The sequence below is a fragment of the Peromyscus eremicus genome, unplaced genomic scaffold, assembly GCF_949786415.1.
Source record: "Peromyscus eremicus unplaced genomic scaffold, PerEre_H2_v1 PerEre#2#chr22_unloc_1, whole genome shotgun sequence".
NCBI classification, from domain to species: domain Eukaryota; kingdom Metazoa; phylum Chordata; class Mammalia; order Rodentia; family Cricetidae; genus Peromyscus; species Peromyscus eremicus.
In genome coordinates, this window is record NW_026734286.1 from 1509686 (window position 1) to 1648745 (window position 139060).

The 139060-nt window shown below is 38.0% G+C and overlaps 2 protein-coding genes and 2 pseudogenes across 2 annotated transcripts; 2 read left to right on the forward strand and 2 right to left on the reverse strand.

The window, feature by feature from the left end:
* Nucleotides 1-14592: 14592 nt before the first annotated feature.
* Nucleotides 14593-50016, forward strand: LOC131900409 (vomeronasal type-2 receptor 116-like). The gene is made up of 6 exons (XM_059251632.1): nucleotides 14593-14663; nucleotides 17923-18214; nucleotides 18615-19421; nucleotides 20374-20601; nucleotides 21268-21391; nucleotides 49088-50016. Exons 1-6 carry the CDS (start codon nucleotides 14593-14595, stop codon nucleotides 50014-50016), a joined length of 2451 nt encoding a protein of 816 aa, XP_059107615.1.
* Nucleotides 29418-31080, reverse strand: LOC131900619 (cleavage and polyadenylation specificity factor subunit 6-like). The gene is given in 2 exon segments (XM_059251919.1): nucleotides 29418-29461; nucleotides 29464-31080. Coding segments are annotated over 2 exon segments (1653 nt in total). The 5' UTR covers nucleotides 31073-31080.
* Nucleotides 50017-81277: 31261 nt separating the features above from the next.
* LOC131900537 (vomeronasal type-2 receptor 116-like) lies at nucleotides 81278-119364 on the reverse strand (annotated as a pseudogene).
* On the forward strand, nucleotides 107466-107722 carry LOC131900732 (diphthamide biosynthesis protein 3-like; annotated as a pseudogene).
* Nucleotides 119365-139060: the final 19696 nt, after the last annotated feature.

Below are 139060 nucleotides of genomic sequence, written 5' to 3' on the forward strand. Positions count from 1 at the left end.
ACCTCATATTTCATATAGGAATATCACATTATCCAAGTATCATTTGTTAACAACCATAATTTCTCCAATTGAATATTTGGCATGCTTTTGGATAACCATAAGTGGCTTGTCTCAAGCAATATTTTTAAGAAGTATGAGATACCATTTATCACATTTTATTCACAATTTTTTGAATATTAATTTTATAACAACTCCAAAATTACATATATTTCAAATATTATTTATCTGCCCTAGAAACATTTTGAAAACTGTTCATGTCTTTAGTCCATATACAAACAACTTGGAAGATGAAGGATATGGGCCTATACTAACCATCTCATATGACATCCACTACTATCATGGAAATATTAAAGATCTTGTGGCCTGCCTTTTTATATTTAGCTGTCTTGCACATTATTTCAGCTCTCTCAATTTGTTGATTTTTTTGTTTCTATGTTTGTTTGCTTTTTTCTAGGAGTGTATGTGGTAAGAAAATTAAAAATTATAGCAAGCATGAGAAATTTATTTAATTGCAACTATGAAAACTTTGAGGCATGTTAAACATATAGATATTTTGACAGAACTCTCCATATAAAATTTACAGTTATAAAGTGAGGATGGTGTTATAAATCAGAAAAAAAAATCTCAAAGTTTTAACTATGTTGAGTTGTGGGCGTTCACATCTCTCCCAGAGTACATGCAGCTTGTGCACCATGAATAAAAACAAAAATATAATATTAAGAAATGTATTTAATGATAGTTAATATTTATGCTTGATAATTTGGTACTAATTTAAATTCACTGACTTTTCTTTTAGTGATATTAATATATTAAAGCTCTTTTGACACTATCTAGAAACATTTCACTCCTTTCATTTGACATCTGAGCCACTGATTTTTTTTATCAAATATGACCAATTTTCACCTCTATCAATGTCATGACTTTAAATTTGCTCAGCATCTATTTATTTCACCACTTGTGGTACCGTTTTTTGTTTCTAACTCAGTTGTAAAATATTTTATTATTTCTTTAAGAATTTCATGCAAAATTGTTTGACCATGTATTACCCCTCTTTTCCCAACTGTTCCCAGATCCACCCTCCTTCCCTATCTAGCATGTTTGTGTTCTTCATTTTAATCCACCAGGAACAATCATGTGCTCCCAGAATATTTATCGGACTGTGTATCCTTCCAATGGATCATGGTTAAATTACCATTGCTTTTTAATTTTATTTTATTTCATTGTTTAATGTGTATTGATGTTCTGTCTGCTTCTATGACTCTGTACCATAAGTATACCTGTGGAGGTAAGAAGAGGGAATTGGATACCCTGAAACAGAGATCACACACAGTTGTGAGGTGCCTTATGGGTGCCTTATTGGTCCTGCATCCTCTGATGGAGAAACTAGTGCTTCTAATTGCTGAGCCATCTTTCCACACTCCAGACGCTACACTCCTAAACATAACTTCCATTTCCTCACCTTTCCTAGGAGCTATCACTTCTCAATTGATTCTCATTTATGGATTTTACTTCATGTCCAAACCCTTCTCTGTGGCAGGATTTTGTCTAGGTGGTCTATCATCATTTTTGTATGTTGTAGCTAGAGTTTTCCTGACTGGCCCACAGTCAGGGCAAATCTCTCTCACCTGCTAGTCCCACAGCCACTCAGACCCGACCAAGTAAACACAGAGACTTATATTGGTTACAAACTGTATGGCCATGGCAGGCTTCTTGCTAACTGTTCTTACAGCTTAAATTAATTCATTTTCATAAATCTATACTTTGCCACATGGCTCGTGGCTTACCAGGATCTTCACATGCAGCTTGTCATGGTGGCAGTTGGCAGTGTCTCTCTGACTCAGCCTTCCACTTCCCAGCTTTATTCTCCTCCTTGTCCCGCCTACACTTCCTGCCTAGCCAATGGCCAAACAGTGTTTTATTTATTGACTAATTAGCAACACATTTGCCATAGAGAACATCCCACAGCACTTCCCCCTTTTTTTTTCAAAAAGGAAGGTTTTAACCTTAACAAAGTAAAATTACATATAATTTGGGAATTTGGGCATAGCTTTTCTTACTACTTCCTGCTAGAGGGGGGGGCGCTGTATCTTATGGGGAAACAAAGAAAATTTTAGGATTATGGAATAGTCCATGAGAGTGTATCGTCTGAGCCAGATGCCTTTAAACCGTTCTGGATGTTGAATCATCTGGGCCATGGTGTCATCGGAGACCTTTCAGGGGGTCTTGGCTGGTCAAACCTGATGTATCTTAATCTTGAACAAATCCATAGCCTTTGGCTTTCTGTGGGAACAAAAGCAGAAACTCTTTTCCAAAGCAACATATCCTTACATCCAAATTTTGAAGTCAAGGTACCTTTAAAATATACATATTGGCATAACTCAACAGCTTTTACAATCAAATGTTTTTCTGCAGTTAAAAATCCCAAAGACAACACAATCCAGATTCTCTGTGTAATACTCATCTTTACGTGGCTTATTTTTTATATTAATTTTACTGTCACTTTAAAGACTTTACTTTTTAAAACTATGTATTTGTTTATATAACTTTATATATCACCTTTTTTGTCTCTTTCAAGCCTACATATATTTCACACACATTGTAAACTATTACATCTGAATCTGTCTTATTGTGAATCTATAGCTTTAAACTGCAGCAGCTGTGGCTGCTGGCTCCGCCCACCTCAGCTTCCCAACATGGCTACGTTTACCACCAGCTCTGGGAGCTATCGTGGGCCTATGCTTTTATCCAAGCAGTGTGTAGTCCAGAAACCTCTTTTTTTGTTTTGTACCTGCAAAAGCTAAATCCACCATGCAGCTTAATGTGCCACTTGCAGAGGCCTCATACTGTAGGTCGAGCGCACATGCTAGGAACCCGCCAGTAGCTCAAACCAGCAGCTGCCACTCATTTGAGAGAGACCATTAGGAACTGTTTTTAGCTCCATTTTAGAACCTTTTTTCTCAGTTTTTAGGTGGAAACTCTTGCCACCACGTTGGACGCCATTTGTAGCTAGAGTTTTCCTGACTGGCCCACAGTCAGGGCAAATCTCTCTCACCTGCCAGTCCCACAGCCACTCAGACCCGACCAAGTAAACACAGAGACTTATATTGGTTACAAACTGTATGGCCATGGCAGGCTTCTTGCTAACTGTTCTTACAGCTTAAATTAATTCATTTCCATAAATCTATACCTTGCCACATGGCTCGTGGCTTACCAGGATCTTCACATGCAGCTTGTCATGGTGGCAGTTGGCAGTGTCTCTCTGACTCAGCCTTTCATTTCCCAACTTTATTCTCCTCCTTGTCCCGCCTACACTTCCTGCCTAGCCAATGGCCAAACAGTGTTTTATTTATTGACTAATTAGCAACACATTTGCCATACAGAACATCCCACAGCACTCTGGCTTTCTGTGGGAACAAAAGCAGAGTCTTGATCTTATCCTGAGCACTTTATAGTCCAAAGCCAATCTTTGGGTGGTGTTTGTCAGCTTAAGGGTGTGATCATTTTCCTGATGGGATCATCATTGTGGTGTCCCATTGTAGCAGGGTACTGTCCTGTTGTTCCCTTTGAGGCACGGGGCCAAGTAGGCACAGAGTCAATGACACAGACTCTGGGAGAATGTTGAAAGGACAAGCTCAGTTTATTCAGTAAGAGGCAATCCTTATTTATCCTGCACCCCACCCTGGGGGGAGGTCTGATGAATATTCATCAGCTGGTGTGACATGGATGTTTCTCATTGGTCCAGGTCATCTCCAGATTATGTTTCAGTTGCTGTTGCTAAGGTCCTTAGGCAGACCCAGGTTGGCTCTAAAAAAGTATATTTTTTACTTGTTTGGTCAGGCTGGCCCTCAAGCCTGTTAGGGATGAGTATTGCCATATTCCATTATCTTTTTGGAGATTTCAAAGTCACTGTTAGGCATGGTCATGGTTCACTGCAGGAAATCTTTTTTGTGGGACATTTTTTTCTGTACGATTTGTTTTTTTCTTCAGATGTCTCATTTGTCCACTGTTCTTCAGATTCCTTAGCCTTTATTCTCCTGAAAGACAAAAAAAACCCTTCCACAACCCTAACTTTGAGGAGATTCCAACCTAATCTTTATTAATTTTGATTTACAGTTTCTTCTAATTTTTGTTCTCTCGTCTATAGCTGTTCTATCATCCAGAGCAATGTGGTTTTCTACAATAGGCATTTCATTCATTAATTGCTCTGGGAAGGAGATTCTTCTATGGTGACAGGAAAGGACTGAACCAAATTTGACAAGAGGGCCTGTGAGAGACCCCTCAGGTCATTTCTCATTGGCAAAAGATTACCTGGACTGTCGCTTGTTGATTGCTGTGGGATATTCTGTATGGCAAATGTGTTGCTGATTAGTCAATAAATAAAACACTGATTGGCCATTGGCTAAGCAGGAAGTGTAGGCGGGACAAGGAGGAGAATAAAGCTGGGAAGTGGAAGGCTGAGTCAGAGAGACACTGCTAGCCACCACGATGAGAAACAGCATGTGAAGATGCCAGTAAGCCACGAGCCACATGGCAAGGTATAGATTAATAGAAATGGATTAATTTAAGCTATAAGAACAGTTAGCAAGAAGCCTGCCACGGCCATACAGTTTGTAACCAATATAAGTCTCTGTGTTTACTTGGTCGGGTCTGAGTGGCTGTGGGACTGGCAGGTGAGAGAGATTTGTCCTGACTGTGGGCCAGGCAGGAAAACTCAAGCTACAAATGGCATCCAACGTGGTGGCAAGATTTTCCACCTAAAAACTGAGAAAAAAGATTCTAAAACGGAGCTAAAAACAGTTCCTAATTGTCTCTCTCAAATGAGCGGCAGCTGCTGGTTTGAGCTACTTGTGGGTTCCTAGTGTGTGCACTCTACCTGCAGTATGGCGGGAATGAGGCCTCTGCAAGTGGCACATTAAGTTGCCTGGTGGATTTAGCCTTTGCTAGTATTAAAAAAAAAAGGTTCTTTGGGCTACATGCTGCTTGGATAAAAGCATAGACCCACGATAGCTCCCAGCGCTGGTGGTAAACTACCGCTGCCATGTTGGGAAGCTGAGGTGGGCGGAGCCAGCAGCCACAGCTGCTGCAGTTTAAAGCAATAGATTCACAATAAGACAGATTCAGATGTAATAGTTTACAATGTGTATAAAATATACGTAGGCTTGAAAGAGACAAAAAGGTGATATATACAGTTATAGAAACAAATACATAGGTTTAAAAAATAAAGTCTTTAAAGAGACAGTAAAATTAATATAAAAAATAAGCCTTGTGAAGATGAATATTACACAGAGAATCTGGATTGTGTTGTTTTGGTATTCTTTTTTTTAATTTTTATTTTGCAATACAATTCAGTTCTACATATCAGCCACAGATTCCCTTGTTCTTCTCCCTCCCGCCCCCCTCACCTTCCCCCCAGCCCGCCCCCCATTCCCATCTCCTCCAGGGCAAAGCCTTCCCCACAGACTGAGATCAGCCTGGTAGACTCAGTCCAGGTAGGTCCAGTCCCCTCCTCCCAGGCCGAGCCAAGGGACACTGCATAGGCCCCAGGAGTTTTGGTATTCTTAACTGCAGAGAGATATTTGATTGTAAAGGAAGCTGAGTTAAACCAATATGTATATTTTAAAGATACCTTGACTTCAAAATTTGATATAAGGATATGTTGCTTTAGAAAAGAGTCTCTGCTTTTGTTCCCACAGAAAGCCAAAGGCTATGGATTTGTTCAAGATTAAGATACATCAGGTTTGACCAGCCATGACCCCTGGAAAGGTCTTCGATGACACCATGGCCCAGATGATCCAACATCCAGAATGGTTTGAAGGCAACTGGCTCAGAAAATGCAGCCTCATGGACTATTCCATAATCCTAAAATTTTCTTTGTGTCCCCATAAGATACAGTGCCCCCCTCCAGCAGGAAGTAATAAAAGAAGCTAGGCCCAAATTCCCAAATTATATGTAATTTTACTTTGTTAAGGTTAAAACCTTCCTTTTTGAAAAAAAAAAAAGGAAGTGCTGTGGGATGTTCTGTATGGAAAATGTGTTGCTGATTAGTCAATAAATAAAACACTGATTGGCCATTGGCTAGGCAGGAAGTGTAGGCGGGACAGGAGGAGAATAAAGCTGGGAAGTGGAAGGCTGAGTCAGAGAGACACTGCCAGCCGCCATGATGACAAACAGCATGTGAAGATGCCGGTAAGCCACGAGCCATGTGGCAAGGTATAGATTAATAGAAATGGATTAATTTAAGCTACAAGAACAGTTAGCAAGAAGCCTGCCACGGCCATACAGTTTGTAACCAATATAAGTCTCTGTGTTTACTTGGTTGGGTCTGAGTGGCTGTGGGACTGGCAGGTGAGAGAGATTTGTCCTGATTGTGGGCCAGGCAGGAAAACTCAAGCTACAATTGATCCTTCTGATTTTCAGGCAAATTTTATTAGGGTGTACAATATGTCACCACAATTGCCCTATTAGGCTAACTCCATTTCAAGTTTTTTCTTTCTAATATGTTTTACTATATCTTTATCTACATTACTATATATTTCTAAATATGAATAAATATTATCATAAATACATAAATATATCAGTGATGCACCCCATACATACAAATTCAGACATATATACATATGTCAAAAATCTTTTGCAATATTAGGTTTCTTCTTGTATTTTTTCAAAACACCTTAAAGGTTATTTATCCTAATCCATATTCCCACCTCTATATGGGCCTCCTCCTTGTTACTCTAATTTAAGTGTTCCTACTATATTATTAACTTTGAAGCTTTTGTAACAGTGAATTTTATGTCACCTTTCTTAAAATCATATCTTTTCATATGGCCAGTTCTTTATTCCCTGACCTCAGTGTACATTCCATTTGAACCATACACTTCTTTAAATTCAAATGTAGTATGTACCAAGGAAAGAATACATGAAATTTTTGTCTTTCTGGATCTATGTTCCCACAAACAATAGTGGGTTTCACTCTCTACATTTACCTATGAATTTCAAATTTCATTTTTCTTGACAATGAATAACATTCAGTTGTGTGAATGTATCCCACTTTCATCATCCATTCATCAGTTGATGAACACCTAAACTGTTTTCATTTGAAGCTGTGAACAGAACAAAGAACACAAATAATAGAATGTTCTAATTCAATATTTAAAATTAGTTTTGTAAAAATGTAAGTATTACAAGCATTCTTTCTGAAGAATTGATTGTGTTTATTACTTCTGTCACATTTGGAAGATGTTTCATGTTGTTACTAGATTTTTATATGTTCTCTCATTTTAAATCATTGTAGATGAGTTTTAGATAAACTTTGTCTTTTTTAGTTGAAATCTCAAATCTCTGACTACATTTTAACCTGTAATTTATGCCAGATGATATTTGATTTCCAGATTTTCTTCTATATATATTATAGAAAAGAAATATACATTACTCTCAGATTAAACATTCATCATTTCAGTCACTGATTTAGGTGTTGTATAAGTTATTTAGGAGACATCAATATTTTATGCCACTTTTTAATCCTTGCCTATTTCAACTATTTTTGCCAATGTATTAAGCTACAGCTTACTGTTGTTAAGTATAAACAAAAGATATTTCTACATTGATTGCTTCAGTGATGCAACATAATGGATCCAATATTTTGGAGTTTGTGTCCTCTACATCCAACCTATTAATGCAATTACTCATTTGTTGCTACTTTTCCTGGCTACTTTAATGGGCCAGTTTTTATATGCTATGCTCATATGGGAATCTGGTTCATCAACTTACAATATGCCTCCATTAGATCACCTGTAGGCAAAACTGAAGGACTTCTTTATAAATTATTGATATAGGAGGGCTTATACCAACAGAAGCATTACCAAACCTGGATAGATGGTCCTGAATTTTACAATAAAGCAGGTTAGTCAAGTCATGCAGAGCAATACAGTTAACAGAATTCTGCCATGGTCTCTGTTTCACTTCTTGCCTCCAATTCCTGCCTGGAGTTCCTGTCTTGACTTTGTCAACATAACCTGAGAGTTCTGAGATGAAATAAACCCTTTCTAGCCAAGTTGCCTTTGTCATGGTCTTTTATCACAGAGATAGCAATCTTAATTTAGAGGCTGCTGATTTTGATGTTGTTGACATCAATAAGAGGCAGGATATAATAGCACATTTATGATCATTGTGGGCAAAGTCTTGAAAGTGACTATGGGACATTTTATTCTTTCTACTCTCTTGTCATGTATATGGTGTTGTTCTAACAAAGGAACTTGCCATTATGTACTGTATTATAGAAGGCATAAAAGAAATAAAGAATGCCAATTAAACAGTGAAACCTCTGAAACTGTGAGCTGAAACAAGTCTTTTCTCTAGATAATTTGACAATATGTTAGGCATATATTATAGTAGTGGACAGATGAATTACACAGAAAAATTTCACCAAGAAGAAAGCTCTGTTTGTCATCAATACATACATAATGCCAGCTGAAGACTGCATGAGAGCAGCAGACTAGGAAATATTGAAGGGATTGAACAGGGAAGTTGAGAGTGGTTCAATAAGTGAATAATTCTTCCCTCTTTGTATTAGTTTCATTTTATGTGAAATCAATCTGGCAATTCCATTTTTATAAAGTTAGTAAGACATAAATAAGTATTTGGTGGCTAATTTGGAACATTTCCAGTGAAAAAATCAAGCATATTCTTGGTACTTTCCTAAATTTCATGATAGATTTTACTCTATATTTGTGTTAAAAAAAATCTAAATTTTACCTTAAATTCAAATTTAGAATGTCTCTTTATAATTCTTGCTTTTGGGTAATACTATCTTTAAATCTTTGTTTCTCCTTTTATATTACTGCTGTGTATTTTATAATCTCCTTCAACATATTGTCTTAGTGTATTTGAAAATGTTTTATCATGTTTTCACATATCCATTTATATTTTGTGATATTATTTTTGTATTTTAAAATCTCTTTTGAATTATTATTATAGTACACTTTAACAACATTTTTCATGTTTTTGCATATACATTATTCATGTGTTCTTGTTTCTTTTAACTTTATTGTTAATTCTGAGAGTTTATCATGAATCACAATCAGTTGGAAGGCTTATTGAAACTATTGGACTACTGAGATTAAGAAACATCTTTTCTGATTTCTTACATTGTGTTGGTAGAAATAATTATAACTTCCCCTTGGTGATAGAAATCTAATTTTCGATCCTGTTTTTAACCTCATATTTCCTAAAATAGTACAAAATTTTACAATTTGAGGAATCTTTCTATCTCCTATCTCTCATTTCCATTTTCTTTCTATTGATTTAAATCACAATGTAAGCTCACTATAAGTTAGTTCACACTTCAAGCAGTGCCACTGAGAAAGTCTTCAATTGTAGAAATAAAAGAATCACTTACTGTAAAATGTGATCAACACAGTTGTAGTTGAAATTACAGAGATCCATCATCCAAATACATACAATTGTAATGCAATTGTATGGCATTAAGCAGAGTTTGACTTAGCAAAATTAAACATATCTAAATTGTGTAACTCAAATAGAGGCAGAATGGAACAACAAAACCAAAATGTGTTCTTCAAAGCAGCATTCAATATTTGTTGTTTTCCTTTTTCCCATTTGTTCACATGTCCTTGCTTATCTTAGCATCTTGATTTTTCATGTTGATGGATAACTATATGCATCCCCCTTTGGATCCTCCTTATTAGGTAGCTTCTCTGGAGCTGTGGGTTGTAGTCTGGTTATCTTTTGCTTTGCTGTACATCTAGTATCCACTTATGAGTGAGTACATACCGTGTTTGTCCTTCTGAGTCTGGCTAACCTCACTCAGAATGATATCTTCTAGTTCCATCCATTTGCCTGCAAATTTTATGATGCCAATTTTTTGCTGCTGAGTAGTTGCTCCATTGTGTATATGTGCCCCATTTTCTTTATCCATTCTTTGGTTGAGGGGCTTCTAGGTTGTTTCCAGTTTCTGGCTATTATGAATAATGCTGCTATGAATATAGTAGAGCAAGTATCCTTGTATGATTGAGCAAGAGTGGTATAGCTGGTTTTTGAGGTAGATTTATTCCCAATTTTTGAGGAATTGTCATACTGATTAACAAAATGGCTTTACAAGTTTGCACTCCCACCAACAGTGGAGGAATGTTCCCTTTGTTCTACATCCTCTCCAACATAAGCTATTATCCATGATTTTGATTTTAGCTATTCTGAGAGGGTAAGGTGGTATCTCAGAGTCATGTTGATTTTCATTTCCTTGATGACTAAGTTTGTTGAGTAATTCCTTAAATGTCTTTTGGATATTTGAGATTCTTCTGTTGAGAATTCTCTGTTTTACTTTGTAGCCCATTTTTTAAATTGGATTTTTAAATATTTTGATGTCTAGTTTCTTGAGTTCTTTATATATTTTGAAGATCAGCCTTCTGTCAGTTGTGGGCTGGTGAAGATCTTTTCCTGTTTTTTAGGCTCTCATTTTGTCTTATTTAGCATGTCCTTTGCCTTATGGAAGCTTCTCAGTTTCAGGAGGTCCCATTTATTATATATTATAATTAACCAATAATTATATTGCTGTCAGTGTCTGTGCTGCTGGTGTTATATTTAGGAAATGGTCTCCTGTGCCAATGCATTCAAGGCTACTCTCTCTTCTATCAGGTTTAGTGTAACTAGATTTATGTTCAGGACTTGGATCTACTTGGCCATGAATTTTGTGCATCATGATAGATATGGATCTGTTTGCAATCTTCTGCATGTTGACAGCCAGTTATGGCAGAATGCTTTCTTTTTTCCACTGTACGATTTTTGGCTTCTTTGTAAAAAATAAAGTGTTCGCCTGGACAGGAGTGGGGGTAGTGAAGGACGAGGGTCGAGAGAAAGAGAGCTTGGGTGAGTGGGAGATTCCAGCTGGATCAACAACAGAGAGGGAGAACAAGGAATAGGAGACCATGGTAAATGAAGACCACATGAGAATAGGAAGAAACAAAGTGCTAGAGAGGCCCACAGAAATCCACAAAGATACCCCCACAACAGACTGCTGGCAATGGTCGAGAGACAGTCCGAATTGACCTACTCTGGTGATGGGATGGCCAAACACCCTAATTGTCATGCTAGAAACCTCATCCCACTACTGAGGGATCTGGATGCAGAGATCATGACTAGGCCCCAGGTGGATCTCTGGGAGTCCAATTAGCGAGAATGAGGAGGGTTTATATGAGAGAGAATTGTTGAGACCAAGGTCGGATAAAACACAGAGACAAATAGCCAAACAAACGGAAACACATGAACTATGAACCAATGGCTGAGGGGTCACCAACTGGATCAGGCCCTCTGAGTGGGTGAGACAGTTGATTGGCCTGATCTGTTTGGGAGGCATCCAGGCAGTGGCACTGGGTCCTGTGCTCATTGCATGAGTCGGCTGTTTGAAACCTGAGGCCTATGCAGGGTCGCTTGGCTCGGCCTGGGAGGAGGGGACTGGACCTACCTGGACTGAGTCCACCAGGTTGATCTCAGTCTGTGGGGAAGGCTTTGCCCTGGAGGAGATTGGAATGGGAGGCGGGCTGGGGGGAAGGTGAGGGGGGCGTGAGGGGGGAGAACAAGCGAATCTGTGCCTGTATGTAGAACTTAATTGTATTGCAAAATAAAAATTAAAAAAAAAAGAATAATAAAAAAAATAAAGTGTTCATAGGTATGCAGATTTCTGTCAGGATCTTCAATTCTTTTCCATTGGTCCACATTTTAGTTTTTATGCCAATTGCAAGATGTTTTTATTACAATAGCTTTATAGTAGAGCTTAAAGTCAGGGATGATGATGCCTCCAGAAGTTACTTTATTATACAGAATTGTTTTAGTTATCCTGAGGTTTTTTTTCCATATGAAGTTGAATATTGTCCTTTTGATGTCTTTGAAGAATTATGTTGGGATTTTGATGAGGATTGCATTGAATGTGTAGATTGCTTTTGGTAAGATTGCCGTTTTTACTATGCTAATCCTATCTATCCATGAGCATGGAAGATCTTTCCATTTTCTGATAACTTCTTCAAATTCTTTCTTCAGAGACTTAAAATTCTTGTCATACAGGTCTTTCACTTGCTTAGTTAGAATTACCCCAAGGTATGTTATATTATTTGTGGCTATTGTAAAGGGTGATGTTTCTCTGATTTTATTCTTGGCCCATTTATCATTTATATATAGGAGAGCTACTAATTTTTTGAGTTAATCTTGTATCTTGCCACATTACTAATGGTGTTTATCAGCTGTAGGAGTTCCCTCATAGAATAGTTCCCTCATAGAAATAGGGGTCACAAATGTATGCTATCATATCAATTGCAAATAGCAAAAGTTTGACTTCTTCCTTTGCAATTTGCTTCCCTTTAATCTATTTTTGTTGTCTTATTGCTGTAGCTAGTACTTTGAGTACTATATTGAATAAATATGGGGAAAGTGTAGAGCCTTGTCTTGTTCCTGATTTTAGTGGAATTGCTTTGAGTTTCTCTTCATTTAATTTGATGTTGTCTGTCAGCTTGCTGTAAATTGCCTTAATTATGTTTAGGTATGTTCTTTGTATTTCTGATCTCTCCAAGTCCTTTACCATGAAGAAATGTTGAATTTTGTTGGAGGCTTTTTTAGCATCTAATGAGATGATCCTGTGGTTTTTTTCTTTTAGTTTGTATATATGGTGTATTACATTGACAGATTTTTATATGTTGTACCATCCTTACATTTCTGGGATGAAGCCTACTTGGTTGTGGTGAATAATTTGTTTGATGTGTTCTTGGATTCAGTTTGCCAGTATTTTATTGAGTAATTTGTACATCAATGTTCATGAAGGAGGTTGGTCTGTAATTCTCTTTCTTTGTTGCATCTTTGTGTGATTTTGGGTATCTGGGTAAGTGTAGCCCCATAAAAAAAGAGTTTGGCAACAGTTTTTCTCTTTCTATTGTGTGGAACAATTTGAAGAGTATTTGTATTAGCTATTCTTTTAAAATCTGATAGAATTCTGTGCTGAAACCATCTGGTCCTGGGTTGCTTTTAATAACTTTTAATAATAAGTTGGGTGGCTTTTAATAACTTTTTATCTCCTTAGTGTTTAGGTGTCTATTTAAATAGTTAATCTGGTCTTGATTTAATTTTGATTTGTGGTACCTATCCAGAAAATTGTTCTTTTTTTTTTAGATTTTCCAATTTTATAGAGTACTAGTTTTTGAAGTATGACCTGATGATTTTCTGAATTTCCTCGCTGTCTGTTGTTATGTTTTCCTTTTCCTTTCCAGTTTTGTTAATTTGGATATTCTCTCTCTGCCTTTTGGTTAGCGTGACTAGGGGTTTGTCTATCTTGTTCACTTTCTCAAAGAACCAACTCTTTGTTTCATTGATTCTTTGTTTTGTTCTCTTTGTTTCTATTTTATTGATATCAGCTCTCCATTTGAATATTTCCTGGTGTCTATTCCTCCTGGGTGAGTTTGCTTCTTTCCTTCTAGAGCTTTTATGCATGCTGTTAAGTCACTAGTGGGAGACTTCTCCTTATGTGGGCATTTAGTTCTATGAGTTTTCCTCTTAGCACTTCTTTCATAGTGTCCCGTAAGTTTGAGTTTGTAGTACAACCATTTTCATTGAACTCTAGGAAGACTTTCTTTCTTTCTTTCTCTCTCTCTCTCTCTCTCTCTCTCTTTCTCTCTCTCTCTCTCTCTCTTTCTTTCTTTCTTCTTTGACACATTAGTGATTCACTTGAGCTTTATTCAGTTTCCATATGATGGTGGGCTTTCTGTAATTTTTGTTGTTGTTGAAATATAACTCAAAGACATGGTGGTCTGATGAAATATAGGAGGTTATTCCAATTTTTTGTATCTATTGAGATTTGCTTTGTGACCAAATATGTGGTCAATTTTAGAGAAGTTTCCATGTGAGGCTGAGAAGGTATATTCTTTTTTGTTAGGGTGGAATGTTCAGTAGATATCCATTAAGATCATTTGAGTCATAACATCTGGTAAATCCCTTATTTCTCTGTTAAGTTTCAGTCTGGCAGATCTGTCCATTGGTGAAAGTGGGATGGTGAAGACTCCCACTACTAATGTGTAGGGTTTGATGTGCGAATCAAGTTTAGAAATGTTTCTTTTACATATGTGGGTGCCCTTGTATTTGGGCATAAATATACAGGATTGAGACTTCATCTTAGTCAAATTTTCCTGTGATGAGTATGTAATGTCCATCCCAATCTCTTTTGATTGGTTTTAGTTTGAAGTCCATATTTTTAGATATTAGAATAGCTACACCAGCTTGCTTCTTAAGTCTGTTTGTTTGGAAAATGTTTTCTCAGCCCTTCACTGTGAGGTAGCATCTGTCTGTGAAGTTGAGGTGTGTTTCTTGCATGCAGCAGAATCATTGATCATGTTTTCATTTCCATTCCATTAGCCTGTGTCTTTTTTTAGGTAAATTGAGCCCATTGATATTAAGGGATATTAATGATGAGTGATTGTTAATTTCTGTTATCTGTTGGTAGTAATGTATGTGTATTTTCCTTCTTTGGAATTTGAATGCTCTGGGGTTATCTTACCTCTTGTTCTAATTGGTGTTTGTCATGGGTCTTATGGATTGCAGGGTACGATGGAGATTTTTGGTGAGGAGTTGTGCCTGCTTGTGTCTTCCCTGGTTGCCTGCTATTGGGACAGCATTAGGTACATGTGGGTAGTATGGATTGTGACCCAGGGCCTAGGCCCTAGAGGCTGACATCTCTGTATTCCTATTATTCTTAAGTTTGGGCTTTCCATAGTGTTCCAGACTTTCTGAAATTTTTTAAAGGAATTCTTTAGATTTAACATTTTCTGTAATCAACGAATCTGATTCTTCTATTGTAACTTCAATGCTTAAGATAATCTCTTTAACCTCTTGTATTCTGTTGATGATGCTTGCATCTGTAGTTCCTCTTCACTTCTGCAGATTTTGCATTTTCAGAATTCCCTGTTATTGTTTTCTTTATTGTTTCACTTTCCATTTTCAGGTCTTGAGCAGTTTACTTCATCTGTTTGTTTTTTCTTGGCTTCCTTGGCATTCTTTAAGGGATTTATCTATTTCCTCCAGGTTATTTTTTTTGTGCTGTTGCTATTATATTTTCCTCCATTTTCTTAGGGGAATGTTTTTTTCATTTCTTCTTTGAGGAACTCTACCATCTTCGTGAAGTTATTTTTAAGGTTATTTTCTTGTGTTTCAGCTGTTTTGCAATGTTCATTTCTTGCTGTGCTAGAATAGCTGGGTTCTGGTGATGACATAGTGCCCTTTGGGTTGTTAATTTTGTTCTTACACTGATAGGCATCTGGATTTGGCCTGATTATATGTCTAATTGTAGATTCATGAGTTTGTCTTTAATGGATGCTTATTTTGTTTCTTAGTTTCTGTTTCTTTTCTGGACTTCTGGCCTAAGTAGCCAAGGGTTCTAGTGACTGTAGGGTAAAAGGGCCAGGCAAGAAATACACCCTGACTCTGAAACCAGAGCCAGTGAAAGAAATGCACTTTGGCCCTAAATCCAGAGAAGAAAAAAAACATAACCTGATCCTGAAACTAGAACCAAAGAAGAACACTTTGTCACTAAAACCAGAGTCAGTGAAAAAAACACACCCTGGCCCTGAAACTAGAGCCAAAAGTTTTGAAAATGGCCATTGAAAGAAGCACAGCTTTGCCCTAAAACCAGAGAGAAAAAAAACATAACCTGACTCTGAAACTAGAGCCAAAGAAGCACACATTGTCACTGAAACCAGAGTCAGTGAAAAAAAAAACACGCATTGTCCCTGAAACTAGAACCAAAAGGTTAAAAATGGCCATTGAAAGAAATATACCTTGTCCCTGAAACAAGAGCCAAAGAAACACATTCTGCCCTTCACCAACTAAACATGAAAGCAACCAATCTCTGAGTATGAAAACAAACCAATCCTTGAACACAAAACCAACCAATCTCTGAGCGTGAAATCCAGCCAATCTCTGCACTTGTCCAGGCTCAGGGACTGAAATCTGACCAATTCCTTTTCCAAAAATCTTCACTCTGGAAAAACTCTATCCCTAAGGTGACCTATATAAGCCCTATGTCTGTTCAGCTGGAAGCTTCCTTTTTCCACCCTGGCAGAGGCCAGTCATTCTCCTGGATTCCCCCCTCTCAACAAATCTTTTGAATGAGTTTTGGATGAAGAGCTTCTTTTGTCAGAGTGGAGCAGAGGAGCAATGGACCTCTCTGCTGAGAAACTCCCTTAGTGGAATGGCTCAGAGAAGTAACAACTTTTCCTGGAGTAGGAGAAGACTGCTACATTTCTGCAGGTCCCCCCTCCCCCACCCTTGCGAAGAAGAAACAGATTTCGCCAGAGCAGAAAAGAAATGGACTTCTGTGCTGGGCAACTCCCTTAGTGGAGTGGAGCAGTAATGCAAAGGACATCTCTGCTGGGAACTATCTTTGCAGAGTAGAGCAGAGCTGAAATGTAATGTCTTTCTTGGAAAGGAGCAAGTTTGCCACAACCTGTAGGGAGATCATCCTCCACCAGAACACAACTACAGGTATTCTTTGACTTCTGGCAGTCAGGATATTTTTTTCTTTAGAGCTGTAATCTTCCAGTATACCTCCACTTCATTGCTGTAGGTATAGTCTGACTTACAACACTCAGGATATCTTTCCTTCCAAAGGTATAACACTTTCAGTGACTAGTGAGTCTTCAGGTCCAGTAGTGTGTTTCTGCTGTTGTTTTGTGGCCTGCAAGGCCTCTGGGGTTTGGGATGCCAACTTTGCCACTGCAGTTCCAAGTATTTGTGTGGTCTCTGGGGTTCTGGGTACATGCTAGGTCTCTGAGATTTCTGGAATGGTATGTCTTCCAGTAAAGCAGAAGTTTTCTCCCAAAGTTATGGGCTGGAATTTGTAGCTCAGGAGAGGGAGTGCAGTTATAGGCTGTAGAGCCAGCTTTACAGAATGGTAGCTGTCAATAGTCAGTGTCTGACCTAAGGTCCCTTGAATTGGCCTTCTCTTGTGTTAGGCAGATGTTTTCTGCCAAAGTTATGGGAGAGATTATAGAGCCGAGGGGAGGAGGTGCAGTCTGGAACTGTTGGGTAGGCTTTAAGGAGTGCTAACAGGCAGTGGGTGTGTAAGAACCTTGGTCCCATAGAATCAGCCTAGCCCATGGTAAAGCAGCTGAAATTGTGAGCAGGAACATTGTGCCCAGGAGAGAAGGTTCATTCTGGAGCTGTGGTTCTTAGGACTAGCCACCCTCTGGCAAAGCAGTTAGAGTTGTGGGCCAAAATATGAAGCACAGGGGAAGGAGTTACCACTTTCTTAAACCAGTATTTCTAAGCACAATCTAAATACTTATCCTTATACTTGCAGATAAATATAGCATTCACTCTTCATCAAAGAAAACTCTTTTTGCAATAGATAGAGAAAATCAAATTTCAGAAAGCCATAGCTTGTTGGTATACAATAAACAAGCAACAATGGGGTACCTAACCCAAATGGATACATATACCCTCAATTCTTACAACTATGTCTGGGAAACATCATGGAAGAGGGATTAGAAAGATTCTAGAAGACAGTGGATGAGGACATCTCCTATGAGATTATGTTCTCTACACAGGACAGGAAAGCTGTTAAAGTGAATTCTCAATGGTGTGGTAATGATTAAATTTAATATAATAGAGATAATACAGCAAAGTATAAGAAGAACTTATAGTAGATGAAACGGAGCCATAGGACAGGAACCAGTATTTTGCTAATAACAGGATGAAAATGATCAAATTATATTATAAATACATATGATCTCTAATGATAAAATCCATTGTTTTGTATAATTAATAAATGTCAGTAATTAAAAATTCAACATAATAAATTGGTATATTGATGAGTATAAACTTATTAAATGAAATCATGACTTGTACCCTTCTCTAAAGTATTTCTTCTCATCTTCCTAGGTTCAAGGCCAAGACCTACCTGTTTTTCCTGTCTTTCCTCTTTGCCATTGAAGAGATCAACAGAAGCCCCCATATTTTACCCAACATAACTTTGGGATTTGATGTGCATAATGTCCCTTTTCTTGATGCAAACACAACGTATGTTTCTTTAAAGTGGTTATCAGGTATTGACACAATGATTCCTAATTACAACTGTAGGAAAGAGAGAAAATCTGTAATAATGTTTACAGGACCATCATGGACAACCTCTGCTCTTATTGGATCATTGCTTGAGCTGTACAAATTTCCACAGGTGAGTATTGTAGGCGTAGAGTGAAATGAATTGATTACTCATTCAGTGATAATGACATATTCATGAGGAAAATGAAAAATAGAGACTGAATTCATGCATCATGCAAAAATTATGTTTAAAGTTACTTGCTCAGTGGTCTTTATTAGGAATAGACTGGTGGTAGAGGTTGTAAAAGACAATGTATGTTTCAGAATATGAGTCTACTTATTAATATTTCAAAAAAAGTTGAGGAATAGGAAGGTCACTATAACTGTGAGGTAAGTCAATCTTCCTTCCCAAAACAGCTATTTTGTAGTACAAATAAGATCTCATAATTGTGTGAGACTCATCTTCATATTATTATTAACTTATTATTATTAAGTTATAATTAATTATAATTAACATATTATTATTCCCTTAGCTCACCTTTGGGCGTCATGATCCCATCCTGAGTGGCAATCTCCATTTAACTTCTTTATATCAGATGGCACCAAAAGACACATTTCTGGCCCATGCTATGATCTCTTTACTGATTCATTTCCGCTGGAACTGGGTGGGGCTGTATATCTCAGAAGATGAAAGAAGCATTCAGTTTTGGTCAGACTTTAGAACAGAAATGGACAAGAACAGTATCTGTGTGGCCTTTGTGGAAATTATATCAATCAGTGAATTGTCAGTATCTCCAAATTCCTGGTCATATCATCATCAGATCTTGAAATCATCAGTAAATGTGATTATAGTCTATTTTGACTCTGATTCTCTGCTCACATTCTTTCACGTGGTAGAAAAATCTTTAATGACACAAAAAGTCTGGGTCATGGCCTCACCATATCATTCTTCCAAAATACATTGGAGTATATTTCTTCACCCATCTCATGGTTCTCTCATGTTTTCACACCACCACAAGGAAATCTCAGGTTTTAGAAAATTTATCCATACTGTTAACCCCTCTAAATACCCTAATGACATTTACTTAGCTATATTCTGGTTTTTCTTTTTTGCCTGCTCATTTTCTAAGTATGACTGTACTATGCTGGAGAACTGTCCACTCAATTCTTCCTTGGAAATGTTATCTTATCCAGTTATTGATATGGCCATAAGTGAGGAGAGTTACAACCTATACAATGCTGTGTATGCAGTGGCTCATATTCTTCATGAGATATTACTTCACCAAGTAGAATTTCAGGGATTAGGTGGTGTAAAGGAACTGGTTCATTTCCCTTGGAAGGTAATGGACATTTTTTGGATGGCATAAATTATAAGAACAATAATTTTCTAAAGAAAGAATTCATGGGAGCAGAAAGTCAACAGTTTAGGATATGTTTTTATAGAAATCTTAGAAAAAAACCTCCTTTTTCACTTTGCACTAAGTCAGAATAAAACTGCTAATGATATCATATTGAAGAACAAAGGACCAGCATGAAACAGAAAATGCATTTTAAGCCAACATTCTCATTTTGTTTTTTGTAAAATTTACATGTGTGTGTTTTTTTGTGTGTCTGTGTATGTGACTTCACCAATATACATATGGGACTGGGTTTTTACAGCACTCACAAGGAAATCAGATGCCAAATTGTGAGAGTCATTTCTTCCTTTAGATGGGTTCTGAGAACTGAATTAATCTTTTCCAGTATGGTGTCATCATCCACATCTGTTGTTCTTTGCCCCCCAACATAGTATGGTTTAGTTATTTAACTTAAATAAGTTCTATATCTTCCACAGAAAATATTTTCTACATAAAAACGATGATTTGACTAGGAATTCCTTAAGAGATGACAATATACAACCTAACTGTAGGAATGACTAAATGTTGCTGAGAAAACATGGGTATTGTATATAAATTATCTTTTAAAATGGACTTTATGTAATAATAACTATGTGAGCATACTTATGGCATTATGTATATCAAGATCATCTTTGGATATATGAAGCTTTCACTACACTATTGAGGACTGGATGAACAACAGTTAATTTTGTTCTGATTCATAGTATATTTTGTCTCATCTTACAGAACTTAAATATTATGATATTTTGGTTTCTCATACCATTGAACTTATTGAACTTGATATATTTTATTTATTGCTGTGCTAAATCTACATTGTGATATAATGAATACAAGAGATGAAAAGCTTTCCCACATGATGCTTTCTATGTTAACCTGAACCATTCATCTCTCCTAGCTGCACTTCTTTATAAGAAATATTCAGTCTTACCATTTGGATTCTAACCAACTGATTTTGGATGAGAAAAGAAAATCTGCAGCAGAATATGATATCTTCAACTACTGCCATTTTCCAACAAATTTTGTACACATATTGAAAGTGGGAAAATTTTCTCCGTTTGCTCTACCTGGTCAGCAGTTGTCCTTACATGAGGACATGATAGAATGGGCCTTAGGATTTACAGAGGTTGGTGGAAGCTAACATAACATTTTCAATTACTACAAACAAGTAACTAGCATCATATTCTTGGTCTTATTATTCTTGATTTCTGGTTGCTCTATTTAGGCCTCCAATGTACATTTCTCAATTATAATTTAAGCAATTTTTGTTTACACTGATAGAATTGAACTTGTGTATTTGTCAATCTTTGCATAAGATTTATGTTTTTCATAAAATCCATGTACAATTTCTTCATTAACATTTATCACTATAAAATTGTTCAAAGAACTGAACCTGTAAGAACATGCATAGTGTAGGTGGGTTTTGTCCCGTAGTTATTTATTGATATTTTCATATATGGTAGGTGGTATTACAGTGAAAGTATGTCAGAGGAAATTATTCTCCACATGATAGTCAAGTAGCAAGTGAAAAACATCTGGTACCAGGTTCAAAATATCCACACCCAAAGCATCAATTTAGTGAAAACTTGCATTTATCAGGATCCACCAGTTCTCAGAGAGTATCATGATTAGAGCACTGTCTTTAGGCCATGAACAAGAACAGCCTTTAATGAGTCAGTGTTACTGAAAAACACAATGTTATATTGAAGAGTTGCTGTTCACTGAGTCATAATATTTATTGTTAGTTGCATGAATAATGGAGGATTACTAGTGTATCTCTGATTTTCCTCAGACCCCGCAATCACTATGCAGTGAGAGTTGTCATCCTGGATTCAGGAAATCACATGTGGAAGGAAAGACTATTTGTTGCTTTGATTGTACTCCTTGCCCAGAAAATGAAATTTCTAATGAAACAAGTAAGTATAAACATTATGGACACAATTATCTGATCTAATTATTATTCCTCTTGAAATCCAAGAAATGGAGAAGTGTTAGGAAATATCTGCAAAACCAAATAACTTCACCTGTATTTAGTTATTTATTTTAAAAATCTATAATTAAGATGAGAGAACAAAAATGCATGATGTACAAAACAGAAACACAACTCTGTATTGATAATTATATTTTTGGAGAAGATATCATTGTGTTTGCCAGGAGACTAGAATTCTTGTGTTGTCTTGTTTGTTTAAAAATTAGTTGAATCTCCCACCTGCATTTCAGCTTTAGTTCTTTTCAAAGTTTTTATTTCATTAATAAATTGGTTTTCAAATCTTAGGTTGTCTCCATCATTTTAATCAGCCTTATGTTTTTGTTTTCATAAAGAAAATTCAGGCATTATTCTCTCTTCACACTTTTTAAAAATTATTGAGCTGTATCTTCATGTCTTCTTTCAACTCCTTTAATTCTTTGATGGTATTTGTGGTGATTGTTCTTTCAAATTCTTTGTCCCGTGTTTCATCTGGTTAATCCTTGTGGGAGACCATTTCTGTTAGGATGATGAATTCACAGAAAGTGAAATACTCTTTTGATCTTTTAATTTTATTTATATTTTTATGATGAGATTAGTATATGTAGAATCATTTTGTCATTTCACTGACTGATATAGACATGGTAGGATGGAAGAGAATACAAGATATGCAGTTTGGGTTGGCCATAAAGTTTGGAGATAGCTTCACTTAAGTGAAGTGAAATGAGATCAGTACAGTACATTGGCTGGCATTTGGAATATATGTACTTATCTGTGCACAGAGTATGGATATAGTGCCAAGCAGTGTTCTCCAGTCTAGGCCAGGACAATGGATTTTATGTGAAGGGGAGGATCAAGCAGTCTCATATGTCCAGAAATGGAAGGATCTATCTGGGCAAAGAGTTTTGGTGTGGTATTCAAGATTATATATATATATATATATATATATATATATATATATATATAGAGAGAGAGAGAGAGAGAGAGAGTCTGTGGGAAGGAAGTATGGGTTGTGTTTAGACAATAAACATTGGAGTAACATAGATGGGTTGTCTAGAATAGGCCAGGACAATGGATGTTGGGCTTTTTCTGGATCTGGGGGATAAGAAAGTCATGTGGAGGTAGGTATAAGGTGGACTTATTTGGTTAGAATCTGCTATAAGGTGTCCAAAACATGAATTGGAGAAGTGGTTTTATGTAGCTGGAGGTTTTCCTCTGTCCTGCCTGGCCTGTGGTCAGGACAAATTTCTCTCACCTGCTAGTTCTAAAGCCATTTGGACACAAGTAAACACATAGAGGCTTATATTAATTAAAACTGCTCGGCCATTAGCTCAGGCCTACCACTGACTAGCTCTTCATTTAAACTCAGCCCATTTCCATTCATCTATATATTGCCATGTGTTCCTCAGCTTACTTGCATGCCATTACATGCTGCTCCCTGGACTGTGGACAAGCATCTCCTGCTCTGCCTTCATCTTCCCAGAATTATTCTTGTCTGCTGATGCCACTTATACTTTCTGCCTGGCTACTGGTCAATCAGCATCTTACTAAACCAGTATACAAAAGCATTATCCCACAGCATTTTCCCTTTTCTGTTTAATTAAAAAGGAAAGTTTTAGTTTTAACATAGTGAAATTATATAACAAAACAGTTATCAAGAAAGAACTACATTTACAATATCTAGTCTCTTTATATTTGGCAAATGTAAAGAAAATATTTTATTTATCCTGTATTTGTGAGTCCAATGTTTCATATCTACCTTATCTCTTATCATAACCAAGGAAAACCATAATTATAACTATCTAGTCTTCAACTACATCAAAGACCCCAGAAGGATACAATATTACCTAAGTAAACAGGAAGAGCATTGTAAGCAACTTCCCAAAATCTTGAATGATAGACAGATGGCTGCCTGGACAGTCACCCAAAGTACTTCTGCAATGTTGGGGCATCCATCTTCAGCCCATAAGTCTATAGTCTCTCAGTTACTTCTCTCTGTGTCCTACAGAATATCTGACTGTTTCTTCTGTGAAGCAGGAACTTGAAGGACCATTTTGCCTTGCAAAGGTCAGTGGTTACCTTTCTATGGGTCCTTCATGTCCAGTCAATGCAACATTTTGTCAAGCAGTCCAGGCAAGAACAGTTTTTTGCCCAAATGGCTATCTTTGCCAAGAAAAAGACAAACACCAGATGGAGTGTCTTTGATACCCATCCTCCTCTCTGAAGTAAATCAGTCCTGCCAGGAGCAGATACATCTCATTGTACAGGAAAGTTTAAGTTTTTAAAACATTTCAAATGCCATATTCTGTAGGTCTTTGAAGTATTTGAAGATTACCTACCTAATTGAATTATATCTATGTATGCCTAGGAAATTTAACTAACATGACTGTAAGTTTGATTATCATAGAAGACTAATTATTAATCTGTATTTCTTTTTATTTCTTTTTATTTTTTAGTAAGATGTTTTCTACTCATTTTACACACCAACCACAGATTCCCTTGTCCTTCCTCCTCCCACCCTCCAGCACTCCCCTGCAAATCACCCCCAATTTCCACTTTCTCCAATGCAAGGTCTCCCATGGTAAGTCAGCAGAGCCTGGTACACTCAGTTGAGGCAGATCCAAGCCCCTCCTCCCTGCACCAAGGCTGGGCAAAATGTCCCACCATAGGCACTAAGCTCCAAAAAGCTCATGAACTAGGGATGGGTCCCATTCCCACTGCCTGGGGGCCCCTTAAACATTTCAAGCTAAACAACTGTCTCACTTATCCAGAGGGCTTAGTACAGTACCATGGGGCCTCCTCAGCTATTGGTCCACAGTTCATGTGATTCCACTAGTTTGGCTAGTTGTCTCTGTACTTTTTCCAATCATGGTCTCAATATCTCTTGCTCAAAAAAATCCTTCCTCTTTCTTGTTGATTGGACTCCTGGAGCTCCACCTGGGATCAGGCCGTGGATCTCTGAATCTGCTTCTTTCAGTAACTGGATGGGGGATCTATGATGACAGTTAGGGTATTCAGCCATCTGATTGCCAGAGTAGGTCAGCTCAGGCATCCTCTCGACCATCATTGCCAGTAGTCTATGGTGGAGTCATCTTTGTGGATTTCTGGGAACCTCCCTAGCACTCTGCTACTCCGTACCCCCATGGTGCCATCATTTTTCATGGTATCTCTTTCCTTGCTCTCCCACTCTGTTCCCATTCCAACTCAAATCTCTCGCTCATCTAGGCTCTAATTCCCCCATCTCTTGCCCTCCATTACCCCCTCTACCCCCTAGTTTGCCCATGTAGATCTCATCCACTTCTCCATTGCTGGACAATCCTTGCATAATTCCTAGGGTTCTCCTTGCTAGCTAGCCTCCCAGGAGCTGTGGGTTGCAGTCTGGTTATCTTTTTCTTTGCATCTAGTATCCACTTATGAGTGAGTACATACTATATTTGTACTTCTGAGTCTGGTTTACCTCACTTAGGTGACATTTTCTAGTTCCATACATTTACCTGCAAATCTCATGATGTCATTTTTTTTTCTCTGCTGAGTAGTACTCCATTGTGTATATATACCACATTTTCTTTATCCATTCATCAGTTGAGGGGCATATAGGCTGTTTGCAGGTTCTGGCTATTACAAATAATGCTGCTGTGAATATAGTTGAGCATGTGTCCCTGTTGTATGATTGAGCAATTTTTGGTCATATGCCCAAAAGTGGTGTAGCTGGGTCTTGAGGAAGAATGATTCCCAATTTTCTGAGAAACCAACAAACTGATTTCCAAAGTGGTTTACAAGTTTGTATTCCCACAAACAGTGTAGAGGTGTCCCCCTTGCTCCACATCCTCTCCAACATAAGCTGTCTTCAGTGTTTTTTTTTTTTTTTTTTTTTTTTTTTTTTTTTTTTTTTTTTTTTTTTTTTTTTAGGGAATAGTCTAGAAACTTTTATTTCTAGTTCTAAACACTTTACATAAACACAAATTTTACAATCTCAAACGGAAGCAAAATTTGAAGGCAATACAACCCATTTCCAATAATCCAATTCCATATTATAGTCTCAAATGTCTAAATAGACGTCTACATAAACAAAGATATCAAAAAGGTTCAAAGTGACAAATACATTCAATGCCCACATGTTCAAAATAGCATTTGATCAACTCTGTACTGTGAAAGGCACACAATTATTTGCTTTAGCTGTCCGTTATAAAAGGAACCTACGTAAACAGCTGTTAAATGAACTAAGACAATGAACTACAGCTCTAAAATCTGCAAGCTAAAGCAAGCAGTATGTTTCAACACAGAGCAAAAGACCTACATTCTGGGAGAATGTACTGTCAAACCATTACTAACAACTCAAATTGAGTGTGACTTAGATATGCAAACTTGGTATTATTTGTATTTTGAAACTCATGGAAAATTTTATCTTTTAAGTGAATATTTGATGGGATTCTCCTAAGTCTTTATATTGCCTGTTTGTTTTTATTTCTGAAACAGGGTCTTAGTATAGAGGCCTGGCTAGCCTGAAACTCCACATGTAAACCAGGCTGGCCTGCATTGTCTCTTAAGGTGCTGAGTTCACAGGTGTGCACTACCACACCTAGCTCTTACAGGTTTACATATTAATGTGCTGAATTAAAAAGGATCCTCACATAATTTGAGAAAGACAACACTTTTAAATAGGTAAGATTTAACCTTCTGTATCTGAAAATTTCTCTTTAATGAGGAATGGGGATGAGGTAGGCAATAGAAGCATCTAAACTTATCTGAAGTTTCTCCTTATATTGACTAGAACACTGTACATGAAAAACAATTGTTTATTACAGATGTTCACAAAAAGTTTCTAGCTACCAAACAGTTTATATTTTCCTGTTTTTCGCTGAACATCATACTTACCCCATTTCAACTAAAGCATTTTACTACTCTATAAAATACACAATTAGGTGCTCTATGCAACTGACTACATGGTGGAAAGAAGCTCCATCACAAAAAAAGAAAATAGGCTTTGGTCAAAAAGAGACACCCAAAGGATAGGGACATTTCAAAATAAGTTGCTATTTAGAATTCACCTACTATCAAAAGTTAGGACTTGGTAACCACAGAAAGCAAAAACATTAATTTGGATAACATGAATGGCACTCTTCTCTTACTGAATATTCGTTTAAAACAAATAATACTTATTCAAAACAATCTACTCTAAAAACTCAACAATGGTAGGAATTTCACACTGAGATGAAGGTGAGAGCAAGGTGACTCACATCGGCATTCAATTTCTTCAAGACAAACATCCATTATTTATAAACAAAACTATATTCTTAAACCACAGTGAGCAAAACACACTACACATACATCCAAGGGATCACTTCCTACCCTCTCTTGTCACTTCAAGTAAGACACTGTGTAGCAGACAGATTTTTCAAATACTACAAATATGAGAAATCAGAGGAGAAATAAGAGCCAGCATATCAAGATAAAGCACAGCAGTTGAGATATATGGGAAAACAAGGCTGGGAATACTAGGCAGATAACAAACGACCTAGGAGTTTTAGAAATAATTTTAAAATCTTGTTAACAGTCAGTTACCATTCACCAAGCAATGAAAAGAATTTTCACAAAAAAACCAACGTAACACTCCTAAGAAGATGAAACATCTTAATATAAAAGAAATGTTTTCTTTGGGCTTTCACCCAAATTAACAGAAAGCTATAACAATCTAATAAGCAACACAAAGTATCCTAAAGTAATTAAACTCAAGTTCATGACATTTATGCCAGAAGTAACCACATAGCCATACTCTTACTCTTACAGTTACTTATTAACCCCGACTCCAAACACAGTACTTAGTAAAGAAATGTAATCATTTGAGAACATGGTAAATCTCATCAATTAGAAAGAGAAGCCTGAATAAAAAGCATCTAGGAAGAACATTCACTTTCATTATTCTTCAGTACACAAACTCCTGAGCAGGGCTATTCTAAACAAGCAGTTAGATGAACAGTCTAAAAAAAGGAACTCCACTATAACTGTAACAGTAACATTATTTCGGTAAGAACACGACCTTACACCTTTTATTTTGCTCAGAGTGGTCTGAGAATAGAGGCAAAAATTACAGAATACGAAGCACAATGCATTTACACTGAAATTTACAAAACTGTTGTTTTTCTCATTGAAGTATTATTACCTTTTGAACTTGGATATGGAATGCTATTAGAAAAACTAATACATTTTTCAAATGAGAATGCAATTAACATTACCCAACAGTTCAAACACAAAAAAAAAAAACTTAGGATGGGACAGACATTAACAGCTGCCAACATCGAGTTTCCAGAGCCTGCCCTTTACCCACCATCATCACTCAACAGTGTAGTACATTATTAACTTACACCAAGACTGATATTTACTTTATTGTTGAAGCACTTCTTATTCCATTTAAGATTTACATGAAAGTTCAAAAGGACTCATATTTAAAAACTTCTAAAGAGGTCAACAGACCATATAAGGTAATAAAATTTGCAAATAGGTTTGCACTCAAATATATGTATTTAATCCCGACCCCCACCCTCTTACATCTACTTCCACAATAAACACTGCTTGGCATATAGCAAAGGTACAATAATCCAGGAAGACATCTCCCCACCCACTACTGCAAAGGCTTTTGTAAAATTTTGCTTGGATGAAGGCACACAACAATATTACAACTCAATTCTGATTAATGTACAAACAAAACATGGAATTTGGGGTATGGTACATCATTAATTGCAAAAAACGTCAACAACTGCACACTAGGAAATTGTAGTTAAATGTCTGAAAGACATAGAACTCAAATGATGATATATTTAGGTGTATACTCTTGACTGGAGTATAAATTCAAAGTATGTAAAAATTAACAATGAGCTTTTCAAAAGGAACATACTTGGTTTACTGAATTCATTTTATGAAGACTCAGAAGAAAACTGCTACTAATTAACTCTACATGTGAACTGGGTTAGAGGCCCCTTGATGGACACACTAAATTAATGAAAATGTATCCAAGTTTCTCTATCATATCTTTGGTAACTGTAAGACAGTTGGTAAAATGTAAAGTTTAAAATAAATAAATAAAAATACAGCTTGTAGAACCTGTACCTTATCAAATGACAGAGAATTAGACATTTCAAGTAATAGCCTGGCCAGAATCCATCTTAAGGGATCTTTACTAGGAATAAAAAAACTTCATTTAAAATTTAGTTTAGATTTTATGATACAACGCTCAATTTTTATATTCAAACAGTGCCAATTTTAATAATTTTAAAACTAGTATATAAATGTTTTGAGAATTAAAAATTTTAATACAACATAGAACTAATAAAAATGTTATGATAAATATTCAAGGGCATATTCAAATGTAAGACAAAGTATTAAAATAGGCTTTCTCACTTAAAAAGCCTTTAAACAGCAAGAGTGGTAACTCTTATGTTCCACAAAAATTAGACAGACGCTGGGCGGTGGTGGTGCACGCCTTTAATCCCAGCACTTGGGAGGCAGAGGCAGATGGATCTCTGTGAGTTCGAGGCCAGCCTGGGCTACAGAGTGAGTTCCAGGAAAGGCACAAAGCTACATAGAGAAACCCTGTCTCGAAAAACCAAAAAAAAATAGACAGACACCTTTTGTTCCTGTGTGTGTGTGCGTGTGCGTGTGCATGTGATGTTTAAAACTGCTGTCATAAAATTACATACACAATAAAGCCAATTACAATTTAAATATTAACAATTTGTAGGACTGGATTTTCAATAAGGTTCTGTGAAGTATTTCCATTTAGAGGATTTGTTTTAAGCCTAATTAACTGAAATATGTCATCAATATATGGAGCAAAGGTGTTTATAGAAGAACCTGTCACATGCGAAAGATTCCCAGTGCTCCTTCCCCACTCTTCAGGAGTAAACACTGTTTTCAGATGTTTCCAGAAGATTAAATCAGAACAAGTACTTGGACCACTTAAAATGTAGGTATATTTACTTCTAACGATGACGGTATTCTCGCTCTCGGTCACGCTCCCGGTCCGGTCCCGATCCCGATCCCTGTGTCTCTCTCGCTCTCTGCTTCTCTCTCTGTAATAATCATCATGGCGATCTCTACTCCGAGATTTATGACGCCGACTCTTTTCCCGTGATCTACTATGGTCCCTTTCTCTTGATCGTTCACGTCTTGATCCAGAGCCATAGGACTTGGACTCAATTCCATGAAGGCAATCTTGCAAAGAACTAATAAGAACTTTGCAACGATCATCGGCAGATACTTTGGATTGTTTAATTAAAGAAATTGCTGTTACCAATGTTTCAATAGCACTCCCATAATCACCAGCACTGGCATCAGACACAGCTCTTGAAATAGCACTGCTTGAGATGGCCCGATTTCTATTCATGATTTCTTCAAACTCAGCTTCACTCAATGGTGTTCTTGCAGTATCCATTTCCCTCCCAGGAGGACCATAGTCACCCCTATCATATGGTGGAGGTCGGCCATATGGGTCTGTTGGTGGTGGACCTCGACTATCTGATGTTGGCATGCCACTATTAGTTGGTGGAGGAAAAAAAGCAGGATTCACATGTGGAGCTGGTGGTGGGGCACCTGGAGGTGGTCCCGGAAGATGTGGAGGAGGAGCAAGAGTGAGGGGAGGCCCAAGTGGACCTGGTGGTCGAGGTGGAAAGGGGCCTGGAGGTGGAGGTGGTCCCTGCTGTGGAGGCGGTGGACCAGGAGGAGGGCCGTAGCCTGGAACTGGAGGTGGAGGCCCAGGAGGAAGTGGACCCAACGGAGGTTGCCCAAAAGGTTGTCCAGGAAAAAGAACTGGTGGTGGAGGGCGGTCTCCTCGATTGGGAGGTCCTGCTAGAGGAGGTGGCAGGACCTGACCAGGAGGTGGAGGACCTGGTGGACCAGGTGGGCCTGGAGGGCCCAAAGGTGGACGGGGTGGAGTCTGTCCAGCTGGGAAAGGTGGAGGTGGCCCTCCTGGTCCTGCTGGCCCAGGAAATCTGTCCCCACCGGGAACAGCCCCTGGAAAACGGCCCCGTCCTCTACCACCTTGTGGAAATGCTGCACGTGAACTGCCTCCTGGAGGACCAGCTTTACCTTCCCCAGACATTTGTCCTGATTGTGTAGTTTTCCTGGACTGCATCTCAAACTGACTCAGGAATTGCTTATTGCACGGAGTCACGACAGGATTCTGACCGTGAAGTTCCCTTTTAGGCAACAGATCCATTAACTTTTTGGAAGATGCTTCAGATCCGACACCAACAAGGGCAAATCCCTTTGATTGTCCATTTGCCCGATTTTCAAAAAATTTTATCTCCAAAATATCATTTACTCCCAAAGAATGAACTGCTTCAGTTAAGTCCTCATCTGTTGTCCACCATGTTAGATTTCCAATATATAATGCAATTCTCTTTCCAGTGTAAGTGTAGACAACATTTGGCGCTGCACCTTTCCCCACATCATCACCAACAGTTGGTGGAAGAGTATCCATGTAGTCCCGGTCTTCTGGGGCATCGCCATTATTTGCAGATGGAGAGATGACATCATCGTACAAATCTATCTGATCATGCCCACCATATTCCGCTTCCTGGTTGAACTCTTCGCCCACATCCGCGTAGATGTCTATGTGGTCCACGCCGTCCGCCATCTTCCCTCGGCCTCTTCAGTGTTTTTTATCTTAGCCATTCTGACAGGTGTAATGGTATCTCAGAGTAATTGTGATTTGCATCAGATAAGGATGATCTGAGCAATTCCTTAAATGTCTTTCGACCATTTGAAATTCTTCTGTTGAGAATTCTCTGTTTAACCCTATAGCCCATTTTTTAATCAGATTGTTAGTTATTTTGATGTCTTGTTTCTTGAGTTCTTTATACATTCTGGATATCAGCCCTTTGTCAGATGTGGAGTTGGTGAAGATCTTTTGCCATTCTGTAGGCTGTTGTTTTGTCTTATTGACCATGTCCTTGGGCCTACAAAAACTTATCAGTTTCAAAAGTCTCATTTATTAATTGTTGCTCACAGTGTCTGTGCTACTGGTATTATATTTAGGAGGTGTTCTCCAGTGCCAATGCATTCAGGACTATTTCCTACTTTCTATTTTATCAGTTTCAGAGTAACTGGATTTATGTTGAGGTCTTTGATCTACCTGGACTTAAGTTTTGTGCATGGTGACAGATATGGATCTATTTGCAATCTTCTACAAGTTGACATCCAGTTGTGCCAGCACCATTTGTTGAAGATGCTTTCTTTTTTCCATTGTGCACTTTTGGCTTCTTTGTCAAAAATTATATGTTCGTAGGTGTGCGGACTAATGTCAGGGTCTTCAATTCAATTCCATTGGTCCACATGTCGGTTTTTATGCCAGTACCAAGCTGTTTTTATTACTGGAGCTCTATAGTAGACCTTGAAATTAGGCATCATCGTGATGCCTTCAGAGGTTGCTTTATTGTACAGGATTCTTTTAGCTATCCTGGGTTTTTTGTTTTCCCATATAAAGTTGACTAATGTTCTTCCGAGGTCTGTGAAGAACTGTGTTGGGATTTTGATGGGGATTGCATTGAATCTGTAGGTTGCTTTTGATAAGATTGTCATTTTTACTGTTAATCCTATCTATCCATGAGAATGGGAGATATTTCCATTTTCTGATATCTTCTTCAATTTTTTTTCTTCAGAGACTTAAAGTTCTTGTCATACAGGTCCTTCACTTGTTTAGTTAGAGTTGCCCCAAGGTATTTTATATTATTTGTGGATATTGTAAAGGGTGATGTTTCTCTGATTTCTGTCTTAGCCCATGTATTATTTGTATATAGCAGGGCTACTGATTTTTTTAGTTAATCTTGTATCCTGAAAACATTACTGAAGTTGTTTATCAGCTATAGGAGATCCTTGGTCGAATTTTTGTGGTCACTCATGTATACTATCATACCATCTGCAAATAGTGAAAGTTTGACTTCTTCCTTTCCAATTTGTATCCCCTTGATCTCCATTTGTTATCTTATTGCTCTTCAAGTACTATATTGAATAAGTATGAGGAGAGCAGATAGCCTTGTCTTGTTTCTGATTTAAGTGGAATCGCTTTGAGTTTCTCTCCATTTACCTTGATGTTGGCTGTTGGCTTCCTGTAAATTGCCTTTATTATGTTTATGTATGCTCCCTGTATTCCTGATCTCTCCAAGACCTTTATCATGAAGGGGTGTTGGATTTTGTCAAAGGTCTTTTCAGCATCTAATAAAATGATCATTTTTTTTCTTTCAGTTTGTTTATATGGTGTTTTACTTTGACAGACTTTCATATGTTGAACCACCCTTGCATCTCTGGGATGAAGCCTACATGATCATGGTGGATAATTCTTTTGATGTGTTCTTGGAGTCTGTTTGTCAATATTTTATTGAATATTTTGGCATCAATGTTCATGAGGGAGATTGGTCTGTAATTCTCTTTGTTTGTTTTTTTATGAGGCAGTAACATGTAGCCTCATAAAAGGAGTTTGTTAAAGTTCCATCTGTTTCTATTGTGTGGAACAATTTGAAGAGTATTGGTATTAACTCTTCTTTGAAAATATGGTTGAATTCTGCATTGAAACCATCTGGTTCTGGGCTTTTTGGGGAGGGGAAATTTTAATGACTGTTTCTATTTCCTTAGGAGTTATTGGTTTATTCATATAGTTTATCTGGTCTTGATTTAACTTTGGTATATGATAACTATCCAGAAAATTGTCCATTTATTTTAGATTTTCCGTTTTGTGGAGTACAGGGTTTTGAAGTATGACCTGATAATTCTCTGGATTTCCTCATTGTCTGTTATTAAGTCTCCCTTTTCATTTCTGATTTGGTTAATTTGGATGTTCTCTCTCTGTCTTTTGGTTAGTTTGAATAAGGGCTTGTCTATGTTGTTGATTTTCTCAAAGAACCAACGATTTGTTTTATTGATTCTTTGTATTGTTTTCTTTGTTTCTATTTTATTGATTTCAGCTCTCAATTTGATTATTTCCTGGCATCTATTCCTCCTCGGTGACTTTGCTTCTTGTTCTAGGGCTTTCAGGTGTGTTGTTAGGTCACTAATGTGAGATTTTTTTCAACTTCTTTATGTGAGCATTTAGTGCTATGAATTATCCTCTTAGCACTTCTTTCATAGAATCCCATAAGTTTGCTTATGTAGTCCATTCATTTTTATTGAACTCTAGGAAGTCTTTAATTTCTTTCTTTATTTCTTCATTGACCCATTGGTGATTTAATGGAACATTATTCACTTTCCATGAGATTGTAGACTTTCTTTAATTTTTGTTGTTGTTGAAATCTAACTTTAAACCATGGTGGTCTGATAGAATACGGGTAGTTATTTCAATTTTTTTGTATCTGTTGAGATTTGCGTTGTGACTGAGTGTGTGGTCGATTTTAGAGAAGGCATCACAGGGTGCCGAGAAGAAGGTATGTTCTTTTTTTTAAATTTATCAATACAATTCAGTTCTACATATCAGCCACGGATTCCCTTGTTCTCCCCCCTCCTGTCCCCTCACCTTCCCCCCAGCCCACCCCCCCTTCCCACCTCCTCCAGGGCAAAGCCTCCCCCACAGACTGAGATCAACCTGGTAGACTCAGTCCAGGCAGGTCTAGTCCCCTCCTCCCAGGCTGAGCCAAGCGACCGTGCATTGGCCCCAGGTTTCAAACAGCCAACTCATGCAATGAGCACAGGACCTGGTCCCACTGCCTGGATGCCTCCGAAACAGATCAAGCCAATCAACTGTCTCACCCATTCAGAGGGCCTGATCCAGTTGGGGACCCCTCAGCCATTGGTTCAAAGTTCATGTGTTTCCATTCGTTTGGCTATTTGTCCCTGTGCTTTATGTTGGTCTCAACAATTCTCGCTCATATAAACCCTCTTCTTTCTTGCTAATTGGACTCCCAGAGCTCCACCCAGGGCCTAGCCATGGATGTCTGCATCCAGATCCCTCAATCATTGGATGGGGTTTTTAGAACGACAATTAGGGTGTTTGGCCATTCTATTACCAGAGTAGGTCAGTTCGGGCTGTCTCTTGACCATTGCCAGCAGTCTGTTGTGGGGGTATCTTTGTGGATTTCTGTGGGCCTCTCTAGCACTTTGCTTCTTCCTATTCTCATGTGGTCTTCATTTACCATGGTCTCCTATTCCTTGTTCGCCCTCTCTGTTGTTGATCCAGCTGGGATCTCCCGCTCCCCCAAGCTCTCTTTCCCTCGACCCTCGCCCTTCATTACCCCCACTCATGTCCAGGCTGTTCATGTAGTTCTCTTCCATTTCTCCATCATTGGGCGATCCCTGTGTCTTTCTTGGGGTCCTGTTTTCCAGGTAACCTCCCTGGTGATGTGAGTAGCAGTCCAGTCATCCTTGTTCCACATCTAGTATCCTGTTATGAGTGAGTACATACCATGTTTGTCTTTCTGAGTCTGGGATACCTCACTCAGGATGATTTTTTCTAGATCCATCCATTTGCCTGCAAACCTCATGATGTCATTGTTTTTCTCTGCTGAGTAGTATTCCATTGTGTATATGTACCACATTTTGTTTATCCATTCTTCAGTTGAAGGGCATCTAGATTGTTTCCATGTTTTGGCTATTACAAACAATGCTGATGTGAACATAGCTGAACAAGTGCTCTTGTGGTATGATTGAGCATTCCTTGGGTATATGCCCAAGAGTGGTATAGCTGGATCTTGGGGGAGATGAATTCCCAATTTTCTAAGAAAGCACCATATTGATTTCCAAAGTGGTTGTACAAGCTTGCATTCCCACCAGCAGTGGAGGAGAGTTCCCCTAGCTCCACATCTTCTCCAGCATAAGGTGTCTTCAGTGTTTTTGATCTTAGCCATTCTGACAGACGTAAGGTGGTATCTCAGAGTTGTTTTGATTTGCATTTCCCTGATGATTAGGGATGTTTAGCAATTCCTTAAATGTGTTTTAGCCATTTGAGTTTCCTCTGTTGAGAATTCTCTGTTTAGTTCTATAGCCCATTTCTTAATTGGACTGTTGGGCATTTTGATGTCTAATTTCTTGAGTTCCTTATATATTCTGGATTTCAGTGCTCTGTCAGATGTGGGGTTGGTGAAGACTTTTTCCCATTCTGTAGGCTGTCGCTTTGCCTAGTTGACAGTATCTTTTGCTCTACAAAAGCTTCTCAGTTTCAAGAGGTCCCATTGATTGATTGTTTCTCTCAGTGTCTGTGCTACTGGTGTTACATTTAGGAAGTGATCTCCTATGCCAATGCATTCCAGACTACTTCCTACTTTCTCTTCTAGCAGGTTCAGAGTAGCTGGATCTATGTTGAGGTCCTTGATCCACTTGGACTTAAGTTTTATGTACGGTGATAGATATGGATCTATTTGCATCCTTCTACATGTTGATATCCAGTTATGCCAGCACCATTTGTTGAAGATGCTTTCTTTTTTCCATTGTGCACTTTTGGCTTCTTTGTCAAAAATTATATGTTCATAGGTGTGCAGATTAATGTCAGGGTCTTCAATTCGATTCCATTGGTCCACATGTCAGTTTTTATGCCAGTACCAAGCTGTTTTTATTACTGTAGCTCTATAGTAGAGCTTGAAGTCAGGGATCATGATGCCTCCAGAGGTTGTGTTATTGTACAGGATTCTTTTGGCTGTCCTGGGTTTTTTGTTTTTCCATATGAAGTTGAGTATTATTCTTTCCAGGTCTGTGAAGTGTAGATGTAACCAACCTTCTTATTAAATAAGAAACACAGAACCAATGCAAAGAAGAAAGCCAAGAGGTCAGAGCTAAGAGCTAAAACCTTACCCTTCCTCCTGCAGTGGTCCTACCTCTCCGAACCAGAACTACCCCTGTGTTAAAGTCTTTATATAGAGTTCCTGTTCTGCCTTCTCATTGGTTGTAAACCCAACCACATGACGGCCTCGTCACGGCCTGTCTGTATAGGCCTCCAGGTTTTCCATGCTTGGTATTGAGATTAAAGGCATGTGTATCGAATAATGGTTGTATCCCTGAACACACAGAGACTCACCCAGCTCTGCCTACCAATTGCTGGAATTACAAGTGTACACCACCACTGCCCTGCTTTCCTATGGCTTGCTAATAGCTCTGACCCCTGGGCAACTTTATTTATTAACATACAAATAACATTTTAATACAAATAAAATATCACCATATTTCCCCTTTTCTATTTTAATAAAAAGGAAAAAAAGAAAAAGCTTATAACTAACATAAGAAAAACTATATACAAAAGTACAATAACTATATACAATCTATACAAGTAATAAATACCTAAACAATGTCTAGTTCATTTGTATTTGACAAATTCAGAGAAAATAATTACATTATCTATTCTATTGTATCTAATTCACTCTCTATCCTAATTAATCATCAACTATAACTAACTAATCTTCAACTCTCTCAGAGACCCAAGAAGGGAATAGTATTAGCTAACAAAAAAAATAAAAACAGGAAGTATATGCAAGCAACTTCCAAAAAATCGTGAGTTGACAGAAACAGCCAGCTGCCTGGACAATCATCTGAGGTTTCTCCGCAGTTTTGGGGCATCATCTTCAGCCTATAGGCTTAGCGTATCTGACAGACTCATTTGTGAAGTAGGATGTACACAAGGTCAACAGTTCAAACCTCGCATTGGGTGAGAGCAGTCTATATACCAGAAACACCTGAATTCCACTAGTGTCACGTCATGATTCAAGATTTTAAATTCTGGAAATTGTTGATGGTTTTTGAATTCAGCTGTCCATTCTTCTTGGCTATGTGTGTATGTGGCATCATTTCAGCATCCCGTTCGTCCCCACATCCCTCTATTAAGTGCCATTCTTCTGTTGAGAGGTGTGAGCTTAATTACTCTTCAAGAATAACTGTTTCAACTACCTTCCCATTGCACATCAGAAGCCATCGGCCCACTGCCTGTTAAACTGCCTTCGAAGAAAAGGGCACTGTACCTTTCCCGGATTGCGAAGGCCACTTCAGGGATGGTGCCATATTGTTCTGGCCTCAGAAGATGCCTTTTTATAAAGTCATAACCACACTTGTTTTGACAAGAATCAGTAGTCCTTTGTTTCGTGTCCTGTCTGTCCTGTTTGTCAGCAGTTGATTTGAGGATACTTTCTTGTCCAGTGGCTAACTTTTGCCACAATGAAAGTTAACTCCATTTCCAGTTTTTTCAATGCCCATATTTTCTCTGAAGTAGTTTGGTACTGTCAGGAGCCGACATGTCTCATCGTCATAACAAAAAAGAAAAATTTTCTAAGTTATTAAAACATTTTAAATGCCATATTCTGTAGATCTCTGAAGGGTTTGAAGATAACCTGTCTATCTAAAATATATCTACTCAATTTTGAAAACATACCTAATATAACTACAAGTTCTATTATAATGTCTAACTACTAACTTTCATTTCTTTATATCCTAATAGTTGGTAATAACAACATTCAAGGATCAGAAAATTGCATTACATTGTTAAATGAACGGTACAATTAGAAATATACATATAGCATTTTCTAACAATATCAATTTCAATATATATAATTTGTATACAATATAAAACAATCCAATCCAATGGTGAAAAATTGTGTTGGTATTTTGATGGGGATTGCATTGAATCTGTAGACTGCTTTTGGTAAAATTGCCATTTTTACTATGCTAGTCCTGCCTATCCATGAACATGGGCGATCTTTCCATTTTCTGAGATCTTCTTCTATTTCTTTTTTCAGGGACTTAAAGTTGTTGTCATATAGGTCCTTCACTTGCTTGGTTAGTTTTACCCCAAGGTATTTTATGTCATTTGTGGCTATTGTAAATGGTGATGTATCTCTGATTTCCTTCTCAGCTTCTTTGTCCATTGTATATAGAAGGGCTACTGATTTTTTTGAGTTGAACTTGTATCCTGCTCTGTTACTGAAGGTGTTTATAAGCTGTATTAGTTCCTTGGTGGAATCTTTGGGTTCACTCAAGTATACTATCATGTCATCTGCAAATAGGGAAAGCTTGACTTCTTCCTTTCCAATTTGTATCCCCTTAATCTCCTTATGTTGTCTTATTGCTCTGGCTAGAACTTCAAGTATTATGTTGAATAAGTATGGGGAGAGCGGACAGCCTTGCCTTGTTCCCGATTTTAGTAGAATTGCTTTGAGTTTCTCTCCATTTAATTTGATGTTGGCTGTTGGCTTGCTGTAAATTGCCTTTATTATGTTTAGGTATGTTCCCTGTATTCCTGATTGCTCCAAGACCTTTATAATGAAGGAGTGTTGGATTTTCTCAAATGCCTTTTCTGCATCTAGTGAGATGATCATGTGTTTTTATTCTTTGCGTTTGTTTATATGGTGTATTACATTGATGGACTTTTGTATGTTGAACCACACTTGCATCCCTGGAATGAAGCCTACTTGATCATGGTGGATAATTGTTTTGATGTGTTCTTGGAGTCTGTTTGCCAGTATTTTATTAAGTATTTTTGCATCAGTGTTCATGAGGGAGATCGGTCTGTAGTTCTCTTTCTTTGTTGTATTCTTGTTTGGTTTAGTAATCAGGGTAATGTAGCCTTATAGAAGGAGTTTGGTAATGTTCCTTCTGTTTCTATTGTGTGGGACAATTTAGAGAGTATTGGTATTAACTCTTCTTTGAAGATCTGGTAGAATTCTGTGCTGAAATCATCTGGTCCTGGGCTTTTTTTGGTTGGGAGACTTTTAATGACTGTTTCTATTTCATTAGGGGTTATTGGACTATTGAAATAGTTTATCTGGTCTTGATTTAACTTAGGTATGTGGTACCTATCCAGAAAGTTATCCATTTGTTTTAGGTTTTCCAGTTTTGTGGAGTAGAGGTTTTTGAAGTATGACCTGATGATTCTCTGGATTTCCTCAATGTCTGTTGTTATGTCCCCCTTTTCATTTCTGATTTTGTTGATTTGGATGCTCTCTCTCTGTCTTTTGGTTAGTTTGGATAAGGGCTTGTCTATCTTGTTGATTTTCTCAAAGAACCAACGATTTGTTTCATTAATTTTTGTATTGTTCTCTTTGTTTCTATTTTATTGATTTCAGCTCTCACTTTGATAATTTCCTGGCATCTATTTTTCCTGGGAGACTTTGCTTCTTCTTGTTCTAGAACTTTCAGGTGTGCTGTTAAGTCACTAGTGTGAGATTTCTCCAGCTTATTTATGTGGGCATTTAGTGCTATGTATTTCCCTCTTAGTACTGCTTTCATGGTGTCCCATAAGTTTGGATATGTGGTGTTTTCATTTTCGTTAATCTCTAGGAAGTCTTTAATTTCTTTCTTTATTTCTTCCTTAACCCATTGGTGATTCAGTTGAGCATTATTCAGTTTCCATGAGATTGTAGGTTTTCTGTAGTTTTTGTTGTTATTGAAATCCAACTTTAGACCATGGTGGTCTGATAGAACACAGGAGGTTATTCCAATTGTTTTGTATCTGTTTAGATTTGTTTTGTGGCCAAGTATGTGGTCGATTTTAGAGAAGGTTCCATGGGGTGCTGAGAAGAAGGTATATTCTTTTTTGTTAGGATAGAATGTTCTGTAGATGTCAATTAAGTCCATTTGGGTCATGACATCAATTAAGTCCTTTATTTCTCTGTTAAGTTTCAATTTGGGAGATCTGTCCAGTGGTGAAAGTGGAGTGTTGAGGTCTCCCACTATTAATGTATGGGGTTTTATATGTGGTTTAAGCTTTAGTAATGTTTCTTTTACATGTGTGGGTGCCCTTGTGTTTGGGGCATAAATGTTCAGAATTGAAATTTTATCTTGGTGGATCTTTCCTGTGATGAGTATATAATGCCCTTCTTGATCTCTTTTGATTGATTTTAGTTTGAAGTCTATTTTGCTGGATATAGGATGGCTACACCCGCTTGTTTCTTAGGACCATTTGATTGGAAAGTCTTTTCCCAGCCTTTTATTTTTAGGTAGTGTCTATCTTTGAATTTGAGATGTGTTTCTTGTATGCAGCAGAAAGATGGGTCCTGCTTTCGTATCCATTCTGTAAACCTATGTCTTTTTATAGGTGAGTTAAGTCCATTGATATTAAGGGATATTAATGACCAGTGATTGTTCATTCCTGTTATTTTTTGGTGGTAATGTGTGTGTACTTCTCTTCGTTGGGGTTTACTGCTGTGGCTTTATCTATTGCCTGTGTTTTCGAGGTTGTATCTGACTTCCTTAGGCTGGAAATTTCCTTCTAGTGCTTTCTGTAGGGCTGGGTTTGTGGATAAGTATTGTTTAAATCTGGCTTTGTCTTGGAATGTCTTGTTCACTCCATCTATGATGATTGAAAGTTTTGCTGGGTATATTAGTCTAGGCTGGCATCCATGGTCTCTTAGTGTCTGCATTACATCTGTCCTTCTGGCTTTCAAAGTCATCATTGAGAAATCGGGTGTTATTCTGATGGGTTTGCCTTTATAAGTCACTTGGCCTTTTTCCTTTGCTGCTCTTAATATTCTTTCTTTATTCTGTTCATTTAGTTGTTTAATTATTATGTGGCAAGGGGACTTTTTTGGGGGATCTAGTCTGTTTGGTGTTCTATAGGCTTCTTGTATCTTCATAGGCATTTCCTTCTTTAAGTTGGGAAAATTTTCTTCTATGATCATGTTGAATATATTTTCTGTGCCCTTGAGTTGGTATTCTTTTCCTTCTTCTACCCCTATTATTCATAGGTTTGGTCTTTTCATGGTGTCCCAAATTTCTTGGACATTTTGGTTCATGACTTTGTTGGCTTTAGTGTTTTCTTTGACTGATGAATCTATTTCTTCTACTGTATCTTCAATGCTAGAGATCCTCTCTTCCATCTCTTGCAGTCTGTTGGTTTTACTTGCATCTGAAGTTCCCGATCGTTTACTCAGATTTTCTATTTCCGGCATTCTGTCTGTTTGTGTCTTCTTCATTTTTTCTATTTCCATTTTCAGGTCTTGGACTGTTTTTTTTCATTTGTTTCATTGTTTTTTTTTGATTTTCTTTCAGTACTTTATTGTTTTCTTCCAGGACTTTATTGTTTTCTTCTAATTTGTTTGCCCTTTCCTCTAGTTGTTTACAGCGTTCTTCCCATTTTTTTGTCTTTTCCTCTACACAAGCCTCTACCTTCTTCATGATGTCATCATAAGGCTGTTTTCTTCTGCTTCTTCCAATTTTTGATGTTCAGGTCTAGATGTTGGAGGAGGGCTAGGTTCTGGTGGTGCTGCATTGCTCTTCACTTTGTTATATGTATTTCTGCCTTGACATCTGCCCATCTTCTTGTGGTTCGTTCTTGGTCTTATCAGTGCACTTGGTTCAGACAGAGCTGACAGATTCAGGAAGTTTCTCTCTCTTGTCAAGATGGGAGCTCTCTTGTCCAAATGGGAACTCTGGGGCAGAATGGGAGCCCTTGTCCAGACGGGAAGTCAGGGGTAGGATGGGAGCTCTTGTCCAGACAGGAAATCCGGGGCAGGATGGGCGCTCTTGTCCCAAAGGGAAGTCTGGGGCAGGATGGGAGCTCTTGTCTCTCCCTCTCTCTCTGGTCCAGAAGGGAAGTCCAGGGCGGGATGAGAGCTCAGGGCTGGCCTCTAAGTCTCAGGAAGTGGCTGGGGTTTTGGGCGGATGGGCTTTGGGGCAGGGCGTGGAGATTACAGGGTCTGCTGGGGGTCTTGGAGAAGGGGATCCTTCCCGGTGGGGCTTGAAGGGAACCTGCCCAGTGGCCAGAACCTGGGGCCAAGTTGGGCAGGTCTTCCCTGGAGTGGCTGGTGCCCAGGAACGGGGTCCAGGCTGAGCCAGGACACTCACCTCTGGTCCCGAAGGGAAGTCCGGGGCCGGTATATTCTTTTTTGTGAGGGTTGAATTTTCAGTAGATATTGATTCAGTCCATTTGAGTCATAACATCTGTTATATCCCTTATTTCTCTGTTAAGTTTCAATCTGGCCAATCTATCCATTGGTGAGAGTTGGGTGTTGAAGTCTGCCACTATTAATGTGTGGAATTTGATGTTTGATTTAAACATTTAGTAATGTTTCTTTTACATATGTGGGTGCCTTTGTATTTGGGGCATAAATGTTCACAATTGAACCTTTTCTTGGTATATCTTTCTTGTGATGAGTATGCAATATCCTTCTCAATCTCTTTTGGTTGATTTTAGTATAAAGTCTTTTTTTGTTGGATAGCTCCATCAGGTTGCTTCTTAAGACCATTTGATTGGAAAGACTTTTTCCAGCCTTTTACTCTGAGGTAGTGTCTATGAAATTGAGGTGTGTTTCTTGTATGCAGCAGAAAGTTGAGTCCTGGTTTGTATCCATTCTGTTAACCTGTGTCTTTTTATAGGTGAGTTAAGTCCATTGATGTTAAGGGATATTAATGACCAGTGATTGTTCATTCCTGTTATCTTTTGGTGGTAGTGGTGGTGGTGGTGTGTGTTTCTCTTTTTTGGGATTTACCACTGTGGGCTTATCTATTGCCTGTGTTTTCGAGGGTGTATCTGACTTCCTTAGCTTGGAATTTTTCTTCTAGTGCTTTCTGTAGGGCTGGATTTGTGGATAGTTATTGTTTAAATCTTGTTTTGTCTTGGAATGTATTGTTTACTCCATCTATGGTGATTGAAAGTTTTGCTGGGTATATTAGTCTAGGCTGGTATCCATGGTCTCTTAGTGTCTACATTATGTCTGTCTAGTTCCTTCTAGTTTTCAAAGTCTCCATTGAGAAGTCAGATTTTATTCTGATGGATCTGCCTTCATAAGTCACTTGGCCTTTTTTCTTTACTGCTCTTACTATTATTTCTTTTTCTGTATGTTTAGTGGTTTAATTATTATGTGGTGAGGGGAATTTTGGGGGGGCTCTAGTCTGTTTGGTGTTCTATATGCTTCTTGTATCCTCATAGGTATTTCCTTCTTTAGGTTGGGAAAGTTTTCTTCTATGATCTTGTTGAATATATTTTCTGTGCCTTTGAGTTGGTATTCTTCTCTTTCTTCTATCCCTATTATTCTTAGATTTGGCTTTTTTGTGGTGTCCCAGATTTCCTGGACATTTTGTGTTATGACTTTTTTAGCTTTTGTGTTTTCTTTCACTGACAAATCTATTTCCTCTATTGTATCCTTTACACCAGAGATTCTCTCTTCCATCTCTTGTATTCTGTTGGTTATACTTGCATCTATGTTTCCTGTTAGTTTACTCAGATTTTCTATTTCCAGCATTCCCTCTGTTTGTGTCTTCTTTATTATTTCTATTTCACTTTTCAGGTCTTGAACTGTTTCCCTCACATGTTTAATTGCTTTTTCATGGTTTTCTTCGCTTTCTTAGGGGTTTTATTGATTTCTTTCAATTTTTTTTGTCTTTTCCTCAATTTCTTTAAGGGAATTTTTCTTTTTTACTTGAATGGCCTCTATTATCTTCACAATGCTGTTTTTAAGGTCTCTTTCTTCTGCTTCTTCTACATTGTGATGTTCAGGTCTTACTGTTAGAGGAAGGCTAGCTTCTGGTGATGCCATATTGCTCTTTGTTTTGTTGTATGTATTTTCATTGACATCTGCCCATCTCTTCCTCTAATAGGTGCAAGAAATGCCTGTGTTTGAGTGAGTTGCTATTGGTCCACTCTGTGTTTGTTGTGTCTGTGTCTCAGAGGTCCCTTCTGGGTCCAATCTTACCTCGCAGTCTAGTTGGCAGATTCTGTATCTCAGGGAGCTGTTCTTGGCACAATCCAAGCTAGCTGATTCTGTGACTCACAGAGCCACTCTTGGTCTTATCAGGGCTCTTGGTCCAGTCAGTCCTGGCAGATTCTGTGTCTCAGGAAGTCTCTCTTGGTCCAATGAGCCCTGGCAGACTCTGTGTCTCAGAAAGCCACTCTTGGTTCAATGAGGGCTGGTGGATTCCCTGTCTTAGGAAGTTACTTTTGGTCCAATAAGAGCTGGTGGTTTGATTTCCATGTCTCTGAAAGTTACCAGGATCACTGGCAGATGGTTATTGGGCCAGGGCATGGAATTTGTAGATTGCATGGTCTGTTGTGGGTTGGGGTGTGGGGGGGCCTTCCCACAGGGGTATCCCTGCTGGCCAGCAACTGGTGCAGAGTTGGGTGGGTGTTCCTGGGGACGGGCTGTGTCCCACGGCCTGGGTCCTAGTGGCAGGACTCTCTGTGTGGGAGAAGAGTCACTCATCTCTGGTGCAATCCAATCTGTATCTCTTAATAATCCACTACAATTTAAATGAGCTGCACAAATTAATATCTTAAACAAGAGTAGAAATATACATACAGTATAACAAAATTAATCTCCTAAAGAAAGCCAAGAGAACCATGAAAAAGCAATTAAACATGTGAGGGAAACAGTTCATATAGCCCAGAAACATATTTTTTTGTAGCAAAAGCTATATCCACCACACACCATGTTGCACAGCTTGCATAAACTTCTGTGTAACTCAGTGGGAATATGCCATGCTGTAGGTCAAGACCACAAGCCGTGGACCCTCTATAGAGTAGCTCAAGCCTGCAGGCTACAGCTGTCCTGAGAGAGACATCTAGGAAGCTGCTTTTAGCTCTATTTTAGAATCTTTTTTTAAGCTTTCTCAAGTTTTAGGGAGAAAATCTTGTCCCATATTTTGGCATATAGGAGTATACATAGTAAACTGACTCACTTTTTCTTGATTTTAATAACATGATTTTTGTTTTTCCTCTTTAGGACAATATTGGCTTTGAGTTAGTCAGATATATACTTAATTACACTAAAGTACATTCCATTATGCCCTTTCCCCTCTAGAATTTTAATCATAATGATGGGCTGAATTCTACTAATGGTATTTGCTGCAACTATTGCGATGATCATGTTATTTTTGTCTGTAAGTTTATTTGTATGATGGATTGTTTTTATTGACCTGAACATCTTGGATAAAGCCAAGTTGATTTGGCTGGATGATCTGTTTGCTGTGTAAAGACATTCATTCTGCAGTTATTTTATTGAGAGCCTGGAGCCAATTTCATCAGTGATATTGGTTTACAATTATTTTTTCATTATTGTTAAGTTTTTATCTTGCATTGTAATTAGAATAATTTTGGCATCTTAAAAGCAGCTTGCAAGATTCCTTCTATTACTCTCTGTTGGAATAACTACTGAAGTAATTAATGGTTATAGTTCTTCTTTCAAAGTCTGTTAGATTTTAATTTTGAATCCATTTTAACCTGGGCTCTTTTAGATTAAAGTTTTTTTATTCATGGAACAATCATCTTACTTCTGTTTATATGTTTACATTGTTCATTACCTCTTAGACTTTTTTGTCATTCAGATATGTATAGAAATTCAATTATTTGTTTAAACTTTTTACAGTATAATGAGATGTAGGCTGTTAAATATTCCTTATAACATTGTGAAATTGTTTGTTGTTTGTTATAATATTTTCCTAATTATCTCCAATTTTTATATATTTTGACTGTTTTGATTCCTTGTTTCTTTAATTTTTGATAATATTATGTCAAAATGTTTATGTTTTCAAAAAACTAGCACTTAGTTTCATTTTTTGTTTGCTTTTGTTACTATTGCATTAATTTCTGGACAGGTTTTTATTACATAGTCTAATAGATTGAATTTAGGACTGTTTATTTTTTGTTTTACCTAATTCTGGAGTTGAAAATTTAAGAGATGTATTTGTACAATACTTGATTTTTTACAGGCACATATGTTTCTCTCATAGCCCCACTTTTAGGATCTCCAAGATACTTGGTGCTTTGTGTATGCTTTTCTATGTTTCCAGAAACTTAACTTTCCTTGTTGTTTACTTTTTAACACATTTTTCTTCAATAGTGTATAATAGAACCTCTAACAGTTTACATAATTTCTAGATGTTCTTTTGCTGTTTGTTTCAAAATTTATATTTGAACAGAATCAGTGGAGTTATTGAAATTTTATTTTATTATTGGCTATTTTGTGTTATAAACATATGTGAATTGTCATCTTTTTCATAGAAAGATCTATGGGCTGCTGGATGCAATGTATATTCTTTAGTGTTTGGTTGGAATATATGTGAGATACATTTGATGTATAGTGTCATTTAGTCCTTGTGTCTCTCCATTTATTTTTGCCTAGATTATCTTGTGTTTGACAAGGCAAAAATATTGAAACCAATAATACTGAATTGGAGTTAATCAGCATATTGATTTATAGTAAAATGTTATTTTAGAAATTGGTTGTGCCAGTGTATGGATATCATATGCATAGGACTGTAATGAATTCTTGGCTTATTGTTCCTGTGACTAGAATGAAGTATCCTATTTAATGTATTCTGATTAAATTTATTTGAAAGCCATTTTGTCAGATTTTAGAAGAGTGACACCAGCTTGTTTCCTGGTCTCATTTGTTTGGAACTGTTTTTTGAATCATTAAATTCTATGGTGATGTCTGATTTGAAGACAAGTTGAATTTCTTCTAGATAAATAAAAGTATGTCTTTTGTTTCTTAATGGATTTAACTGTCCTGTGTCTATTGGTTGGGGAATTGAATCTTTTAACATTTAAAGTTACAGAAAAATGTGAGTGGATCACTGTCGTGTTGATGATTTTTTACTATTTATGTCCTTAGTCATACTTTTTTACTTCAATAATTATAAATTTACTTTTTTATACTCTCTTTAATATGCTAATTAGTTTCCTCAGCCTAAATCATTAATTCTAGTATTCTCTATAGAACAGGCTAAAGATTTCATGCACACTAAGACTGTTAATATTTTGAAAAGTTTTTTCTTTCTCCTTCAAATATGCAGATAGTTTTGCTTGGCAACTGTGGTGTTTTGAAAGTTAAAGCATATGGCTCCAAAATCTTCTGTTTTTAAAAGATTCCATTGAAATTTTTCTCTAGTTCTAATTTTGTTATGATTTTTGTTGGGTTTTGGTGGTGGCTTGGGAGGGAGGACTGGGAGATTGGAGGAGGTGAGATCTGTGGGTGGTATATAGAGTGAGGAGAAAATTTCTTAATAAAGAAAAATGGAAAAAATATATATAATATTCTGAACCTGTAAAATTCAATGTGAAAGTATCCAGTTTCTCTTTCTGATATAAATTCTTAGAGTATTTAGTTTCATTAATTTCATAGGCTAATTGTATGCTTAACTTTGGTATGTAATTTTTATATTGATTTTCAGGCCTTTTAGATTAAAAATTACAAAAGTAAAGTTCACTGTATTGGAAATATATTTTTTCAGACAATAAATTCTGATTGTGTTTTTTTCCTCTTCCAACTCCTTTCAGATCCTCTCCACTTCTCTACTCATCAAATTTACACTTTTCTTTTTCTTTCTCATTAGAAAATAAAGAGGAATAGAAAGTAAAGTACAACAGAAGAAAAAAACTAAAGAAAACAGAGTAAGAGAGAACGAACAAATAAATAGAAAAATAGAGTCATAAAAATGCCCAAGAACATGTAGAGACACACATATTCACACACTGATAAATTCCATAAAGGAATTGAATCAGAAACCATGATATACAAGCAAAATACCTATGAGACAAAAAGAAAAAATGAAAAAGATAAAACCCCAGAAAAAGCATTGTGAGATTAAAAAAAAAAAACAACAAAGCAAAACAAAAATTTAAATAAAACAAAAACTAAAAAACACATTGTTTTGTGTTATTCATTTGTTGATGGGCATAAGACCTGTACTTAAATATGGTGTGTATACTCAATAAGACTCTGTTTAAGAAAATTAATTTTTTCTTCATGAGCAATTATTAATTGGAGATAGCTTCTAGGCTATGTATGGATGCTTGTGTCCACTTCCCCTATCATCATGGAACCTGATCTTGCTTAAAGTCATGCCAGTCTTATACATACAGCAAAAGACTGAGTTCTTATACGTGAAAGTTCTATTGTGCCTATAAGGCATTGTTCCCTTTGTGCCTTCCATCAGCAATGGCTTTTACACACTTTCAGCTTCCTCTTCATCAGAGATCATGGAGCCCTGAGGGGAGGATTTGATGGACATTTTCTTAGCACTGAGCATTCTAAGTTTTCTCACTCTCTGCAAAGTGTTTAGTTAAGGGTCCTTGTATTTGTTCAAATCCACTGAAAGATGAGGCTTTTCTGATGATTGTTTAACAAGATAGTAATATGTAAGTACAGCAGAATGCTTTTACCTGTCATTTTACTGCTGCATTGCATTAACAAAACTATAGTGCAGTGCTTGGTATTCTAAAACTATGGCCTATCTTGTTCAGGGGCACATGACTAGTGTCAGACATAGGTTCCCTCTTATTGAGTTGACCTTAAATATGAATAAAAATGGTAGATTATTACCACAACATTTTTGCCAACTATGTATCTTGCAGACAGGTTACCATTTTGGATTAAATGGTTTATAGCTAGGGTACTGTTTACCATCATCCTTTGGCAGATTCAGAGTAACTTGCAGTATCATTAATATTAGTTATTAATAGGACTGAAGACTCTAGTTAGGCAACACATCATTTTCTCAAATTTTATCAAGTTTCCTAGGCAGTGTGTCTTCAGCAATAGGACCTTGCTATTAGTTTGTAGAGTGTAAGAAATATGCTAGGTAGGCCTGTATTGTTTGGTGTTTTCACAGGGGCCCCTCAGGACAGTTTCATTAGATGAAAACCATTCCAAGCACTGTAGGTTTCCTTTGGTGACATGAGATGTCTATTGAGAAATCTCTTCATTTCCTAGTCTCTTAGTAATAAACTCCCTCAAACCTTTTTATTTCACAACAGATATGGAGCAGTGTTTAAGGTGTGGAGTTAATCAATATGCCAATACACAGAGAATTCACTGCATTAAAAAAAGTGTGACCTTCCTATCCTATGAAGATGCCTTGGGGATGATTTTAACCTCCTTGTCCTTGTGCTTCTCTGGACTGACACTTTCTGTTCTTGGTGTCTTTGTGAAACACAGAGCCACTCCAATTGTGAAAGCTAATAATCTAACACTTAGTTATATTCTGCTTATCTCCCTCACTTTCTGTTTTCTTAGTTCTTTGATCTTTATTGGTCGTCCCAACACAGTCACTTGCATTCTGCAGCAGACTGTATTTGCAGTTATGTTCACTGTAGCTCTTTCTACTGTCTTAGCCAAAACTATTACTGTGGTTCTGGCCTTCAGAGTTACCTCTCCAGGAAGAAAGATGAGGTGGTTCCTGATATCAAGAGTACCTAACTTCATAGTGCCTATCTGCACTCTGATCCTACTTCTTCCCTTCGGCATCTGGCTGGGGACATCACCTCCTTTTATTGACATAGATGAACACTCAGAATATGATCACATCATCATTGTGTGCAAAAAGGGCTCAGTCACTGCCTTTTATTGTGTCTTGGGATACTTGGGCTGCCTGGCAATGGGGAGCTTCACCCTGGCTTTCCTGGTGAGAAACCTGCCAGATACTTTTAATGAAGCCAAGTTTATAACATTTAGCATGCTGGTGTTTTGTAGTGTCTGGGTCACCTTCCTTCTTGTCTACCAAAGTACCAGGGGCAAGGCTGTGGTGGCCACTGAGGTATTTTCTATCTTGGCTTCTGGTGCTGGCTTACTAGGATGCATTTTTCTCCCCAAGTGCTACACTATTTTGTTAAGGCCAGAAAGAATTTATAGTTATCAGTGTAGGAATAAAAAACATTTTGGAACTAAAATGTCTTCTGAAAAGTGAGTTTGTTTGTTTCTTAAATTGAGGATCTTGGACCAATTACAATAGAGCTCAATCATCAAATTGCACTCTTGGTTTTGCTTTTACAAACATATGGCTCTTGGATTGTTCTAGTATTTAAAGCACTACAAAGTGTAATCATTAGCCCCTTCCCTTTTATTCCCCCCAATTTATTTTCATAAATAATGTGATTCTTGCCTCAAACATGTACCTTGTCATCTTAGAAGATAAAACAGGTATCCTGTTTATTCAGTCCAGATATTTTGCTTTCTGACATTATATCATCCTAACCAAACTTTAAATGTCTGCACTTCATTATCTCATATTACATGTAGCAAAATTCCTATTGTTACATTGTATTTTTGTATCTTCTAATGTATTAAATTCTACATGTGTTTGTATATTTTCTAAATTACATTGAATATATCCACATACTCCCTTCATATACTAACTTTAACCTTATCAATTAACAGCAGTTTTTGAATCATCTTTAATTTTTTTTAACAGTTTTAAACTTTGGCTTTTTATAAGTCTTTGCCTATTAAACTCTGGCATAATTTGCTATATTGATGTTTTTGGAGACTATTCATTTGTAACTTTATTTGCTATTATTTAACATTTGAAAAAATATCTAATTTCAGCCAATGCCAGCAACAAATCCTAGGGTAATCCCAAAAAGTATGTCTAAATGAAGAAAAGGTACAGCTGTTATCAAGCTACCTGTATCTGCAGCTTTGTAGCTTCTGTACTCTGAAGACTTCCTGTGTGCTCACTTCCCCTGAGAAGTTCACTGTTTTAAAAGAATTGGGACTTTAAAAATCAATCTACATCTTTGAATAAGAAATTACACTTTATTTCCAGTCATTACTCACATCTTTCTCAATTTTTGTAATGGGAGTCTATAGCCCCATGAACTTACCTATTTCTTAGAATTTTCACTTTTAAACAGAAAGCCTGTGTAATTCTTAATATATTAGGTATCATCTATGTTGAAATATGTCAAGAAACATACTTTGTTTTATTCATTTGGCTAAAATGTGTTAACCCAACTTGTCTTGCACTCACACTTTTCCTCCATAATAAAATGTTGTAATACAGGTGCATGTCTTTGAGAATAGTTTCATAGTAACAGAATGCATGAAGAAAATAATGTTACAATTAGACAGTGGTATTTCAGTTCTTTTCTCTACAAGTAAGTTTTTGAAAAGGAGGGTGAAATTTTTCTACAAGACTGAGCAATTGTTTGGTTAGGCGGTGGTGGCGCACGCCTTTAATCCCAGCACTTGGGAGGCAGAGCCAGGTAGATCTCTGTGAGTTTGAGGCCAGCCTAGTCTACAAAATGAGATCCAGGAGAGGCACCAAAAGTACACAGGGAAACCTTGTCTCAAAAAAAAGATTGAGCAATTGGAACATGTACACAAAGGGCAAACAGATAGTCTTTGGCCATTGAGCTGTTTGAGAGGAGCGGTTCTAAATGAAGAACGAAAACTGCAAGCAGGTGAACATCCAAAGTGGTGGCTTATGTGTTGGCAGTTTTGCCATTTTCCATGCACAGTACTTACTGATAAATGAGAGGTTGTGAGAAGAGATAAACCATATGAGATTCTCTACATATTTCAGGTTTGTAAAATATCTTTCTTGTGCATCTGACAATAGGAATTAAAATTTGTTCTTCAAATGATCTGATTTACTGCATTTGCATTTTTTAGTTATAGCCACCAAAATACAATATTTTGAGAGATATTCCCTCACAAAAATTAAGGAATCTTCATTAAAGTTTTATTAAAATAGTCAGTACTGAAGACTCTATTTAGAATAACACTGTAAATGTGATACCTATTTCCATATATGGTGTGCTCTGTTTTAGAGATACTTTATTTCTCTAAGGATTGCATTTTGGAGATTTAGTTGCTAGGAGTTCCACGTCCAACTAGTGCAGCTGTTAACAGGTAGGGCTTCAAAGTTTTCTATCAGCCCAATTCATCTTTACTCATCCTTATCCACACCCTTCAACCTATGATATTTATTGTGATAGTTAATCTTTATTTTTAAGTTGATAGGATCTAGAATCTAATAGGAAACAATCTTCTGAATGTGTCTGTGATATACTCACATTTGAGTTTGATTTGTAACCTAGACTTTGATGTGTCTTTGTCTCCCTTTTAATAAAGGAAGCTAAACTGGGGGTGCAGTTAGACCAGGAACCTTGGATCACTGCTCATAGATGACAGTCTATAATTAGGTGCTGGGTACTTCTATGTATGAATTTCTTTGTACAGCTTGAAAACATGACACCTAGAACACTTAATAATTTCAGGTCTCTAAATTATAGCCTTGTTTTCTCCTTCCCTGGCATATTTCTGGATATGACTTGTGATGTTGTTGACAAGCTATTCCACATGTTGCCTGTGGATAACACTTCATTTCCTGAGTAACTTCCATTCAAGTTGGGCACCATTTGACCCATACAGCAGGTCAAGGTATTCGAGGGTCTCGAAGAGGGAACCACCTGAAAGCCAATGGGGGCGAGAGAAGAAGGAGACCAGGCGCATAAAGAAAGACAGAGTCAGTCTGAGTCACTTCAAGGTCTCGTTTATTGGCAGGATATTGCAGCTTATAAGCAGGATTTCAGGCAGGGAGGGAGAGCAGGGAAAGGAGAGTGGAAAATTTTTGAGAAGAAGTCAGGGTGGTCAGGGTGGGGTGTTTCTTTGGTCCCAGGCTTCTGCAGCTGGCCGATTACAGTTTATGCCAGGTGGTTTATCCAAACATACATTTTGTGGTTAGGCCAAGGATGCCCTGTTTTTGCAAGACTCCACTAAGCAGAAAAACTTAAGACATAACAGTCCTGGGTCAAACAGTCCTGGGTTAGTCTCCAACAAATTCCCCCTCTTTTCTTTAAAAATTGACCATGTTTGTGGTTGAGCTTTAAGAGGTCTGGGGGTCTGAAGGAATGGCTTCTGGAGGATCACAGGGGCCCCGTCCCTCTATGCTATGAGAAAGAGGTCCGGGAGACAGTATCTCCCCAGATTCAAACACTACAGGCGTCCCCATAGTGCGGGAATCAGCGGACCGTGTGGTTTTTTGGAGGGAAAGGAAATTGATAAGCGCTGAGCGTTAGGCTGCTACCGCACAACCATTATGCAACGGGGCATGTAATCCAGGCTCTCGGGATATTAGGGCACCCATGTCCCCAGCCTGTGCAGTCACAGCTGCACTCCAGTCATGCTTGGAGCTTTCCCTCACACAGGGGCAGCCTCGCCCGAGTCGAGGGGTCTGTGTGGGGCATTTTCATCGTGGTCCAAGGGATGTTAGGACCCGAGGACATTGAATCTGAGTCTTTGGGGGGGCTCCTGGCCACTCTCCTCTGTGTCTAGTCTGTGATAGTGAATTGAAATATGCTGTGGTAAAGCCGAATCAATCTGATTTTTGATAAATCGAGTCAACCGCTGAAAAGCCCAGGGGCCAAAGGTGATGAGGAGGAGAAGAATAATCAAAGTAGTTAAAATGGTGAGTAACAGGGTGGAGAGCCAGGGGGATCCTTGCAACCAATTTTCAAACCATCTGCGCTGATTTTCAAACTCCCTTTTTCTCTGAGCTAACCTTTCCCTTAATTTTTTCCATGGATTCTCTGACAAATACCAGTATGGTCTGCATAAAAGCAACATTCTTCCTTTAGGGTGGCACATAAACCTCCCTCCTTTAGGAACAGCAGATCTAGACCCTTTCTGTTTTGTAGTACTACCTCTGAAAGTGAAGTGAGGGACCTTTCAAGGGCTGATATGGATCTTTCTATAGCCTCTAGATTGGTGGTCATGGCCATCTGTAACTGCATCAAGTGATTATTTTGTACAAGGGCGGTGGTCCCTGTACCAATTCTCGAAGCAATGCCTCCAACACCCAACAAGAGGGCTATAGTCAATGACACAGGTTCTCGAGTGTATCTACTCCTTTGCTCGAAGAATTCCATAACCAAGCTTTCTTCATGATAGGTGACACGAGGCCACAACTGAACCAGTACACAGAATTCATGGGAATCATCAAATATCTGAGCAGATATGCAAGGGGTCAATCCTGTGTTACAGGCCCAGTAGGACCTGTTGGGTGCTTCAAGATAATAGCTCCCTTTATAGGGTGTCAACGTTTGTTTACAGAGGTGGCTATGGGTCGATGGAATTTTGCCCAAACAAGAACCTCGTCCGGAGACTTCAGGGAGTGTTAGTTTATGTGGCTTAGTCTGACACCTATTGCTTGGGGAAGTGAGGTTATTGGCAGTGGACTGAAAGGCGATTCCTTCATAATAAGGGGGACTGGAGGTAAGGCAGAGCCAGCAACCCAAGGTTTTGTTTGGATTTGTGGCATTAAGGGCCAGATAAGCTCCCTGGACCAATTTAAACAATCTATCTCCTGTTCCCCCAAAGGGAGTAAGGAGAGTTCCATTAGTGAAGTCTACGATGGTAGTCACAGTGCTTGTATGGTAGGGAAAGGGATGAGGATGAGGTGAGGGGGGAGGAGGAGGTGATCGCACCTTTTCATGATTGGAGGGAACCTTTTGGTCAGAGAAAACTAAGTTGGGTCCTACCGACTTTGGGTACAGGTTTTCTTTCTTTTTTAAATTTTATTTTGCAATACAATTAAGTTCTACATATCAGATATGGATTCCCTTGTTCTCCCCCCTCCTGCCCCCCCTCACCTTCCCCCCCAGCCCGCCCCCCATTCCCATCTTCTCCAGGGCAAAGCCTCCCCCGAGGACTGAGATCAACCTGGTAGACTCAGTCCAGGTAGGTCCAGTCCCCTCCTCCCAGGCCGAGCCAAGGGACCCTGCATAGGCCCCAGGTTTCAAACAGCCGACTCATGCAATGAGCACAGGACCCGGTCCCACTGCCTGGATGCCTCCCAAACAGATCAGGCCAATCAATTGTCTCACCCACTCAGAGGGCCTGATCCAGTTGGTGACCCCTCAGCCATTGGTTCATATTTCATGTGTTTCTGTTCATTTGGCTATTTGTCCCTGTGCTTTATCCAACCTTGGTCTCAACAATTCTCGCTCATATAAACCCTCCTCATTCTCGCTAATTGGACTCCCAGAGATAAACTCAGGGCCTAGTCATGGATCTCTGCATCCAGATCCCTCAGTAGTTGGATGAGGTTTCTAGCATGACAATTAGGGTGTTTGGCCATCCTATCACCAGAGTAGGTCAGTTCAGGCTGTCTCTTGACCATTGCTAGCAGTCTGTTGTGGGGGTATCTTTGTGGATTTCTGTGGGCCTCTCTAGCACTTTGCTTCTTCCTATTCTCATGTGGTCTTCATTTACCATGGTCTCCTATTCCTTGTTCTTCCTCTCTGTTGTTGATCCAGCTGGGATCTCCCACTCTCCCCAGCTCTCTTTCCCTCGACCCTTGCCCTTCACTACCCCCACTCATGTCCAGGCTGTTCATGCAGATCTCATTCCATTTCTCTGTCATTGGGCGATCCCCGTGTCTTTCTTGGGGTCCTGTTTTCCAAGTAGCCTCCCTGGTGATGTGAGTAGCAGTCCAGTCATCTTTGTTCCACATCTAGTATCCTGCTATGAGTGAGTACATACCATGTTTGTCTTTCTGAGTCTGGGTTACCTCACTCAGGATTTTTTCTAGATCCATTTGTCTGCAAACCTCATGATGTCATTGTTTTTCTCTGCTGAGTAGTATTCCATTGTGTATATGTGGGTATGGTGATATTTTATTTGTATTAAAATGTTATTTGTATGTTAATAAATAAAGTTGCCCGGGGGTCAGAGCTATTAGCAAGCCATAGGAAAGCAGGGCAGTGGTGGCGTACACTTGTAATCCCAGCACTTGGTAGGCAGAGCTGGGTAAGTCTCTGTGTGTTCAGGGATACAGCCATTATTGGACACACATGCCTTTAATCTCAATACCAAGCAAGGGAAAACCTGGAGGCCTATACAGACAGGCCGTGACGAGGCGGTCATGGGGTTGGGTTTACAACCAATGAGAAGGCAGAACAGGAACACTATATAAAGACATTAACACAGGGGTAGTGAGTTCGGAGAGGTAGGACCACTGCAGGAGGAAGGGTAAGGTTTTAGCTCTTAGCTCTGACCTCTTGGCTTTCTTCTTTGCTTTGGTTCTGTGTTTCTTATTTAATGAGAAGGTTGGTTACATCTACATTTGGCACCCAACGTGACAAGAATCCATTAAAAACCGCTTGGCTTGGCTTGGCGGCAGGTCCGGTTTCCGGCCTGGGCTTCCCGGCTGCCTAGCTCAGGCCCAGGCCTGACTGACCCGCAGCTGGAGCTACTTGCAACTGCTACAAACAATTCAGGCCTGCCCTGCCGAATAGGGCCCATACCCATAAAGCCAAGGCTTGACTCGGCTCAAGTGGCTACTCTCTCTCTCTCTCTCTCTCTGGATTCACACCTCGAACACCAGGTGGCTGTTTTGAAATTCCCTGGGATTCTACTGTTCTACCCAGACTTGGTAAGTCAATTAACATATCTATTTAAAAGAGATTTTTTTTCTACATTAAAAAAAATGGGCTTTTGTGTGCATTGGAAGAAAATTGGACTTTGTTTGAAATTTTAGGCACTCTGACAATGGGACAACTATATGAAAAGGTTAATATTGATCGAATTATTCAGTTTATTACTTTTCTTATCCTCATTTTACTATTTAAAAAGATAGTCAATTTAAGTGCCAGGATAACAGTCTTAGAAAAACTTGTTAAGCCAGTAAAAATGAATTATAGAGAAATTCAAACTCAGAAGAAATAAACAGTGAAGTTGTTTCAAAATTGCATCATAAGGTTACAGAAAGAAAGCCAGTTTTCACACAATCACCCTTAATTTATCCGGTAGCGGTACAGCAGCTACCTGATGAAGAGAATGAACAAAATACTTGGGCTCCAATTAAAATGTTAGACTTACGAAGATTTAAGGAGGCAATAGCATCTTATGGCATGCACTCCCCATATGTAAAGCAAATGTTAAACAACTGGTCAACTAGTAATAGGATTATACCAAAGGACTGGCGGGAATTGGCACAGGCTGTTCTTGAACCTGGACAATATCTCCAGTGGAAAATGTGGTTCAATAATGAGGCTAAAAATATAGAAAAACAATGGAGGGATAGCGGAATACAAGTCTGTCAGGATCAGCTTATTGGAGAAGGCCAATATGCTTTAGTAGAAACACAATGTTTATATGATGTCCAAACCCTAGTTCTATGTTGAACGGCAGCTTTGAATGCATGGGACAGAGTTGAAGAACCAGGAAAAAAAACTGAGTCATTTACAAAGGTTATACAGGGCCCAAAAGAATCTTTCACAGATTTCTTACAAAGATTGACTTCAGCAGTACAGAAAATGGTCCCGAATTCAGAGGCTAGTCAGATAATAATTGAATCTTTGGCCTTTGAGAATGCAAATGCAGCATGCAAAAGAATAATCAGGCCGTTAAAGGCAAGATCTGCACCTTTGGAAGATTGGATTAGAGATACAGTTAATGTTGAGGCTTATGACCATGATGATATGTGGGTAGGAAAAGCAATTTCAAAAGGTTTGAGCAATGTTAGATGTTTTGGATGTGGAAAGCAAGGACATTTGAAAAGAGATTGTAAACAGGTCATTCCTAGAAATAATGTTTCTTCAAGGAACACTGGCAACAGAATGCCCCTTCTTTCTGGAGTATGCAGAAGGTGTGGTAAGGGAAAACACTGGACTAACGAATGTAGATCAACAAGGGACAGACAGGGTAATCCTCTGCCTCGAGCTTCGGGAAACTCCCAGAGGGTCCTCAGGCAGGCCCCCACAGTAAATCCAGTTCAAACCTTTCCTGCAGTTGTAGAGGAAACCCCTACTCAAAGCAACTAAATAACCAAATGTCTATAGGAATAAATCATGTTAGTTGAGATGATGAAACAGAGAAAATAGGAAATTCAGGAAAAAACATAAAGAAATTTTTTTGGCAAACTTCTATTAATGAACAAAGACCAAAACTAACAATAAAAATAAATGGTGTTTTTTTGTCTGGTCTGGTAGACACAGGTGCTGACATTACCATAATTGCACCAGAATGTTGGCATCCAACTTGGCCTCTTCAGGAGGTAAACATTCAACTGTTAGGAATTGGGACATTATCTCGAGTGAAACAAAGTGCAAGATGGCTTGAATGTATAGGTCCAGAAGGACAGAAAGGAAAATTAAAACCATATATGGCTAACATAACTATGAACTTGTGGGGTCGAGATTTGTTACAACAATGGAATACTCAGATTAATATCCCTCCAATCTCAGAAACAAATCATAAATTAGTACATTTTTCTGAGAGAAATATTAAAAGATATTATTCTAATGAGTGCTCACCAGCCATCCATGTCATACAAGAACAGGGCACAACTGATAATTTTCCAAAAACACCAACAGCTCTACCTTTAAAATGGTCAACAGATAAGCCTGTATGGGTTCAGCAATGGCCTTTAACAACAGAGAAACTCCAGGCTTTACAAGAGCTGGTGGAAGAACAGTTAAATGCTCATCATATTGAAGAATCAACCAGCCCTTGGAATTCTCCTGTATTTGTTGTTAAAAAGAAATCTGGTAAATGGAGAATGGTAACAGACCTTAGAGCAATTAACAAAGTAATTCAGCCAATGGGCTCTTTACAATCTGGAATTCCTTTGCCTACTCTGTTACCAAAAGGATGGCCTTTCATAGTTATTGATTTAAAAGACTTTTTCTTTTCAATACTGTTACAAGAAAAAGACAGAGAAAGATTTGCTTTCACAGTGCCTATTTATAATAATTCTCAACCGGTTAAAAGATTTCAATGGAGGGTTCTCCCACAGGAAATGTTGAATAGCCCAACTTTGTGCCAATATTTTGTAAAACAGCCATTAGAAGTGGTACGTAAAAAATTTCCTAAATCTATAATTTATCATTATATGGATGATATTTTATTAGCTGACTCAAATGCAGATACTTTAGAAAGAATGTTTGAAGAAGTAAAGAAAATTTCGCCTTGCTGGGGTTTACAAATTGCTCCTGAAAAGATACAAAGAGGAGATTCTATTAATTATTTAGGATATAAAATAGAACTTCAAAAAATTAGACCTCAAAAGGTGCAAATTAGGAGAGATAGACTACAGACTCTTAATGACTTTCAAAGATTATTTGGAGACATTTCTCATCTAAGAACTATTGTTGGGGTAAAAAATGATGAACTGAATAATTTGTTTAAAACCTTAGAAGGTGATAAGGACTTGAACAGTCCAAGAGAATTATCACCTGAAGCTGAGAAAGAATTGACCTTGGTAGAAAAGAAAGTACATGAAGGGCACGTAGATCGTATTGATCCAAAGCTGGATTGCATTTTGGTTATTTTACCTTCTAGGCATTCTCCAACAGGAATATTAATGCAAAGGGAAGATATTATATTAGAATGGATATTTTTACCAAATAAACCAAATAAAAAATTAAAAACTTATGTAGAAAAAAATCTCTGACTTGATTTGGAAAGGAAAATTGAGACTTCGTCAGTTAGCAGGAATAGACCCAGCAGAAATTGTTGTACTTTTAACTAAGGAGGATATTGAAAAATTATGGATAGAAAATGAAGCTTGGCAAAAAGCTTGTAGTAATTTTTTGGGAGAAATTAACAGCAAATATCCCAAAAGCAATAGAATTGATCTTATAAAGAGAGCTGATTGGATCTTGCCTCGAATTGTGAGGAAAAAACCCATATCTGGAGTTCGTACATTTTATACAGATGCCAACAAACAAGGAAAGGCAGGTTACAAATCAGAAAATTTAAGTAAAGTGGTTCAAAGTCCTTATAATTCAGTTCAAAAATCAGAATTGTATGCTATTCTGTTGGTATTAATGGATTTTTCAGAACCTCTCAATGTAGTAACTGACTCTCAGTATGCTGAAAGAGTAGTATTACATATTGAGACTGCAGAATTTATCCACGATACTTCAGAATTAACTTCATTATTTATTCAATTACAAGATACAATCAGAAAAAGGAGTCATCCTTTATATGTAACTCACATCTGATCCCATACTGGTCTGCCAGGCCCTCTAGCACAAGGCAATGATGAGATTGATAAATTATTGATAGGAAATGTATTAGAGGCCTCAGAATTTCATAAAAAAGATCATGTAAATAGTAAAGGTTTAAAAAAGGATTTTTCCATAACCTGGCAAGAAGCCAAAGAAATAGTAAAGAAATGTCCTACTTGTTCCTTCTACAGTCAAACACCATTACCAGCAGGATGTAACCCAAAGGGTACTCAGAGGAATGAAATCTGGCAGATGGACGTGTTTCACTTTGCAGAATTTGGAAAATTGAAATATGTACACCACACTATTGATACTTATTCAGGATTTCAATGGGCAACTGCTTTGAGTTCTGAAAAACCTGATTCTGTAATCACTCATTTGCTAGAAGTTATGGCCATCATGGGTATACCTGCACAAATCAAAACTGACAATGCTCCGTCATATGTCTCTGTTAAAATGAAACAGTTTTTTGCTTGTTACAATATAAAGCATATTACAGGCATACCACATAATCCTACAGGTCAAGCAGTTATAGAAAGATCAAACAGAACTCTAAAGGATATGCTAAATAAACAGAAAGGGGTAACAAAAACCCCCAGAAATAGACTACATAATGCTCTATTAACTTTGAATTTTCTCAGTGCTAATGAGAAAGGAACAACAGCTGCAGAGAGACACTGGATAATAGAAAAAACTACAGAATTAAGTCAACCTATATACTTTAAGGATGTGCTGACCTCAGAATGGAAACCAGGATATGTATTACATTGGGGACAGAGGTTTTGCTTTTATTTCTACAGGAGAAGATAAGCTGTGGGTACCATCAAAATTGATAAAGGTTCGATTTGAACAAGAGAGACCTCTTAATTAGAGGAGGTGATAATTCATCAACTATCATGAACATCCAATTTAAACTAACTTACACCAGTAACATATGTCTTTTCATTTAATCAGATAGTAACTTGCCAAAAAGGAACATCCCAAAAAAACCTTGGGGAAAGGTTTTTGTTTTTGTCTTTTAGGAGAATGAAGGTTAAGGAATTTGAAGAACACTGGACAAATGAGACAACTGAAGAAAAGGGACAAATCGTCTATCCTAAGAAACAGAGTGAAATGGCGTATGGGTATGTTATCTAAAAAATTTTATGTCTTCCTAAATGTTTGTTTCTGCTTTTCTTTAAAGATTTAACACTATTTACCTTCTAATAGTCCCAGTTCAATTAAAATTTAAAGCTGACTTTGGAGTTGGAGAATGGCTCTCTCCTTCTTTAAACTCAAGCATGTTGTTAAAAGGAAAATGCAAACTCCCTGTATCATGCCAGAGGAAAAGAGCCATCTTCTGCTATGGGACAGGAGAAAAGCCAAATTCATTAAGGAACTATTCTATTACTAATCTCAACTCTTTGATTCTATTCTGATTCTTTAAACTTTTCTTAAAGTATGAAATTTATATCAAAATTTACAAGATTAATATATATATATATATATATATATACATTTTAAACTTTGTTAAGATATAAATGGTCATATAGAGTACTAACTAATTCTAAAAAGCCGCATATATAGTCTTTGTGTTTGAGTCTCTTATCAGTTTTTTGCAGAAAATCACGGTCAGGCCTAACATCAACTGAAGTCTCCAGGAAGAAGATGGGGCCCCACAACAACAACAATTCCACGTGGACAATAATAACATCACTAAGCTGACAAACATCATCTACAGATCAGCTTTGAACTACAAAGTGCTCAGAGCAATTTTGAGAGAGCTAGCTGAGATGATCCAGTCTCAAAGACTACTTGAATAAGAATTTGAGATAAACCCTGAACTTTGGCATTATACACAGACTGGATAATGAAGGATATAGTTACCTTTCCTAGAATTTGACAATTAACCTAAAATTTTTCTTTCAGGATAAAGATAACTTCGCCCATACCCAGCAGGAAGCAATTTCAAGAATATGACGCCCACATTCCTAAAGAGGTGGTGTGGGGCGGTTGGTTTTTTTTTGGTCTTTTAATGGGTTTTGGGTCTGGGATAATTTTCATTGATTAGGGGGGTTGGTTACAAGTTGTTGTCAAGGGTGAGGAAAAGGGCTAAGCAAAGGAGATTAGATTTAAGGTTCTTATTTAAAAAAAAAAGAAAGAAAGAAAAGAAAAATGTAAATACTTTACATTGGATTGGATTGTTTTATATTGTATACAAATTATATATATTGAAATTGATATTATTAGAAAATGCTATATGTATATTTCTAATTGTACCATTCATTTAACAATGTAATGCAATTTTCTAATCCTTGAATGTTGTTATTACCAACTATTAGGATATAAAGAAATGAAAGTTAGTAGCTAGACATTATAATAGAACTTGTAGTTATATTAGGTATGTTTTCAAGATTGAGTAGATATATTTTAGATAGGTTATCTTCAAACCCTTCAGAGATCTACAGAATATGGCATTTAAAATGTTTTAATAACTTAGAAAATTTTTCTTTTTTGTTATGACTGAGATATGTCGGCTCCTGACAGTACCAATCTACTTCAGAGAAAATATAGGCATTAAAAAAACTGCAATTGGAGTTAACTTTCATTGTGGCAAAAGTTAGCCACTGGACAAAAAGTATCCTCGAATCAACTGCTGACAAACAGGACAGAGAAGACACGAAACAAAGGACTACTGATTCTTGTCAAAACAAGTGTGGTTATGGCTTTATCAAAAGGCATCTTCTGAGGCCAGGACAATATGGCACCATCCCTGAAGTGGCCTTCGTAATCCGGGAAAGATACAGTGCCCTTTTCTTCGAAGGCTGCTGAACAGGCAGTAGGCCAATGGCTTCTGATGTGCAATGGGGAGGTAGCTGAAACAGTTATTCTTGAAGAGTAATTAAGCTCACACCTCTCAACAGAAGAATGGCATTTAATAGAGGGATGTGGAGAGGAACGGGATGCTGAAATGAAGCCACATACACACATAGACAAGAAGAATGGACAGCTGAATTCAAAAAACATCAACAATTTCCAGAATTTAAAATCCTGAGTCATGACATGAAACTAGTGGAATTCAAGTATTTCTGGTATATAGACTGCTCTCACCCAATGTGAGGTTGAACTGTTGACCTTGTGTACATTCTACTTCACAAATGAGTCTGTCAGATACGCTAAGCCTATAGGCTGAAGATGATGCCCCAACACTGCGGAGAAACCTCAGATGATTGTCCAGGCAGCTGGCTGTTTCTGTTAACTCACAAGTTTTTGGAAGTTGCTTGCATATACTACCTGTTTTTATTTTTTTTGTTAGCTAATACTATTTCCTTCTTGGGTCTCTGAGGGAGTTGAAGATTAGTTAGTTGACAATTAATTAGGATAGAAAGTGAATTAGATACAATAGAATAGATAATGTAATTATTTTCTCTGAATTTGTCAATTACAAATGAACTAGACACTGTTTAGGTATTTATTACTTGTATATATTATATATAGTTATTTTTGTATATATTGTACTTTTGTATATAGTTTTTCTTATGTTAGTTATAAGCTTTTTCTTTTTTCCTTTTTATTAAAATAGAAAAGGGGAAATATGATGATATTTTATTTGTATTAGTCCCTGAAAAAAGAAATTGAAGAAGATGTCAGAAAAAGGAAAGATCTCCCATGCTCATGGATAGGCAGAACTAACATAGTAAAAATGGCAATCTTACCAAAAGCAATCTACAGATTCAATGCAATCCCCATCAAAATACCAACACAATTCTTCACAGACCTGGAAAGAATAATACTCAACTTCATATGGAAAAACAAAAAAACCCAGGATAGCCAAAAGAATCCTGTACAATAAAACAACCTCTGGAGGCATCACGATCCCTGACTTCAAGCTGTACTATAGAGCTACAGTAATAAAAACAGCTTGGTACTGGCATAAAAACCGACATGTGGACCAATGGAATCGAATTGAAGACCCTGACATTAATCCGCACACCTATGAACATGTAATTTTTGACAAAGAAGCCAAAAGTGCACAATGGAAAAAAGAAAGCATCTTCAACAAATGGTGCTGGCAAAACTGGATATCAACATGTAGAAGGCTGCAAATAGATCCATATCTATCACCGTGCACAAAACTTAAGTGCAAGTGGATCAAGGACCTCAACATAAACCCAGCTACTCTGAACCAGCTAGAAGAGAAAGTAGGAAGTAGTCTTGAAAGCATTGGCATAGGAGACCACTTTCTAAATAGAACACCAGTAGCACAGACACTGAGAGAAACAATCAATCAATGGGACCTCTTGAAACTGAGAAGCTTTTGTAGGGCAAAGGTTACGGTCAACAAAGCAAAGCAACAGCCTACAGAATGGGAAAAGATATTCACCAATCCCACATCTGACAGAGGACTGATATCCAGAATATATAAGGAACTCAAGAAATTAGATATCAAAATGCCCAACAGTCCAATTAAGAAATGGGCTATAGAACTAAACAGAGAATTCTCAACAGAGGAAACTCAAATGGCTGAAAGACATTTAAGGAATTGCTCAACATCCCTAATCATCAGGGAAATGCAAATCAAAACAACTCTGAGATACCACCTTATGCCTGTCAGAATGGCTAAGATGAAAAACACTGAAGACACCTTATGCTGGAGAGGATGTGGAGCTAGGGGAACTCTCCTCCACTGCTGGTGGGAATGCAAGCTTGTACAACCACTTTGGAAATCAATATGGCGCTTTCTTAGAAAATTGGGAATCCATCTCCCCCAAGATCCAGCTATACCACTCTTGGGCATATACCCAAGGAATGCTCAACCACACCACAAGAGCACTTGTTCAGCTATGTTCATATCAGCATTGTTTGTAATAGCCAGAACATGGAAACAACCTAGATGCCCTTCAACTGAAGAATGGATAAACAAAATGTGGTACATATACACAATGGAATACTACTCAGCAGAGAAAAACAATGACATCATGAGGTTTGCAGACAAATGGATGGACCTAGAAAAAATCATCCTGAGTGAGGTATCCCAGACTCAGAAAGACAAACATGGTATGTACTCACTCATAACAGGATACTAGATGTGGAACAAGGATGACTGGACTGCTACTCACATCACCAGGCAGGCTACCTGGAAAACAGGACCCCAAGAAAGACACAGGGATCGCCCAATGACAGAGAAATGGAATGAGATCTACATGAACAGCCTGGACAGGAGTGGGGGTAGTGAAGGGCGAGGGTCGAGGGAAAGAGAGCTTGGGTGAGTGGGAGATCCCAGCTGGATCAACAACAGAGAGGGCGAACAAGGAATAGGAGACCATGGTAAATGAAGACCACATGAGAATAGGAAGAAACAAAGTGCTAGAGAGGCCCACAGAAATCCACAAAGATACCCCCACAACAGACTGCTGGCAATGGTCGAGAGACAGTCCGAATTGACCTACTCTGGTGATGGGATGGCCAAACACCCTAATTGTCGTGCTAGAAACCTCATCCAACTACTGAGGGATCTGGATGCAGAGATCCATGACTAGGCCCCAGGTGGATCTCTGGGAGTCCAATTAGCGAGAATGAGGAGGGTTTATATGAGAGAGAATTGTTGAGACCAAGGTCGGATAAAGCAGAGAGACAAATAGCCAAACAAACGGAAACACATGAAATATGAACCAATGGCTGAGGGGTCACCAACTGGATCAGGCCCTCTGAGTGGGTGAGACAGTTAATTGGCCTGACCTGTTTGGGAGGCATCCAGGCAGTGGCACTGGGTCCTGTGCTCATTGCATGAGTTGGCTGTTTGAAACCTGGGGCCTATGCAGGGTCGCTTGGCTCGGCCTGGGAGGAGGGGACTGGACCTACCTGGACTGAGTCCACCAGGTTGATCTCAGTCTGTGGGGAAGGCTTTGCCCTGGAGGAGATTGGAATGGGGGGCGGGCTGGGAGGAAGGTGAGGGGGGTGGAAGGGGGGAGAACAAGGGAATCTGTGCCTGTATGTAGAACTTAATTGTATTGCAAAATAAAAATTTAAAAAAAATGTTATTTGTATGTTAATAAATAAAGTTGCCCGGGGGTCAGAGCTATTAGCAAGCCATAGGAAAGCAGGGCAGTGGTGGCGTACACTTGTAATCCCAGCACTTGGTATGCAGAGCTGGGTAAGTCTCTGTGTGTTCAGGGATACAGCCATTATTGGACACACATGCCTTTAATCTCAATACCAAGCAAGGAAAACCTGGAGGCCTATACAGACAGGCTGTGACGAGGCGGTCATGGGGTTGGGTTTACAACCAATGAGAAGGCAGAACAGGAACACTGTATAAAGACATTAACACAGGGGTAGTGAGTTTGGAGAGGTAGGACCACTGCAGGAGGAAGGGTAAGGTTTTAGCTCTTAGCTCTGACCTCTTGGCTTTCTTCTTTGCATTGGTTCTGTGTTTCTTATTTAATAAGAAGGTTGGTTACATCTACACTTCACAGACCTGGAAAGAATAATACTCAACTTCATATGGATAAACAAAAAACCCAGGACAGCCAAAAGAATCCTGTACAATAACACAACCTCTGGAGGCATCATGATCCCTAACATTTTAACTGGAGCCCAAGTATTTTGTTCATTCTCTTCATCAGGTAGCTGCTGTACCGCTACCGGATAAATTAAGGGTGATTGTGTGAAAACTGGCTTTCTTTCTGTAACCTTATGATGCAATTTTGAAACAACTTCACTGTTTATTTCTTCTGTCTGAGTTTGAATTTCTCTATAATTCATTTTTACTGGCTTAACAAGTTTTTCTAAGACTGTTATCCTGGCACTTAAATTGACTATCTTTTTAAATAGTAAAATGAGGATAAGAAAAGTAATAAACTGAATAATTCGATCAATATTAACCTTTTCATATAGTTGTTCCATTGTCAGAGTGCCTAAAATTTCAAACAAAGTCCACTTTTCTTCCATTGTACACATAAAGCCCATTTTTTTTAATGTAGAAAAAAATTCTCTTTTAAATAGATATGTTAATTGACTTACCAAGTCTGGGTAGAACAGTAGAATCCCAGGGAATTTCAAAACAGCCACCTGGTGTTCGAGGTGTGAATCCAGAGAGAGAGAGAGAGAGAGAGAGAGAGAGAGAGAGAGAGAGAGAGAGAGAGAGAGAGAGAATAGCCGCTTGAGCCAAGTCAAGCCTTGGCTTTATGGGTATGGGCCCTATTAGGCAGGGCAGGCCTGAGTTGTTTGTAGCAGTTGCAAGTAGCTCCAGCTGCGGGTCAGTCAGGCCTGGGCCGCCCAGGCCGGAAACCGGACCTGCTGCCAAGCCAAGCCAAGCGGTTTTTAATGGATTCTTGTCACGTTGGGCGCCAAATGTAGATGTACCCAACCTTCTTATTAAATAAGAAACACAGAACCAATGCAAAGAAGAAAGCCAAGAGGTCAGAGCTAAGAGCCTAAACCTTACCCTTCCTCCTGCAGTGGTCCTACCTCTCCGAACTAGCTACCCCTGTGTTAAAGTCTTTATATAGCGTTCCTGTTCTGCCTTCTCATTGGTTGTAAACCCAACCACATGACCGCCTCATCACAGCCTGTCTGTATAGGCCTCCAGGTTTTCCTTGCTTGGTATTGAGATTAAAGGCATGTGTGTCCAATAATGGCTGTATCCCTGAACACACAGAGACTTACCCAGCTCTACCTACCAAGTGCTGGGATTACAAGTGTATGCCACCACTGCCCTGCTTTCCTATGACTTGCTAATAGCTCTGACCCCCGGGGAACTTTATTTATTAACATATAAATAACATTTTAATACAAATAAAATATCACCATACCAGGTTGATCTCAGTCTGCGGGAAAGGCTTTGCCCTGGAGGAGATGGGAATGGGGGACGGGTTGTGAGGGGGAAGGTGAGGGGGGCAGGAGGGGGGAGAACAAGGGAATCCATGGCTGATATGTAGAATTGAATTGTATTGCAAAATAATAATAATAATAATAATAATAATAATAATAATAATAATAATAATAAGATACTAGTGGAGTCCCCATGTTTTTCCTGAGGGCCATTCTCAATTCGCCCTACCCTGAGGGGTGAAGGTTATGTTTAAAGGTAATGATAGCCCGGGATGATGGGCTGTTCCAGTATAGGAGCTAAAGCAAAAATGTCTATTCGTGCTAGGCTTACTGTATCCCCTTGTAACTGAAATAAAGTCTCAAGATGAAGTTGGTTCCCAGTAAGCTGTCCCTGTAGTTTCACAACCCCATCAAGCACAAAAGAAGGTCTCGAATCCCCCACATCTGGCAGCCATGGCTCGGCTTCTACCATCCTTAGGGCAGACATAAAAGTCAGATTGTGCTAACCTACAACGAGCTGTAGGACTAACACAGCCAGGGGCAGTCATCACGGCAGGGTTATTATCATGGAGTGTCCCACAAGGGCTTGTCCAAGTGGTTTTAGGACTGTGAGGAAATTGATGGCAGTTTGGAATCGTTTGACCTCCTGTACCATTAACTGGTGTTGGCCAATAGTAGGTATATCCCAAGAATCCAATCCTGCAGCCAGCTGACAGAAGTCAGGAGTGAGTGACGGCCACCAGGAATAGGGAGCATGGTTTGCAGTAACCCTCCAGACTTCCTCCCCCGTTACTGTGAAAATTCACCAGGTAAGCTTTTTAATAGCATGGGGGCTTTCCTTGGAGATGCAGGAGAGGGGAAGGGGGAAGAGTAGTAAGCAAATGATGAAGCAGGGGTTGGTTTTCCGAGGCCCGCGATGAGCAGGTCCTCCCATTGAGATGTCCGTACCTCCCTTTATTTTCCAAGCCAGAGGCATTTCTGAAAGAAAAAAGAGAGAATTTTTGTCTCAGGGTTGTGTCCTGGACATAAGTTATTTTTTCCTTAGTCTAGGGAGGCAATCTGTGTAGAGTAAGGCTTAATCAGTCTTTCTGGTAGCCAACGAGCCCCATTTTCTTTGGAGTCATAAATACATGCAGACCCCTTTCCCCAGATTGTAACTGGATCAGGACCGCCCCATTTTCTGGTTATTGGATCTTTCCAAAGGGCCTGTGCATATCCTTGTTTGGCTTCTGGGTGCCAGTGTCGCTCAGCCGCAGATTTTCCGAAAACATCCAATGTCAGAAAATTTAATATGAATAGGGCGTGAGAAAGCAAAGCTTTGTGTGGTTTCCCTTAAAGGGAAATAGTGTCTCTTGTGAGCTGAGTTTATTAAGAGTATTTTTTAAAGTTTGGTGAGCTCTCTCCACGATACCCTGGCCTTGAGGGTTATAGGATATTCCAGTGATGTGTTTAATTCCTAATTGTAAACAAAATTGTCTAAATTTGTTACTAGTATATTCCGGACCATTATCAGTTTTTATACGTTTCGGCTGACCCAGCACTGTGAAGACATGTAACATGATTGATAACATCTTTGGTGGCTTCTCCACTATGAGCAGAGGCACAAATAAATCCACTGAAGGTATCTACAGTAACATGTATAAACTTTAATTTGCCAAAAGAAGGAACATGGGTGACATCCATCTGCCATAGTTGTCCAGGTATAAGCCCTCTGGGGTTCACTCCATAACGAGGTTCGGGTAAGAGCATCAGGCAATTTTTGCAGCTTTTCACAATTTCCCAAGTGATTGAGAACCTTAGTCTCAAAGTTTGAGCATTGAGGTGATGAAGGTGGTGTGCCTCACGAGCGGCTGCTACCTGATCATGTTCCAAGTGAGAAATCAAGATAGAACGTGTAGCAGAATCTGCAAGTTCATTTCCCTGAGCTAGGGGTCCAGGTAGGCCTGTGTGGACACGAATATGGCCAACATAACAGGGTAGCGACCTCTGTCGGATTAATTTTTGTAATTCAGAAAACATTTGGAAGGTGAGAGTAATGGGTTGGATTATTGGGACCATTTCTAAAGCCTGTAAAGCATACAGGCATTATTTCATAGATTGAGCAAGTTATATTAAAGAATATACACATACATACACATAAATATATGCATGTAATAAGAATTAATGAAGAGACCATGTATTTGGTCTGTAGGAATGAGGAGGGTTATGTAGGAGGGTTTGGAGGAAGTAAAGAGAGGAGGAAAATTATGTAATATATTATAATCTCAAATTTAAAGAAAAAGGTAAAGAAAAATAAATAAAATCCATAAATTAAATATTTATTGAAAACATACACATACAAAAATATTATACAGATTGAGTAGTATATATTAATGTATTTAGGATTACACACACACATACACACACACACACACACATATATATATATATATATATTTATACACACATATGTATATAACAACAATTAATGAATAAAGAACCCATTAATTTGAGTCAGATCAAAGAGGGGTATATGGGAAATCTTGGAAGGAAGAAAGAGAAGGAATGAAAATGATATGAATACATATAGTCTCCAAATATGAAAAATAATTAAAATATTGGAATAAAAAGTAAATCTCAACAAACATAGGTTAAAATAACCTCTTGTGCTTTATCTTACCAAAGTAGAATAAAGATAAAAATATAGTTATAGAGATTAAACAAAACATAATTAGATATTGAATGGGTAAGTGAAAGTATATCAATAGTTAAAAATCATTCCAAGGATTAAAAAGAAACCACCAGCAACTGAACCATTTGGTACCAAAGTAGGGAAGTTAAAAGGGCAAGTATATAGCTCTAAGGGTCTGCATTAAATTTTCATAAATAATATCTTCTTGATGCACATATTGGTATTGGGCTATAAGGAACAATACAAGTCCTGAAGCTCTAGAAAAAGAGTGAAAAATAACATCATGGATGAAATAAATGATATTGTAATAAATTACACTATGATTCAATAAAGTAAAGGGTTATTTCTGTAAAAAAATAAACAAGACTGGCCAACTCTTGAACATATTAACCAAGAGAAAGAACCAGAAATCTCAAATTAATAATATTAAGCATTAATATGGAGACCTTAAGCCAAATGACAATAAATTTCCAAAATCCTGAGAATGTTCTGTATACATACACTTCCTACTGTCCTGTAATTTGAAAAATAGTTAAATTTTTACATAAGTATGGCCTATCAGGTTTAATATAGGATAAGATAAATAATCTAATCCAATATATATTTGGCAATTATATTGAAACAGTAGTAGAGTTTCCCATCCATCACCACCACAAAAAACCCACAAAACGCACTAACCAAAGTAAATTATACTAGATCATCACGGAATTTTCAAGAGTATGACTCAAATTTTTCCGTACAGCAGACAAGGGGACACTTCAAATGCTTTATAAAACCATTATACTTTCACCAAAAACTGACAAAGATGAACACATCAGAAAATTGCAGACTTGCATACAGAGGCAAAGATTCTCAATAAAACACTTGCAATCAGAATTCAAGACCACATCTAAAAGTCATTCATGTGAGGTAGCAAGATGGCATGATTGTTAAGAGCATCTGCTAATATTGCAAAGAATCTAGGGTTGATTCACAGTACCTGCATTAGATGACTCACAATTGCTTGTTAGTCTTCTTCTAGGAAATTTAATTTGTCCAATTCTGGCCTCAGACACTTACGTTCACATGGTCTGCATGTAAATATGCAGATACACATCACACACATAGAAATGATTTAAATAGAGTAAGTGCATATACATGATGAGAAACTTAGAAATGTAAAAGAAATTGATGATTTTCTAGATACACATGTAGAACAAATAAAACTAAGATGAAATAAATAATGTAAATAGATCTATACACAGAAATTAGATTGATAAAGTAGTCAAGTTTCACAATGAATAAAATACCCAGGACCAAATGGACACACTGGAAAATTTTTGAATCAAGATGTTAAAGAATAATGAATAACAATACTACATAATGTTATGCCCAGATTGTGACCCCAAAGAGACCACCGAAGACCTTGGATGTCCAGAATGCAACAGCAAGGTTTATTCTGTAGATACAAGTCTAGACAGGGAACTCATTCCTACACCCAATACAGTGAGGCAGGGAGGAGTTAGTAAAGTAACCCTTTACTTTATTGAATCATAGTGTAATTTATTACAATTACAATCTTTCTTTGTGAGGCTAGGTATTTAAAGGCAAAAACCACAAGCCCTTCAGGGCAGTTGGGGGGTTTTTGCCACGGGAGCAACTCGGATTGGTTTATTTTTATCTCTGTTCTCTTTTAATTGGGTGAGAGTATGTAACCTTTGAATTTACTGGTTGGTGGTTACAATTATCACTTTGGGGGCAGTCCAGCACAAGTCCCAGGCTTTGTCCTTGAGCTGCCATTGGGGCTGGCTGGCCTAGCATGTACTGACTGTGGGGGCTGGCTCAGTGGTCTAGGCTCTGTCCTTGACTCATGCACATATCAGTGGTCTAGGCTCTGTCCTTGACTCATGCACATAACTTTAAGTTGGTGAGGGGTCCCAGACAGTAAACATCTGGCTGAACTTTGATCAGTCAGAGTACATGCAGAAAGGGAGCTACTGCAAGGACTATGTCTTTTGTTCACGGCCCTCCCAGAGACTGCTTGCTCAGTCTCAGGAAACTGAAATTGAGGCCTGATCTCTGAGAGAAGACTGATCAGCCTGTTATGGCATCTGCTTGGTCCTTTTACATCACTTAATCCAAAACACAAAAAACAGGAAAGTTTCCAACTATTTTTATGAAGACAATACTACTGTATTACAAAAACCAGATAAAGGCATGAACAAAAAATGAACTCTCAAACTTGGTTCCTTTTGCTTGATTGGTGTTTGCTGTCTGCTATCTTTTGTAGTTTCATATGAATTTTATTATAATTTTAACTCATTTTTTGAAGAATATTGTTTGATATGTATTGATATTCCATTGTATTTATAAATAGTTTTTAGTAGAGTGATCATTTTCACTACATTGACTCTGTCAGTCTGTATGTCTTCTGGTATCTTTATTTCTTCAGAGGTTTGAAGTTTTTATAGTGGAAATCCTGTACTTCTAGGCAGTGTCAGGGGGTGGGCTCATTCTCATGGCATGGTTCTCAGGTTGGACCAGTCTTTGGTTGGCCACTCCCACAATCTCTGTACTACCCTTACTACAGCACATCTCATAGGTAGAACAGACTGTAGGTCAAAGATTATGAGGCTTGGTTGGTGTCACAATCTATCCACTTGAAGACTTGCTGGGTCACAGGAGATGATTAGTTCAGGCTAAACATGCACAATTGCTATGAGTATTACCTGGGATGATCTTTGTAGATGCCTGGGATTTTTTCTTGAGTCAGGTTTATATCTGACCCTAGAATGACCCCATTTTTAAGTTGTCTCTTTCAGTACTCTCCCCTCACCCCACCCCACCTGATCCCTCATTTTCCTATCTCCACCCACCCCCAGTCTACTCACAAAATCTCTTCTATTCCACCGTCCCTTGAAGAACTGAGTGTACCCCTTCAGCTATCCTTGTTATGTAGCCTCTCTGGGTCTGTGTATTGTAGCATGCTTATCTGGAACCAAACAGGACTGGAGGGGAAAATGTCAATGTAATGATATCTAATGATATTCTGCTCTACCCATAGATTGGTGTCTAGCCCAAATGAGCCCAATTGACATCAGAGAGGCTTTATCCAGGAAATCGTGGAAACAGATGCAGAGACCCACAGCCAAACATTAGGCTGAGTTTGGGAAATCCTGCAGAAGACACAGAGGAAGAATTGTAGGACCCAGGGGGGTCAAAAACATCAGAAGAAAACCCACAAAATCAATTAACCTGGTTCATGGGAGCTCACGGAGATTAAACAGACAACTATGAAGCCTATATGGAACTGACCTAGGCCCTCTGCATATATGTGACAGTTGCATAGCTTGTTCTTCTTATGGGACTCCTAACATTGGGAGCAGGGCTATCTCAGACTCTTTACTGGATTTGGGGTCCTATACTGCACATTGGATGGCCATGCTTATCCTTAATACAAGGTGAGGTGCTTAGTCTTAATACAACTTCATATGCCATGTTTTGTCAATATCCATGGGAAGCCTGCACTTTTCTGAATAGAAACAGGAGGAGTGGATGGGGGAGGAAAAGGGGAGGTGGGTAAATACTGCAAGGAGAGGAGGGAGGGGAAACTGTGGGCTGTATATGATGTTTTTTTTTACAGATTTAAACTATGATGCATATCTCAATCCAAGTTTGTCTACAGACCCAGTTTCAGGACAGCCAAGCTTATACATGGAAGGAAACCATCAAAAACAGAAAGCTGGTGAACATGTAATTGAATGAGGGAGTCATGTTACAGCCCCAGTAAGCAGCAGAACTAGGCAGCTTGAGCCATGTGGTTGTGATTGAAGGACAGAAGATCAGGTTGTGGAATTGGCCTCATCCCCTAAGAGAAGTTGCTGAGGTCAGGTATGTGTCGGGTGTGCCCTGAATGGAAGCTTAGCGAGGCCATTTTGTATAACTATGAAGTTGCAGCCTGGACTGCCTTAGAGACCCTAAGATATTAGAGATGCCAGAGCCATGGGTTACCTGCCAGTGAAACCTGCTAATATGGAGTAAACCAACACAAGAGAAAGGAGTAGGTTGCAGTCAGCAACACTGAAAAGATTTGGAGATCTGAAGAATGTTTTGTCAACAGAGATGAACATTCAGAATTTGGAGATCACCCAGTTGGTCTGTGGTCTTTCTTTGGTCCAGTATTTTCTCACTATGCTCCTTTTCCTACATTTTGCATCAGCAATATATATCCTATGCCATTATAAGTTTGAAGTTTGTGATCTGTTTTTTGATTTTATAAAGGATTGCAGTTAAGAGATAGCATGAATCTCAGAAGAGACTTTGAATTTTTGATTTTAAATATTGTAGAGGCTGTGATAGACTATGGAGACTTTTGAAGTTGGACTGTGCCTTGTGCATTATGATATTGTTTCAAGCTTATGGGGACAATGGAGTGTAATGTGGTAGTTTGAATGTAATTGGTCCCCATAAGTTCATAGGGAGTTTCATAATTAGGAGGTATGGCTTTGTTGGAGTTGAATATGGCCTTCTTGTAGGATGTATGTCACTGTGGATTTGAGCTTTGAGATCTCCTTTGCTCAAGCTTCACTCAGTTTCCTACTCAGACAGTTCATTACCTTTTGCCTGCACATCAAGATGTAGAACTCTCAACTCCTTCTCTGGCACCATGTCTGCCTGCATGCTGCCATGTTCCACCATGATAATAATGGACTAAACCTCTGAACCTGTAAGCCATTTGAGTTAATGCTTTTCTTAGGAGAGGTACCATGATCATGAGGCCTCTTCATAGCAATAAAACCCCTAAGACAGCTATTGTGTGTTTTTCATAGGTGATTTTTGACTAGTGAAACTCAGTGTTGTTATTGAAAGGCATTTACTGATTCCCATAATTTGGTAAAATTTGTATTCTTTTGTTTTTCTTATCTCCCATTTTCCGGATCAACTATTCTATCATCCCTCATTTTCCACCCTGACTCTAGGTTGTGTTTATCTTTCCTGTGAATCCTAAGCATTCCTTCTCCTATCCTCAATAATGCTAAGTTTATTGTTACTGTGTTAGCCTGGTAACATTATGGAAAGTTTGCCTTCTCAAGTCATGGCATATAGTGTTTCCATGATATTAACTGTAATATTTTTAATATATTTTGGGAGTTGTGATATTTCTAAACTTGAAATGCATGTTTCTAAGACTTCTGTTTTTTTAATATTTTTATTTTATAATTAATTTAATTTTACATATCAGCCATGGATTCCCCTGTTCTCCCTCCTCCCACCCCTGAGGCTTCCCCCCAATCTACCCCCTATTGCCTGTTTTTTAAAGATTCATGAAAAATCAGGTACTGTACTTTTGGCCCTCCACTTATATGTAATTTATCTTTTGCCTCTTTTAGTTTTATATATTGTTTTAAACCCACATAATCCTTGTGCTTAGTATAATATGAAGTGGAGAAATATTTTGGTGTGTTCTTGAGTTATATTTGCAAGTATGTTGCTGAGAATTTCTGAATATGTGTTCATAATAAATGCAGTCAGTAATTTTGTTTTTGTTGTCTTTGTGGTTTTGATTTCAGTGTAATAATAGCTTTGTAAAAAGAATTTTGAAATGTTTCTTTTGTCTTTAATTTGTGTGATAATTTGAGCAATATTGTCATTAATTTGCATAAAAAGAACTAGTAGAATTTTGCACTGAATCCACTTTGCTGTTAGCTTTTTTGGGGGGGAGGGGGTTGGGATACTTTAAATTACTGATTCTATGTCACCAAAGTTTATGAGTCCTTTTAAATAATTCATTTCATCTTGATTTAACTTTGGTAAATTGTATGTACAAAGGAATTTGTGTATTTCATTTATGTTTTCTAGTTTGATGAATTAAAGACTTTAAAATATCTTTTAATTTTAAAATATCTAAATTCTTTTATTTCTTTCCTCAGTGTCTGTTGTACTGTTTCCTGTTTCATCTTTATTTTATTAATTTCTATCTGTTACTTCATTCTTTTGGTCATTTTGTCTAGAGGTATGTCAATCTTATTGATATTTTTTGATAATCAACTCTGCCTTTTTGTTTCTTTTTCTTTCTATTTCATTGATTTCTGTCTTTTTTCCTTTTTTAAGAAGGACTTTATGCATATAATGAACTCAAAATTCTGAACAAACATTCTAATTTAAAATGATGTACAGATCTAAACAAAATGTTCTCAAAATAGGAAACACCAATCACGAGACACCTTTTAGAATGTTCAATATCCTTAGCCATCAAGGAAATGAAGATAAAACTACTCTGAGAATTCATCTTATACTCATCAGGATAGCTATGATTTATAAAACAAGTGATAGCTTATGTTGGTTAGGATGTAGAGTAAGATGAATATTCATCCTTTGCTGGTGGAAAAGCAAATTTGTACAAACACAATATAAATCACTGTGGTAATTCCTTAGGAAGCAGGGAATAGAACTACCTCAAGATTAATTTATAGCAATATTAGGTATATACCTAAATGGTTTTACATCTTACTACAGAAACTCTTGGTGAACCATGTTCACTGCTGCTCTATTCATATGGCAAAAAGTTGAAAACAGACTAGATGTCCATAAATTAATGAATGGATAAAGACAATGTGGTATATTTACACAATGGAATATTACTCAGCTGTTTAAAAAATAAAATCATGAAATTTGCACATAAAGGGAGAGAGTTAGAAAAAAATTATGCTGAGTGAATAAGCCAGAACAAGAAAGACAAATGATATGTCTTCAGTTACATATTATTGGTAGCTGTTAAATCTTGGATAAGCAGGCTATAGTTCATATAATCATAGAGGTAAGCTATGGCATAAGGAACAGTAGGGAAATTGGATCATCCTAAAAATTTGCAGTCAAATATATAGCTCTTTCTGAGTTTCCATTGAGAAGTTGGGTATAATTTTGAAGGGTCTGTCACTATATGTTATTTTGATTTTTCCCTTGCTATTCTTAATATCATTTCTTTATTCTGTTTGTTTAGTGTTTTTATTATTATGGGCAAGGGAACTTTTTTGGTCCAGTCTATTTGGTGTTCTATAAGCTTACTATAACTTCATATGCATGTCCTTCTTTAATTTAGGAAAGTTTTCTTCTATGAATTTTTGAATATATTTTTGGTGACACTGAGCTAGAGTTCTTCTTCTTTTATCCCTATTATTCATAGGTTTGATCTTTTCACGGCATCCCAGATTTATTGGATGTTTTGTGTTAAGTATTTGTTGGATTTAATATTTTCTTTGACTGGTGAATCTATTTCTTTTATTGAATCTTCATTGTCTGAAATTCTCTTTTCTACCTCTTGTACTCTTTTGGTAACACTTGCTCCTACAGTTCCTGTTTGTTTACCCAGATTTTCCATTTCCAGCATTCCTTTGGTTTGTGTTTTCTTCATTGCTTCTATTTCAATTTTCAAGTCTTGAACTGTTTCCCTTACAAATTTGATTGTTTTTTCCTGGTTTTCTTGTTATTCTCTAAAGGATTTATTGATTTCTTCCAATTTTTTGGTATGTATTTTCCTCCATTTCTTTAAGGGAATTTTTCATTTCCGCTTTAAAGGCCCCTATCATCTTCATAAAGTTATTCTTAAGGTTGTTTTCTTCTATTTCATCTGAACTGGGATGTTTGGGTTTTGCTGTCATAGAACTGCTAATTTCTGGAGGTGCCGTATTGCTCTTTATGTTGTTGATTGTATTCTTACACTACCCTCTACCCATCTCATCCTCCAACTGTTACAGGTGGGGCCTGTGGCTCCTGGGGTTTCTGAGTCCTCAGGAGATTCTGCTTTCCATTTACTGGGGCTCTCGTTCCATTTGGAGCAGGGAGGGCTGTGGCTCCTGTGGTCACTCTTCCACAAAACAGTGCATGTGGGGCCTCTGGCTCCAGTGGTTGATCTTCTACCAATTGGTGCAGGCGGGACCTATGGTTCTGATGATCACTCTTCCAACAATTGGGGTATTTGGGGCTTTTGGTTCAAGTTGTTACTCTTCCAACAATCTGTAGGTGATGCCTGTGGCCCCAGTGGTCACTAATGTGGTGGAGTATGGTAGCTTGAGGAAGATGCTGTGGCCCAGTGTCTGAGGCTGTATTGGGTTGGGAAGGGGCAAGGAATGTGCCCCCATTGCCTAGGATATAGAGACAAGGGCTGTCTAATTGGGATCTCAGAAACTCATATCTTCTGTCAATTAGTACAGGGGGATCCTATGTGACATGTTGTCTTAACAGAGTTTTAATTTGCATTTCCTTGATGGTTGAGCACCTTTTAGAAATACATATTTTTTAATCCATTTGACATTTTATACAATGTGTTTTGTGGGATCTAACTTTTTTATATTTACTTGATGAGAATTTCTTTCAGAAGTATTGTATTTACATCATTTCTACCACATCCTCTCCGTACTACCCCATCTCATATCCCCACCCTTCATCTAAAATTCATAAATATTCTTTAACATTATTTTATATACATTCAGAGAGATCAAGATGTGCACACCAACAGCACCAACACAGAAAAAGTCACAAAGAGCTATTGAGTATCATTACTACTTCTAGCATGGCCTCATCCATAGAGAATATGGAATAACCATCTCTCAGCACCCACTGATTGCCTGTAGTTTTCCATATTGACATGTGGACATGTGAGAATTCTTCTATCTCATTGGCATTTCTACTTATCCTTGTGTAAGCTATATTTAGGTAGTAAACTTATTAAGATATCATAGTTTCAGCTTCATTGTCATAGAGAAGATACTGTCTCTGAGCAGGCATCCCAGTCATCCAGGTCTTACTGGTCTTTGTGTCTTTTAGTCCCTTTCCAAGATGTTTCTTGAACCTTGGGTGGAGGGGTCATGTTGTAGATATATCAAATCATGTTGGGCATCCAGTTTATTCCTCACATATGGACAAATTGAGTGTTTATGCTTTGGATTCTGTGTGTGAAAGAAGCTTTATCATGAGTGGCCAGGACTACACTTATCTGGGCATATAAGAATAAGTTTCTAGAATTATACTCATTCAGAAGGTAGGAATAATTGGTTCTCCCTTAGAGTCTAAGACATCACTAATCATAGGTACTTGCCTAGGTTTACAGTAACAAAAATAAATTCCCTTCTGTTGAGTGCCTTAAGGATGACTAAACAGGTGTTGGTTACCTCAAATATAACTTGCCACAATCATATCTTTGAAAATATGTTGCTATGATAGTCTTTATGGTGGTTCATAGGCTTTACTGCTGAGTAGGTGTAAGAATTGCTTTTCTCTCTTGAAGTTGTTAGCACCTTCAAATACTCTGAAAGCTAGTCCTCAGGAGGCTTCCCAGTCAATTCCATCTCAATACCTCCATGTCTGTATCTGAAGTCTGTGGTGTCTTCAGCAATAGGGCACATCTTCAATTTCTGGGAGGCAACAAGGTGAGTGTCAATAGCTTATACAGTGGATTCCCCTGACAAATGAATTACAGAAAGGGTTCTTATGTCTGATATTGAGATCTTGTAAGATTGTCTGTATATTTTGGGGAATTGTTATCAACCTCAAAGTACAATTCACTTAATATTTATATGATAATACATACCTAATTAGGTATATTATACATGTATTTCTAATTTTACTTTTTATTAAATCTTTTTTCCAAATAATATATTTTTAAATAATATTTTCCCTTAAGTAAATGTCTTCCCAAATTTCCCTCCATAGAAATCTATAAATCCAATTTCTTATTTTTTCTTATAGAAATCATAACAAATAAACGAAAAGAACAAAATAAAGCAATGCCCAAAGAAAACAAAATAAAAGAAGCCCCCTGACCAAAACACATAAAAAGAAAAACACATAAAATACATCTTGTGTGGCCAATTACAACAAAAGGCATGGCCATTCCCGAGAGTGTGGTTGACATAGCCATTGAAACTCTGTTCTAGAAAACTTGTTTTCTCTTTTGCAACAGGCAAGAATTACAAAGTTTTTCTTGTTTAGGGACAAGATTTGAGTCTATGTCTACTTGTTAGTACTGTGGTATTTTTTGGCTTGTGCCTCTGCAGATCTTATGTATATCTTTAAAGTCTTTGTGATTTCATATGATTGTCAGTCCTGTTGATTTCTAGATGACAGTGCTTCCATAAAGACATCTACTACCCCTTAAAACTTTTCCAAATCTTTTCCCACATAGATCTCCGAGGCTTGTGTGGTGGGATTTCTCTATACTACCAGCTGCTGTGGCAATATTCCAGGGGATGACACTTACTTTTGTCATCAAATATGGAAAAGTTGAACTGGTGCCCAAGTAGAAGGTATTCCCCTACTGACTAGCGTGCAAGCTGCTAGAAAGTACTCTGCATGATATCACAGGAAAAAATATGTGGGAATAAAGACTAACAGGGGTCCATTTATTAATGATTCCTCCCATTCAAAATATACATATAGTACCAAGCAATCAATCTATCTACAACACCTTCTCAGACCTAAGGTTCAGGGTATTTTGAAGAAGGAAGGAAATATCTTGAGAGCCAGAAGATGAGGGTGATTCCTGTGAAAATATATCCACTAGGAATAGCAAAATGTATACAATAAGGTCTCACCCACATTACCACTAATATGTAAGGTAAACAATGATGACATTATCAAACTTGATAAACTGGATAGGAAAATGATGAAATCTGGGAATGGAAGAGATAGTCATCTCAAGGAAACAGAACAGAGATATTTTAAGTATAATCTAAAATTTTTAAACTAAATGGTCAATAAATTAATTTATCCCTAATCTTTGGAAAAGAATTTGAATCTGGTCTCATCAAAATAACATAACATTTTGGGACAAAGATGCACCCTAACAACCCAGCACTGGAGGCCAAGATGGAGAAGACCTTTACAGCCACCATGACTTTCCCCTTTGTGCTGTGGTAGACAGGGAGAAAGGTGACCCAGACACTGCAGAACACCAGCATGCTGAAGGTCAGGGATTTAGCTTCATTGAATCTGTCAAGAAGATTCCTGGCCAAGAAAACCACAGTGAAGCTCCCCAGAGCCAAAGAGCCCAAGTATCCCAACACAAAATGGAATGCAATAACTGATCCTTTGTTGCAAACAATGATGATCTGTCCATGTTCAGAGTGTGTATCTGTGCTAATAATGGGAGGAGACATGAACAGCCAGATTCCACAGAGAATTAGTTGGACCATGGTACAGACAAGAATGACAAATTTAGGTGCCTCTGATACCAAGATTGCTCTCATCCTTTCTTCTGGAGTAGTGAGCTTCAAGGCCAAGACAACAGTAATAGTCTTGGTTAAGACAGTAGACACAGCCACTGTGAAAAAGGCTCCAAATGTGGTCTGCTGCAGGATGCAGGTGACTATGTGGGGATGCCCAATGAACAGCAATGAGCAGAGGAAACATATGGTGATGGAGATCAGTAGGATGTAGCTGAGAATGCAGTTATTGGCCTTCACAATGGGAGTGTCATTGTACTTCACAAAAGCACCAAGAACAAGAGCTGTGAGGGCAGAGAAGCACAGGGACATGCAGGCCAGAGTCATCCCCAATGGGTCTTCATAAGCTAGAAAGGAGACATGTCTTTGCAGGCAGCGTGTGTGCTCTGTGTTGGAATACTGGTCCTCTGGACAGCACACACACTGCTCCATATCTGCAGAAGGAAATTAACAGGAAACCCTCATAAAATTTCATCATTATATTCTTAATCTTTTAGTATCTGTATTAATCAGAGGATACCTCAATAACCATTTTGGGGTTCAATAACAATTTTTTCCTTGTTGCTGTATGGAGCAGTACAATCAGGCTGCTGTGTAGCAATCTATCCTTGGTAATGGAAATCAACACCTTCATGATAAAGGGAGCTGAGAAACTTCTTATTCCTGTTTATCAACTTCCGTATTCATAGAAATTTTTAAAAATTAGAAAAATATTTGGTTTCTAGGGGCTTATAAATAATAATGGAAAACAGCTCAGAATAGCTAGTTTCTCAAATATATTTATTATCTATAGATCTATATACTGTGAATGTGTGGTGGTTAAAGTGAGAGTGGTTCCTATATGGTCATAGATTTGATTGCTTGGTCACCAGGGAATGGCCCTATTTGAAAAGATTAAAATATGTGTTCTTATTGCAGTAGATGTGACCTTGTTGAGAGAACTGTTTCACTGGCTTTGGTTTTTCAATAGCTCAAGCCAACCCCAGAGTCTCTCTCTTCATGCTTCTGAGGATCTGGATGTAAAACACTCTTCTTCTTCTCCAGAAATGTATGTGTCTCTGTTCTGTCATGTTCCCTGACATTATGACGATGGATTAAAACTGTAAGCAAGCTCCAATTAAACACTTCATTTAAGTATTGTCAGGGTTACAGTGTTTCTTCACTGTAATATAACACACACTAAGACAAAAATATTAGGGAGGAGTGGGATATTGCTGTGACAGGCCTGGTCATGCTTCTAGTTGCCAGAATGTGGACTTTGGATCTATGGAAAGCAGTTTTAAGTAAGGCTTAATGGGCCATGCTATTGGGAGCATGGAAGGCAGACCTGGGGGATATTTAAACCTCTGAGTTGGAACCTCTGAAACTCAAGTAGTTTCATAGGGGTAAAAAACAGTAAGAGGCTCAGAAAATGTTCCTTTAATATTTTGACTAAGAAAGTGGTTGATTTTTGCCCTGGTGAAAAAATATACCTGAAAACAAATTGAAGAGTTTTGGATTAAGGACATTGAGGAAATTTTAAGAGAGCCTAGTTTTGACTTCCTTTTATGGTTATTAGTTGTCACTCTTATTCAAATCTATAATGAAAAGGAGCTAGGTGAGCATGGAAAAGTACTAAACAAATGGCTTGAGAAGAAAAGGAGCACTAGGAAGTGTAATGGAAGTAATTCCAGAGCTTAAAGAGATAAAAAGTTTAAAGAAAACCCTGATGCTAATTAAAACCTAGGGCCTATGCTGAGACGTTTTGCTCAGCCTTGGTGTAGGGAGGAGAGGACTGGACCTCCTGCCTCAACTGAATCTACCAGGCCAAGCTGAATCCCCAGGGGAGCCCTTTCCTTGTAGGAGGTGGGAATGGGGGAAGGATTGGGGGGAAGGCTGGGGGGTGAGAGGAGGTAGGACAGGGGAATCCATGGCTGATATGTAACATTAAATTAATTATAAAATATAAAAGAAACACAAACAAACAAAAACTTTGGACGTTTAAAAGGTGCTGATGCTGTCTGTGATGGAGTATGATGACTTTTGAAGTTGGACTAAATGCACTTTACATTATGATGTTTCTATAAGCCTAGGGGGACCAGAGACTATTATATGGTGGTTTGAATGAGAATAATCCCCATAGTCTCATAGATTTTTTTCTTGGTCTCTAGGAAGAGACATGGTTGAAAAAGATTAAGTGATTTATTCTTGGAGTACTTGTGGCATTTATGGAAGAAGTGTGTCATTGACGATGGGCTTTGGTTTCTCAAAAACACAAGCAGCCCCAATGTGTCTCTCTTCCTTCTCCCTGAGGATCTGGATTGACAACATTCAGCCACTTCTCCTGAACCATACCTGCCTGTGTGCCTCTGGGCTCATTGTAATTACAATAATGGACTAAACCTCTGATAGTGTAAGTGCGCCACAATTAAATGCTTTTCTCAAAAAAATTTTTCATGTTCATGGTGTCTCTTCATAGCAATAGAACACTAAGACAGCATGTCCAGATCACAAAGGCAGCTGATAGAGTGCTATGTGCATTTTGCTTGTGCCCTTGGTCTGTATCTTCATACAGAGTCAATAATTGACAATTATCTCAGTTACATACTGTTTGCACAAAGCAATATTTCCATTAAAGAAGCTGTACTCTCCTTGCACCAAAATGCCCTTCACTTTAAGTTCATAACATCAACAAATAATATAAATAATAGGAAAAAAGGACATTTATTTTTTCTACTATGTTTTATTCCTATGATGTCTGGTATATAGATACCTATAAATTCACATTTACTTTTGTTCTTGTCACTACTTACTTGTGCACTAAAAGAAAAAAGAAAATGCAAACTACACATGAATTTTGAGTAGGTCACAACATAAAAATGTAGACTTTTTTCAACATTGTATTTAAAATTCATACATACATATAATGTATTTGGACTTAATCTACCTTCCTAGTCCTTTTGCTATTGGCTTGAGAATGGAGTGGACATGTAAATGTGTTTCAAGTGAGGCTAATGCTGGTACTGAAGGTAGAAATGAAGGGGATGTAATTAATTTTAAACTAAAATAGATTTAAATAAGTATATTCTTATGTTTATATGGTATGCACAAATGTGTACACATGATTTTATGTGTGAGTGATTTTTGCATGCCAGTGTGAGCACACATGCATCTCTGCATGTATTTGCATTTCAGAAGACAATCATCAGGTGTTTTTCTTCACTTTCCTCTCTTTGGGGTAGTCTCTTTTTGTTCCCAACTAGGCATTCCAACCTAGATGATGTGCAAGATTATGTATATTCTGAATACTTTCCTTATCTCTTGGTAGGATGTGATCGCTAAAGAACACTCTCATATCTGAACTCTTGTCCTAATCATTTCACAATAATTGCTTTGTTTTATAAGCTATTCCCCAAGATCTTAAATATATTTCATTAAACAACAAGAGTCTGAACCTCTCTCTGGTCCTTGTCAGTGATATCAGTAAAATCATTATATTAAAATTATATATTTTATGTTTTCAGTTTCCTTCTAGGAACTTTGTAGTTTTGAAAAGAGAAGATATTCAGTTTCATTAATTTCTTCTGCACACTAACACATACCTGTCTCATTAGAAACCTCATTCTCTGGGCACCAGGCACAATCAAAGCAGCAGTCTGCTGTTTGTTCCTCATGAAATTTCCTGAATCAGAGAGTGCATGTCACACTGCATGTAGAAGTTGGAAGCTGAAATAAACAAAATAACAGACACAGGTTACAATATTCTTCTATTATCATGCATTATATATCATATTCAGGTATCTGAGCATTTTCTATAAATCTACAGTGAAATTGAAGGCCATACAATATTTAGTACATTGAGTAACATTGTATGTATAAAGTTTGAATATAGAGATTAGAAATTGTTTCTTCCCTGATTGAAATGATCCAAAAGGCATGCTTAGGAGGCATGTGTTGCTCTTAAAGAGTTTAAAAATCAAAATTAAGGATAACTTGGGAGGGGGGAAACTGGGTGGAATAATGTAGAGTCATGGAATGAAGAAAACAAGGTATGTTGTAGGAGACTCACAGGCTTAAATTTTTAAGCTAAAATTAAAGTTTAGGATACAGAAAAATGTTTCTGGAAACAATAACATGTTATTCTTGATTAAGCTATAAAGATATTCACACAGAATCACAAAATTTCATGATTTCTATCTATCTACAAAATTTTAATACTCTAAATATTTTTATTTTTATTTATTTATTTATTTATTTATTTATTTATTTATTTTTCGAGACAGAGTTTCTCTGTGTAGCTTTGCACCTTTCCTAGAACTCACTTGGTAGCCCAGGCTGGCCTCAAACTCACAGAGATCTGCCTGGCTCTGCCTCCCGAGTGCTGGGATTAAAGGTGTGTGCCACCACCGCCCGGCCAAATATTTTTATTTTTATTTTGTATATCTGTTTCTGTGGTGTGATGTGAATGGAAATAAAAACCTAGGTATCCATGGATTCCAAAGGATTGTATTCCCATGACCTGGACTTATAGGAAATTGTGAGCCATCAAAAACAGGTGATCAGTGGACTAAACTTGGGCCCTTCCCAAGAGCAGTGATTATTGTTAACCACCAAGCCATCACTCACAAATTTTTATAACACAGATGTACTGGAAAGAATGAAAATTATGATGTACACACCAGTGTTGCTCTCATGGTCTGCTCTAAGTCTTCAGAAATGTGTAGTTGTTGACTCTGTGGAAAATAGGAAGAATAACCTCCTATTTTTCACCTTTAATCCAAAGCCTTGTGGGAAATTCCAAATGTTGTAAATGTCATGATCTGCACAAAGTTTTTTTCTCAGATTCATGTCCACCAGCTTTCCAATAGGATTAGTAAATATCCTCTTCTTCAGCAAAGAAGCCATCTAAGTGAGATGCATCATTAAATCATTACATATGCTCCTCCAATAAGACAAAGTTACATGGTTAATTGTAGCTAGAGTTTGCCTGGCCCTCAGTCAGGACAAATCTCTCTCACCTGCCAGTCCCACAGCCACTCAGACCCAACCAAGTAAACACAGAGACTTATATTGGTTACAAACTGTATGGCTGTGGCAGGCTTCTTGCTAACTGTTCTTACAGCTTAAATTAATCCATTTCTATAAATCTATACCTTACCACATGGCTTGTGGCTTACTGGCATCTTCACATGCTGTTTTTCATCATGGCAGCTGGCAGTGTCTCTCTGACTCAGCCTTCCACTTCCCAGCTTTATTCTCCTCCTTGTCCTGCCTATACTTCCTGCCTAGCCAATGGCCAATCAGTGTTTTATTTATTGACCAATCAGAGCAACACATTTGACATACAGACCATCCCACAGCAGTTAATGACCCGTAATTTTCTATGACTTCCAGAAAAGACAATTATATTGAAGATATCCTGTCTAGTGAAACACAAGATACCTTGTGGATAATTAAATTTTGTTATACTTCATATGCATTTTTAATGGTGGAAATAATCAGAGGAAATGTTATCAAGTAATTAATAACATACTGAAAGAGATCTGTACACTTGTTACTTGCATGAAAATTGCCAAAATGTCTGCTGGCAGTGGTCCAGAGGGTGCCTGAACCAGTCTATTCTGGTGACCAGCCTAGCAAATAACCTAGCTGTCATCATAGAGCCTTTGTCCAGTGACTGATGGAGGCAGATACAGAGATCCATGGCCAGGCACCAGGCTGAGTTCCAAGAATCCAATTGATGAGAGAGAGGAGAGATACTGCAGGTGAGGGATGACGATATCATGATGGGAGTATGTGCAGAGATGATGGACCACACTAATGGAAACCCGTGAACTGTGGACTGGTGGCTGTGGAGCCCCCATGGGACAGAACTAGGCCCTTTGGATACAGAAGATGGTTGTTTGGCTCGAACTGTTTGGGGGGCACCCAAGCAGGGGGATCGGGATCTGTCCCTGGTCTATGGGCAGGCTTCTGGGAATCCGGTGCCTGTGGTGTGACACCTTGCACAGCCTTGGTGCAGTGAGAAGGGGTTTGAACCTGCCTAGTCTCAGTGTGCTGGGCTCTACTGACTCCCCATGGGAGACCTCGATTTGGGGTATGTGGGGATGTGAGGTGGCTTGGGAAAGAGGGCTGGGGGTGGGAGAAGACAGAAGAGGGGGTCTGTGGATAGCATGAGGAGTGAGTAGAAAATTTCTTAATAAAGAAAAATAAAATAAAATAAGTAAAAAATAAAGAAAACTGCCCAAATGGATGTTTTTGCATACCTGTGTGTACGTCTATTTGTGAGTAGCAAAAATTATTTTTAAAAAGAGAAAAGTTGTAAAATTAAAAAGTGAGAAGACTGGAAGTTTTTGAATGGAATAGAGGGAATGCATATCATGTAAATGCAATATATATATATATATATATATATATATATATATATATATATATATATATACATGAGGTAAAAATAAAATTATTAACACCAAGAAGTCCTTATTATTTGTCTACATACTTAATTGATACTTATATAAATAATTATTTATGACATTTATCAACACATACTTTGTTTCCCTAGAAAGAAATTCTCTTCTAGTTGTCACTTGAGGATTTTATTGTAAAATTTTTGGTTACTATTTCCATTATTGAATTCATTTGTTAAATGTTGAGACACATTCTCTCAAAAATAAGTTTTTCATACAGAAAGTTGACATCTATTGAATGTTAATTTTGTGAAGTCTATTTACCAACATAAAAGTTTCATATTAGTTGTTTTGAGGAATAGAAATCTTTGTATTGAGATAACAGTTCCTGACAAATAGATATGAACATTTGTGGGGACATTTAAAAATATCATGACTTAAGTGTGATAGAAAGTAAGATAGTTTACCTGTTGACAGTCATAGAGCATTCCTTGGGTTGTGGCTATATGCTGAGACTCTACTAGTTAATAAATGAGTTCATGGTAGGTGTGGGCAACAGCATACACAGAATTGTATAAATTGTAACCTTCTTCACTCAGAACCATGTCAAATTTGTGTTGTGCTAACCATTCCATTGTAGTGTTGAATGAGCAATGATTCATTGAACTAAAGTTGGTCTTAGAGACTGAACAGTTATGATTCCACTTTGTTCTCATCTGAGAAATGTCTACTGGATATTTGGAAGTGTTCATTGTTAGCATAGAATTCCTAAATTTGGAAACCTTACCATGGTGGTGTGCAAAAGTGACAGTCCTTTGGTAGGGGTCAAGGTTGAAATCTCTCTTAATTGTGGTGACATCCCATTGTGAGGTGGTGACCCAAATTCTGTGTACACCTAAATATCCCCATCTTCTGAAGCTGACTTCTAGGGTAGAGTTCATTTCACCATAAATAATAACAACCCTTGTTGATGATATCATTATTTGTTTGTCTTATATTCCAGCCCTTGCTGTGTATAATTGTATGCTATCTGGGATCACATTCATAAAAGCTAAGCAGACTCCATTTCTTTGCATCCCTTCTCTCAAGTCTGAGAGAAACTGAATTCCCTGGTCATCATCTGAGACAACCAGCCCTACCCAGGTCCATGTGAAATAAAGCATCAAAGAGACCATGGCCTTGGGCAAACATGTATCCTTGTGTGCTATCTGATAGACATAGGGAAATAGGACATTATCACTCAGGATAGGATTAAATAATCCAAAGAAAATCTGAAAGATGAAGAACAAAGAAAGCAATGAGGAAGTTCATTCATATATATGTATTGTGTTACTCACCTTCCATAACTCCTACAGAGGACAGTAAGTTTAACCTGTAAATGTTGTGTTTTAGTTCTATTGGATTCTAGATTATTTGTGACAAGTCTGAATGTTCAAGAAAAATTTTGCATTTCCTCCAAAATCATCTGTTCTTGTAATACAAAGAAATGTTGGTTACATACCAATATGTGATTTCTTAATCCTTTAGAATATATAGATCAGCACACAAAAACTCATGCTGCCCATTCATTATCTGTAGGAACTTGGGATTGGCGCAGATAAGCTGTTACCTCTACTTTTACCACTTAGTCTCACCTTTGGCCATGTGATTAAGGTTGTCAGTTTTACAGATGTACTCCATATCATTATTTGTTTGTCTTATATTCCTGTAACTGATATATGGCATACAGATTTACTACACTCATAATTAGGAATTTTTGGGAAAATGGATTGTTGTGAATGTATTATATCAATTACTTTCAACGTATCAAAACACATGTCAGTGGCGATGGAAAATATCAATGACATGTTGGGTAAAAGATAAGGATTCCTGTTGATCTTTTCAGTAGCAAAAATTAATATGAGAAAAATTCATATTTCCTTGTTGGTATTCTAAAAAAGACATATGGACATCATGGAGAATGCTACAAATATGAAATTTTTAAAGTCATCAAAGTAAAGCTTTTTCTATGCCCCCTCTAAATGTCTATATTAATTCTATATTTTCTCATGTAAGGGCATGGAAAAAGAGATCTTTGAAGATGAAAGCGTTTTCAGAATTCATCTAAATAGGTCATTCTGATATAAGAGTTTTTCTCTTTGTGAAAATACATAAAGGGCTTTTGTGATCCCTGAATGCCATCCATAAACTAGAACACATCCCTAGACATTCAGTCTGCTATATATTTGTTTTGGGATTGTCTTCTAGAGAAACATGAAAAAAACCATTACATGAACCATATATCTACAAGATGGCACTTTATCTTTTAACTTTTAAAGAATAATTAAAGAAGGATTAAAGTTTAACAGATTTTATTAATTAAACTTTTCATTCATGTAACAAAGTTTTTTGACCATATTGAGAATATTAGAAATCAATAGATCCTGGCCTTCAACCCTTTGTGGATGTCTCCTGCTCTTCCCTAGACCACACCGTTACTAGGACCTAAAAGCGATCAAGTGAATACAAATAAGAAAGGAAGAAGTCAAACTATTGATATTTGCAGATGTTATTATACTACATATGTAAGTGAACCCAAAATTCTATCAGGGAACTGTTACAGCTGATAAATACCTTTAGTGACATACAAGACTACAAGATTAACTCAAAACAATCACAGGTCCTCTAATATATGAATAATTAATGAACTGAAAAAGCAATCAGGGAAATAACCCCCTTCACAATAGCCACAAAAATTAAAAAATATATTGATATAACACTAACCAAGCAAATGAAAGTCTTGTATGGCAAAATCTTCAAGTATTTGAAAAAAGAAATCGAAGGAAATACCAGAAGATGGAAAGATCTCCCATGCTCAGGGATTGGTAGAATTAACATAGTAAAAATGTGAATCTTACCAAAAGCCATATAAAGATTAAATGTAGTCCCCAACAAATTCCAACACAAGTCTTTACAGATCTTGAAAGAACATTACTCAACATTGCACGGTAATGCAGAAAAACAAACAAACAAACAAACAAAAAACAGGATAGAAAAACTATTCTGTACAATGAAATAACTCCATAGTTAAAATCATTTTGATTTTAAGCTCTACTACAAAGCTGTAATAATAAGAATGGGGAATGTAGGGTACTGGTATAAAAACAGAGAGGTTAATCAATGGGATCAAGTTGAAGATCCAGACATTAATTCAAAAACTTATGTACACCTGATTTTTGACAAAGAATCCAAAATTATACAAAGGAAAATAGACAGCATCCTCAAAAAATGTTGTTGACATAACTGCATGTCAGCATGTAAAAGAGTTCAAATAGATCTATATCTATCACCCTGCACAAAACTCAAGTCCAAGTGGATCAAAGACCTCAACATAAAACCAGTTACACTATCTAATAGAAGAGAAAGTTGGAAAGAGTCTTGAGCACATTGACACAGGTGACAACTTCCTGAACATAGTACCAATAGTGCAAGCTCTAAGATTGACAATTAATAAATGGTACCTCATGAAATTGAAAATCTTCTTTAATTCAAAGATAACCATCAATAGGACCAAACAGAAGCCTACAAAATAGGAAAAGTTCTTCAATAAACCCACATCAGACAAAATTTTTAAAAAAACCTGATTTCCAAATATATAAAGGGCTAATTTCCAATGTCTATAAAGTATTCAAAAAAACTTGATGTCAACAAATAAAATTATCTAATTAAAAATGAAGTACATATCTAAACAGAGAATTCTCAAAAGAGCATTATCAAATGTTTGAGAAGCTCTTACAGAAATGTTCAATATCACATGGAAACAACCTAGATGCCCTTCAACTGAAGAATGGATAAACAAAATGTGGTACATATACACAATGGAATACTACTCAGCAGAGAAAAACAATGACATCATGAGGTTTGCAGACAAATGGATGGATCTAGAAAAAATCATCCTGAGTGAGGTATCCCAGACTCAGAAAGACAAACATGGTATGTACTCACTCATAACAGGATACTAGATGTGGAACAAGGATGACTGGACTGCTACTCACATCACCAGGCAGGCTACCTGGAAAACAGGACCCCAAGAAAGACACAGGGATCGCCCAATGACAGAGAAATGGAATGAGATCTACATGAACAGCCTGGACATGAGTGGGGGTAGTGAAGGGCGAGGGTCGAGGGAAAGAGAGCTTGGGTGAGTGGGAGATCCCAGCTGGATCAACAACAGAGAGGGAGAACAAGAAATAGGAGACCATGGTAAATGAAGACCACATGAGAATAGGAAGAAACAAAGTGCTAGAGAGGCCCACAGAAATCCACAAAGATACCCCCACAACAGACTGCTGGCAATGGTCGAGAGACAGTCCAAACTGACCTACTCTGGTGATGGGATGGCCAAACACCCTAATTGTCGTGCTAGAAACCTCATCCAACTACTGAGGGATCTGGATGCAGAGATCCATGACTAGGCCCCAGGTGGATCTCTGGGAGTCCAATTAGCGAGAATGAGGAGGGTTTATATGAGCGAGAATTGTTGAGACCAAGGTCGGATAAAGCACAGAGACAAATAGCCAAACAAATGGAAACACATGAAATATGAACCAATGGCTGAGGGGTCACCAACTGGATCAGGCCCTCTGAGTGGGTGAGACAGTTGATTGGCCTGATCTGTTTGGGAGGCATCCAGGCAGTGGCACTGGGTCCTGTGCTCATTGCATGAGTTGGCTGTTTGAAACCTGGGGCCTATGCAGGGTCCCTTGGCTCGGCCTGGGAGGAGGGGACTGGACCTACCTGGACTGAGTCCACCAGGTTGATCTCAGTCTGTGGGGAAGGCTTTGCCCTGGAGGAGATTGGAATGGGGGGCAGACTGGGGGGAAGGTGAGGGGGGCGGGAGGGGGGAGAACAAGGGAATGTGTGGCTGATATGTAGAACTGAATTGTATTGCAAAATAAAAATTAAAAAAAAAAGAAATGTTCAATATCCTTAGCTATCAGGATAATGGAAATCAAAACTTCTCTGAGATTCCGTTTTATACCTGTCAGAATGTATAAGATTGTCAGAATGTCAGTAACACAAGTGACAGTTCATCCTCATGAGGATGCAAAATAAGGGTAACACTCATCTATTGAGGATGGGAGTGAACACATATACAGCCACTATGGAAATCAGTGTAGTTATTATTCATGAAGATGAGAATCATTCTACCTCAAGATCCAGCTATGTTACTCATGGACATATACCTAAAGCCTGTTTCATCCTAACAAAAACGTTTTTTCAACCATATTCAATTTTGTTCTATTCTTATTTGCCAGAAAATTTAAATAACATACATGTCTCTCAATGGAAAAACTGACAAAGAAAATATATGGTACATTTATACAATGAAGTATTACTCAGCAATTAAAAAAATGAAATTATGAAATTTTTAGGTAAATGGATTGAACTAGAAAAAAATTTACCCTAAGCAAGATAACGTAGACCCAGAAAGATAAATGTTCCATACTCATTTATATGCAGATATTATGTGCTAAATAAATGGTAACCCAGTTACAAATTGTAGACCTGGAGAGATTAGGTATGGAAGAAGACATGAGGGAGGACATGTGGATCACAATGGGAGGGAGAAATAAAATAAATATTATGGGTGGGCATGAGAGGATGAAAACAAATGTAGAAGCAGGCATCAAAGTACCAACCAAATGTTTTAACTATGGTACACCAGGCCATGTGAGAAGAAATTGCACACAAGGTGTTCCTAGAAGCAATCCTTCTTATAGAAATAACCCAAAGAGGAGACCTCAACATTCTGGATTATGCAGAAGATGTGGCAAAGGCCAACACTGGACCAATGAATGTAGATCAACAAGAGATACATGCGGCAACCCTTTACCATTGGGAAAAACTTCAGGGGTCCTCTTACAGTTCCCCAAATTGAATGTGGTCCAGTCACTTCCAGTCATTGTGGAGGAAATTTCTTCCCAGCACAATAAAATAATCCAGTGCACAATGTAAAGAACAATACTGCACTGGATGATAGGACAGCTTTAATAGATGGTCAAAAACTCCCAAAAACATGATAAAATGAATATTTTGGAAGACTTCTATAAATAAACGAACACTAAAGCTTATAGTATGAGTTAATAACATTATTCTAGAAGGCTTAGTGGACACAGGTACAGATCTGACTATACTTACACCCAAATCTGGCATCCAAATTGGCCTCTTCAAGAGGTAGATGTCCTATTTCTAGGGATCGGAACCTTATCTCAGGTAAAACAAAGAACAAGATGTGTTGAATGCAATGGGCCAGAAGTACAGAGAGAAAGCTATATGTGGCTAATGTATCAGTGAACCTTTGGGGCCAAGATATGTGACAGCAATGGAATACCCAGATAAAAATTCCTCTAATCTCAGAAATGAAATATAGACAAATTTATGTTTCTGGGAATAATATTATGAGATACAATAAAAACAGCCTCCAACCATTCAGGCTGTACACAAACAGAGCACAGCTGCCATTGAACTCTCAGAGGTACCAATGGCACTACCTTTAAAATGGCTAACTGTTAAACCTGTCTTGGTTGACAATGGCCTATGACACAAGAGAAACTACAAGCCTTAGAACAGTTGGTTCAGGAGCTCAACGTATTAAAAAAATCTACCAGTCCTTGAAATTCTTCTGTATTTGTTATTAAAAAGAAATCCATTCAATGGAGAAAGCTGATAGATCTGAGAGCCATAAATAAAGTAATTCAGCCAATGGGCTCTCTACAGCCTGGAATAATTTGCCTTCCCTGTTACCTAAAAGATGACCTATTATAGTTACTGACTTAAAAGACTGTTTTTTCACTATACCTCTATAAGAAAAGCATAGGAAAAAAATCTGCCTTCATAGTACCTATTTATAGTAATTCTCAGCCTGTTAAGAGATATCAGTGGAAGAGTCTCCCATAGAGAAGGTTAAATTGCCTCACCTCGTGCCAATATTTCATGCAAAAACCATTGGAAATAATTCATACACATTTTCCACAATCTATAATTTACCATATATATATATATATATATATATATATATATATATATATATATATATATATATATATATAGTATCTTATTAGCTGATACAAAGTCAGATAAGTTAGAAAGCATGCATTAGAAGTAAAGAAAGTTTTGCCTCAATGGGGATTACAAACTGTTCCCAAAAAGATACAAAAAGGAGATCTATTAATTACTTGTGATATAAGATAGAGCTACAAAAAATTAGACCCCAGCCACATGGTAGTGGTACACGACTTTAATCCCAGCACTCAGGAGGCAGACGCAGGTGTATCTCTGTGAGCTCAAGGCCAGCCTGGTCTACAGAGCAAGATCCAGGACAGACACCAAAACTATACAGAGAAACTCTGTCTTGGAAAAAAATTAGACTCCAAATGGTACATTTCAGGAGAGATTGATTGCAGACTCTTAATGGTTTTCAAAAATTGTTAGGAAGCATTTTAAGCATATATACTATCAATGGAATAGATAAAGATGGACTAATAAATTTGGCCATTATCCTAAAAGGGGACAAGTAGTTAAATAGTCTAGCAGAATAATCAGCTGAAGCTTAGAAGGAATTGGCTCTAGTAAAAAAGAAAATATGAGAGCCACATGTGGGACTTGTAAATACAGAACTTAACTGCCTTCTGGTCATACTGCTCTCCAGATACTCCACTACAGAGACTTTGATGCAGAGGGAAGATATTATATTGGAATGGATATTTCTACCGTGTAAACCAAGGAAGAAATTAAAGACATATACTGAAAATATCTCTGATTTGATTCTAAAAGGAAAATTAAGACTGTCAGTTGACAGGAAAGGACCCAGCAGAAATTGTAGTACTAACTAGTGAAGAAATTCTTCTTTATGGAAATATAATCAATATTGGCAAAGTGCCTGCAGTAAATTTTTGGGAGAGATGAACAACTGTTATCCCAAGAGCAAGAGAAGAGAATTCATTAAAAAAAAACTGAATGGGTACTTCCTCATATTGTACATAAAAAAACCAATCTCTGGAATCCCCACATTCTATACTGATTCAAGGAAATCAGAAAAGGCAGAATATATATCAGGAGATTTAAGTAAAGTAATCCAAAGTCCTTACAATTCTGTACAAAAGTCAGAATTCTCTGTCATTCTTATGGTACATATGGACTTCACAGAACCTGTACATAGAGTTACTGACTCTCAATATGCAGACAGAGTTGTCTTACATATTGAAACTGCTGAATTTATTTCTGATAATACAGAATTAACTTCACTATTCACACAATTACAGGAAATCAGAAATAGAGAACATCCTATTTATAGAACACATATTAGAGCCTATACAGGTCTGCCAGGTCCTCTAGCACAAGGTAACTATGAGATTGATCAGTTATTAATAGGTAATGTGCTGGAAGCCTCAGAATTTCATAGAAAACACCATGTAAATAGCAAAGGCTTAAAAAGGGACTTTTCTGTCACTTGCAACAAGCCAAGGAAATAGTGAAAAAAAGTGTCCTACTGATTCCTTCTATAATCAAGCTCCATTATCTGTAGGAAGTAATCCCAAAGGTATACAAAGAAACGAAATTTGACATATGTATGTGTTTTATTTTGCAGAATTTGGAAGATTAAAATAGGTACACCATACTTTTGACAACTATTCAAGATTTCAATGGGCAACTCCTATAAGTTCTGAAAAGGCTAATTCGGTAATTATACACCTATTAGAAGTTATAGCCATCATGTGAATACCTATAAAAATTAAGAGTGACAATGCTCCAGCATATGTCTCAAATAAAATGAAACTATATTTTTGCTTATTACAATATAAATCATGTTATAGGTATACCACAAACCCCACAGGCCAGTCATAGAAAGATCTAATCAAACTTTAAAGGATATGCTAAATAAACAGAAAGAGGTAACAATGACACGTAGAAATAGATTACATAATGTTTTATTAACCTTGACTTTTCTCAATGTTAATGAGAAAGGGATAACAGCTGTGGAGAGACATTGGACAACAGAACAAAACACTCTTGAGCTGAAACAACCTATTTACTTCAGATGTGTTGACCTCAGAATGAAAACAAGGATATATCCTACATTGGACAAAGGATTTTACTTTTGTTTCTGCAGAAGAAAGCTATGGATACCAAGAAAATTAATAAAAATTCAATATAAACAGGAGAAACCTCTTGATGATGAGAAGTGATCCTTCATCCACTGATGGGACATTTCTACAAGCTGTAAGGAAAACTCAACCAACAAAGGTTGGCGCAGGGTTCTGTTTTTTGTCTTTAAAGGAAAATAGAAACACTCATCTTCAAAAAAATCAAAGGTCTTGGACACCCAGATGTCTGCAGCATAAGAATGAACCTGTTGGTACCAATATACTCTAGAAAAGTTGTGGTCCCAATTCAATTACAAATCAAGCCGGGTTTGGAGTTAGAATGTGGCACTCTCCTTCTCTAAATACAAGCATGTTTCTAAAAGAAACAAATTAGGAGAATCTGTTTCATATCAGAAGAGACAACTGGTGTGGGACAGAAGAAAACCAATAATCTAGGGACCATTGTTGTAAAGATTCTATTTCTTTATGCTTATTCTTGATTTCTGGGAATCCTTCCTTGCATGTCACATCATCCTAAAATAAAAACTTTCAGTTTTGTTATTAATAATGTTCAATTTCGCACAGTGAAAAATAAGTCTTTCCAATAGCAATCTGTGAAGTCACCAGAAGGAAGATGGGGCCCCACAACAACGACTCTCTCCAGTCCATAATGATGTCACTGAACCAAAAAACACTATCCAATGATAAGCTTTGGACTGCAAACTCTTCATAACAGTTCCAAGATGAGGTGGTCTATCATATTACACTTCTGGCTAGAACCTCAGATAACCTCACCCATTACTCTGAGACTGGCTACAAACATTACAACTGGTCCTATTCAAACTTTACTATTTGGCTTTCTTCCAGGATCCCACAGAGATATCTTTGTCCCCTTAACAGCAGGGAGCAATTTTAAGAAAACAATCCTCCCATCTCCAAAATTTTCATTTTCTCAGTGTTATAGGCTTGGAATAGGACACAATAAAATTTACACTCAGGATACATTTTTGGAAAAGAAAAAAAGGGGAATGGATAGATATGGTATATTAAGGTAGATTATTAAATATACTAGTAAACTAATTCAGCAAACTATCAGCCTTAGATAATTTGAATTTATATTAATTCTTGTATATTGATGCAAATGTAAACTATTTTTCTACTCCTTTTTAAGAAAATCTGTATATTGATACAAATTCAAAACTATAATTGTCATATTGTACATATGTCACTACTCCTATTTCAAATATTTTGTATATTGTTACAAATGTAAAATTATATTTTCCATACTTTATGTATGTTCTAACTAGGTTTACGAAATTTTGTATATTGATATATATTAAGGATATTCTTATCACATTGTACTATATATTTCTACCTTTATTTAAGATACTTTGTGTATTGTCACAATTTTGAGGTCATTGTCCATTGTACATCTGTTTACTGATTGCTTACTCTGTTTATATGAAGCCTTAATCTTTAGGTTATTTAGATAGGTATGACTTACAGAGTAGTAGTCACCCATGAGTATCATATCTATACTTATGTTAGTTAGGTTTTCCAGCTTTACAGAAACTTATGTCAGATTTATAGGTAATCTTCAAACACTTCATAGAATGAAAGAATATAGCATTTAATTGTTTTGATAACTTAGAATTTTGTTGATAAGTGACTTGATTGCTCCTGACAGCACAGATCTACTCCCAAGGGAATGTGGGGTACTAAGACACTCCTTATGGAACTTTGTCTTCTTGGCTCAAAATGGCCTGCTGGTTAAAGACTGCCCTTGCCTCAACTGCTGAGAGTATGCACACTGTCCTTTTTGGATGAGTATGACACAAGGAAAAGTGACCATTGAACTTTGCCAAGGCAAGTTAAGATGTTCTTCCAAAATTCTTGCCTCTGAAAATGATCTTTCAGATATCCTAGGACTGTAGCCAGAATGAAGCCCCAATGGTGCTTAGAATTTTTAGGCTGCCAGCTGTCTTATTCTAGTCTCACATTTTTTTTTGAAATTGCATGTCTGCACTTCCTGTTTTCTCAGGTTCTATTATTTTCCTTCTCAGATCTTTGATAGGGTTGAAGATTATATAGTTACAGTTATAATTCTCTCATATCTTAGCTAAGAACATTTTAGATATTACAGTCTGGATCTTCAGGATATGACAACTATTGAAGTAATCTCAGTAATTTGCCATTTACCTATAATCTGAACACTTAGCATGTGTTTCTTGTTTGATATTGTTCTTGTCAGTTGTAGTCCATTTTTGTTTATGATATTACCCTTTGTTTTTCCTGAACAATAGTTAATAATCATTCAATTGTGTATAGTTTGCATTAGGTTTAGAACCTTCTCATTTAGACAAAAAGGGGAAATGTAGTGGTACTTGTTCTGCCCATGACCTTGGGCAACATGGTCCAAAGAAGCCAGTACTTCTTGCCATTGTACACGACCTATTAAATCGAGAATAAAAAATTAAATAAATGAATAAAACAGAGAAGGGACCTCATAACTTCTCTCTCCTCTCCTTTTAAGAGGTCACATACAATGGCAAGAAGGACCACCTCCTTTGGGCCATATAGCCCAAGGTCATGGGTGCAGCAAATACCACTATAAACTGGAGGGGAACAGTAGGGGAGATTGGATTAAGGGAGGGAATGCAGAAAGAGACATTTAGTGGAATTTAAGGTGTGACATGTAAATCTAGTGCAGTGGAAATTTCCTTAAATATTTGAAAAATGTCTGAATGAAGTATCCTAATCATGAGGGAGATGGAGTTCCAACTGGCAACTCCAGTAACCAAATAATGCTTCTGGGACTAGAACTGGGTTACATAAAATTTTGTTGGTGGTCAAAGAGGTACCATGGAAAACCCAAACATCCCAGGCTATTGGCAAGACAGTATTATGCTCCTGCAAATTAATAGCAAGGCCTCATTGGTAAATATAACATCCACACAATGCACTGAATAGGCAGAGGTCAAGCTGCTGCCTCCATCAAACCTTCAAGAATACATTCTAGTATCTTTGACATGGGAAGATACTCTGAAGTCTACCAAAGAGAAACTTAAACACCAACTCAGCCATACAACATTTGATCTGCAATCTGTTCTGTCTACAAAATATGCTAGGGCAAAATTAGCACAAAACTTGTGGGAGTAATTAAACAATGTCTCTTTTGTCTTAAGGGTCATTCCATGAGATGAAATACATATCAACCAAGCTTGGATTCCCAAGAGCAAGATAAAAGATTCATAAGAGATCTAGGATAAACCAAATACTACTGGTCTAAAAAACATCACAATAAAATGCCTCCAAATGATATTTTGCAATACTCATTGATCAGTGCATTATTCAATCATCATCAGAGAAGCTTCCTTCTACCATACATGGGAATACATACAGCGACCCATAGTCAGACATTATGCAGAGAGAAGGAGTGTCACCTTGAAACACATAGCTCAAATTGGAAGTCTCTATCAATACCCTCCCCTCACAATTTTTGGAATCCAAGATACACTGCACTCTGAAAAACAGAGCAAAGCTCATTTGAACTTAAAGGGACTGAAGCAGCAAGCACAGGGCTGACACAAGTCTGCCCCAGGTCCTCTGCATCTATTTTAAAATGCTTTCAGTTTAGAATGTGCATGGGACTATTGAGTATGTGAATGATTGTGTCTCTTATCCTTGTGCCTTTCCATGCGAGTTTCCTTATGTGTTGCTTTGGTTTGGGTTTTTGGTTTTCTTTTTTGTTTGTTTGTTTTATTTTGTTTTGTTTTGTCATATTCAACTTTGTTGTGGTGGTTTTAGTTTATCTTAATGTGTTTTACTTTGTTATGTTTTGTTGTCATCTCTTAGAATCCTGTTCTTTTCTAATGAGATGCAGAAAGGGAGTAGATTCAGGTGGGACAGGATGTGTTAGGAACTTAGAGGAGTAATGAGAGGGGAACTGTGATCAGGATAATTTATACGAGAAAAGAATCTATTTTTAATGAAAGAAGTAAAAGTAAAAAAAAAAAATCAAAACTTCATCAGTTAGGGAAAAAAGAAAAGTAGTAAGAGGAGCTGCTCATCAATTTTCAGGCCTTACGTGTTGGAGGACAGAGATATCTTCCCCCCAAACCCCCAGGTCTCTTGGGGCACAACCAATCAGAAACCTGCCCATCACCAAATCCAAAGATTGATCACCATCATACCAAGCGCACTGTTTCTAGGCCCATAAGAAATGAAAAGCAGAATCCTTGCATCATGCTTTGTTGCTGAGGTGGGCACGGTTCAACCAAGTGCTAGAAGTAACTCAGCCAGCAGCCCTCTAGGAATCAGGGGACTATTATAGTGAGTGAGTATTGCGTGGGGAAATGGAAGGAAGAGAGGGCAGAATGGTTCATGGGCTAGGGAGAGAGGATGATCTGAAAAGGTGAGGGTGGTGAAGAACAGGCTGCCGTGAGTGGCCTGCTTGCCACCTGAGTCTTAGGTTTTGTCCAGGCCAGGGCTATTGACAAGGCATAAGAGTTATTCCAAGGCCCTGAAGCACTCAAGGGGCCTGAGTTGGTGTCTGTGGCTCCTGTCACCACTGTGGGCCCTGCAGAGTCCTGGGGTCTAGACCACCACCTAGAGTTATAATGATGTCTGAAGGCCACATGGCTGCAGAGTCCATGACATTTTTAGTGGCATACACTGCCACCTGGGACCATGGTGACAACTAGGCCTAGCTGATGCCAAGGACCATGTCTGGGTCCATGATCTGACCAAAGCTGGGAGCTATGTTGATGTCAAGTGGCCCATGATTCCACCAAAAGCCAGAAATATGTCCAGGGTCTAGGCTGTAACCTGTGAGCATGGTGGTGTCCAAAAACTATGCTACCACTGGGGCCATGTGAAATTGAGTGGCCAGCACTGTGCCCTGGGGCAAATGTGTATTCTATGCCAGGTTTGCTGCTTAGGGCCATATCTTGGTCTATGATTCTACAGCATCCAGGGTTTATGTTGATGTCCACAGCTCCTTATACCATCAAAGGCTATGCCAATGCCATGGGTCTGAGCCACCACTTTGGGCAATGTTGGTGTCCATTGGGCATGCTACCACATGGTCCAGGCCAATTTAGCTGGTCTGTGCTGCCACCTGGGACCATGGTGATATCAGAGCCTTGGCTCCATCCTGAGACCATACCACAGACAGTGTCTGTATTGATAAACCCAGCTCATGTTGGCACCAGAGACCACATGCATGGCAGGACTCTGTGTAGCAACCTGTGGCCAGGTGTGTGTCCAAGGTCTATGCAGCTTCCATGTCCGAAGTGGCCTTTGCTGTCATGTGGGGCCCACTGCGTCATCTGGGCCAAGGCTCCTGCTGCTGGGCATGTCTTGACCCATGACCTTACAACAACCAGGATCTGAGTTGATGTCCAGAGTTTCTGTTACCACTGAGGGCCATGCAAATGACCAGGGTCTGGTCAGCCACCTGAGGCAATCTCAGTGCCCAAGGACCATGCTGCTGCTAGGGCCATAGTGATTTGGGAAGCCTCTGCTGCCACCTGGGGCCTTAGAGATAGTTGGGCCTAGGCTGCTGCCTAGGGACATACCTGGGTCCATGGACCTGCAGCAGCCAGGGCATGGGGAAAGTTCTATGTCTCCTGTTACCACCAAGGAACCTGCAGCTACAGAAGAACTGGCTAGCCACATGGGACCTTGTTGGTATCCAGGGGCCGTGCCAACGCCAGGGCCATACTTATCTACATTTCCTGTACTGCCACTGGGGCCATGCTGTTATTCATACATGAGCTATTGCCAGGGGCCATATCTGCATCCATGGTCCTTTTGCAACTGAGGTCTGTGATGATTTCCGTGTCCAATGTTAGTACAGTGGGTCATAGGAATCACATATGTAGAAAGCCAAGGACTGCACCAAGCCAGCCTCACCCCTCACTAGCCCTGGGATATCTTGCCCTGTCTCTCTCTCTGGATGCTGTATCAGGAGAGCTGGCTCTACTCTTCAGTGGAGAGCTGGCTCCCACAACCAGGAAATTGGCTCCAATGCTCACCATGGTCATACTATTGACTGGGGCATCACACTAGAGCTGAACCTATTGTTAGAAATACAGTTTATCTGACTCTGAGGGTTTAAGAGTAGGATATCTGACCCCAACCCACTTCTTTGCCATATGGTGGCATAGATGAGAGAAAAAAGCCATCCCTCACTCACCCATTGCCATCTGTGGCAGGTGAGAGAGCTGGCCACAGGGTCATGATGGTGTGAGAACTAACCTTGTCCCTCACCAGCTGAAGCATACAGGGGAGAGGATCCTGCACCCCACCTGGACTGCATACTAGAGATTACCCTTTTTTCAGTGACAAAGCTAAACCAGGCCTCAGGACATGAGATCAGGAGAACTGACCCCACCCACCCCTCATATGCCCTTTTCAGCAATCATATAAGAGGGCCCTGCACCTCACCTGGGCAAAACAGTAGAGCTGCTCCTGATGGTATGAGTGCTGGCAAACCTTATCCGAGGAACCAAGAAAAAGGGAACTGGCCCTACTCCTTGCTGCGTGCTGCATTGGATGACCTAGCTGGGCCACTGCTAGAGAGCTTACCCTGGTAGTGAAGACCAGGCAAAGCTGGTAGAATAACCAGCCCAGCTATAACAGAATCCCAGAAACAGGCCTATGTGTTAGCCCACCCTAACTTCCACTGCATCTATGAACTGTTGGAGCATGTAATAGTGATGAAGCTACACATCCAATATTTCAGTATCTCAACCACACAGAACAACAAAATATCTTAGAGGAGCTCCAAAGATAGCCTATTTTCAATAGCTTTGCAGAAGCCAAAGTTGCTGAATCATAGCAACAAACGAAAGTAAAGACCAATGAACTAAAAGGTAAGCTGTGCGACTCAACTGGCCACACTACAGATGCCACAATGAGATGCTGTTGATTGTTGTTGTTTATTTGGTTTGGTTTAAACTTCTTTTTCAGTGTGGAGAAGAGAGGTGATGAGGAGATAAGTAGAATGAGGATGCATGATGTAAAATCCCAAAAGAATAAAAAAAGTTAAAGAAAAGGAAAAGAAAATAAAGAGGTATGACTAGGAAAATTCTAAAGAGCAAAACAAGATCCTGGCACCCAACTCTAGCAGAAGCCCCCTGATCCACAAAGGCTATACCAAGCAACCAGAACTCTAGGTAGGATGTATGCCCTAAGACTTCCCTCAAACTCTTGGTCCATATTCACCCTACTCCCAATCCCTCTACATCTCATGCTGTGTCCCAACCCCTAATGTGGGCAGAGATTTATGTTCCCCAAGTGGCCACTCCATCCATAAGAAGTCCATTTCACAACATGGATGGAGACCCTCTGCTCAGCCACAGCAGACACAGTCAAGAAAATCACAGAAGAATCACAAGAAAGGAAACACCCATCCAACAAAGAAAAATTCAGAAATCAGCATCTCAACCAATAATCATCTCAACTCCAGATACCTTGACACCAATGCGAGAAACACAATCAACAACAGCCAAGACAATTTGTCACCTCCAGAGCAGAGTTATTCTATTACAGCAATTCCTAATTATTCCAACACATCTAGAACACAAGATAAAGAATGTAAAATCAACTTTATGAAGATTATAGAGGACCTTAAAGGGGAAGTGTACAAATCCCTTAAACAAAGCCAAGAGAAAAAGGTGTTGAAGGAATGATTAAAATTGTTCAAGTACTAAAAATGGAAATAGAAGTATAACAGAAAATACAAACTGATTGAACTCTAGAAATGGAAAATCTAGGTAAGCATCATGAACAGACTGCAGGAAATGGAAGGGAGAATATCAAGTTTTGAAAATATGCAATAGAAATAAGAAAGAGACACATCAATCAAAGAAAATGTTAAATCGAAAAAATTCCTTACCCAAAACATCCAAGAAATCTGGGAAAGTATGAAAAGTCCAAACCTAAGAAAAAAAGAAAGAAAAGAATCCCAGCTTGATGGCCCAGAAAATAGATTCAACCAAATCATAAAATAAAATCCTTCTAACCCAAAGAATATCATGCCTATAAATATATAGGAGGCTTACAGAACACTGAATAGATTGGACCATAAAAGATAGGGTCCTCACCACATAATTATGAAACAAAATATACAGGACAAAAAAATCATATTAAAAGCTGAAGGAGAAAAAGAGCAAATAAATAATAAAGGAAGAACTATCAGAATTACAACTGATTTCTCAATGGAGACTAAATGTCAGAATGGCCTATACACATTTCCTGTGGACACTGACTTTCCACAGACTACTAAACCCAGAGAAACTTTCAATCATCATAGATGAAGAAAAAAGGATACTCCATGATAAAGAAAATGAAATCAGTATTTATCTACAAACCCAGCCCTACAGAAGAAACCAAAAGGAAAACACCAGCCAAAGAAGGGTAACTAAACACACAAAAGACAGGAAATAATCTAACACCAGCAAAACCTAAAGAAAGTAAGTACACACACACACACACACACACACACACACACACACACACACACACCCGCCCACACGTGCACGCACACACACATTACTATCCAAAAAGAAAAAAATAATTATGTTTGGTCAGTGATTTCTCTCAATATTAACAGATTCACCTCCCCAATAAAAATACACAGACTAACAGAATGTATGCAAGAACAGGATCCATTCTTCAGCTGCATACAGGAAACATACTTCAACATTAAAGACAGATATTACCTCAGTGTAAAGGATTCGAAAAAGATTTTCCAAGAAAATGGACCCAAGAAGCATCTTTGTTAACCCATCCTCCTTTCTAATAAAATAGACTTCAGAACAAAATTAATCAAAAAGATGGGGAAGCACACTTCATACTCATCAAAGAAAAAACCAACCAAGGTGATAATTCATTTCTTAATATTTATGTCTCAAATGAAAAAGGGATCCATTTTTGTAAAAGAATCAGTATTAAAGTTTAAATCACATATTAACCCTCATACATTGATAATGGGAGACTTCAATACTCCTCTGTCACCAATGAATACAGTCTTCCATAAAACACTATACAGAGAAACACTGGAACAAACGAACCTGCCAGGTATCTACAGAATATTTCACTCAAACTGAAAAAAGTATAGCATTCTCCTAGCATGTCACAGAACTTTATCCAAAATTGATCACATACTTGGACACAAAGCAAGTCTCAACAGATACAAGAAAATTGAAATAACACCCTGTTATCAGGCCATCATGGAATAAAACTATATTTCAAAAACAACCAAAAGACTACAATTCATGAGGGAAATGCTCTATACTAAATGAATACTTGATCAAGACAGACCTAAAGAAAGAAATTAAAGACTTTTTGTAATTCATGAAAATGAATACACAATATACCAAAATATATGAGACACCATGAACGTGGTGCTATCACAAGAAGTATGGATGAAAATAGATATCATACTAGCTACTTAACAGCACACCTGAAAACTCTAGAAAGAAAGAGGCAAGCACACTGAAGATAAGCAGACTATAGGAAATAAACAGGGCTGATATCAATAAAATAGAAACAATGAGAACAGTACAAAAAAAGAAATAATGTGGTGATATATTGTGTACCCCAATAAACTTGCCTGAGGATCAGAGGACAGAGCCAGCCACTGGATTAGACTTAGAGATCAGGCAGTGGTGCCACACATCTTTAATTCCAGCACTTGAGATCTCATGCTTATGCTTGGGAAGCATGCACACTTTTAATCCCAGGAAGTAATATGGCAGGGCAGAAAAGGTGTACAAGTTGTGAGGAAACAGGAACTCACCCTCTTCAGGCTGAAGATTTTATAGAGGTAAGAGCTAGTGACTGTCTGATCTGCTTCTCTAATCTTTCAGCTTTCACCCTGGTATCTGGCTCTGTGTTTTTTATTAAAAGACCATTTAAGATTCAAACAAGAAAACAAGAGTTTGTTCTTTGAGAAAATCAGCAAGACAGAGAAAATCTTATCCAAATGAATTAAAAGACAGACTGTCCAAATCAACAAAAAGAAAAGAATAGGTGACATAACAGCAGACAAAGCAGAATGATGGAGAATCATCAGGTCATGCTTTAAGAACCTGTAATTCTTGCCCATGGGAAATAATTGTCCCTGCTCCCATGTGGGCCTGGAAGCCCATGCCTGCCCTGCATAGGCAGAGTTAGAAAAACTGATGCATTGTCGACATGGTGAACACAGTGATGTTTCATGACTAGATTGAGATCAAGGACTTTCGATACAATGAGGACTCGGAGAGAAATAATTCTACTCCTGCCCCTGTGGCGATAACTTCATCACCAACCAAGATTTGGAGGATGGAGAAGATGTGGCAATGTGTCCTAGCTGCTCTCTCATTATAAAAGTGATTTATGACTAAGATCAGTTTATGTGTGGAAAAACAGTCAAAGCACCTCCAACCAACAAAGAGTTAGTTAAATGCTGAAGAAGCCCCTGGGAACCCAAATCCTGAGCAGCAGGGAAAGAGCCCAGGTGGATGGATCAAGTGCCGAGTAAACAACCTCTTCACAGGACAGCAGTCTGTAGCTTACTCTTCTGTGGGTGTGGATCTTCAGCTGCTGGATTCATCATAAAAAATGAGCCTCTGACATGTCAGACCTGGATTTCACACTCATATGGAATTGGAAGGATTACTAATTGTCCACCTGAATTTAAAGGAAGAGCCTTAAAAAAGTAGTGCTTTTTCTTTCTCTCAGTTGCACCATTTGAATATCTTAAAATTAATTCATCTTCTGAAAACAATATCATCCACTTCAATCTTGAAGCTCTTTATTTCATTTTTTAAATATTTATTATTTTATTTTTAATTATGTGTATGTGTGCATTTGTATGGGAGGATGTGCATATGAGTACAGTTGCCCAGGAAGGCTAGAGGCACCGGATCTCCTGAAGCAGAAGTCACAGGCAGTTGTGAGCCACCTGACATGGGTGCTGGGTTCAAACTTGGGTTTGAAAGCACTATGTGTTCCCAACTTCTCTCTCCATCTCTCCAGCCCAAGAAGGTCTTTATTTTAAAAGATTGCATTTTGGCCCGGCGGTGGTGGCGCACGCCTTTAATCTCAGCACTTGCAGGCAGATCTCTGTGAGTTCAAGGCCAACCTGGGCTACAGAGTGAGTTCCAGTGCAAAGCTACACCGAGAAATCCTGTCTTGAAAAACCAGAAAAAAAATTTTCATTTTGACTCAGTTGCTGAGATGATTCAGATGAGGCCTTTCTCTGCCATTTGCTTTGTTTGAACCTTAAGGAAATCTGTGCCTTTCCTGGTGCTGCACTCTGGCTCCTCTTCAACCAGTCACTCTGATCTTTCCATGATTACATTGTTCATGTTCTCAGTCATTTCTGTTACCCCTCAGGCAAAGAGTTTAATCATAGTATTAGATTGTGAAGCCATGGTTTCTCTGTAGCTTCTAGTTAGTGACTAAGGAAGGAAAAGCTGGAGTGAAATGGTAAAAGAAACAGCACCTGATACTTTGTCTGTCCCTTAGGTTAGGACAGGATAAAACGAAACACAGCCAATGAAAGTAAAACTGGCATCAGTGAGAGGTGTGAAGTCTTCCAACTTGGCAAATTAATGTACATGAATAATTTTGCAATGTTGGAGCAATTATTTCTGTAACTGGGCCTTTATTTCATGAAATGACTGAAAGGATTGCATTTCAGACGGGTTAGGTTGAGTCTTCATATGGCAGTATCTGTAACATATCACAGCCTGTGTCAACCCTAGTCCTAATAAGTGACATCCCCACAACAGAGGATGAGCTTGAAATTGAGAGCTGGCTCTAAATGAACATGCCCATGAGGGCACACCTAATAAGGCTGCACATAATGCATGTCCAAATCAGATGTGCACTCCTGTTGAGTGATACTTCCTTTGAAAAATAGAAATATGTGAAGCTGGACTGTTAGTCTTCCTTCACTGCATTCTGAGAGTAGCAACAAGTAGACTTACCTATGAATAAATTTGAAAAGTTCCTTTGTAAACACAGCTTTGCTGTGAATGCATAAAATTTTCAAAGTGCACTGGTACCCAGCAGATTGGGGTATAACTGCTGCTCTTAAAAAATAGCCAGTAGGGATTGAAAACATGGGTCGTGGGTTAAGAGCACAAGCTGCCCTTCTAAAGGACCTGTGTTCAAATTGGTTTGTTTTGCTTTGTTTGTTTGTTTTTTGTTTTGTTTTGCTTTGTTTTTAGAGACAGGGTTTCTCTGTGTAATTTTGGTGCCTCTTCTGGATCTCTCTCTGTAGACCATGTCAGCCTTGAAATCACAGAAATCCACCTGGTTCTGCCTCCCAAGTCCTGGGATCAAAGGCATGATCCATTGTCGCCTGGCCTGTGTTCAATTCTTAGCACTCATATACCAGCTCACAACTGTCAGTAACTCCAGTTCCTGGACCTATGTAGACACCAGGCATGCATGTGGTGCACATACAGAGATACAGAAAAAACACCCATACAGCTAAATAAAATGTTATTATAAAAGAAATAAACTAGCCAATAATATGTTACACCCTGTGATTGGAGGTTTAAATTAAAATATATAACCAGTTTTTGTTTTAATGATGATTACTGTGCAGTTCTAGATAACCATTATGCTGAGACAAAGTAAGTTAAACATTGCCTGAAGTGTGTTGTACATCACATGTCACATTTCTTTGTTTTCTGTCAGAAGTGCGGAGGTCTACTCACAATGGGCCAAAGTTAAGAGTTCTATCTCATGTAAAATCATGACACCAAAAACCTTTAATGGAAAATTTTGGTATTTGGAGGAATAAGAGCTTCATGAAAACATGAATTTGCATGATCTCATTTTATTAGCTTAGCAGTGCAAGTAATTCTAATGAATTAATACATACAGTTCTAAAGATTGTTGGTTGTATCTGAATGCATATGTGAACATATATGCAGAATCCTTTTGAGAACTAACAACTTTACACATTTTGAAGTGCGATGATGTTATTGAAGAAAAATGGACCTTCCATTGGCTGTGATTCATGATAGTTTTGAGTTTATAAAGGTTTTAGTCCTGGCAAGAAGCCACATCTGAAATGAACAGATGAGATCACCTGTCCCTGTCTCCTGAAGGCACAGATGAGGAATCCATAGGCCCTGGCAAAGACTACAGAGCATATGGGACAGAGCTGGTCCACTTACCAGTTCTCAGAGGTGCTCTGGAAATGTCTGGGACTCCAGTCACATCTGAATGGCCTTAATTTTTTTGTTTAACACAAGACAAACAGGTGGTGTTCCTTTTATAGTTTCTAAACTTGCTCAGTTGCTTTAAAGACAAAATCATACTCCAACCAATCACTGGCTGGCAGTCTGAACATGCTTTTCTCTCCTGAGGTGTCTCAACTTGGACTTTTTCCTGCTCCTTTGTGTTAGCAGAAAAACTACATCAAGGATTCTGCTCTGCTATGAAATTCATCCACAGCAGAGGAAGTCTGTTAGTGGAATCTCCAAAGCCACTGATGTGATCAGAGGACAGTCTGCTTCTGTGTAGCTCATTCTTACCAGTCCCCTTCTCTGTCTATCTGAGCAGTGACTTGCCCTCTAAGATTATTTGGGGGACATCAAACAGCAGTAAGATTTTCTATCCTATTAAAATGTGCGGTCTGGAGATGGAGACCAGAACTGGAGCACTTGTCCAGCATGTCCAAGGTGAACACCTCCGCACCTCTGGCAGAAAACAAAGAAATGTGACATGTGATGTACAACACACTTCAGGCAATGTTTAACTTACTTTGTCTCAGCATAATGGTTATCTAGAACTGCACAGTAATCATCATTAAAACAAAAACTGGTTATATATTTTAATTTAAACCTCCAATCACAGGGTATAACATATTATTGGCTAGTTTATTTCTTTTATAATAACATTTTATTTAGCTGTATGGGTGATTTTTCTGTATCTCTGTATGTGCACCACATGCATGCCTGGTGTCTACATAGGTCCAAGAACTGGAGTTACTGACAGTTGTGAGCTGGTATATGAGTGCTAAGAATTGAACACAGGCCAGGCGACAATGGATCATGCCTTTGATCCCAGGACTTGGGAGGCAGAACCAGGTGGATTTCTGTGATTTCAAGGCTGACATGGTCTACAGAAGAGAAAAGCATGTTCAGACTGCCAGCCAGTGATTGGTTGGAGTATGATTTTGTCTTTAAAGCAACTGAGCAAGTTTAGAAATTATAAAAGGAACACCACCTGTTTGTCTTGTGTTAAACAAAAAAAAATTAAGGCCATTCAGATGTGACTGGAGTCCCAGACATTTCCAGAGCACCTCTGAGAACTGGTAAGTGGACCAGCTCTGTCCCATATGCTCTGTAGTCTTTGCCAGGGCCTATGGATTCCTCATCTGTGCCTTCAGGAGACAGGGACAGGTGATCTCATCTGTGCCTGAACTGAACTGGCTTGACCCAGAGATCAGACTGGTGAATAACCTAACAAAAAACCAAAACTTTTCTCCAATGACTGATGGAAGCACATGCAGAGATCCATAGCCAATTGCTAGACAGAGCTCCAGAAGTTTCATCAAAGAGAGAGAAAAGGGATTCTATGAACAAGTGCATCAGGATCATGATGGGGAAACATGCAAGGATGACCAAACCAGAGGGAACTCATGAAAGTTGGATCAATGGCTGTTGAACCTACATGGGACTGGACTAGGCCCTTTGCATGATGAGACAGTTGTGTAGCTTGATCTGCTTGGGAGGCCCCCGGGAGGTAGGATCAGAATCCATCTCTGGTGCATGAGTGGGCATTGTCGAGCCCACTATGTATGATGGGACACCTTGTGCAGCCTTGAGGCAAGGGGAAGGGCTTGGACTTGTCTCTACTGAATGTGCCTCCACATGGGAAGTCTTGGCTTCTTGTGTGAGGGAGTGGGGGTGGATTAGGAGGGAAGGCTGGGGGTGGTGGGAGGAGGGAAGAGGGTGATCTTTGATTGGTGTAAAAAATGAATGAAAAAAATTTCTTAATAAAAAAAACCCCAAAAACATGCAGTTAGCTGGCACATTTGGACCCAAGTTTCTAACACAGGGTTGGGTCCTTTTCCATTGGATATTTCATAGCAGGAGTAGAAAGAGTCTACTTAGTTCTTAGGGTTTCTATTGCTGTGAAGAGATACCATGACCACAGCAACTCCTATAAGAAAAATAAAAACATTTAATAGTGGTGGCTCACTTATATTTCAGAGGTTCAGTATATTATTATCGTGGTAGAATGTGGCAGCCCGCAGGCAGACATGGCTAGAGAGGTAACTGAGAGTCTTATATTTTGCAGGCAACAGGAAGTTATCTGACTTACTGAGCAGTATCTTGAGCATATATGAACCTCAACACCCACCCCCAGAATAACACACTTCCTCCAGCAATACCACACCTACTCTAACAAAGCTACATCTCCCATTAGTGCCACTCCTTTTGGGGGCCATTTTCTTTCAAACCACTCAGGGAAATGGAGTTGAAGGGGGTGTCAGTTTCATATTATACCAAAGATGAACCCAGTTGAGACCAGATGGAGGGAACATTGCCATGTCACAGGCCTTCCTACTTTTATACTTGAATATAACCAGAATATGATTTAATAGAATGTTTAATTCTGATGGTTGTTAAGGGGAAGATAAAGGTATTCTATTGTTTATAGTAGAGTGTGTGCATAGTATGTACAGGTAAGGCTCTCAGATGACCAAGTGCACTCTTAGAAGAGGGGTCTGCACAGCTCAAACTAAAGTCCTTGGTTGCTAGATGTGGGAACCTAGTTACTCAGTTTTCCATGGTGACTCAGTTTGAATCTGAAGTCCATTCTGACCCAAAAGAGCTCAAAACTTGCTTGCTCTGGTCTCTTGAGAAGTTGTGGTAAAGATCCGATAAAGCACCTGGGAAAGTACCCATTATCTAGCTAATGAAGGCTGTTGATGCTAGCAGGAGGCACATGATAGATAGTGAAGCTGCCTGTCATTTAATTCAAGGACAGAGTAAGGATGAGGTTATTTTCTTATGGTAGTGCTTGACTGCCTATGCTGTGTAAAATGCTTCCTTCTGCTTCTGCCTTTAGTTTGTATATAACCAAGTGAAGCAATATACTTGGGGATACTTGGTATTGACTGAGAGTCCATTTGACTCTGAAAAAAAACCAAAGAACCTGTACTTCTCAAAACTAGAAAAATCTAAAAGAAATGAATAATTTCTGTGATACATACAACTTACCAAAGTTATCATCAGATAAATTTCATAAATAGACTTATAAACCTTAAGGAAACAAAAGCAGTCATGAAAACAGTCTAGGATCAGCCTCTTTTAGAGCCAAATTTTATCAGATTTTCAAAGACAAATTTATTTACTCAATTTTTTTGACAAAGTAGAAAAAGAAAAAAAAAACATTGCCAAATTCATTTTAGGAGGCCACAGTCACCTGGATACCCAAAACAAAAAAGAATTCCTCAAAAGGAATTATAGACCAATTTTCCTCATGAACATAGATGTGAAAAATACTCAATAAAGTACTCACAAACCTGCTGTGGGATGTTCTGTATGGCAAATGTGTTGCTAATTAGTCAATAAATAAAACACTGATTGGCCATTGGCTAGGCAGGAAGTGTAGGCGGGACAAGGAGGAGAATAAAGCTGGGAAGTGGAAGGCTGAGTCAGAGAGACACTGCCAGCCGCCACGATGACAAACAGCATGTGAAGATGCCGGTAAGCCACAAGCCATGTGGCAATATATAGATTAATGGAAATGGATTAATTTAAGCTGTAAGAACAGTTAGCAAAAAGCCTGCCATGGCCGTACAGTTTGTAACCAACATAAGTCTCTGTGTTTACTTGGTCGGGTCTGAGAGGCTGTGGGACTGGCAGGTGAGAAAGATTTGTCCTGACTGTGGGCCAGGCAGGAAAACTCAAGCTACACAAACCAAATCCAAAAATACATAAAAAATATCATCCACCATGACCGGGTAGGCTTCATGCCAAAGATGTAGGGATGGTTCAACCTAGGAAAATCTATCAATGTAATCCACCATATAAACAAGCTGATTGCGAAAACCCATGTGATCATCCCATTAGATACTGAAAAAGGCTTAGAAAAATCCAACACTTCTTCATGATAAGTCTTGAAGGAATCAAGGATACAGGAGATAGTCTTAACAGAATGAAGGCAATTTGAAGTAGCCTATAGCCAACATCAAATTAAATGGAGAGAAACTCAAAAAGATTCTGCTAAAATCAGGAATAGGACAAGGCTTTCCACTTACTCTCTCCATATCTATTTAATACAGAACTTGAAATATTAGGAGAGCAATAAGTCATCTGAATTAGATCAAGGAATGTAAATCAGAAAGGAAGCAATCCAAGTATTACTATTTTCAAATGATGTGATACTCTACACGAGAAAATAAAAAAAAAATTTAGCAGGAAACTCATATTGCTAAAGACACCCTCAACAAAGAAGATGGATATATAATTAACTTTAAATAATTAGTAGCTCTTCTGCATACAAATGACAAATGGACTGATAAAGTAGTCAGGGGAAACACCACCCTTCAAAATAGCCAAAAACAATATAAAATACATTGATGTAACTCTAACCAAGCAAGTGAAATGCTTATTTGACAAAAACTTTAAGTCTTTGAAGAAAGAAATTAAAGAACATATCAATGGAAAGATTGTCCATGTTCATGGATCAGTAGAATTAAAAAATGGTTTTCTTATCAAAAGATATCTATGAGACTCAATTCAATTCCATCAAAATTCAAACATAATTCTTTAAAGATCTTGAAATGACAATATTCAATTTCATATGGAAGAGCCAAAAACCCAAGATAGCTAAAATTATCCTGAACAATAAAAGAACTTCTGGAAGTATAACCATCCCTGACTTCTACAGAACTACAAAGCTATAGTAAAAAAAAAAAAAAAAAACCTCCCATGACATTGGAATAAAAGCAGATATGTTCTCCCAATAGAACCAAATTGAAGACTCAGATACAAACTTACTCACCAGTGGAAATCTGGATTTTGATAAAAATACCGAAATGCATAATGGAAAATAGAAAGCATCTTCAACAAATGGTGCTGGTCTAACTGTGTGTCTGCATGTAGAAGATTGCAAATAGGTCTATATTTGTCACTTTGACCAAAACTCAAGTCCAAGTGGATCAAAATATCATCATAAAACCATACAAACTGAATGAGAAAAAATAGAAATCAGAGTATAGCCTTGAATGCATTGGATCAAGGGATACTATCCTAAACAGAACACCCATAGCACAGCAACTAAGATTAACAATTAATAAATGTGACCTCATGAAAGTGAAAACCTTCTGTAAGACAAAGTACTAAGGACACCATCAATAAGACACAACAGAAGCCTAAAGAATGGGAAAGATTTTCAGCAACTCCACCTTTGATCACAGGCTAATATCCAAAATAAATGAAGAATTCAAAAAGTAACTAGATGCAAACAAACCAAATAATTTGATGTAAAATTGGGGTACAGAGCTAAACAGAAAATTCTCATCAAATGAATCTCAAATGGTTGACAAACATTTAAAAAAATTGTTCAACATCCTTAATCAACAGGAAGTACAAATCAAAACTATTGTGAGATTCTATATTACACCTGTCAGAATGTAAGATCAATAAAGTAAATTGGAACTCATGCTGGAGAAGATGTAGAGCAAGAGGAGAATTCCTCCATTGCTGATAAAAGTGAAAACTTGTACAGCCGCCTTGGAGATCAACATAGCTGTCTCTTAGAAAATTGAGAATCAATCTACCTCAAGGTTTAGCTATACCACTCTTGGACATATACTCAACAGATGCACCCATCCTACAAAAGAACACTTACTCAACTATGTTCATAGTCACAATTTTATTAGCAGCTAGAAACTGTAAATGACACAAATGGCAAGCAGGAGAATAGATAAAGTGTAGCATATTTACCCAATGAATCATTACTCAGCTGCTAGAAAAAAATAGCATCATGAAATTTGCAGGCTAATGGATAGAAGTAGACAAAAATTGTCATGAGTTGGACCATCCAGACCTAGAAATACAAACAGAGTATGTTCTTATGTATATGTAGATATTAGCAGCTAAGTAAAGGATACTACAATCCACAAACACATAGAGGCTTAATGAGCAGGAGGGTTTTAGGGAATCACATGGATCTCCCTATGAAGGGGAAACTGAATAGATTTTGTAGGTGATCTGGGAGTGGTTGGAGATGTGAACAGGAGAGATCAGGTGAGGGACAAATGAATGGAGAGTGTAGCTAGAGTTTTCCTGCCTGGCCCACAGTCAGGACAAATCTCTGTCACCCGCCAGTTCCACAGCTACTCAGACCCAACCAAGTAAACACAGAGACTTATATTGCTTTCAAACTGTATGCCCAAGGCAGGCTTCTGCTAACTGTTCTTATATCTTAAATTAACCCACTTTTATTAATCTATACCTTGCCATGTGGCTCATGGTTTACCGGCATCTTCACATGCTGCTTGTCATGGCAGTGGCTGGCAGTGACTCTTCCACTCAGCCTCCCATTCCCAGAGTTCTCCGCTCTCCTTGTCTGGCCTATACTTTCTGCCTGGCCACTGGCTAATCAGTGTTTTATTTATACAGAACAATATCCACAGCAGGAGAATGAGAGAGAGTACAGAAAAAAAACAACTGGAATACAGGGCATTTAGGAGGCTGTGAGGAAATCTAGTGCACTAAAAACTTCCTGGAGCCTATGAGGGTGACCCTGGCAACAACCCCTACTAATGGAGGATATGGAGCCTGAACATGCCATCTTCTGTAACTAGGCTAGACTTTTAGGAGTAGGACTGGAATACCAACCCAAACACAAAAACTTAAGCCCACACCTGTGCTACCTGCAATATTAGTTGTTTCAATGGCAATTCAGATCTTCTAAGAGGGACTAACCAATGATTGGTCTATGGTGAGACCCAAGCCATGAAAAATAGCCCATGACAGACACTTCCTAGGTGGCCAGGAACTGCAAGTTGGATGTCTCAGAAACATAGGTTAAAACCAAACATGACTGACAGAAAGAAAGTAAAAGGAAGAAAGAAGAAAAGAAAGTCAATGAAATGATTCCTAATATTATTCTGCTATACCCATAGAACAATGTAGCCCAATCATCTTCAGAGAGACTATCTCCTGCACCTGATGGGTTAAGATACAGAGACCCATACCTGAAAAATAGGCAGAGTTAGGGAACCCTGTAGAATAGTGGGAGGAATGATGTAGGCCCAGAGTGGTCAAGGATACCAGGAGAATACAGCTCATAGAAGCAACTAAGAAAGGCTCATAGGGGCTCACAAAAACTGAAGTGAAAATCACAGAGTCTACAGGGTCTGTGATAGGTCCTATGAACATGTTATGATCACTTAGCTTTGAGTTTTTGTGGATATTTAACAGTGGGAGTGAGGGTGTGTTTGACTTTATTGCCTGCTTTTGGGACTCTTTTCCTCTTACTAGTTTGCCTTGTCCTCCTTGATATATGTTTTGTGCCTAGTCTTAGGTTACACTCCATCCAATAAGTGCATATGATAATTAAGTGTTCATCAAATTTTTTGTTTCAATTGGTAAAGACGGAAAGGTTAATTATGTTTATCATTATACACTATATGTAAATAACTATGTGAAAGATCTAAATGCTATAATATGTGTGTATATATTTAGTTAAATACATTTTGTAATAAAGTATAGGGCATGCTAATAACTTTTTAAAAGTGTCATTAATGAGAATTTCCATTATGAGGCAGAATATCAAAGATGAGCCAACAGAAATGCAAACCCTGGTGACCTGAAACTGAAAAACAATAATGTGAAGCAACCATCAGAATCAAAGTGTGCACAGTACGCTAAGGCTAACGGTTACAATAGATTCTTTAAAATTCCCATGAGAAAGCACAGAGAACCTCAGTACATGGATAAAAAAGGTCCAGACACATTATATAGCAGCAAAGTTGAGGAATATCAATACTGTGTCCCTTCTATCAATTTTCTGCATCTACCAGTGTTAACATCTGACACATAGGATCTGAAAACTTCATAGACAAATTGCATCTCTTTTTCTAGTAAGAATAGATTAGTTCTTCTATAATTCTCTTAATGTTGTATTTATTAATTAATTAAAAGGAATATTGATCATCTATCTGGTATTAATCATGCCCCAAGTCTGTGATTGGACACAAGTGAAGCAAAATAAAATTGCGTTGGCATAGAATTTGACAACTCACAGTTTTATTTTTTTCATACTCATTTTCAGCTGAAGAATGACACTAGGAACTGGTACAGAGATTATTTCTAAAGCAATGTATATGTCCACTCAGAAATATTAATATAATATTTGACATATAATCATATATACTAATCATATACCTCTATTTCTATGTATGAACATGTGCCCTATAGATAGAGACCAAAATTAAGTCACCTCTTTATGAAGGCTTTAATTATACTTGCTGATGTAGGAATCCTTGGCACACACTTGAAGAGACACTGTAACACAGCCTCTTCAAGCTGAACTCATGCCCGTGGTGTGCATTTGTGTTTTCATGTCAGATCATGACATGACAACTTTCAACTTAAGGAGATGCATGAGGAGACAAGAAAGAGAAAGGTTTCTCTCTCACCCCCCAGATTAGTGAATTAGAATCTAATATACAAAAACCACAGTACAATAAAATGCATTAGAAAATACCAAAATAATGATCAATAAAGGAGAAAATTTTCTGTAGTTCAAATGTTACAGAGGGAAATACAGGACAGAAACCCACTGAACATTTTTACATAGGCACAGACTTCTAATTCATGACATTTATGCAGGAAATGAAGAAGCTAATGACTTACTTAAAATCAATTATAGTATTATAAAAATGTTCCTCTACAGGTTTTGGATACAGGAAAAGTAAAAACTCACAGGCATTCCTTAAATCTCCATCATCCTCTTCATTGTGCTTTATTCTCCAAAAGCAGCTGCTTTCTGTAAAACTGCACAAGAAGAGAGAAAACTTCAGGAGCAAGAAAGAAATAACGAGAGTACACAGCTTCCTCATGTCTTCCAGGATCTAAGATTCATCAGAGGTGAAACCCTTTTCTTATGTAGACAAATATCACACATGCATTTACATATATGTGCCTGTTTTATTGCTCTTGCTGCATGGGGAGCATGTGTATATACCCCAGTTCCCATGTGCTCATCTGTATCATGATTCTTGGATACATCTGGAAATTTTTGGCCTAAGGATCTGCATCTGAGATCTGCAACCTTTTCATCAACACTGGTAGGAAAACTTATTGTGAGAATCATATTATGCAGCCCCAGGAGCCATGATTTCATTCATGCCCATAGTGTAAATGCCCCAGGGACAATCTGCTGAGCAGCTTGGGCCTCATCCTGTTTCAACACCCATGTAGAAGAACACCACTGGAGATCATTTCATTTCCCTGAATCCGTTTAAATTTTAAACCTCAATCCACTATGACTCCTTTAAACTGTCCATTGTCTCAGTAGCACAATGACATTTAATAATATGTTTCCCTGTCTTTTCTGAGGAATTGTTTGATAAGCTCTTCTCTTTTGTTTGATAGTGAAGAAAACTATTTTAGTCCTTATATCTAAAATGTTTCAAGCAAACAGATACACTGATCTTAACTGTAATTTCAATTCTATCAGGAAACATTATTCTTATTGTCTAGATAGTTTTGAAGAACATCTTTATGTTTTTATCATTCTATTCTGAGTTAACTTTTCATAGTGAATCTACCCATAGCTGTTATATGAGCTCATTTGTCTGGATCTATTGAGTTTACAACAATGAGGGAATGGAGAGCAAATTGTCACCATTACTCATGTTACTAGCAGTTGGTTGGCAGGTGTACTTTAAGGTGCTGTCATTGATGATGGGTGATGTGCTGTAATATGACAGTGGCCATGTGACTTTCAAGTCCCTGTGGAAGAATACATTGACATTTAACACTGCAAACACTATTTGTGTTTTTAAAAAGTAGGTTTTTTTATGTTGAATCTGAATAGTTTTATGTAGAGTTAGGGTTAGGTTGACATTACAAAAACTACATCAAAAAATTTAAGTGACAGAAGTAGAAAGAGTTGTGGAAGAAAATTTATGCAGTTCCAAGGTGATTCAATTTGTCATATAATAGAAGGCAAAGGTATTGACTTCACAAACTTTAACTCTTTAAATACACATTTCTGTGTGTCACTACTTTGTATTTGATAACTGATTTTCTGGATTGTTTAAAGTCAATTTCTAAATATTTCTGTGGAAATTTGACTTTTTCTTTATAGATTCATGTGCCACAATTTAAAACAACACTCTTCTATTTATTTGATGACATTTATCCCTGTGTACTATGGGCAGGCTTGATTTGGAAGAACACTACATAGGTTTGTCTTCATTAGGTAAGCATTAGTTTTCATTTGGCTATATTATGTTTATTGGAAACATAGTATTCTTTTACATTGTTTAAGAAAAGTAAAGTATGCCATTCAAAATGTAAAGAAAATTGTTTGCATGCATAAAATGTTTAATATAAGCTCTGGTTCTCTATGATTTGTCCCCAAATCAGCTTTGAATGGTGTGTGTATGTTAGTGAATCAGTGAGTTTATTTGCATATGTGTGAATGTGTGTCCAAATGTAGATGCACATATGTACATACAGTGGCTTCAATATTAATTTTGATTTAGTGGGGATTCAGTTGTAATTCCAGATTCCAGTGACAATTCAATTTCAGAAGGGATAGTTTAATTTTTCAAGAAGTTTTAGAGCTTTTATTTTAGGGAAATTTATTCCCAAGCCACTTTGTCCTCAGACATGGAATTACATCACACCTAGAACAGAAGTTGGTATTACTCTCACAGAGCAATTAGGAATGGAGTAGTTTTGTGGGAAATCACCCTTAGTAGACACAGTAATAAATATCTACTATACATGTTGTAGTCTGTTTGTATGGTTGTGACAAAGACAGTGATACAAAGCAACTTGGGAACAAAGAGTTTATTTTGATTATACCTCCATGTCACAGTCCATCATGGAGGGAAGTAGGGTAGGAACTCAAGCAGGAACTTGTATTCAGATACTAAATCCGACACAGAGAAAGGCTGATTAATGGCTTGGTTTCTATAGCTTACCAGAGTGATTTGTAGTACCATAGAGAACCACCAGTACAGCGGTGGCACTGCCACAGTGAGCTGAACCTTCCCGTATCTATCAAAATCATGAAAATTACTCAAAGTTTTGCCATGAGAAATGTAAGAGATACAATTGCTCAAATTTAGTTCTTCTTCTAAGATGACCTCAAATTGTGTCAAGTTGACAGATAACTAACTAGGACAAGTCACAGAATATGATAACTTCTGTGTTCAATGTCCTAATAGTAAGTTGACACTAAATATTCCACTTATTAGTGTTTTAATGGAACATACATTAAGTGATTAATATTTGTCCCTTAAAGAATAGAGAAATTATGATGATGTTAGAAAGGAAAAATAGAGATAAATGTTCTAATACAAACTAAAGAAAGCAAACAAGGAAAACTTACACCTTTTTTTAAAAATTAAAGTCAACAAAAAGGAGAACAGCATATTGAAAATGGACTAAATAATTAGGAAATACATGTCAGACACCCATGACAGTGGAGTTCATAGGACATGAAGGAAAGGATATTGCTGCTGTTTTGTTATGTTGGCAGAATAAACTAACTTTTAAATGTTTATCTCCATACTAACAGATTACACCCATTCTCATCACTTCCCCAGAGAAGCTCTGACAATTAACAGAGGCATATAATTTGTCAAAATGAAGAAAATTTGGATCTTCAGAATCCTCAATTGGACATCTACATCGTACACCCTACCACCAAGGCTCAGGGAACATTGCAGAAAATGGAACAGAAAGATGGGAAGATCCATAGGTCATGGAGGCATACTGTAAAGTTGTGACATCTGCACACAGAGGTATGCTGCACTCATGTATTCAGATTATGCAATTGTCTGAACAAGACCTACACAGGTCCAGATTGGTACAAATCCAGGCATGGTTTGTGGAGGGCTTATGTGCCTTGGCCTGTACCTAAAAATTTGGTGACAGCTGAAGACTGAGATGAGGGAGAGCCAGTTTTTTTTTCAGGGGTCTGGGTCCTGGAAGTGTGCCCATGCTCCAGTGGATGGCTTAACACAGGTTTATATATGGGTAACACTATGTTTGGAGTCAGTGGGTAATAAATAATAGAGGTCATGAGGATGGACAGGGATTATGGAAGGGCATTGGTCCTGGAATGAGTTAAGGGTGGATGCTGGCAAAACACATTTTATTTATGTGTGAAATTCTCAGAACATAATTTAAAAATATTCAAAATAAACATCCTTTATATTCTTTATTATAGGGCAGTGGTTCTCAACCTGTGGGTTGTGAAAACTTTGGTAGCCAAATGACCCTTCACAGGGGTCACCAAAGACCATCTGCATATCAGGTATTTACATTACAATTCAACCAAGAGCAAAATTACAGTTATAAAATGGAAATGAAAATAATTTTATGGTTGGGGGTCACTTTATCATGAGGGACTGGATTAAGAGGTCAAAGCATTAGGAAAATTGACAACAACTACATTAGAATAACACCTGACACTTCAATAAACAAGTCGAAAGCAAGAAGTTCTACAAGATCTGCAAGACCAGAGATGCCAGTCTAGATTATCATACTCAGAAAATCTATCACTAAAATCAGAATGGAGAAAAGAATATACTATGATACAAACAAATTTATACAATTAATGCCCACCAATCAAACTTACAAAGACACTAAGAAGAAAACTTTATTTTTTTATTGAAAATCGATTTTTGTTTCCACACAATATACTCTGATTATGGTTCCCTCTCCCCTAACTACTCCAAGATTCTTCCCACCTCTCCATCCACCCTAATCCACATGTTTTCTTGTTCTCTATCATTAGAAAACAAGCATGCATCCAGAAAATTAAAATAAGATAAAATTTAAAAAAAGCCTGAAATAGGAAAAAACAAACAACTGAATAGAAAGATAAGACAAAAAAAGCACAAGAAATACATATATAAATAGAAACACACATTTTAGCATGCACAGAAACCTCCTAAAACATGAAATCAGAAATCATAACACATAAGTAAAAGACCTGTATGGTAAAAAAAAAAAAAATGTCAAGAAAAAACATGAGACAACAGCACCATTCAGTTTGCTTTATGTTGACCATCTATTGCCGGGTATGGGGCCTGGACTTAAGAGTGGTATCTATACACACTCAGAAATGAAAATTATTTTTTTTCTTTCTTGTGAGTATTGTCCTTTTCAGATAGCTTCTGGGATACAGATGGAGGCTTGTTATTGACCTCCACAATGAGCACTGAGACACCATGATCACCAAACCTGTGGAGTGTCTGTGCATGCTGTTGTAGTCTGTGCATTCATATGTGCATTGGTACTGATGCATTTAGAAGGATGTGTTTCTTTGGTGTTCTGCATCCCCTCTGATACTAACTTTCTTTTCACCAGCACTTCTCCAGGGTATCCTGAGCTATAGGGGGAAGGAACTAATGGAAAAACTCTATTTATGACTGAGTTTTCCATAATATCTCACTCTCTGCACATTGAGTGTCTCTGTATTTACATCCTTCTAGTGAAAGAGGCAACTTCCCCAATGATGTCTGAACAAGACATTAATTTAGAAGTATAGGAGAATGTTGTTGGGAGTCATATGTTTTACAGTAATATTTAGTTTTCTCCTGTCCATAGCCTATATTCTCTCAGGCTCATTGCCAACCAAGTAGTACATGGAATGGGTTCCATCTCATGGAGTGAGCTTTAAAATAAATACCACAAGCATTGTGCCACTATTGCTCTAGAGCATATTGCAGGCAGGACACAAATGGAGATCACAGGTTGTGTAGCTGGTTTGATTTTTACCTTTCTTTTCTGGTAGCATGCAGGGTACCTTCCAGTACCATCTACACTAGTCAGTAAAGCTGAAGGTTCTGAGTAGGCACCAGATTGTCATCTCCATGTTTCAGTGAGTCATATAGGTGGTATTTTCAGCATTAGGGCATTACCATCATTTTGTGGAGAGTAACTAATACACTGGTCAATAGCATGGATTGTTTGACTGTTCCCATGGGATTCTGTTGACCACCAACTCAATCAGATGTAAACTTTTGCCAGAATTGGAACATCATTTGGTGAGGAAAGATATACATTTAAGCCTCTGTCTCCCTCATATTTGATAATTTCATTTAAATCATCTTCATGCTTGTATACATTTTATGATATTTTTAATTTATTAGATTTTTACACACTCCCTCAAATGGCCCATAGTCTCTCCTTCACCCCCTCCTCTCTTACTTCCCAATTTGATCCTCCTGCTCCAGGTCACCATATTCATACAAAGCTATTTATTCTATTTCTTGTTCCTAGGCCTTTCCATTTCTCCCCACTAGTCACTTACTCTATACCTATCCTCTGGTGTCATATGGATCTTAGCCTGATTATCAAAGACTTAACAGCTAACACTGACATAGGAGCAAATACATACTATATTTGTCTCTTTGGGTCTGAGTTATTGCCCTCAGAATGATTTTTTTCTAGCTTCATTCATTTACCTGAAAATTTCCTTTTTTAAAAAAAAACCTGCTGAGTTGTACTCCATTATATAAATATGTATCAGGAGTTTTCTCCAGTCCCACTCAGACCCAAGTAAACACATAGAGACATATTATTTATAAACTGTATGGCTGTGGCAGGCTTCTTGTTATCTAGTTAATATATCTTATATTAACCCATTTCTATTAATTTATCAGTTGTCACATGGCTTGTAGTTTACCAGTACTTTTACATCTTGCTTCTTCTGGCTGGCGACTCCTGACTCTGCCTCCCTGTTCCCAGAATTCTCCTCTCTGCTTATCTCACCTGTACTATACTTCCTGCCTGGCTACTGGCCAATCAGTGTTTCATTTATCAATCAGAGCAACACATTCACAGCATACAGAGTGATACCCACAGCATAAATGTACCACATTTTCTGTTTCCTTCGATGAACATCTAGTCTGTTTCCACTATCATGATAATAATGAAAAGAGAAGTAATAAACATGGCTGAGCAAATGTCTCTGTAGTAAGTTGTAGATAGAGTCCATTGGTTATATTCTCAAGTAGTAAATCTTGATACTGAAGTAGATCTATTACTAGCTTCCTGAGAAACAACCACACTGATTTCCATAGTATCAGTAAAAATTTGTAGTTGCAATAGCAATGGACAAGTGTTCCTCTTATTCTATATTCTTGCCAGCCTGAGATGTCATTTATTTTACTGATTTTGGCCATTCTGACATGTGTCAGAAGAAATCTAAGTATAGTTTTGATTTGGATTTCTGTGATGACTAAGGATGTTGAGTCATTTTTAAATGCATCTCATCCATTTGTGTTTCTTTTTTTGAGAATACTCTGTTTGCCTAAACTGTGACATTCTGCATTTTAGTGAGAGTTTCTAGTACATGTTAGTGATGGAGCTGGGCAGAAAGAGGAAGTGATGTAGCTTGGCAGAGAGAGGAAGTAAGATGGCAGGGCACAGAAAAGGTATATAGGCATGAGTATATAGGAAGCAGCTCTCTCTTGGACTAAGGATTTCCTAGTGGTAAGAACTTGGGACTGTCTTGTTCTATTCTTCTTTCAACCCAATATCTGGCTCCATGGCTTTTTTTTATTAATAAAACCACTTACCAATTCATGTTACATATGGTGACCCAACATTTGTGGCACAAATTCATGAAAAAGCCATTTGCCTGGGGCTCAGGCTCAACCTGCAAATGACCAAAGTTTCCACCCCATGTGGGCTGGAATTTCTTTGGCTTCTTCCCTCCTGGTGGGTTGTGGGCTCTTTCTGGATCCCCATCTTGGACTGCTATCACACTAGGTAACTGCCTTGAAACTGTCTTGGGCTTCTACAATTCTACGCAGTTGGCAGATTTGGTGAGTCAATTGAGATAGCTTAGAGGGAGAAATTAGTTAAAAGATTATTTTTCTCTCACATTAAAAAATTGGATACATTTTTACAATGGAGTGAATTTGGTCTCTGATAACACATTAAGCAGTCTGAAAATAGAAGAATAAAATGAGAGGATGATTAATATTGATAGGATTTACATAACATCAATTATGAATATTATTTGTTTGATCATATTTTAATTATTAAAAAGGTTGGTTGATATGAGTGCAAAGATAAAAGTTTTAGAAAAACTTGTTAAAACAGATCAAAGAGATATTCAGACCAGACAGAAGAATTTAAAGGTGACCCTATCTCAGCATTGCATTATAGGGTTACAGAGGAACAGCGCAAAACTTTCTAACAGCCACAATTAATATATCCAGTAATCTTACAGGAACCACCAAATGCTCAAGGCTGTGTTCGAGCTGATTGAACACCTATGCAAATGTTAGATTTGAGGAAATTCAAAGAAGATAAAGTCTCATATTGTATGCATTCTCTGTTTGTAAAACAGATGTTAAACTCATGGTCAATTTGTAATAGAATTATCTCTCAATACTGGAAAGATTTGGTTACAACTCTTTTCAAGGCTGGAACCCAGTTCAAATAGAAGACCTTATGGAAAGAGGAGTATAAGAATATAGAACAATGATGTAGGGCTAGAGGTATAGAAATTTCCCAAGATCAATTTCTTAGAGAAGGCGATTATGCTGATATACAAAGACAATCATTATATGATGACCATACCCTAAGTCTGCTCCACATGGCAGGCTTGAATGCTTCAGACAGAATTGAAGAAGTAGGAAAGAAAGTTGAGTCATTTATAAAAATTGTACAGGGCCCAAAACAAACATTCACAGATTTCTTACAAAGCCTGTCTTCAGCAATAAATAGAATGATACCAAATTCAGAAGCTAGACAGATAATAATTAAATCTCTGGCTTTTGAAAATGCTAATGCACAATGCAAAAGGGTAATTAGGCCATTAAAGTCAAGATCAGCACCCTTGGAGGAATTAATATTGAATCTCATGACCATGATGATGCTTGGATAGGAGAGGTGATTTCCAGAGGTTTGAAGAAAAATAGTAAAGTCAGATGTTTCAAATGTGGTAAACAACGTCATAAAAAAGGAACTGTGAACAGGGCATTCCTAAAAAAAAGTTTTTTTCAAGGAATATTCCTGACAGAACATCATTCCCTTCTGGAATGTACAGAAGATGTGGTAAAGGCAAACATTGGACTAATGAATGCAAATCAATAAGAGACAGACAAGGTAATCATTTGCCATTGCCAAATTCAGTTCAGTCCTTTGCTGCCATTGCAGAAACCCCTTCTCAAAGGACCTAAATAACCAAATGCCTATTGCAAAAAATGATATTGCTCTAGATGATAGGAGAGCTTTAGAAAAAAGACAAAAATGTAAGGAAAAACTATCAAAATTGTAAAGATTTGAAAGGGAACCTCCCCAAAGATCCTTGAGGAAGGGTTTTTGTTTTTATCTCTCAGGAGAATGAGGGCTAAGGAATTTGAGGAACACTGGACAAATGAGACATCTGAAAAAAAGGGACAAATCATCCAGAAAAAAAATGTCCAAGAAAAAGAGTAAATTAGCCTTCTATTGATATGTCACATATATAAATTTCATAAGTCTTCCTTATTGTTTGTTTTAACTGTTCTCTACAGACACATAACACAAATGGTCTTTATGTATTCCCAGTTCAATTAAAAATTAAACCTGGCTTTGGAATTGGAGTGTGACTCTCTCCTTCTCTAAATGCAAACACACTTGTTAAAAGAATATGCAAAATGTCTGTATCATGTCAGAAGAGCCTCCTGATATGGGATAGAAGAATACCAAAAAAGGGACTATTCTATTGCTAATGATCTCAAAATTCTTTCTTTTTGTTTTGACTCTTTAAATTTTTTCTTAAAGTTTTATATATTTAAAACTTTTGTCATGATATTAATGGTCATACAGAGTACTAACTAATTCTAGAAAAAGGCTTCATCTATCTTTCTGTACATGATTTCCAGATTGATTTTCTATCATTTTTCTTCAGGGAACAATGACCATGCCTAACAGTGACCTTGAAGTATCCAAAAAGATGATGGAGCCCCATGATGTTGATTCCTTCAGGACAGTGATAATACCACTAAGATTACAAACACCACCCAAAGATCCACTTTGGACTACAAACTGCACATGAAAATTACAAGATGGCTAGCTGAGATGATCCAGCCTCATAGTCTACTCAAGCAAGAACTTGAGACAAGCCCTGTACTTTCAAATTATACAGAGACTGAACAAATAAATGATACAGCTAACTGTACAGAATATGCCATTTAAGATGTTTTAATAACATAGTTTCTTTCTTTCTTTTTTTTTTATGACATTGACACATGTCTGCTCCTAGCAGTACCAATCTACTTCAGAGAAGATAATGGGCATTGAAGATACTCCATATGAAGTTTACTTTCATTGTGGCAAAAGTTAGCCACTGGGCAAGGAAATAACCTTGCTTCAACTGCTGGCAGTATAGTGTCCAAAATGGACAAGCAGGACACAATGAAAGGGCTGCCAATCTTTGCCAAGACAAGGTAGTAAGGCTCTTTAGAAAATCCTGCTTTACAGATGAGTCTGTCAGATATGCTAGGTCTATAGGCCAAAGATGGATACTCCAACATTGCAGAAAAACCTCATGTGACTGTCTAGTCAGACAGCTGTTTCTGTCATTCCTCACATGTTTTGGAAGTTGATTGTTTGCGCTTCCTGTTTATCTAGGTAAAATTATTTCCTTCTCAGGTCTCCGAGGGAATTGAAGATTAGAGAGTTATAGTTATAGTTTTCCTTGTTAAGAAATTCAGAAAAGAAATGCACTATAAAAGTGAAAAGTGTGTAAGCTTGAAAGACATCAAAAGATAGTTTTTGGTTGGTAATACAAGTTAGGATAGAAAGTGAATTAGATACAACCCTTTAGATTCACAAAAGTATAATAGATAACAAAATATTTTTGCTTAATTTTTCAAATGCAAAGGACTAGATATTGTTGATATATTATTGCCTGTATATATTATATATAGTAGCTGTACTTATTGCATATTGTTTTTCTTACATTAATTATAATTTTTAAAAATTTTAGACAAAAAGGGGAAATGTGGTGATATTTTATAAAGTTTGCCTGGGGATCAGAGGAAAAAGCCAGCCACTATATCAAACACAGAGGTCAGGCAGTGGTAGCACACATCTTTAATCCTAGCACTTAGGAGGCAGAAATTCATTCAGATCTCTGTGAGTTCATGACCACACTGGGAGCAGAGCCAGGCATGGTGGCACACACCTTTAATCCCAGGACTAGTTAACCATAGAGGTTGGAGGTCTATACAGACAGACAAGAAGTGATAGAACTGGGCAGAAACAGGAAGTTATGTAGTTGGGTGGAGAGAGGAAGCAAGATTGCAGGGCACAGAAAAAAGTATACAGGCATGAGTATATAGGAAGAAGCTCTCTCTTGGGCTGAGGATTTCCTAGCAGGATTTCTATTCCTCTAATCTCTCAGCTTTCACCCCAATATCTGGCTCTGGGTTTTTTTTATTAATAAGACCATTTAGCAATTTCTGTTACATTTTAGTTTCTAAATGTGTGTTCTGGTTTATAAATCCGTATAACACTGCATGAACTAGGTTTGTGGAAAAAATTTACATTGGAGAATCCTGACCATGAAGTTAATTAGGACTAGTGAAACACAATGGAATTGTTCCTAGCTTTAGGATGTAACATGAATTGTAATTTTTTTTTAGGGTTTGTCTCATGAGAGCTTTCCTAAGGTCCACTCCTTGGTAGCTTGAACCAATTAAGAATAAGAAGCATGTTCAATTCTATGGATGTCTTCTGTTCCTCATGGACTCTTTTTTAAATGCTTCATTTTCTCTATTCACCTGCTAGTGTGCATTTCCATTAACTGCCAACTGTCTTGATCTCCCATCACAATTTCTTTAATTCATAACCTTCCTCTGAGAATATCTTTTAATGTTTTCCATTTAGATCAAGCCTCACCTAGCAAGAAGGCTAGACAGCTCAGAAAAGTTATTACTTTAGTGCCTAGAGTATAAAAGTCCTGTCAAAATAACAAGATTTTGGAGAGGGGTTGTAGCTTGAGTTTTCCCGCCTGGCCCACAGTCAGGACAAATCTCTCTCACCCGCCAGTCCCGCAGCCGCTCAGACCCGACCAAGTAAACACAGAGACTTATATTGCTTACAAACTGTATGGCCATGGCAGGCTTCTTGCTAACTGTTCTTATATCTTAAATTAATCCATTTCTATAAATCTATTCCTTGCCACGTGGCTCGTGGCTTACCGGGATCTTCACATGTAGCTTGTCATGGTGGCGGCTGGCAGTGTCTCCCTCTCAGCCTTCCACTTCCCAGAATTCTTCTCCTTGTCCCGCCTATACTTCCTGCCTAGCCAATGGCCAATCAGTGATTTACTTACTGACCAATCAGCAACACACTTGACATACAGACCATCCCACAGCAAGGGGTAGAGGTCACTATGCGTAAAATAGTTGTACAAGCAAGTAAAGTCTTGTGTGTTTGTAACCTCATTGACCATACAGTATGATGGGAAGTAGAAATAGGGAATCCCTGAACTGTGGTCTAGCTGTCTGAAGCAGAAACTAAGACCATCTCAAGGTTTAAGAAGAGGACTGATACCTGAGGTCATGGCTTCCACACGCACTTTGGGGCAAGTGCACACCTCTACACAAAGATAATAAACAAGATTACCATTTCCAGAATGTGATTTATTTTTTGATTCTTTTGTTCTTTAAGATTACAGTGCAGTTATTTGCAATAAAAATAACCTATCATTTTTGCTCATTGGAACAAGAGGTGAATGACTCTGCTCATATCCAGAGAGTCCTACCCATTGGACCTTTCCCTGTGACACATCCCATCACTGGGAAAGACCGTCCAACTCTGTCCCAGTTGCTGGCCAGCAGGCAGGGCACCTGAGGAATGCGTCCCTCACCAAGATCCCCCACTGGACCCTGCAATCTACATTCCCTGCCCCCATACCCATCCACCAGAGAACCCAGCCACTTCCTGAGGCACTGAAACCAAACCACCAGCTCTCATTAGAACAAGAGAGCTCTCATTGGACCAAGAGTCCTTGTAATCTACATTTCCTGCCCCCATACTCATCCTCCTGAGACCCCAGCCACTTCCTGAGGCAGGGAAACCAAATTGCCAGCTCTCATTGGACAAAGAGATCTCATTGGAACAAGAGTAACTTCCTGAGATAGGTAATCTGCCACCCCTCATTAGATCAAGAGTGGCTTTCTGAGAAGTAGAATCTGCCACTTCCTTGGGTATATGACCAAGAGTGGTATAGCTGGGTCTTGGGGGAGACTGATTCCAAATTTTCTAAGAAAGTGCCATATTGATTTCCAAAGTGGCTGTACATGCTTGCATTCACACCAACAGTAGAAGAGAGTTCCCCTTGCTCCACATCCTTTCCATCATTAGCTGTCTTCAGTGTTCTTGATCTTAGCCATTCTGACAGGTGTAAGCTGGTATCTTAGAATTGTTTTGATTTGGATTTCCCTGGTGATTAGGGATATTGAGCAGTTCCTTAAATGTCTTTCAGCCATTTGAGCTTTCTCTGTTGAGAATTCTCTGTTTAGCTCTATAGCTCATTTCTTAATTGGACTGTTGGGCATTTTGATGTCTAATTTCTTTTTATTTTATTTTATTTTACAATACAATTCAGTTCTACATATCAGCTAGATGTGGAACAAGGATGACTGGACTGCTACTCACATCACCAGGGAGGCTACCTGGAAAACAGGACCCCAAAAAAAGACACAGGGATCACCCAATGACAGAGAAATGCATGAGATCTACATGAACAGCCCGGACATGAGTGGGGGAAATGAAGGGCGAGGGTCAAGGGAAAGAGAGCTTGGGGGAGTGGGAGATCCCAGCTGGATCAAGAACAGAGAGGGAGAACAAGGAATAAGAGACCATGGGAAATGAAGACCACATGAGAATAGGAAGAAGCAAAGTGCTAGAGAGGCCCACAGAAATCCACAAAGATACCCCCACAATAGACTGTTGGCAATGGTTGAGAGACAGCCTGAACTGACCTACTCTGGTGATGGGATGACCAAACACCCTAATTGTCATGCTAGAAACCCCATCCAATGACTGGGGGATCTGGATGCAGATGTCTAATTTCTTGAGTTCTTTATATATTCTGGATATCAGTCCTCTGTCAGATGTGGGGTTGGTGAAGATATTTTCAAATTCTGTAAGCTGTCATTTTGTCTTATTGACTATGTCCTTTGCTCTACAAAAGCTTCTTAGTTTCAAGAGGTCCCATTGATTAATTGTTTCTCTCAGTGTCTGTGCTACTGGTGTTATATTTAGGAAATGTTCTACTGTGCCAATGCATTCCAGAATACTTCCTATTATCAGGTTCTTCTATCAGGTTCAGAGTAACTGGATTTATGTTGAGGTCTTTGATCTACTTGGATTTAAGTTTTGTGCACCGTGACAAATATGGATCTATTTGGGTTCTTCTGCATGTTGACATCCAGTTACGCCAGCACCATCTGTTGAAGATGTTTTCTTTTTTTCCATGGTACAATTTTGGCTTCTTTGTCAAAAATTAGGTGTTCATAGGTATGCGGATCAATATCAGGATCTTCAGTTCGGTTCCATTGATCCACATGTCAGTTTTTATGCCAGTACCAAGCTGTTTTTATTACTGTAGCTCTATAGTAGAGCTTAAAGTCAGGGATCATGATGGTTCCAGAAGTTGTTTTATTGTACATGATTCTTTTGGCTATCTTGGGTTTTTTGGTTTTTTTTCATATGAAGTTGAGTATTGTTCTTTGCAAGTCTGTGAAGAATTGTGTTGGGATTTTGATGGGAATTACATTGAATCTGTAGATTGCTTTTGGTAAGATTGCCATTTTTACTATGTTAATCCTGCCTATCCATGAGCATGGGAGATCTTTCCATTTTCTGATATCTTCTTTAACTTCTTTTTTTCAGGGACTTAAAGTTCTTGTCATACAGGTCCTTCACTTGCTTAAGTAGACTTACCCCAAGGTATTTTATGTCATTTGTGGCTCTTTTAAAGGGTGATGTATCTCTGATTTCCTTCCCAGCCTGTTTTTCAATTGTATAGAGGAGGGCTACTGATTTTTAGAATTAATCTTGTATCCTGCTACATTGCTGAAGGTGTTTATAAGCTGTATGAGTTCTTGGTTGAATTTTTGGGGTCCCTTATGTATACTATCATGTCATCTGCAAATAGTGAAAGCTTTACTTCTTCTTTTCCAATTTGTGTCCCCTTCATCTCCTCATGTTGTCTTATTGCTCTGGCTAGAATCAAGTACTATATTGAGTAAGTACAGTGAGAACTTGTCTTGTTCCTGATTTTAGTGGAATCGCTTTGAGCTTCTCTCCATTTACTTTGGTGTTGGCTGTAGCTAGAGTTTTCCTGCCTGGCCCACAGTCAAGACAAATCTCTCTTACCTGCCAGTCCCACAGCCGCTCAGACCCGACCAAGTAAACACAGAGACTTATATTGGTTACAAACTGTATGGCCGTGGCAGGCTTCTTGCTAACTGTTCTTACTGCTTAAATTAATCCATTTCCATTAATCTATACCTTGCCACATGGCTCGTGGCTTACCGGCATCTTCACATGCTGTTTGTCATCATGGCGGCTGGCAGTGTCTCTCTGACTCAGCCTTCCACTTCCCAGCTTTATTCTCCTCCTTGTCCCGCCTATACTTCCTGCCTAGCCAATGGCCAATCAATGTTTTATTTATTGACTAATTAGCAACACATTTGCCATACAGAACATCCCACAGCAGTTGGCTGTTGGCTTCTTGTAAATTGCCTTTATTATGTTTAGGTATGTTGCCTGTATTCCTGATTTCTCCAAGACCTTTATCATGAAGGAGTGTTGGATTTTGTCATATGCCTTTTCAGCATCTAGTGAGATGATCATGTGGTTTTTTCTTTGAGTTTGTTTATATGGTACATTACATTGACAGACTTTCATATGTTGAACCATCCTTGCATCCCTGGGATGAAGCCTACTTGATCATGGTGGATAATTGTTTTGATGTGTTCTTAAAGTCTGTTTGCCAGTATTTTATTGAGTATTTTTGCATCAATGTTCATGAGGGAGATTGGTGTATAGTTGTCTTTCTTTCTTTGGCTTGGGAATCAGGGTAATTTTAGCCTCATTGAAGGAGTTTGCTAACGTTCCTTCTGTATCTATTGTGTGGAATAATTTAAAGGGTATTGTTATTATCTCTTCTTTGTAGATCTGATATAATTCTGCACTAAAACCATCTTGTCCTGGGCTTTTTTTGGTTGGGAGACTTTTAATGACTGATTCTAATTCCTTAGGGGTTATTGGACTATTTAAATAGTTTATCTGGTCTTGATTTAACTTAGGTATGTGGTACCTATCCAGAGAATTATCCATTTCTTTTAGATTTTCCAGTTTTGTGGAGTAGAGGTTTTTGAAGTATGATCTGAGGATTCTCTGGATTTCCTCAGTGTTAGTTGTTATGTCTCCCTTTTCATTTCTGATTTTTCTAATTTGGATGCTCTGTCTGTGCCTTTTGGTTAGTTTGGATAAGGGCTTGTCTATCTTGTTGATTTTCTCGAAGAACTAACTCTTTGTTTCATTAATTTTTTGTATTGTTCTCTTTGTTTCTATTTTATTGATTTCAGCTCTCACTTTGATAATTTCCTGGCATCTATTCCTCCTGTGTAACTTTGCTTCTTCTTGTTCTAGAGCTTTCAGGTATGCTGTTAAGTCACTAGTGTGAGATTTCTCCAGCTTCTTTATGTGGGCATTTAGTGCTATGAATTTCCCTCTTAGCATTGCTTTCATAGTGTCCCACAAGTTTGGGAATGTGCTATATTCATTTTTATTGATCTCTAGGAAGTCTTTAATTTCTTTCTTTCTTATTTCTTCCTTAACCCACTGATGATTCAGTTGAGCATTATTCAGTTTACATGAGATTGTAGGCTTTTGGTAGTTTTTGTTGTTGAAATCTAACTTTAAACCATGGTGATCTGATAGAACACAGGAGGTTATTCCAATTGTTTTGTATCTGTTGAGATTTGCTTTGTGGCCAAGTATGTGGTCGATTTTAGAGAAGGTTCAATGGGGTGCTGAGAAGAAGGTATATTCTTTTTTGTTAGGATGGAATGTTCTGTAGATATCAATTATGTCCATTTGAGTCATAACATCAGTTAAATCCTTTATTTCTCTGTTATGTTTCAGATCTGTCCAGTAGTGAGAGTGGGGTCTTGAAGTCTATTAATGTGTAGGGTTTTATATGTGATTTAAGCTTTAGTAATATTTCTTTTACATATGTGAGTGCCCTTGTGTTTGGGGTATAAATGTTCAGAATTGAAACTTCATCTTGGTGGATCTTTCCTGTGATGAGTATGTAATGCCCTTCTTGATCTCTTTTGATTGATTTTAGTTTGAAGTCTATTTTCCTGGATATTAGGATGGCTACACCAGCTTGCTTCTTAAGACCATTTGATTGTAATGTCTTTTCCTAGCCTTTTATTCTTAGGTAGTGTCTATCTTTGAATTTGAAGTATGTTTCTTGTATGCAGCAGGAAGATGGGTCCTGCTTTCTTATCCATTCTGTTAGCTTCTGTCTTTTTATAGGTGAATTAGGACCATTGATATTAAGGGATATTAATGACCAGTGATTGTTAATTCCTGTTATCTTTTGGTGGTAGTGTGTGTGTCCTTCTCTTCTTTGGGATTGACTGCTGTGGGGTTATCTATTGCCTTTCTTTTTGTGGGTGTATCTGACTTCCTTTGGTTGGAATTTTTCTTCTAGTGCTTTCTGTAGGGCTGGGTTTGTGTATAAGTATTGTTTAAATCTGGCTTTGTCTTGGACTGTCTTGTTCACTCCATCTATGATGATTGAAAGTTTTTCTGGGTATATTAGTCTAGGCTGGCATCCATGGTCTCTTAGCATCTGCATTACGTCTGTCCAGGTCCTTCTGGCTTTCAAATTCTCCATTGAGAAATCGGGGGTTATTCTGATGGGTTTGCCTTTAGAAGTCACTTGGCCTTTTTCCTTTGCTGTTCTTAATATTCTTTCTCTATTTTGTACATTTAGTTGTTTAATTATTATGTGAGAAGGAGACTTTTTTGGGGAGGGTCTAGTCTGTTTGGTGTTCTACAGGCATCTTGTATATTCATAGGTATATCCTGCTTTAAGTTAGGAAAGTTTTCTTCTATGACCTTGTGGAATATATTTTCTGTGCCTTTGAGTTGGTATTCTTTTCCTTACTCTATCCCTATTATTCTTAGATTTGGCCTTTTCATGGTGTCCCAAATTTCTTGAACGTTTTGTGTTATGACTTTTTTGGCTTCGGTATTTTCTTTGACTGATGAAACTATTTCCTCTATTGTATCCTCTACACCAGAGATTCTCTCTTCCATCTCTTGCATTCTGTTGGTTATGCTTGCATATGTGCTTCCTGTTCATTTACTCAGATTTTCTATTTTTAGCTTTCTCTCTGTTTGTGTCTTCTTCATTGTTTCTATTTCCCTTTTCAGGTCTTGAACTGTTTCCCTCACCTGTTTCATTGCTTTTTCATGGTTTTCTTTAAGGGATTTATTGTTTTCTTCCACTTTTTTATTTGTCTTTTCCTCTAGTTCTTTATAGATTTCTTCCCATGTTTTTTGTTTGATTTTTTTCTCATTTTCTTTATTGACTTTCTCCACTTTTTTGTTTATCTTTTTTTCAATTTCATTTTTTATTTTTTTCTTGAATGGCCTCTAGCATCTTCATGATGCTATTCTTTTTTTTTCTTGGTTTTTCAAGACAGGGTTTCTCTGTGTAGATTTGGAGCCTCTCCTGGAACTCACTCTGTAGCCCAGGCTGGCCTCGAACTCACAGAGATCTGCCTGCCTCTGCCTCCAGCGTGTGCCACCACTGCCTGGCATGATGCTATTCTTAAGGTTGCTTTCTTCTGCTAATTCCACCTTGTGATGTTCAGGTCCTGCTGTTAGAGGAGGAATAGGTTCTGGTGATGCTGTATTGCTCTTTATGTTGTTGTATATACTTCTGCCTTGATGTCTGCCCATCTCCTCCTCTAATAGGTATAAAAGGTGCCTGTGTCTGAGTGATTTGCTGTGGGTTTACTCTGTGTTAGTTGTTTCTGTGTCTCAAGGGACCCTTCTGGGTCTAATCTTAGCTCTTAGTCTGATTGGAGCAGGCAGCTTCTGTGTCTCAGGGAGCTGCTCTTGTGTCAACCCAAGCTAGTTGATTCTGTGACTCACATATTTGTTATTGGTCTTGTCAGGGCTCTTGGTCCAGTTAGAGCTGACAGATTCTGTGTTTCAGGAAGCTTCTCTTGGTCCAATGAGAGGTGGTGGATTCTACTTCTCAGAAAGCCACTCTTGGTCTAATCAGAGCTGGCAGATTCCCTGTCTTTTGAGTTTACTATTGGTCCAATGATGGCTCTTTGTCCAATGAGAGCTCTCTCCTTCTCTGGGCCAGATGGAAGCTGTCTGGGTTTGATGGGAGGGAGCTCTGTGTGCCAGATGAGAGCATCCTGGGCCAGATGGGAGCTCTCTGGGTCAGATGGGAGCTCTGTGGGCCAGATGGGGTGAGCGGGCAGGGTGTGTAGATTGCAGGGTCTGCTGAGGGGTCTTGGAAAAGTGGAACCTTCCCATGGGAGCCCTGCCTGCTGACCAGCAACTGGGGTGGAGTTGAGTTGGTCTTCCCCAGGAACGGCTGAGGCTCAGGGATGGGACCTAGGGCCAGGCCTCCCTAGGTATGAACCCAATCTCTCACCTCTGGTACAGATAGGAGCTCTGGGCCGGATTCACTTCAAAAATTATATGGGACATGGTGACAATGAGTGCAATAAGCAGAACTATGCTCTGTAACAGCATGAGATTTTCATGGCACATAGTCCTTGGGGCTCTGCCTCTCCAAGTTCACTTGGCATCATTTTCCTAGCTGCAAATTTGTGGTCTGAGTTCCAAGGTTGCTTGCTGTTCCTCTCACATGCTACCAACAATAAGCATCTCACAGAGATGAGCCCTCTTCATGGTTTTCCAATAGAACAGAATAGTATTCTTGATACCATCCATATATACACAAATGACAAAATCAGACTCACAGATGAAAGTACTTAAAAATAATGACAGAAAAAAATGCTATAAACTTGAATGTGGAAAGGACATGAAATGGGCTTAAGGGATTGTATCTGAGAGGTGCTGTGAGGAAGAAGGTGAGGGGAAATATGATGTAATTCCATTTCAATGAACACATTTTTAAAATTAAAAAAAGAAAATACAAATTCTACAGTAAGTACCACAAATCAAACTATGAGAGAGAATTTACAGATTAAAAAATTTAAAAATTATCAGCTACATTGAAGGAAATCAAAGATAAAAATCAAAGAATTTTTTTATTGTAGGTTGACTATGCAACTGTGTTGACATATTAACAAATCCAATACTGGTAATACAAACATATTTCCAAAAAATGTTTCACAGTTACTCTGAAGAATTCTCTGACTAAAGGGCATCAGAGTTTAATATACTGCATTTGATTCTTAATTGTCTAATGTCTAAATCTGTTTGTCTTAGTGTTTCTATGCGAGTTTTCTATGATTACTTTCCACTTTACATTGACTT

Coding starts and splice junctions, on each gene's coding strand:
- LOC131900409 (XM_059251632.1), top strand. CDS start 14,593: ATGGAGATTTTTGGTGAGGAGTTGTGCCTGCTTGTGTCTTCCCTGGTT. Junction 18,215..18,614: donor AGCTGTACAAATTTCCACAG/GTGAGTATTGTA, acceptor TTATTCCCTTAG/CTCACCTTTGGGCGTCATGA. Junction 20,602..21,267: donor GGGCCTTAGGATTTACAGAG/GTTGGTGGAAGC, acceptor GATTTTCCTCAG/ACCCCGCAATCACTATGCAG.